This window comes from Pangasianodon hypophthalmus, chromosome 15 (genome assembly GCF_027358585.1).
Source record: "Pangasianodon hypophthalmus isolate fPanHyp1 chromosome 15, fPanHyp1.pri, whole genome shotgun sequence".
NCBI classification, from domain to species: domain Eukaryota; kingdom Metazoa; phylum Chordata; class Actinopteri; order Siluriformes; family Pangasiidae; genus Pangasianodon; species Pangasianodon hypophthalmus.
The window spans coordinates 16,883,843-17,028,021 of record NC_069724.1 but is presented as its reverse complement, the minus strand read 5'-3'; the positions used below and the strand labels follow the sequence as shown (position 1 = coordinate 17,028,021).

At 39.1% G+C, this 144,179-nt stretch overlaps 5 protein-coding genes across 12 annotated transcripts in view; 2 read left to right on the top strand and 3 right to left on the bottom strand.

Moving 5' to 3' along the window:
• Positions 1 to 8,169, bottom strand: part of sec16a (SEC16 homolog A, endoplasmic reticulum export factor) — a 35,280-nt gene extending 27,111 nt beyond the window's left edge. For 2 of the 3 annotated variants that reach the window (XM_053240433.1, XM_053240434.1), the window contains exons 1-2: positions 7,959 to 8,169; positions 1 to 2,051 (exon numbers count right to left, since the gene is read on the bottom strand). The exon at positions 1 to 2,051 is cut by the window's left edge and continues 871 nt beyond it. In XM_053240433.1, the coding sequence (XP_053096408.1) occupies positions 1 to 2,003 (2,003 nt within the window). In that variant the 5' untranslated portion in view covers positions 2,004 to 2,051; positions 7,959 to 8,169. The remainder of the gene's footprint in view (positions 2,052 to 7,958) is intronic. The other variant, XM_053240435.1, reaches the window with a different exon arrangement.
• Positions 8,170 to 11,594: 3,425 nt separating this feature from the next.
• Positions 11,595 to 19,852, bottom strand: pdcl (phosducin-like). Its single transcript, XM_026929323.3, has 5 exons — positions 19,712 to 19,852; positions 15,882 to 16,065; positions 14,587 to 14,768; positions 13,500 to 13,772; positions 11,595 to 12,756 (listed from the first exon to the last, which is right to left on the bottom strand). Exons 2-5 carry the CDS (start codon positions 16,054 to 16,056, stop codon positions 12,481 to 12,483), a joined length of 906 nt encoding a protein of 301 aa, XP_026785124.1. The 5' UTR covers positions 16,057 to 16,065; positions 19,712 to 19,852; the 3' UTR covers positions 11,595 to 12,480.
• A 7,265-nt stretch (positions 19,853 to 27,117) lies between these two features.
• stbd1 (starch binding domain 1) lies at positions 27,118 to 32,437 on the top strand. Its single transcript, XM_026929030.3, has 2 exons — positions 27,118 to 27,444; positions 28,868 to 32,437. The coding sequence occupies exons 1-2, from the start codon at positions 27,228 to 27,230 to the stop codon at positions 30,433 to 30,435; spliced, it is 1,785 nt and encodes a 594-aa protein (XP_026784831.3). The 5' UTR covers positions 27,118 to 27,227; the 3' UTR covers positions 30,436 to 32,437.
• Positions 32,438 to 54,586: 22,149 nt separating this feature from the next.
• shroom3 (shroom family member 3) lies at positions 54,587 to 134,055 on the top strand. Of its 6 annotated transcripts, XM_026928694.3 has the most exons (11): positions 54,587 to 55,350; positions 74,335 to 74,489; positions 98,437 to 98,544; positions 110,904 to 111,038; positions 111,692 to 114,746; positions 116,328 to 116,380; positions 119,185 to 119,904; positions 121,202 to 121,567; positions 123,550 to 123,655; positions 123,904 to 124,185; positions 131,128 to 134,055. In XM_026928694.3, the coding sequence occupies exons 1-11, from the start codon at positions 55,243 to 55,245 to the stop codon at positions 131,461 to 131,463; spliced, it is 5,424 nt and encodes a 1,807-aa protein (XP_026784495.3). In that variant the 5' UTR covers positions 54,587 to 55,242; the 3' UTR covers positions 131,464 to 134,055. The 6 variants fall into 6 exon arrangements, with proteins under 6 accessions (XP_026784495.3, XP_026784496.3, XP_053096059.1 ...); XM_026928695.3 differs by lacking the exon at positions 98,437 to 98,544; XM_053240084.1 differs by lacking the exons at positions 54,587 to 55,350; positions 74,335 to 74,489 and adding an exon at positions 74,556 to 75,218.
• Positions 134,056 to 135,881: 1,826 nt separating this feature from the next.
• LOC113535391 (uncharacterized) lies at positions 135,882 to 139,659 on the bottom strand. The gene has a single exon (XM_026928644.3). The coding sequence runs from the start codon at positions 139,454 to 139,456 to the stop codon at positions 137,198 to 137,200; it is 2,259 nt and encodes a 752-aa protein (XP_026784445.2). The 5' UTR covers positions 139,457 to 139,659; the 3' UTR covers positions 135,882 to 137,197.
• Between the last annotated feature and the right edge of the window lie 4,520 nt (positions 139,660 to 144,179).

Sequence of the window (144,179 nt, the reverse complement as noted above, 5' to 3'; positions counted from 1 at the left end):
GTATAATTGGAAGAAGGTGTGGCAATCAAGACAGGCTGGTTTAAAGCCTCAGTGGGAGGCGTGGACACTAGCAAAGAAGCATAGCCCAAACTTGCCTGAGGAGTTGAATCAGGCGGGTTCTCAAGGTTCTCTGAGTGAGACTGTGGATGTGCCCTGGGAGGCTGCAGATCCAGGGGCCCATCTTCTGGTGGCTGAATAATCTCAGTACTGGGCTTACATGATGAAGCTATAGTAGCAGCGAGAGGAGGTGCTGCAGGTGCCAAAAGTATATTAGCACCAAGACTAGCTGCATCACTTTGAGCCCAGAGGGTTGTGGCAGGACTATCACAGGGTCGTCGCGAACCCTGAGCTCGAGACGAAGGCCTGCGATCCTGTCCTCCAGGAAAGTAGATTGTTTCCATATTGTCTGGAGGCTGCTCTAAGTTGCCAGGCAATATATCAACTCCACCTTTTTCCATTACCATTCTAGCACGGTCAACTTCAGCAGGTCTAACCCCTACGCTGTGTGATCGCACAGGCTCAAAGGAAGAGTTAGCACTGGCCTGGAACACCCCAACTGGCTTTGGAGGGCTGGGTGTGGGGAAAGTAGGACTTGGCTCTGGAGCAGGAGCAGAATCTATCTGTTCAAAGTAACCACCAGCAGAAGGGTGGGATGCTGGTGTATCAGGGGGCCGTGGGCTTTCTTGTTGGATAAATGTCCCGACAACTCCCTGATGTCGTCGAGGAGGGTGGCTGCTACTGTGGGGGGCATGACCACTGCTGTGACTGACATTGCTATAGCTGGATGAGACACTTGCAGATCGTGCAGGACGAGAGGCGGTGTCAGGTGTTTCCAAGTTAGGCCCTGCCTCATAAGCATGGCTTGATGGTGGTTCATTAGGCAAAACTTCCTGATTTGGAACACATTCCAGATTCTCAACTGAGTCACATGGACCTGCAGTCACTTTGACATTCCCAGTTTCATTCAAACACGGATTAAGGGTTTCATTTACTTCTCTGCCTTGTGGAGGGTGGGAGACCCCATTGACATGGCCCTCACCAGAAAGAGTCTCTTCATTTTCTACATCATTGCCATGAAAGAACATGGACAGTGTTCCAGGGTCAGCAGATGGAACAGTATAGGGAAGGGGGCAGGAACGGTGCAAGGGGTCCTGTGGAACCTGATTGAACCATGGCTCTGAGGCACCACCTGTCTGGCTGAAATAGCTCTGGGCTGAAAAGTGAGAGTTTTGTAGCTGGAAAATTGTTGGCTCACCCATATTCAATAGGGCTGACTGACTATGATTCTGAGTGTGTGACTGAAATGGGCCAGGATGGGGCAAGGGGGCAGGTGGAGGAGCCTGTGCCTGGGGGTGTGCATGAAAAGGCTGTGGTGTATCACTGGTTGGCTGAAAGTAGTTCTGAACAGAAGGAGGACGACTGCCATGATCAGGCCCAGAATGGGATGGAGCAGGTGGTGTGGGCTGAAACGGAGGTGTACTTTGAACTGGCGGGGTCAAGGCTGCTGGGGGAGCATGCATTATGCTAGAACTGAAAGGAGGAACAGAGTTAGGCAACTGTGCAATGTATGGCATTGGTTCTTGGGAGCTGAAATAGCCAGGTTCAGAAGAATGTGGGTTAGAGGCCAATGGAGGTCCTGAAGGACCAGGATGAGGGGTGAAAAAGGTGTGTACAGGACCAGCTATTGGCACTTGTGCTCCTGATGGTGGGCCTTGAGGTGGACCAGTCTGGTTAAAACCTGCTGCGAGAGGGGCTTGCATAGGAAGAGGATTACTGTTTAGAGGAGGAGTCTGGTTGCTTACTCTTGCAGATGGAGAGCCTTGCCTCCCAAAGGCAAAAGGGTCAGTCAGTGGCTGTGAAGGTGGAGCTGATGCTGCATTGGAGGCCAGTGCTCCATGCTTGTGTGGTCGATTTCTCCTGAAAGCATTTGAGCCACCAGAGGTAGGTGGCGGTGGTGGTGTACCACTTGCTCCAGGAGGCGCAGTACGAGGAGGGGGTTGCATCTCTGCTAACTGATGCAGGCCCCCAGAGCTCAAGACAGAAGACTATCCCTGGTGAGAAAAAGCACAAACATTGTTTGGTTTAATTAGAGTAGAAAAACTCATGTCATAATAAGTATATTATCATCTATAGAACATCTTAGCCAAGTTGATTTACTGTTAATTTCACAAAAGGATACTGTTTCCAAATAATTTAAAAAGGAAAACACTACATTATATAAAAATATACACCAGGTAATTTATGAGCAACACCCACCCAACCCCCCAAGAGACACACACACAATTATTTACACACAACACAGTAAAATGTGGAATGAGTACAAGTGTGATTCACAAGGTGACACATAGCTAACCTTAGGTTAATGACCTGTTAAACCAGGGACCTACTTGTTTATGCTAAAGTAATTTCAGACAGTCATCAAGGTCACAGGCCAAAGGCAGGCAAAGCAGATTTATCTTCACCACCTTAAACATGCACAATCCATATAATGGCCATGTCACTACTCACAATATACCTTGGATACATGTGTGAGGTGTCATTTTGGCAGGAAGAATGAAAATGTACATTGGGCTGTGACTATATTGGGCTATGTAAATACATTTCATGTACTCATATCCTGAATAACTTCAAAATGGACCTGTCCATGCATCATAAGAATATTACTGCTACATGTAAATCTTTTTATTACCATGAAAATTCTAAAGGCATCTAATTTGCTGATGATGAGGATGAAGAATGATTAAATAAATCCCAGTCACCAAATAACACCCATTTATAATACCATCTCCAAAAAGACAAATGAGCATTCTTTTTTGCAAGCACACTACCACATCTAAAACTCACAGGACACACATGCAACCTCATGCTGGATACACTTCCTAATCTGATAATCGTTGCATGCTGAGGGTGTTATTTATCTCAGAGTAAGGCTACTGATTCACTGTCACATAACTGTGACAGTGTGTTAAACTGTGTAATTGTTAAATGCAAAACATGGCAGTAAAGTAATAGGCATTTTATCCACTTTCACTAATAAGTGAGTGTTAAATTTTAAAATCTAACACAGTTTTCAGGTAATGCTTCAAGATATATGTCTGTCTATGCCTGTATTTGTAAAATATGTTAATAGGACTTTTGAATAGCATTTTAAAATATTTATTTAAGTATAAAAATATGATGTCGTATCTGACATCCCTAACAAAAGGCATGTCAACTACACTCACTGGGCACTTTATAAGGAACACTTGTTTGTTCATACAACTATTCAATCAGGCAAACACGTGGCAGTAGCACAGTGCGTAATATCGTGCAGATACATTTCAGGAGCTTCAGTTAATGTTCACATCAAACACCAGAATAGAGGGAAAAAAAAGGTGATTGCAGGGACTTTGACCGTGGCATGGATGTTGGTGCCAGATGGGCTGGTTTGAGTATTACAGGAACCTTTGATCTCCTGGGATTTTTATAAAAATCCCTCTCTAGTGTTTAGACAGAATTGTCCGGAAAAAAAAACCCAAAACATCTAGTGAGCGGCAGTTCTGTGGGTTGAAACTCCTTGTTGATGAGAGATGTTAGAGGAGAATGCTAAAACAAAGGCTACAGTAACTCAAATAACTACTCTCTACAACAGTAATGAGCAGAAAAGCATCTCAGAACACACAACCCGTTGAACCTTGAGGCGGATGGGCTAGAATTTGGGTTGCACTGATGTCAGCCACCTGAGGCTATAGTGGGCACAGGCTCACAGAAACTGGACAGTTGAAGATTGGAAAAATGTCACTAAGTCTGATGAATCTCCATTTCTGCTGCAACATGAAGCCAGAGTTTGGTGTCAACAGCATGAATCCATGGACCCAACCTGCCTTGTTGGCAAGTGGTGGTGCTATTTGTCTTATAGTGGCTACTTTCAGCATAATAACGTGCCATGTCACAAAGCACAAGTTGTCTCAAAATGGTTCCATGGACGTCACAATGAGTTCAGTGTTGTACAATGGCCTCCCTGGTCACCAGATCTGAATCCATTAGAGCAACTTAGGGATGTGGTAAAATGGGAGATTCACATTATGAATGTGCAACAGACAAATCTGCAACAATTATGTGATGCAATCATGTCATCCTGAGGAATCCATGCCATGTAGAATTGAGGCTGTTCTGAGAACAAAAGTTGGCCCTACCCAGCATTAGTATGGTGTCTCTAATAAAGTGGTCACCGTGTGTATGTGTTTAAAAAAAAAAAAAAAAAAAAGACAGACACAAAATTACCATTTTGTGTCTATATATCAAAGAGCAATTGCTATTTATTGATTTTATTTGCATTTAATTTAATATCATTATGTAATAATAAATAATAATAATAATAATAATAATAATAATAATACTTATTATTATTATTATTATTATGATCAAACAATATGTCCGTCTTTATACCAGCGTTTATTCATTGCCTAATAAGCTGAGAAGCTGCTCAGATGCCTAACCTATCCAGCACTCATTCCATCTATCCTTTATATAATTTTTTAATGGCAAAGAATCTTCATAAACTACTAGAATCTATTGTATTTACAGTAAAATTGGAATCCTTGATAATAGTGCAAGCAAACACCCTGACTACCTCTGCAATTATAACCTAATCTATTTATACAACAACATTAGTGACATGTTATCAAAGAATTATACCTTTACAATGAAAAACTGAATAATCACTTCAATCATAATCATCAACCACATTAGTCTCATCTTCTGAGGTAAATGACTCAAGACTCAAGAAATCTCTCTTCACTCTTAAGCTGGTGTTGAAATAACGGATGATAAATTCAGTGTGTTCTGTTCTGTTAATGCAAAATTTTTTCAAACTTTATCTACAGCCATCTCTACAGTGTAAGCAACGGTGCATGTGCATCACAGATAATCTGACAGCTGGAATTTATACCCATAACCAATAAATAACTAAGAATTTGATCAAAGCATGACATACACTGTGCAAGGAAAGCACACTTCTTAGCTAGCAACTAAAGGCGTTTTCAGACCTGTATATCTGTGCTTTGTTTTCCGAAACAGGAACTTAAATTATTACAATTTTGCATTTTTTCCTTGGCTTGGTTCGCTTTCACAAGGCAACTTTTCAAAGCGTACCAAAATGTACCAAAATTTGCAAATGCAAATCACATGTGAGTAAACGGTCCTCTCATTGGTCAGAGTGTGCCTGATTATGTTCCAGGGTTCCGCTCATGGTGGTCATCCATCAAGATGGATAGTCAGCAGCTCCGTGAGTTTATTGTGGCTTTCTTTTTAGCCGGCATTATTATAATTTATCAGTTTGAGCAGGAATCAATTTATCATGGAGTGATTAAAGCCCTTCTCCTTGAGAATCTCGTGAAACACGTTGTAAACCTTGGTGTTTTTATGCGTTTTTGAAAGTTGTTCAAAAATATGTTCATCAGACCAAATATCAATGAGGCATTTTACTTCATCTTTGGCCCAAGTTAAACTGCGATGCATGTTGCGAGCCATTAGCATAACGTAGTTCCCATCATGCACTGCTATAGAAGTTGGTTCGTTGGTCTGCTGGGTTGGATTGCTTTCTCACCACAAGTTCATTCAGGTGGTCTCGTTCAGGTGGTCTCGGACCAATTCTTTTGGTGCAGATCCGAGCACGACTGTCGTGTCCAAACATACTGAACCAAGGGAGAAAACGCACCAGGTTCCGAAACAAACGCTCCAAATGAGTCAGGTGTGAAAATGCCCTAAAACATCTTTGGGCTGACTGACCATTTTTACAACTGTGTTTGTTAAACTTCTTTGTTAAATCTCGCTAATGTGATATAAACATTTCTACACAGTTCGGAAATTTATTTATGTTTATACATAAACGTATATTTACGTTTTTTAACTAGAGGTGTCAAAGTATGTCATAGCCTGAAAAAATCTTTTGTGTCAAAACCCAGTTACTCATAATTTCCATCAGTGACATCCAATGGGTTTTCGCAGGCTGCCACACAAATATAAACATACAGTCCTTGGCGTTGTGAGTGTTAAATTATTTAGCCTAAAACAGAATATTCTGAAAATATGTGGTGAGTAAACTGAATAAAGCAGCCAAATATCTTGTTGTTGAAAGTAAGCACACTGTTCCTTTAAATATCAAGCCAATGGTAACTAGTAAGAAAAACTGGTGACAGTGTTGACTAGGGTAAGACTTTGCTGCTTAGTTTGTCTGTTACAATAAGCAATGAACACTTTTGAATATTTATCTAAACTAATGAATATCCAGAGGAGCATAATGGTTATGTGAACACCATTTACCCTAGGCAGGTTTTCTAGTTTCCCATGACCAAGTGATAAGGACGTTCACTTGCAGCAGCTCTGGTTCAATCTCCACACATGTGCATCAAAGCAAATCCAAGGCAAATTGCCTCAGAACGAAACAGCCTTCTTAATTCAACCAACTGTCTGGTGAGCTGAAAGTGTACTTTTACTCAACTATAACTCAAAATAACCTTTCATTCGTCTTCAGTAATCACTTTATCTTGGTCAGTGTTGCTTTATCCTGGTCAGGGTTGGATCCAGAGCCTATCCTAGGAACACTGGGTGCGAGGTGGGAATACACCCTGGACGAAACAACACAATCACACTCGGTGTAATTAGATGGAGTTGCCAATCCGTCTACTCCACACAGACAGCATCCTGAGCTCAGGATCGCAAAACACAATGCCTGCTAAAGTTCATTTTGGGCTAGGAACTCCCCAACATGACATACAGGTAAAGTCGCGGTATTTTAAGGCAATATTGTTAATAATACCAAAAGCCACACTTAAGTACAATAAATAAACCCCCTGCAGAGCTTTTATGACGTCATTTCCTGCTCGTTTACACAACAGAATTCGGTGAACTGCACAGTGTGAGTGTCTGTTAGGGAAATTAATATCAAGAACAGGTGTGTGCTGTTGTGTGAACTGATTCGGTGTCATAAGTGTTATCTCCACCCGAATATCAAATACAAGTGACTAATTCAGTTGTGGCATTTTAAATCGTGACTTTCACAAAACCACTTTCACTACTAACACTACAGACAGTGTAGATGGAAAAAAAAAATAATAATAAACTAAAATAATGTCATTCTTTTTCTTTTGCTGGACAAGTAAGTGGAAGGATCTAGTACTTGGATTTTTTTTTTTTTTTCCATCAGACTGCATACTGAAATAAAGACATATATAGAGATGTATGGACACCTGTGCATCTCTCACTGGACGCACGTTTGTTATGGTTCCTCTGACATCACTTCCGGATTTAACACGTCTCTTTAAAGCTAGCCAGCTGATTATTTTTTAATAGCCTCTAAATATATATATAGTCATACCAACAAAAACCGAAGCGGTAACTTCAATTCAAGGTTTAATTTAAGGTTTTAAGGAACTAGACGACGTTACAACAGCTAGCATGCAGGCTAGTTTAAAAGTTACTTAATGCTAGCGCTATATTAGCATGAGATACCGGCAATCCTTACAATGCATTCTAAAACATCAGCTACGTGTTACAACAAAGCACGTTAGAAACCTGAAATAAACTGACAAAACATTTGTCACACTTCAGACAACTTCAACCAGTAATAGTTTAACTAATCATATAGTTAGATAAGCGAGGCGAGAAGGATTCAGCTGGAAGCAAAGGATTAACGCAGTTCAGCTAACTAGCATATGCACCAAAATACCAATCGAATAGCCCTTTAACAAAGCTGTAACTTAAAATCCGTCAAACATATCAGCAAGCTGCACACAAATCGTATATTATGAAGATTTAACCTGAGTATTTTCCCCAACAACTAGCTGCTAGCGACTCGCAGCCCAACTCACATTAGCTAGCTAACTAGCATTTGACGTTAGCATGCTAGCCCAGACAAAACTGCAATACAGTATGAGATCTTGCAAAGGTCAGATGAAAAGAGCAACACAGAACATTACCTCTGAGCTTTAGCTTTACTGCTAAGCCACAAACTCGGTAGATATGATAGAGCGTGTTATTCTTCCAGCTGTGCAGGACGTTAAGGCTGACACTTGTCCGCCATCTTTGCGAAGCACATCCTGAGCGACGTGTACATGAAACGTCACGATGCGCCGCAGCTACCAGCGCACGAGACGTCACTTTTCCAAACAGAGGAGCGCCACGTCCTGTTTGCACTGCAGCGCCTTGCTTCAATGTTGCAATGAAACTGCTGTATTCTGTTCTTCTGAGCTATTGCAGCTTCCAAAGAAAAAAACGTGGAATTCAAGGAAATTATTCAAGCAAGTGATTTAAGTGGTTGTGAAAGAACACCTGTCAAACAGACCGGATACTAAAGGGAGCCCTCTGCTGTCAGACAGAGAGAGAGAGAGAGAGAGAGAGAGAGAGAGAGAGAGACAGACACAGACAGAGAGAGAGAGACAGAGAGAGAGAGAGAGAGAGAGACAGACAGACACAGACAGAGAGAGAGAGACAGAAAGAGAGACAGAGAGAGAGAGAGACAGAGAGAGAGACAGACAGACACAGACAGAGATACAGACAGACAGACAGACAGATAGAGAGAGAGAGAGAGAGAGACAGACAGACAGACAGAGAGACAAGCAGAAAGACAGACAGACAGACAAACAGGCAGTGATACAAACAGAGAGACAGACAGACAGACAAAGATGAAGAGAGAGAGACCGACAGACAGAGACAGACAGAGACAGACAGATAGATAGATAGAACAGACACTATATGGCCAAACGTTTGTGGACATCTGACCATCACACTCATATGTGGGCCCCAAACTACAGGGTGTCCCAAAAGTCTCCATGCATACGTGCCTTCATCAGTGGATGTTCACGGACGAACACTTCTTGGTTGGTCCGCAACACTTCCAGTCTTTTTGAATTTGTTAATAAGTTTGGCAGCAGTGTCATGTGTAATGTGCTTGCCATGTTCCCTGTTAAAGTCCATCGCAACCTTATGACAGCTTCCTAATCCAGCCATGAGAATGATTTCAATACGTTCTTCTTTTGTCAAAGGCAGGGTCCCTGGAGGACTAGTGGTTAGGCCACAGCGCTCTCACCCGGCCAGGGAACCAGCCCCAGCCACTGCGGTTGCGTGCAACAGTGCGGTCTCAGTGCCGGTCCCAAGCCCGAATAAAATTGGGGAGGGTTGCATCAGGAAGGGCATCCAGTGTAAAAACTGTGCCTGTACTGTCACAATGCTGGAAGCAGCCATGCTCCAAAATCTAGTGGAAAGCCTTCCCAGAAGAGTGGAAGTTCTTATAACAGCAAACTGGGACTAAATCTGGAATGGGATCTTCAAAAAGCACAGATGGGTGTGATGGACAGGTGTCCACAAAATTCTGGCCACAGAGTGTATACATAGCTTCCTGTTGCATACACTGCAGGATCTGAGCTTCTTCAAAAAGTAGAGTCTGCTCTGTCCCTTGTTGTAGACTGCCTCATCATTATGTGTCCATTCCAATCTTCTGTCAAAAAAAAATCAACACAAAAATATTTCCTAAGACACCAGGTCCTAACCCTGGACCTGGAGAACCTCTTCCCTGCACATTTTTAGTGTTTTCCCTGCTGTAATATAACCAGTTAAACTCAGTAAACTGGTAATTAACATATTAGTTAAATCAGGTGTGTTTGGAGATTAAAGCTATTTTATATTTTGTATTAATTGTACATTATTCTACATATATAGTCTGGTGGGAGGGGTGTCTGGGATTTTTTCCTCTATGGAGACTTTTCCATGACAGAAAAGCAATCACACTGCAGTGAGCTCTAAGTGTTTTTAGTCATATAAATACTTTTAACGGATTTTAGTATTAATTCTGAAAAGTCTGAGGATTAAGGATCTAGTGCAGTAGGAATGAAGAAAGAAGGAGCCAGTAAGAAACTATAAAGGGCGTTCCTTTATATGGAGAGTTGTATATATGGATGCTATTATAGACGTTATATGGATGCTTCCTGGATAATGCTTTCAGGCTCTTCTCCCCTTCTCCAGTTACAACTACATCCCAGAGCACGGCAAAGAGCCACAAAATGGACTTTGACTGCATTTCAGTGTGCCACGTGCGCAACGGAGTGATGAAAGTAAAATGCGGTGCTATGGGAATTGCATTCACCTGCCAGTTGTAACATTTACTTCTTAAACAAAAAGCAATTTTTTTTTAAAATTGTTTTTCATTGAAGAGATAATGTGACATAAGACCAGTGCAATGAAGGTTTTGTTTTTCAGGGTAGAATAGTTTCTGTATGTCACAAATGAAAAGCAATACAGTTTGTGTAGTGTATTTCACATAGAATCGCACAGTGAAATGCAATGCAGCAGCATGGATTGCCCTTAATGGTGGATAATATTCACTTCTGACATGCATTGAGCGTTTAATTCTTAAAAAGCAATCCCCCGTTGATTGCTTTCCACTGAAGAATAAAAAGATAGAGATGTAATAGCAATGCAATGAAGGTGTTGCTTTTCAGTATACAGCGCTGACCTCATGCTCACCAATGAAAATCAGGCTGAGTATTGCGTTTCACACTCCAGTGTGATTGATTTTCTATCTGGCATGGAATATTCTCCATATTTATCTTATAATAACCGCAAATGGGTCTTAGTGATGGGACTTCCGGTACTTTTCGGCAAGTCAGATAATTTGGCTCAGCTCACCAATAAGAGCCGACTCTAAGTATGTATTTACACATACTCATTGTCGACTTTAATAGGAACAATACAATACAATCAGCCAATCATGTGGCAGCAGCACAATGCAAAAAATCATGCAGATCTACTTTGCTGAATCTGTGCCCATGATAGCCTCAGATCCCTGTTCCTGGCTGACAGGAGAGGAACCCAATGTGGTTTTCTGCTATTGTAACTCATCCTCCTCAAGTTTGATGTTTTGTGCATGCTGAGATGCTTTTCTGCTCACCACAGTTGTAAAGAGTGATTATTTGAGTTACTCTATCTTTGCTGGCAGCTCAAACCAATCTGGCCATTTTCCTCTGATCACTCTTATCAGCAAGGTGCTTCCACCCACAGAACTGTCTCTCACTCAGTGTACATATTGTGTTTTTTTCTTTAGTTTTTCATACCATTCTGTGTAAACTGTAGAGATAGTTATGTGTGAAAATCCCAGGAGATCAGCAGTTTATGAAATACTCAGACCAGCCCATCTGGCACCAACATCCACGCCACAATCAAAGTCACAGACAGCACACTTTTTCTTCATTCACATGTTTGATGTGAACATTAACTGAAGCTCTTGATATTTTGCATTGCGCTGCTGCCACATGATTGACTGATAACTTCATGAATGGGCAGGTGTACAGGTTTTCCTAATGAAGTGGACAGTGAGTGTATAACTATGTATAATTTAGGTCTATTGTTATCTCTTTATTAATATTTTTAATATTATCTCTATTGATATATCTCTAGCACTTTTTCTACCTATCCATCCATCCATCCATCCATCCATCATTTCCTTTGAATGCATACATGGCTATAATGCACCCAGTATTTCAGTGAGAAAGAGTTATATTACAGACACATTCAACCTCCAAGACTACAAACAAATATATAAACAAAAAGGACCAGGATCAGCAGAACATCACAAGCTATTTTTTTTATTTTATTTCATTGTTGACAGAACAGACACTTATAAAATGTAGAAAACTAACAGAAGCTTCTCAGTCAAAATTCTCTTGTTTTAAAGCTAAAACAACACACAGAAACAACAACACAAAAAAAAAAATCACATTCAGCTAAAACTAGAATAAATAGTTACACACAGATGGATGTTTGACTTGTTCTGCCTCCAGGATTGCATAGAGCACAAACGAAGGCTTTCATATTAAAATAAACATAAGAGCATATTTCATAAGTTTCTGATAATGATTACATGTTGAAACCGTCTCATGTTATCTTTTAGGGCTTTTCATTGACTTGTGTATTACTATAGCTAAACAATGCTATGACTAACCTTTACCTCGGTAGCCAGAAAAGAAAATCTTGCGTTTCTGAGAGGACATGCAAAATGTACACACACTGCCAAAACCCTCATGTATTCCTATCTCTGTCTACACCACACTACACACACACACCTGAACATCCTGCATCCTTTTTGTTTTTTTGGTCCAGTGAATTAAGTTTGGTACAAAATTCTGTGTAAGTAAACCAGGTCCACTAATTAAAGTCACATATTTAGCAAGGATCACAGTGTGTGTGTCCATCCATCTGTGATTTGTTTTGGTCACTTCAAATGCTCATGAGCTACTATGCAGTTGCCTGTGTTTGTGTGCACACTAGGTGTGTATAGTCCACATCCAGGCCACTGTGATGATTGCTGGAGGGTTAGAGTGTGTGTGGGGTTGAGAGAGTGTGTGTGTGTGTGTATATATATATACGTACTCAGATGTGACTGGTTTTGGTCATTTCAGTCAGCAATGAGTTACTGTGGGGAAATGTGTACATATTGTATTCTTTTCTTTAGTCTATATCCAGGTCACTGTCGGAGTCGTTGGTGTTGCCGGTGCGGATGGATGAATGTGTGGCTGCGTGTGGGAGTTTCTCAGGGAGCAGGCCGTACTCCTGCAGCAGGGCCTCCACGTCAGTGGCGTAGAAGTCATCACCCAGCTGGTCAGAGACGCGTACCAGGTTGCCCACCAGATCGCCGCCGCGGTAGAGCAGCAGAGCGGGCAGCGCCGAGCTGCGAAACAGAGCGCTGGTGCCCAGCACTGAGCCCTGTGCTGCACAGAACTTCACCTGCAACAAACACAAACACATACAGACACACACACAGAAGTCATAAATGAGTACAACCAGAAAGTCCCAATAAAAATGGTATGCATCACATATCACAGTTATTTTTGTTTCTACAGCTTGCATAAAATAAAGCATATAAAAGCGAAACGGGCTTCCGGGGCCCTGCTCTTGCCTGTGGATTACTGATTGCTGGATTGTATTGTTGACGATTATGTGTGATCCTGAATTTGTCTGCTCTTTGAATCTGTTGTCAGACTTGTTACCAAGACAACAAGGTCTGTAACCTCAGACCTGCTCAAGAGCAGACTAATTCAGCATTAACAAAAGATTATATTGTGAATTTCAAAGTGTTATGTTCTATGTATGCAATTTCAGGCATGAGATACTACAGTACATTAAGGTCATGAAATGAGAATGTGCAAATGCCCCCATCGACACAACAGAGTCACCCCTCAGCTCTTAGATCACTGCTTAAGCAAAATGGGGTTTTTGTTCTACACTTCTACAAATAATGCATGAGACAAAATATTAGAATATTAGTAGAAGTATAAAATGTGTACACAGGAAGTGTTCAAGTAATTATGTCAACATGTGCAGATAATTTATCTAACGTAAATTTTCCTGCTTGCATTTAGCATTTTCCTGTTAGCATGTTTGTACAACTCCTAATCTCCACTTGGCACATATTGACATTAGCCACAGTGGCATTTCTGCATGAAGCATTCCTGCAAGATGCTCTTCACCTCCGGGTATTGCAGAGCGAGACAAATCAGGCTTCCCTCCATGGCCTGGCAGGCGGGCACGTCGGGCTCGAAAATGTGCACCAGCACTAGAGTGCCTCTGCCCTCCTCATCAATGGCACGCAGGAACTCCTCGCCTGAGGAAATGGAGATGACGCGCTCAAAACGTCGCCCGCCACTCAGCTGCCGTCTCATTTCCTCCATACGCTGCAGCCGGTACTGCTGGAGGAAGGCTTCGTCATCGTCATCTTCCTCCTCATCAACTCGCAGTGTTACCTGAAGGAAAACAGGGAATGGAAGAAAGATAATATACATTTTGTTCCAAATCATTTAACAAGTGTTCTCAGTTTTTGTGTCCTTGTGAACCTGGCAGTACAGTTCAAGCAACTGAAGAACAAAATGAACGTAAACTGCTGCTGAAGTTGTCAGCATACTCGAAACGTAGCACCTTGTACCACTCAGAGGCGCAGGTTGTTTTTGGGAAGCCGTACGTCAACTTCATACATTTTAACATTTCTCTGTTGTCCAGTTCAAAGCCATAAACTGCTTTTAATCTACTTTTTTTTTTTCCACAGGAAAATTGTTTTGTCTGCAAACATGCACCTCTGATTGCTCTCTCAATATTAGCTCTGTATTTAGAAGGTTTGACTTTAAAAGCAGGGCACAGGGTTTGGAAGCTGCATAATCTGAGGGTTAGGCTTGTTTTTGGAGCACAGACCTGGCAACACAAACAGAACAAATACACAAGAAACAGCAATTGTGGCAAAAGTTTTCTGCATGTTGGTCTCACTATTGTACAGTGACATAAGCAACCATACTATATTTGGACCAATCAGAGACAGAGCGAGGTCTTGGAACTAAAGACGTGGTGGTTAGGAGGAGTTGTGTCTGGACACTCCAGACCCCCAGAGTGCAGGAACACAAACCACTACTTTGTTCTTTTTTTTGTATGAAGTATACCGCCAGCTTGAGTTAGTTCTAACAGAGTAATTGAGCAATTAAGCTTTCCACACAGCAACATTAGGCCATTCTACATGCTGTATTGAGAAACAGTTTGCTTTATCTGTACTTTTCAAATATGGCAGCTAACCTTGCCGTTGATCTTGTCCTGCAGCTCCTTCTGCTTCTGCTTGTCCAGCTCGTCATCCAGCTGCGATCTGCAGGTCATGCTGAGCTTCTTTATCAGCCGCTCCATCTCCTTCTGCTGCTCAGCTCGCTGTTCCGTCTCCAACTGCTTGTATTTCCTCCAGTCGTTGATCACACCTTTTGGACCTGCAAGTAAACACACAAACAAACACACACACACACACACACAGGTCAGAATTGTTTTTACAGCCTTGTTCTCCCTTATAAGCGCAAATTAGCGTGTTTTTTTATTTATTTGCCCCAAACACAAAGCGGACATGATTTCAATAAAATAAAATAAAAGGAATAAAAATAATAATAAAAGGAGGAAGAACAACAACTACTCTACTCTAACCTCTGAACTCTATAAAGTTCTTTGGAAGAAAAGAACTAACTGCAATCAGCACTCAAACAAATAAAACTGAGGAAATGAGGTAAGTAATTAATGATAAGATAATAAAAAAAAACACCAAAAGGACCCACAAGGCAACACATTAAATTTTGCCGAGAACTACTACCACAGTTTGAATGGTGACCTGCCTGAGCAATCCTTTAAACCCCATGGTGTGTGAGGATAATTATTGTGCAAAACAAACCAAAAACGCAACAGGAAACCAGAAAACACAACAACATTCAGAAACAGTACTGCAAATTCAAGTCTTGAATATTATTGAATATCACATTGCGCGTTGCTGATTGAACATGGTGTTTGACTACCAAAAGGAAAAAAGAATTGTGCTTTTTCAGTCTCTTATCTAGTTATTCTAGCAAAAATGATTGAATGCAAAGTTACTTATGTTATTATAGTGAAGAGTAATTATGATTTCCCTTCAGTGGAACTAAGAGGCCAAAACATGTTCCAGCATGACAATGCGCCTGTGCACAAAACCAGCAAATCTTCTAGACGGAAATGAATTAATCATGGCTTGAAATACACATAAGGCATATAGCTGCAAAAATTGTGTGGAACCAGTAACAAAATGTAAGTATTATGATCACTTTGCATTAGTTTGGGTGTCTCATTTGGATGATGTAAGCATTATCCTCATGCTGTGACAGATAATCTAATAATTGTCAGTAATATTCAGTGTATTTCTGTGTGAAGTGTTTTTTCATGGCTGATCTGGCATTCTTTATGCCGAGTAAGAGATATAGCAAGCATTTTGAAGAAAAGGATTTTAAAAAAAAAAAAAAAAGATGAACGACAAATACAAGATTAGATTAGACAGATTGAAGAAGATGAGAACGTAAAATACGCACCGGTGTTAACAACAGTGCCGTCAGGACTGTAGTCTATCTCAGTCTGCAGCACTTCCTGATCCCTGATGGTTTTGGACTGGCCTTCATCTTCCTCATGGTCGCTCTCCTCATCCTCACTGCTGCTGTAGTAGTACTGCAGCTTCTCCCCCAGGAGCTTGTCGTCCAGAGTCGTCATAACCACAGGCTGGGGAAAAAGAAGAAAAAACACAGGAAAGAAAGGCGAGAGTGAGTGTGAGAAATTTTACCATGCTGAGCTGAACATGTGTCTAAAACAACTTGATACATATGATTGTTTTATAAAAGCGAATGCACTTAACATATACAGACACTTATTCAGGAAGTGACATTTTCTTCATTCTATAGACCAACGGTTCTCAAACCTATTGTAGCCAGTGACCTTTGTAACAGTGAAATAGATCTCTCTGGGTTATGATTTCCATCACTGTAACTAAATTAAAAACAAAAACAAACAAAAAAAATAACACAGACACCTGGCTATGTTTCAGAGATCCCACCTTGAGAACCACTGCGGTTAGAGGAATCATTCTGTTTGTGACTTTGTGAAAGACTCGTCTTTGATAAACGAGGAAAAAAAAGTTAATGTGTTAAGTAGTGGTGTAAGTTTTTTTTTGTTAATGTGTTCAGTAGTGGTGTAAGTTGATCTGGAAGGTAACCCTTAACCTTCCACATGATATGATACAATTTCGATTCAAAAGGCTACGATTAGATATTTGAAGATATCACTGAATCTGCTACGCTACAATACAATATGATTTGATTTACTAACGTGATCGATATGTGACCATTTTTATTCAGAATCTGAATTAGGCCTGCTGTTAATTAACAAATGATGATGACGTAGAGAAAGATTTACAAGCAAATCAACTTCCTTGTTTGTTTAAATATCAGTATAAAAATATGACTTCTTTTTTTACACTATTTGTGTGTCCTTTTTCAATAATAATCCAATTTTAATCCATTGTAATCTATATTAGTCAATTTGCAAAATGGTTTCCTTTTAAACTGATGCATCGATCCATATCTTCCAATCAATGCACTCCTAGTATTAAGAATGTATTGCTCTTGTTTTTCTATTTTCGATATAACGCCGCTATCAGAGCTCTGAGAAATGACCTACAACCCCATTCTGACGCTTTCTTACTTTCTGTGAGCTTCGTCACGGGCATGATGGTGGCATGTTTTAAGACAAGTTGCGTCTTTGGTCATGGGCATGATCTCTGATATGTCAATAACACACATTCACAACATGAACCACGCTAGGAGACACGATGCGAAAATCCAATCAAATCCAAATCCAATTTGATACCAATGCAGCATGTCACATCAGTATCAATCCCAATACAACGCTTAGTATCAGATCAGTGCATCCCTAGCGCGTGTGTGTGTGTGTGTATGTGTGTGTGTCATGGCGACACCACCAGCACCTAGAAATTTGCATAGTTCTCTCTCTCACACGCACTCACACACACATACACACGCACAGCATGTATTACAAATTCAAAAACATCATAATCTGTATAATTCATTATTAAAATTTTACCAGTATAACCAGAACTGTTTGAAATACAAAACCTGATACTACGTCACTTTGCTTGAGGTAGTCTATCTGGTAAAGGTGACGTAAAACCGCTCATGAATAACACGCATGTGTGTGTGTGTGCGTGCGTGTTTGAATATGAAAAGAGTAGGTCAAGATGTCTGAAGTCTGTGCAAGTTTATTTATAAAGCCATTAACAGTAGACACTGTCACAAAGCTACTTTACAGAAATCCTCAGAGATCAGTGCTGTATATATACACACACTATAATTAATATATATATATATATATATATATATATATATATATATATATATATATATATATATATATATATATATATATATAGACAGAGAGCTTGGGTTAGCAGATGGTCTTTACACCCATGACCACGACACTCAGGATGAGGTGCAAAAGAAAACAAAGCCACAATATGTTTTGTTGGTTGTTTATAAAGAAGAGAAGATTGCAGCTTATCTGTAGCTCCATAACTCCAAAGTACAAACAAAACAGAATGGATTAGGACTACAATTAAAGAACCATCTATGAAGTTACGCGTCTATACACACTCTTTTCTTTGTCTTTTGTTCAAGTCTTCTTAAAAACAAACAAACAAAAAAAAACCATCCTCAGCACGGACTTAATTTACAAACATAATTCAAGTCTCAAAATATTTCATTGTTCAGGGAAAAATCAGTAGAGGTAAAAAGCTCAACGGGAGTGAATACTTATTCAAGGCACTGTAGATAGAAGGTAGGATTATCCAATAAACTCACACACACACCCACACACCATTTTTCCTTGTAACATTCATCATAGCTTACAGCTGAGAGCCCTGAGGATTAAAAGACAAACCCACCTTAACTCACTTGCACATCAACATTTACCATCAATGTCTGATCTTTAATTGTGCAAAAGATTTGGTTTTTAATTAAATTTTGAGTTGACTTCTTTCACTGACATATTGGTATATTTCCAGGTTGACTTTTTTCATGTTTCCTACATTTCCCACAATGCCTTTCAACTACCTGATGATAAGTGGCATCACTGGGAATTCACCTCTGCCTAATTCACCTCTACCTAAACAGGTCAGCTTCCAAAACGTCTACTGTCATGCTAACACCATCATGCTTGTCATTTTTAGATCACTAACTAGCCAAGTCTCTGCTGTAACTCAAGCTCAAATGTGCTGTATAGCTGCACTGCATTCTGGGACTTTGAGTCCACTACTTCTCCTTTGGATTTCTCATTAATATGACACTAAACATTGCTGGAAAATGGTGAAAAGAAGCTCTTGCTCTTTTGTTTTTAGGAGCGAACAGCAAAACTGGGCAATTATCACTTATGTTTGAGATCACTGAAATCTTTATCTCCTATTAAACACCATTATAACTGCCCTGGCAATAACAATGTCCCCCTGTGACGTCAGCAAGGCACACAACTTCTCACAGGAATAATGAAAATACAGCACCGACCAACAAATTAACACCAGAACCTCTAAGCACATCCAGAATATTTCAACATAAACATATTTAATGTGTTTCAGGGTGGACTTTTCATTTAAACCTCACTAACAGCTAAGAATAAAACACCCAATTAGTCTTAATAATAATGATGATTCCCTTTGTTTAACCATTGTTATTATGTTTTCACTATATATATATATATATATATATATATATATATATATATATATATATATATATATGAGAGAGAGAGAGAGAGATCACTTTTTTGAAGAAAGTTTTAAAGAAAGCTGGTGTTTATTGCTGTCTCGTGCAGTTGATGCAAAGCTTCAAATCCACTTAACAAAACAGCAGCGGCTGCATCCCAAACGGCTCGCACACACAGTGCACTGAATCCACTGTACAAGCCCATTACTTCACACCCACAGTAGTGAGCCTATACAGGAAGCATGGTGTGATTTGGAACTCAGCCTGACAGCTACTAGCTAATAACTTCAGCTAGCGTGATAATAAACACAATTTTAGGAAGACGAGAAAAGAGAATATGACTATCTGGTCGTCACATGTTTGTTTGTTTGTTTGTTTGTTTGAATAAATAACAACTAACGAAACAACGTGATATTTTATGTTTAAAGATGCTGCTTGTCAAGCTGGAAGCCTAGACTAGCCTCAGCTTATTTGGCTAACAGGCTAACAAGCAACGTCGATAGACTAAAGCTAAAATACAGGTCGTGGGTTGGTCTACAGTAAATTAAAGATCGCTTCGTCGCGATGTAATAAAACAGACAAAAATAAGTCAAGCTTACCCAAACAATATCTTTCTGAAAACAAAAAAATAATAACAAGCGTTGAAATTTCCGCGACCTTCTCTGATGATACTATATGTCACCTTCCTGCGTCAGCATTAAACCCACCAATCAAACAGCGGGTTAGGTGAATGACATCGACGTTAACCAATCAAAACACGATTTCATTGTTGGGGGTATTTTGCATCTTGTAGCCTACAATTTTAATATTTTAGAGTTTATTATCTTTATATCCGGATAGAAGAAGTATGTTTAATGATTGAAAGATCCATATGCAAAATAAATATTAGGCATCAAAAATTGTGTGAGTAAAAACACTTTTTAAAACAGATTTTGAGCACAGAAACTTGTTAAGTCAAATCAAATTTTAATATCAACACAAATCATATGCAAATACTATAAGCCAATGTTTCGCAGGTATGGTCACCATTTTCCACGAGAAATTACACATTTGCAAACTATATTTTAGCAGATCAGTGATATCCCCATGTGCAGTAAAGCTGGATCTCTTCATCTTCCACTTTTCTGGGGACCTCCAGCCTTCGATTTCCGCACTCTTCCCAGCGCACAATCTCTCCATCCTCCACCAATATGAATTTCCACTCCACCTGGATGTCCATAGGAAAGATGATGGTGCAGAACCAGAATCCATCCTCGGCTCTCCTCAGAGGAACAAAGCTCTTCCAGGCCCCGAGGTTATGATGGTTCCCTGTCACAGCTAGAATTTGTCTTGGCGAGTGTGTTACATAGTGAACTCTGAATCTCACTCGCAGTGTTTTTATGTTCTGGATCCTGGCGGCAAAGGCACCGCTTTCAAACTCCTCGACCAGTGAATCTAGTGTGGCCTGGAATTTCAGATGGTGCACCTCTCTGGCTTTCTCCAGGTCATCTGGTTTCTTCCAGCTCTCCATTTTAAGGTTGTTTTCAGTACACAAGTGAAAGGGCTTGCTCACTTTGGCCTTTGCTAATGCTGAGTTCTCTGCAAAAGCTAAAGATGCAAACTGACGTACGTTCGTAGGATTCTTTGCGACACTGACGCAATGTTTCCTGGGACTCGAGGTGTATTTGTCCTTAGAGACAAAGTGATCATTGCTGCTTCTTGGGCCATCTCTGCTCCTCAGCTTCTTGTTCACTGCTTCTTTTTGTCTTTCCTTGCTTTTTGCTCTCTCTAAATGGCTAGAAGTCTTGGAACCCAGATGCTGATAATCTGGAGAATCCTGCTCCTTGAATTCACCTGATGCATTTCCACCATGGTGCGACATATTCTGAGCCTATCCAGAATGTCAGAATTATAGAAAGGCAAAGAGAAAATGTAAAAAGGGGAAAAAAAGTCTTGTCTTTTTGGAACTCTGACCTCGAAGTACATGAACTGTGGCTCTTAAATAAGTCTTGTTTAACTGAAAAGATTTGCAGGATGAATTAATCATCACAAAACAATGGGATCCACAAAGAACAAAGTGTGAAATGATCAAGTGAACTGTTAATCCAATCAATTACAACACTGTCTGATGCAAAGAGCAACTCAAATTTTGCAAGTGCCTGTTTCCCTGGTGTGTATGCTGAAATCCCAGTCCTCTGTCAACCATGAGAATGCTGAAATAAGCCTTATAGAAAGTGTATTTAACCTTTTTATTTAGAGAGTAAATGAATTTCTTTTGTTTTTGCTATACACTGAAGATATTTGGGTTTGAGATCAAAAGATGAATTGAGTAAATTCTATAAAGTAAATTAAGGTAAATAACACTTAATATTTGGTTGCATATCCCTTGCTTGCAATAACTGCATTAAGCTGGCGACCTGCTGACATCACCAAACTGTTGCATTCTTCTTTTGTGATACTTTTGCAGGCTCGTACTGCAGCTTCTCTTAGTTGTTGTTTGTTTTGGGGAGGTTTCTCCATTCAGTCTCCTCTTCAGGAGGTGAAATGCATGCTCAATTGGGTTATGGCCTGGTGATTGACTTGGTCAGTCTAAAACCTTCCACTTTTTTCCCCTGACGAAGTTCTTTGTTGTGTTGGCAGTGTGTTTTGGGTCAGTGTCTTGCTGCATGATGAAGTTCCTCCCAATTAGATTGAATGCATTTCTCTGTGAATTGGCAAACAATGTTTCTGCAGACTGCTGAATTTATTCTGCTACCATCATGAGTTATAATCATCAATAAAGATTAGTGAGCCTGTTCCAGAAGCGGCCATGCAAGCCCAAGCCATGACATTACCTCCACCGTGCTTGACCCATGAGCTTGTATGTTTGAATCATGAGTAGATCCTTTCTTTCTCCACACTTTGGCCTTTCCATCACTTTGGTTGAGGTTACTCTTGGTTCCAGAACTTTTCTGGATCATCTCTGTATTTCTTTGGGAATTCCAATCTGGGCTTCTGATTCTTACTGCTGATGAGCGGTTTGCATCTTGTGGTGTGGCCTCTATATTTCTGCTCTCAAAGTCTTCTTCAAACTGTTTGTGATACCTTCAGATTGTGGTACCTTCACCCCTGCCCTATGGAGGTTATTGGTGATGTCACTGACTGTTTTTTTTTCCAGAGCTCTCACAAAGTTTCTGTCATCAACTGCTATTGTTTTCCTTGGCCGACCTGTTCGATATCTGATTGTTAGTACACCAGTGGTTTCTTTCTTTTTCAAGACAAACATAAAAGACATGGTCTTGCCGTTCCAATACTTTCAGAGGGGACTGTACATAATTACATACAACCGCAAAGAAATTCATGTTGAATATGTATAAACATCTGCCACCCATAGTGAGTAAAATCTGCCACTTTTAGTCATGTAATGTACTTTTATTCACTTTTACAGACAACAGCAAATGTGTAAGGCACCACACAGGCAAGACTACTAATAAAAACTCCATGGGGTTTGAGGTGACTGTTACTTTTTTCAACAGCTTAAATATTTTTGTTTAAAATATTATTTAATTCAATAGCTTAAATTTTTGTGTTAGCTTAACTCCATTGCAAAACTAAATGTGTATCATTGTGTCACTAAGGAACATCTATCAACTACATCTGAAATAAGTGGACAGTTTCATGAATTGGTTCTGCACCCACCAGCTGTTTCAAAGCAATGCTGTATGTGGGCTGTTACTAGTGATTAATAGACAATTAAAACAGATTAGTCTGATCCCAGGTCAGCTTTTCAACTGTAAATACCACACACACACACACACACACACACACACAATTTTGCTATAGGCAATAACCAGAAGACCAAAAGCCACAAATCAAACTGCAAGTTGTAAGTAAGGCCAGTCCGGCTCTCTGAGGGAGTCAGTCATCAATCAATTCAACAGAGGCACTAATATGCCAGTCAATTTTGTGGTTGAGCTTCACAGCTCCAGGGTCCCCCTGTCTGATCCTGACCTTAGGTTATTGTGCATGGTCTACCAGTGTCTGCTCGGGTTTCTTCCAGGTTCTCTGATTTCTTCCCACCTCTCAAAAAACATGCCAATAGGTGAATTGGCTAGAATAAATTGCCTTGTACATTATGTACAGTGTTCCTGGGAAAGGCTCTGGATCCACTCTAACCCTGACCAGGATAAAGCAGTTACTGTAGATGAATAAATAAATAATTTTAGGGTCAAAAAAAAGCTAAACTTTGTTTAATAGGTAATTCTTTTATACACACATGCTGAAGTATTTAGACTTTCTAGCATTATAATATACACTCATCTGCCACTGCATCACATGATTGTTGCAGATTTGTCAGCTGCACATTCATGCTGCGAATCTCCCATTCTGCCACATCCCATAGGTGCTGTATTGGACTCAGATCTGGTGACTGGAGAGGCCAATGAAGTACACTGAACTCATTGTCATAATCAGGAAACCAATTTGAGTCAACATGTGCTTTGTGACCGATGACTATACATGGATGTCATAACAGGAATTCAAAAGTGAAGCCAAAATGTCAAAATGTCTCTTAGCCCCTCTAGTGGCTGACTGAAGTGCAATTGTCAACACTATCCATTTCCATGTTAGTGAGTGGGAAAGGAGCCAAACTTTCATTTTAAGTTATCCACAAATTATTTTAGGGAACTTTTTTGTTTTTACAAGTATAGTTGATATTGATATCTCCCCCACTATGATTCCTTATGATAAATGCATTTTATAGGAATTATTTTATGATAAATAAAAAGGTGTATTTGATGAGGTGATTGACAATTTTGGTTTAGGCTAGAAATGACAGCCTCATGAATGCGTTTGCACTTTCCAACAAGGACCTGAAGCTCTGACTGAGGTTACAGCCCAGCAAAGTTCATTTAACATCCTTAAAACTTTGTACCAAAGATTTACAGTCTTGACAGCTTTGAAAGTTCTGTAGCAAAGCCATCTTATTTTGCTGTAAACTGTTCACACAGACCGTCAGCATGGAGTTCTTACCATGTTTTTCTGGTAGGTTGCTCGTTTTGATGTCTAAGCTTGCTCACTGTACTGATATTATAACTAGAAAACCAACATGAGTGAAGTGATGGCATAAACCAAGGCAGCTAACACTAGCCAAATTTCATAATAATTTACTATTGATTGTATGACCTTAGCTAACACTCAAAGTAACTTGGTAAGTTTAGACAGTCACTCCTTTTTAAACAAACTCCATCGACCGAATGAGCAGAGCATAAAAGAGTGCACATCTCCATTCAGATGGGTGACATTGTAGGTATCAGGGCTAGATTAAAATCATGAAGAGCATATTTTTTTCCTCAAAAAATATGTTGTGTGGAGTGCAAATGTTGACTACTGTTTACCAGTATATTTTCAGTTGGTGCATTACATTACTTATATTTACATTACCAGTGTCAACTAGCTAGCAAATGATAGCTCAGTCAGTTATGACTCAAAGCTCTAAAATCTTTTCCTGACAATGGTAATATCAATATACTTGCTCAAATTATATAACTAATTTAGCATTTTATATACCAATCAATCATTCAATTATGCTATACTTACCACTTTAAGATAGAATTTGTTTTGCCATGTTAAACTTCGGGTAATAGCTCTCAATCTGCAAAATCAGCAAAAATCCTGACTCTACCATCTGCATGTTGCACCAGAAATTGAGACTGATGTTTTTCCAATCTTCAACTGTCCAGTATCGACAAACCTGTGCACACTGTAGCCTCAGATACCTCTACTTGGCTGACTGAAGTGGAGACTGACTTCTGTTGTGTCTTCAGAGATGCTTTTCTTGCTTTTCCTGCCCACAGAACTGCCACTCACTGGTCATTTTTTGTTTTACGCACCATTCTTTGCAAACTCTAGAGACTGTTTTGCAAGTAGTGTTTCTGAAATACTCAAACCAGCCTGTCTGGCACCAACAACCATGCCACAGTCAGTGTCAATGAGATCAATTTTTCACCTTTTTTTTTTTTTTAAGCTATGTCCTGGTGTTTTTGTATTAGGGTCAGACTATAACAGAATGGTTAAATGAAGGAAAACAATTATGGATGGGTGAGATGCATGACTGATACTATTAGGAGAAAAAAACAGCACAAAAATGCAAAAGACATAATGGGGATACATCATACACCACGTTTATGGGCAACAAACACAACTGGATTTTTATCTCTTCAGGTGTGACCCAGGTCACATCTACAATGTACAGGGCTACAAAGGACCTAGCTGCCAAAAACAAAGGGGAAAAGCAAATAACAAAGTCCAAAATAAGCACAGGATGCACTACTAATCAAATCAGGCTTTCAGTAAGCAGCAACAATCAGCCTTAAGCAACAAAGACAACACTAAGAGAATGAGCATTCAACAAACAGACAGAATACAAGAGAATTCAGCAGTTTACTGAGGTAGGAAAGATGCATACTGAGGCAGAAAAGGTGTATACTGTGGTAGAAAAGGTGTATACTGTCGTAGAAAAGGTGTATACTGTGGTAGGAAGGATGTATCTTGACATAGGAAAGGTGTATACTGAGGTAGGACAGGTTTATTTTATTCAGGTTTATTATACAAAATTTGGGTGTCATCATTTTCTAATGCAGGTCACTACCTTTTGACAGTTGAGTTCTCTGATCATAGATATTACTCTTCATTTGATCTGTGATGGCATAAATAGCCCCATTTAGCAAAGTCCAAAACAAGCACAGGATGCACTACCAATCAAATCAGTGAGACTTTCAGTACACAGCAACAAACCAATCAGCATTAAACTAACTCAGAAGCCCCTCAGACACGAGGAGGACCAAAGAAGCACAGTCAAATCTGGAAAGTGTTCACTCTTGGAGCACAGGAGTGAACTTCAGTGGAGTGAAAAACAAGAAATGAATTCAACACAGACAACACTGAGAGAATGAGCATTCAACAAACAGACAGAATACAACAGAATACTGCAGTTTACTGAGGTAGGAATGGTGTACACTGAGATAGGACAGGTGTATATTGTGGTAGGAAAAGTGCATGCTGAGGTAGAACAGGTATATACTGAGGTAGAAAGGGTGTATATTGTGGTAGAAAAGGTGTATACCATGGTAGGAAAAGTGTATATTGAGGTAGGAAGGGTGTATTCTGACATAGGAAAGGGGTGTACTGAGGTAGGAAAGGTGTATACTGACAGGAAAGGTGTATACTGAGGAAGGACAAGTACACACTGAGGTAGAAAAGGTGTGTACTGTGGTAAGAAAGGTGTATTCTGTGGGTCGAAAAGTGTATAGTGAGATAGGAAAGGTATATCCTGTTTTAGGTATGCACTGAGGTGGGAAATAGTGTATGTATGCTGAGGTAAGTGCAGAATGTGAGGAGATACTACACAACTATATTAAACTCTATAACTGTAGCTGTTTACAAAACACAAAATGTGGGAGTCACTACCATTTGAAGGTTGAGTTTTCTGATCATAGTCATCTCTCTTCATTTGATCTGTGGTGGCATAAATAGCCACATTTAGCAATTTATTTTTTTAATTATTAGTACAATAATCCAAATTGGAAGTATCCTGCCTCAGACGTTTCCTGAAGTGTCAGTCCCAATTGCTGTGTGTATTTCAGCATAGGAGGATTGTGTGAGATGAGTGTGTGAATGTGTGTGTGTGCATGGTGCCCTGTGATAGACTGGTGTCCAGGGTCTATTCCCCCTTTTTCGTGCCAGGTGTTCCTCAGATATAGGCTCTGAAGCCACTGGGATAAAGAAGGGATAAAGCAGTTAGTGGAGAAGAGAAAAGTGTGAATCAGGAGGACAGACTCTCTGAAAACTAGGCTCAGGAGCTCAGAGAGAAGTGTAGTGAGAGGAGAGAGTGATAGAGAGAGGGAGGGGGTGAGAAAGGACGGGGTGAGAAGGAGGGAGTAAGATAGAGAAGGGGAGGGAGAGTGAGACAGAGAGAAGCCCATTGGCAGAGAGCTCACCTGACTGCGGACACAGATTTTTTTTTTTTTTTTTTTTTTTTTTTTTAAATCTGCGCTGCAACGCGAGCTCGACTCTGCAACAGTGCGCGTGGGATGAAGTCGCGCGCGCGCTTCACATTAAAAGGACGCGCGTGACGAGCTTCGTAAGACGGCCGTCGCCATGAGTCGCCGTTTCGGTGTGATTGGAGGCTACGAAACCGCGGCCGCCCTGCTGATGATTATTATCGCCTCGCTCTCGATGTGGGGCGCGTTTCTCATTTACCGAGCCGTTAAAGGTCAACGAAGGAAAAGGGGCAGCGAAGATAACACGAACGAAACGGAAAAGGAAGCAGCGAGACGTGGAGGAGAAGATGATGATGAATGGAGCAAGTCAACAGGTAAAATGGACGACTGTTGAAACAGTTAGTTTGTAGAGAAATGACGTAAGGGTGCAGCTGGGACAGAAACAGGTGTAGTGCTGGTCGCCTTCACGTGCTAACCGCAAATGGCGGAAGAAGCAACAGCTGGTGGTCATTGTTCAAATGTAACCGTTTCATGTAAGAATAATACATACATCACGTCAGTGTCTTAAAATGTATTATCATAACCCCTGCTTTAAAATATGGTACCTGTTGAGCATAATATTTCTCGCCTGTTGGCTTTTAGTGTTTTAATTACAGTTTCACAAACAGTTTCCTGTTTAATAATGTCCGGTTTGAATATAAAGTTGTCATTTCCAAATATCCGACCTAGGCCGGAAGTAGAGAATTAATAACAGGGACGTAAATGAAAGGTTTGCCCAGATGACGTAAGATGCTGTGCACGTGACCCACGCTGGGTTAAAAGAACTGAAGACCTGAGGGGCAGTCACGTGACCATCTAACTTGGTCGATTTAACTTAACACACAAACTCAAGCACCTTTATCAATATTTGTCCTTTAAACCCTTTGAGTGTTTTTGGCATATTGATTTTGAGCTTTCTATTTTTGATTTTTTTTTTTATTCATAATAAGCAATATGTAAATATACGTGCTCTGTAATTTAAAAATGCTATTCTCATAAGAACTTTTTGTTAGAAAAATAATGATAATGATGATGATGATGATGATTATTTTCCTTTAAAAAAAAAAAGTTAAAATTGAGAGAATGTTTGACATAATTGTGAATGTAATTGGAGCCTATCCCTGGAACACTGTGTGTGAAGTGGGAATACACCCTGGATGGGATGCCAGGTGCATACATCCATTCGCACACCTAGGGGCAATTTAGAGTAACCAGTGCACCTACTGGTTGGAGGAAACCCATGCAGACTAAGAAAGAATATGCACAGAAGCTCTAAACAGATAATAATCTGAGCTCAGAATCTGGAGCACACTGTAGCTGTGAGGCAGCAATGCAACCCAGTGTACTGCACAATCTAAATAAATATTACAAATTAGAAATTCCCAAATCCTTAGAAATTCAAGAGGCAAAAACTGTACCTTGTAAGGCATGTTGTTTAATATTTGAAAATCATGTCTGTGCTTTATAAGATCTGTACATTCTCTAATGTTGATGAATAACTAAGGTAATTTGGCCTCTTTGACCTCAATATTATACCCCTGTGAAAGAGGAAGTGGGCAAAAAACTAAAAACTTGGGTGAACTTAAAGTATATAAAATAAATAAATTGGAACAACATGCCTTAGGAATATTTTGTTCATAATAATTTCTAGCGGTGCCAATAATTTTTTTTAGTTTCTTAAAATAGATGTACTGCATTTAATGTTTTTAAAAAAAAAAAAAAAAAAATCATGTGTCTGTCCTTGCTTTTTTCCCATAGGAAGTGATGATGGAGGCTCTGAGGACTGGGATGTGGATTCCCATGAAACAATAATCCCGTCTTCTACAAACTATACACAAACACCTTTAGACCTATCGGAGGAAAACCTGAGAAAACCCCCCCATGAGAACGTGAAAGAACCTACTGCAGAACCTCTGACTGGTTCCAATGTTGGAGACGCTACTGGAACTGGCAAGGATCATATGAAATGCAAGCATGATGTCTGCGAACCTGCTGAGAGTATTAGTGTGCAGTCAGATTTGGCTAATCATCAGGATAATGGTAACAGAGCCTCTGAAGACAAGCCTGAGAATAGTGTGAAGGAAGATACCCATGATGATGAGGAGTCTGAGATTGAACCGCATGTAGACATGGATGAGCCATCTGAAACAGAGAGCGCCCAGGAGATTTTGGAAGCTAAAAATCTCCCTGTTCAAAAGTGCCAGTCTGTGGAAGATCTGTTAGACAACACACTCTTATCCCAAGAAATTGTGAACAAGCCTAATGAGGAGGACATAGCTGTAACTAACTCAGTGTTGGATGTTTCTGATAAAACCACAAGTTCAGACACTCTGCATGAAAAGACAAAGATGGAAGACACTGAGGCAGCAGCCAAAGTGTTTGAGAAGAGTATTCCTCAGATGAATGACCTTGACCCCTACTGCTATGATGAAAAGTCTGATCTCTTGAGTAATTTGGCATCAGAGAAAGTCAAGCCTAAGAAAGATGTCAGCCATCAGGACCTCAATGGCAGCCCCAGCAGCTTGCAGACAACAGTGGGCAACAGTGATGACAGTTTGGCCACCCAGCAGCATCTGAGCAGCACATTTGACCATATTCTCACCAATCCACCGCAGAACTACCTGGGCTTTACTGTGCCTAGTTTGCAAGGGGAATCATTAGCACCTTTGCAAGTCACAGAAGAGAGCAAGGGTAAAATAGAGGTCACACCAGCAGACGAGAGCCAGAAGAAGAATGAGATCAGCATCATGGAGGCTATTATGGACAACAATGAGTGGCTTAGCACTGGACCACCAGACACCAGAGACCTGCCCTGGCTAACTCCAACTCCGAGTAAGACTGCTTACGGATTCAAGGCCGACATTTCTTTGTCTCCAATTAGAGATACCACCAGTTTGGGGCTTCCTGCTGAGGAGGTGATGTCACACCAAGACAAAACAGATGTGCCAGAGGACACCACCACTGGTGTGGCTAAAGATGAAGGGGATCTTTTGAATAAGAAAGTAGGAACAGTGTTGCCAATGCCCCAGCTTGTACAGGTCAGCTTTAAAGTGCACTACATAACGCACTCCCCCAACCAGATTCTGGCTGTAACTGGGAACCAGCAGGAACTCGGGTCCTGGGAGAGCTTTGTTCCTCTGAGGAGTGTTGAGAATGGGTTTTGGTTCTGCACCATCAGTCTCCCCTTGGACAGCCAGGTTGAGTGGAAGTTTATCCTGGTAGAAGAAGGAAAGATCCGGCGCTGGGAGGAGTGTGAAAACCGCTATTTTGCAGTGACTGGGCAAGAGGAGGAGATTCATTTCAATAAGAATTGGGGGTACGCCTGAAACAAAAGCATATCAGTGACATTCTATATAGCAATAATATTCATCACGGGTGCATTATTTCAGACAGATGTTAGCATAAATATGATGCATGAGGCTGTGACACTGTTAATGTAGCAATAATAATAATACCAATATGCACATTTTCACCTTCAATCAGTGAATAGCTTGTATGTCATTTTGGATATGCTCGTGTTGACAGCGTTTGTCCTGTGGCTCTTTAACCAGCAATAACAATATTTAGGTGTCCTACACTACTCAGAGAAATGGTTTATTTTCCAGTGACTTGTCTGTTATAGTTGTTATGCAATGTAATTTTGCCAAATATTTAATTATATGCAGGGATGGAAAATACTTGAGTGATTGTACTTCCTTACTATACTTAAATGTTATTTTGAGATATTTATACTTTACTTGAGTGTTACTGAAGTTCAATATTTGTCCTCCTACTTAATTACATTTCCAAGAAAAAAAAAAACATACTTTTTGCTCCTTGCATGTTTATTCAGATCTTCCATGTACTTGTTACAAATCTCAAAGGTCTCATCCAGCCATCAACTGTATGCTTTGTATAAATGGGCTAACTGAATCGATCGAATAGCGTTAATGTAGTTAATTAATACTGCAGTGTTTAAGTTGAGGATGAGCACCCCTGGCCCTACCTCAATATTTTGAACTAAGCAAAGACTCATATAAAATGAGGTGTCTTCTTTGCCTCTCAAAAAGGCATGAGCACCATCTAAAAAAGCCTGTTGAGGTAAGTTTTGCTAATTTGCCAACATTAACTGGCTGTATTTAGCTAAATTAGCCTGTTTTCGTGGCTAATGCCAGGTTAGACTAGTATTGATTCCAGTAGCTAACATATTTGGCCAAATCACATTGTAGCTAATGGTAAATAATGGTTATTATATGATATTTTACTTCTAATTAATTCATTAGCAAACTATGTGTTAGTCAAGCATATTGTGCATGAAAAGTTTGTAGGAGGGACAGCAATTAGTTAGATACTTTTAAATACTCATACATTCAAAAGGAGGAAATTTCTGACTTTCACTTTACTGTTCTGGCATAATACTTTTAAGTAAAATGTTGACACATTATCTATAATTTCACATAAGTATAATTTCTCAGTACTTTTTCCACCCCTGTTTAAATACAAAATAATCTAATATTTAGGTAAGCTTATCACAAATCCTTATATATAACAAAGCAGCATCAGTAGTTGTTAAGTATGCTAATCAGTATTTACACAAAATTGCCCAGTGCTGGACTTTTTCCTCATGTCATCACGTTGTGATCAAATCAGGTTTGCATGTCAGCATTGATGTTTATGTAATCAGGGAATGACTTGTGTTGAGATTGTGGATTAGCAGTGAGCTACTCGTACAGCTAAATCCATTTTCTTATGGCCTCCTCAGCAACTTGGCACCATGATGAGATTTTGCCTGCTATCTGGTTTCATGAAAGAAGATTTCTACTAGCCAGATAAGCTAAAAGTTAGGACTGTGCAAAAGTTCCTTAACTCTTCTGTTAGTGGCTGGCAGAATCCAGGAGTAAAACAAAGCAACAAAAATACAACAGCAATTCCAAAAATTCACAATAGCACATATAAATAACAGGAATGCAACACAATTAAAACAACATTAAGCGTATTCAGTCCGGAAAGGTAGTCTCTAAGTGAGTGCTGCAGCTACGTTGTGAAATGTTCACTAAAAACACAAATAGTTTCTGTATGAATTTGAGAAGTTAACATAAATGATTTGGCCACATTTTCTGATGCACTTCCTGGTGCTTACTGATTTGAATGTGAGTAAAAATGTTAGTCTTGGACTGTACTTCAGTGGCTTTAAAATATAACAAATAATACATTTATTTTATTACCACAACCTTGCCTTATACAAACTCACAATGTGCTGCAGTTAGTGTTAGTCCTAGTGTTTTATATTGTAAATATGTGTTTATGTAAGCATCCAATAGGCTTTTTAAATAAAATTTAAAAACTTCACAGGTTATGTTTACTGTCATGTCATGGGTTCTTATTTAGTATCAGTAATTTAATTGATATTAATAAAAAACATTTCTATACAGAAGTGGCTCATGACCATAGATGACAATACTGACATCAAACAAAATTAAGTCAAGGGGCTACATGTGACTTATGCTATAGGCTACTATCTAGTGAAATGTTAGAGTAAGTAAGTAGTTGAGTGTTAACATCACAGTCATTTAACCCATCCAAGTGCGCACACACACGGAGCAGTTTGCAGCGGCACCCGGGGAGCAGTTGGGGGTTGCTCAAGGGTCTCACCTCAGTCATGGTATTGAGAGTGGGAGAGAGCGCTGGTCATTCACTCCCCCCACCTACAATCCTTGCTGGACCTGAGACTTGAACCAACAACCTTCAGGTTCACCTTCGGGTTGCAAGTCCGACTCGCTATCCATTAGGCCACGACTGCCCCCAATATAGAGATATCATTGACCAGAGTTGCTAGGTTTCCAGCCCAACTACATCTCAAAAACTACACAAAAGGCAGCCCAAAAAGTTCAGGCATTGGAAAAGGGAGACACATTTTTAATCTTTCTCTAGACCATTGCACAGATATTATATTCGGATATTATCCACTCCATAGTCCCTCTTTCCCTCTCCCAATCTGTGCAATATATATCTTATGTAGAAATAGAAATGGTTCTGTACATCAGAAAAACACTGACGGCACTTACACTTTGCCTTTAGACAAATGTATTAGATTTAATTCTGATTATTTGCTGTAAAACAAGATCTTGGCAGCCTCGGAGTATTTTAAACTAGCCCAATTTGGCGTTAAAATATGACCCTGGGAGTCCTCTCATTAACTGTCCTGTCTGCTGATCCCTCTCCACTCAAAATGTTCACAGAGCAAGCATGGGGCAGCATGAGTCGTCCCCCAGAGGGCCTCTTTTAGCACATATTACTGTTCCCATTTTGACCACTAGGTGCAATAATAACTCTGTGGAGATAAATGGAGCTTATCAGCTTATATCTGCCAAACAGCAACATTTTTATAATTGGTCACTCAAAAGAGGTAATTAGTATTGCAATGGAATTTAAAATATATGAAGTTGTGAATGAGTACTTAATGAATATTAACATTTGGTTCTGCCCCAGCTGTCCATATGGACGTGCAACTTCCTCTTATATAATTTTTATAAATTCAAATGTCATAACGTAACAAGCTCCAACTGTACTGCCTGATGCAAATTAAAACATTAATCATGCCCTGTTTACTAGCAGCAACCCATTAGCACAGAGATTCAGGCTGCCACTTCCTGGCTTTAATTCAAAAGCTAGGGAAGACTGATTTTAAAGCTTTACTTGTTCAAACTGCACTGAATCTCACAGTGGAAGGAAATAATTTCACTATTCATTTAGAAGTGTGTTTTAACCTGATTACTTTAAGAATGATTTTTATAGTGCTTTTACATTATTGCATTAGCTACTTGGCAGACTTGTTGTATTAACTAGTTTACACTGGTGTGCTTTTCTTCAGCTTTTATTTACTTTGATGGGTCTAATATCCAAACCCAGCTCCTGAATGTCCGAACCCTACAGACAGGATTCAACTCTTGAATTGGATCAGGTGTGTTAAATAGGGTATAAGGCAAAGCTGTTTTCTGGCAACTTCTATTGGGAAACATGAACCGCATTTCAAGAGGTTTACTTTGGATTTGTCTACCCTTTTCCTGTGTTTACATGAGCAAAAGATTGTGAGTGTGGTAGGGAGATGTTGGAAGGGAAGGAAGCACAAACTGCCAAGTTCTATAAATGATTCATTTCACCTACAGCAAGCTGGGGGCAATTTAAGGAAAGTGGAACAGAGCAGTCCTGTAACTAAAATGTATTGCATTAACCTTTTTAGTAAGTCCAAAATGCTTGCAGAAATTAGCTACTTTTGTGATGAGAACCCAAAACCACTAATCACTTCTCAAATAAGCTAAATGGGCCAATTATAAGTGGAGACCTGTTTAGGAAAATTAGGCTAAAGTAGAGCAGAGAGAGAGATAGAGAGAGAGATGACCGAGTCAGTATCTGTACAGTGATGAAGCAGAAGCCAAGATTAGACTGAAGACAACAGACAAAACAGAAGAAAATGGTGCATATTGGCTTATACTGAGCTCTGTGGTAGGCTTAAGTTTGGGATATGAAATCAGTATGTAAATGTAGGAACTGTAAAATAATGTTCCAAATCAGCTGTTGTAAAAGACAAAATAATATATGTCTCTGCTTCTGCTGGCTCATCATAGCTGCTGTAAAAGTCAGGGCTTGAGTTTCACGATCAAGTTTTGGATTTTCCAACCCCTCTTTCTGGAATGAACTCAAGAAGAAACCAAATAAATGCTGTCAGCTTTGAAATCTGACCACGTCCAGCAATTCCATTACCAAATAAATCTGTCCAAAGGCTTTTTGATCAAAGTGTTTGAACCCATTTTAAGCCTAAAATCAGTGAGGCAACACTTCAAAAGCAAAAAAATCAGGAGGTTAGAAGATCAGGAGAAGAAAATGTTCATTATTTTTATGTGTTTTGGCTTTCATGAGGTTTATCTTTAGGTGTAATAATTATTCTAGCTCTGAGACCTAAACGCCTAGACATCATGAAGTACAGAGAGCACTGAATTTTTTAAAACTGTAAATTAATGTCAAATGGAGATGGTTTTCTTGCAACTGGTGTAAATCACAAAAGCAACACGGCATTTGTTACAAAGAAATGAATCAGTAACCAAATACATGGCTTTTCATGTTGTTTATTAACCTGTGTAGTGGCTCATTGGCTTGTGTCTTTAAATGGTACTCCTATTGTTATCCTTCAAACACTCCAGTTTTTACGTACCTCATGTTCCTGCAGTTGAGCAACAGCCACTATTTTCCCAGAATAAAGCCAAAAATGGGTGAGCTTAATATTCAGTTCAGGTGAGTTCAGCTGTGATCTAAATGCAATGCTGAGATAAAATATCAAAAGCTTAAACAGGTTCTAAAGGTCATCAGTAGCAGATTTCATTCTCTCCATGACCGCAGTTCAACATGCAGAACTGGCTGGAAATGACAGGATGAAATTTAAATAGGTTTTTCATCCAAATATGGAGAATTTCTCTCATTTTAGACTGACATTCACTCAGATATTATTGATCCTTTTGGCTTTATATTTATATTTATATATACTTCTCTATGGTCACTACCTCAATGTGTGTGTGGGTCAACATGTTGACAGCATAGTTTTGTGTGTGCGTGTGTCTGTCTGTCATGAGATTTAATCATCTGTGTGCAAACACAACCTTTCACCTTTGGGTTCACTGCATTAAAATCTAGGGTTGTTTTGTCAGAGATGTAGAAAAGATATCCTCTGCATGCTTATCACCCAAACATCCCTAAACACACACACACACACACACACACACACACTGGCCTTGATAGATATTCCTCTGTGCCTCAGTGACTATTAATAAAACATTCTCTCTCTCTCTCTCTCTCTCTCTCTCTCTCACTCACTCTCTCTCTCTCTCTCTCTCTCTCTCACTCTCTCTCTCTCTGTGTCTCTCACTCCATTTCTCTCTGCATAGAGCGATAGCACCAGCCATCCTTCACGGCTAAAAAAGGAGAGAGCCAGTGCACTCTGATATTCACTCCCCACACTGCAGGAAACACTCACAAGACATAAAACTTTTGTGTGTTTTTGTGAGTCAGAGTGTGTTATTATGAACCTTGGACTTCTAAGCTAACCTGAAAGGGGGAAAAAGCACCAAACAAAGGTCCTATATTGTGAAAATGACCTTTGCAGCATACTGGTGGTTTTTAGATTAAATGCAACACTGAAATAAATGTTAGTACCTAGAGTGCTTCCATCAGTTTAACAGTAACAAAAACTTGCCATTTCCACATGCCAACTAAAAGGTCCATTACAAAAGCACTCCATTTGAATAACTCGCTGTGAGTGGCCCATGGCTAAAATTAACACAGTGCCAGTTAGTGTGTCTCATGAAAATCCTTTTAAACAACTCACAGTGTTTGGCTCATGGTGGCCAATCAACATACAGCACAAGTTAATCAAGGAATAAAACATGACAGAATGGTGTGATACAGCTGAAGCAAAGCAGAGAAATTACCACATAGTTGATTATTTTCCAAAAACAGCACATTACAAAGTGTTTTATTCCATTTATACCACAGCAATTTGTGAACCATTTCAGTATTCAATTTAAATAATGAATAAAAAGTCATACTTTTATAGTCATACAATTACATACAATTTTGGTCACCTGCCAATTGCTACCCACCAGCTCCTATTCTTACCACAGCTACCAAACCAGGGAGGATGAAGGCTAACATGTGCTTCATCCTAGACAAGAGAAGCCAGTCAATCGCAGCTTTTCACACAGTATAACACACTCAGAGGAAAGCACTATCTGCCCTCTTCCACCTTCAGGAGTTCACGGACATCCATAATTAGTAATTAGTGTCACTGTGATTGAGAGGAGAGAGAGAATATCCCATCCCTCCCACCCAGAGAGCGTGGCCAATTTTGTTCGCTTTGCTCCCAGACATTGATTGGTGTGGCATCATCAGGAATGCTTTTCTGTTAGACCACTGCATACTTCTTATCCATTTATGGGTACATTCAATGGTACATCGACAAAACAAGTTAGTTTCTCACTTATGTTACATCAGCTATAAACAATCCTTCCCTCATCACCCTCTCTTTCCTCTTTCTCTTGAAATTAATAGGACAAAAAAAAATGTAGCTTGTCATATTACAGAGAAACCACAAAGCCGTCCATCCTGAAAACTTTCTCGTGTCGGAAAATGTAAAATTACAGCTTTACATCTAACTGTTATGAAGAATTTATTCCAGAGACAGCTTTCAAAAATGCTTCATAAACATCTCCTCAGAAGAAAACTTCACCAATTACACACATTTTTTAAAAATCAATTTATGTGGAGGGTCTGTCACATACAGTAACTCCCTACAGTTCTATAGATGCACTGTAGAAACGATAACGTATTAGAACAAGCACATTAATATAAACTTTGCTGTTATAGAAAATTAAGCTTCAACACGTTCTCTAGTCTGAGTTTTCAGCAGCACTCTGGTATAATTAATATTAATGAAAATAACAGTCTGCAGGAGAAAATGTGAATCTTTGTATATTTCTGTTCAGCAGTGACAAAACTTCCCATCCACAGATAGATTCCAAGATAAATCCAAGATGGATTTTTTTAAATACACAATATGGCCAAAGGTTCTTGAACACCTGAACATCACACCCATATGGGTTTGTTGAACGTCCCATTCCAGATTTCGTCCCCACATTTGCTGTTATAATACCCTCCACTCTTCTGGGAAGGCTTTCTACTAGATTTTGGAGCATGGCTGTGGGGATTTGTCTCCATTCAGCCACAAGAACGATTGTGAGGTCAGGCAGTGATGTTGGGTGAGGAAATCTGGGGCACCGTCATCATTCCAATTCATCCCAAAGGTGTTCAGTGGTTGTTCAGTGGGCTCTGTGCAGGCCACTTGCATTCTTCCACTCCAACCTTAGCAAACCGTGCCTTCATGGACCTCGCTTTGTGCACAGGGGCGTTGTCATGCTGATACAGGTTTGACCTCCTTAATTCCAGTGAAGGGAAATTGTAATGCCACACCATACAAGTCATCCTATACAATTGTGTGCTTCCAACTTTGTGGCAACAGTTTGAGGAAGAACCACATATAGTTGTGATGGTCAGGTGTCCACAAACTTTTGGCCATATAGTGTAACTCACAGTGATTGGTCTAAAGCTGAAAATAACATGCAGCACAAGTGAGTGTCTCATGGAAAAGGACATTTAAAGGTACAAATGTGACCTGTCACATCACCTATAACCTATTTACAATCCCCAAGCATGTGAAGGAGTTTTGTGTGTGTGTCTGTTTCCATAAGTAGTGTTCATCACTAAGATAGAGTTAAATGTCCTGTGTATATTACCATCAGTTTTACAACTGCATTGCTATAAAATCTAAAGAGACCTGGGCCAAAGGGATATTCACTATTAAGTGAGACTAAGCATGATTGCAACTGACGTCATGAATGAAATATAGTATTTTTAGATGACAGTTTATTATAGTCATATTGTATATTATATGTGTAGTACGACTGTAAGGGTCAGATAGTGTTTGCTGAGGCACATACATTCACAGACGCATTTTAATCAGGTCCACCCACCATATAGGTAATAATATACAACTTTGTGGGGTTTACAATTGTTGACTGTCGCCCTTACAGTATATGTCAGTAGAAAAGGACCATCATAGGACCACCACTGACCAGTATAGCAGTGACACTCCCATGGTAGTGTGCGTGGGGGTGATATGAGTATATGAGTATATGATGAGCTGTAGTTTTTTTGAATTGAAGTTTTTATTGCTCTTTTTGGAAGGCTGATAGGTAACAGAAGTACAACATTACCATAATTATGCAAGGTTACGGATTTTTACAGGCACATTTTGACTATGTAATAAAATACAATGCAAAATAGAACACAAAATAGTTGTCTATTCAGTTTGAGACCTTACTGTAATCTATGTCCAGAACTCTTCCCATGGAGACAACCCCTCCTCTCTAACACCATTTACTCGATTAAGCATGGATTCCTAAGAATTAAGAACACAATTTCTACCATTGCACTGGCCCAATCTTTCAATTCTGGGGCTTTCACTGTCTTCCAGTGTCTCAAAATAATCCTACTTGCCATTGTAATACATACCATAATAACAGAAAATACACGCTTTGAAACATTAGGTATTTGAGACTTGTTTTAACAAGACGACATTCCCAAATACAATGTAAAAAGGAACCTTTTTCCAACTGGCATTTCCAACATAAATTGTCTTTCATCAGTTTCATCCTGTAAAGTCTTACCTGAGTGTGGTAATATCTATGAAGAATCTTATATTGAGTGAACTTCCCCTTTGCTTCTTTTATATATTTACCAAACCCCGACCAAGATGCTGGACCATCTTTCTGGGTCAATTTCTTCGCCAATGTCCCTCAGCCATACGGTCCTTAAATTTCCCAAGTCACTGCTTCTGAAAGAGTTTACTGTTTTATGTAATTGTGAGGATTTGTGAGATTCTTGTGTTTTTTTTTAAGTATCTTAAGATAGGGTTGTCGACCACAGGGCCACCTTTGGACAATATACAATTACGTAACTGTAGAAACTTCCAAAAGTTTTCTTTTCCTACAACATTATAACATTTAATTAAATTTTCATATGACCTTAACATCTCATCCTCATATAAGTCATCAATTATGCTTATACCCTGCTGGTGCCAGTACTTCCAGTAAACCATCTTTTTACTGATGCGGATTGCTGGGTTAAACTATAATGAAGAATATTTCTGTAAACTATGAGATAATTTGAATATTTTGTGAATTCTAATCCAAGCATCTCTAGAATGAACAAGAGCGGGGTTTGTAGTATTACGAGCAGACTGAGAAAATACTTCAATGGGGGTAAAGGGTGAACATATTTTATATTCACCGTTCATCCAATCAGTTTTATCTTTTCCCTGATGAGCTGTAGTTTGTAAATGCACACTGTTAAAGGTGCACCAACAAGGTAGGTATGTCTAATAAGTGAAATAATTGGACAGTAAGTGTACACAGTGTAATATGTGGTTAGTTTAGGTCCTATGGTGGTCTTTCTCTTCTGATCGATAGGCTCTAGGGGACTGACACATTGTCATGTGCGTAGCAACAGATGCATGATCATAAGTGACGTACTATAAAACTGACATAATATATGGTATGTGCTCCTGATAAAATGGCCAAAGAGATGCAAAGTGTATCTAATGATGTGGCCACTAAGTACAAGTTGAATGTTCTTGTGCTGATTAACAGTGACAAACATCTGTGTGCAATAATGCTGGTTCAGGGAAAAACCCAGGCTTACATAACCTTAAAACTAAAACAGTTCTTATCAGAAAATCCAATAAGGTCAAAGGTCACATGAGTGCACAGTATGTCTCTACCAATCTGCTGATTCACTCACTCTCTCTCTCTCTCTCTCTCTCTCTCTCTCTCTGTTTTAGAACAGTGGATTGGTGGTTTTGCTAAATAAAGCTTGTTTCAGGTCGGTCTGGCACACATTCTTGTTTGTTATTCTTGTTAGTTTTGGAAAGCTGTGCATGTACATGTGTGCATGTCTGTGTTGTGGTTAACAGTGTTTAATATAACATTCCTGTAAATCACTGTACACTTTGGAGGAATAAACAAACACAGGTTGATTCCATTAGGCATGTAGTTTAAGCACTTGTGTGTGTGTTCTTGATCAATAGTTTACGCTCTCATAAACGTTGCATTTCAATAATGTAATACATGGCAAAAAGATTTTTAACAAGGTTGTAGGATTTTGGGATATAATTTCATAACATTTTAAATGCCAATTGTGCAGTTATAACTCCACCAGATTTAGGCACCTAAAAGTGTGTAGTGTGTGAGCGTATATGTGTGTGTGAGACAGAGTATAGAGAGAGACAGAGAGATATTTTAGAGTTTCACTCCCCCTCCTGGCTACATCCAAAAACACACATTTCTTGATCTGTACACACATTTCTGTCTCACTGCATCTCCAGTAGATTCTTCTAGAAAAATGTTTTTTTTTTCAGCACTAGAAAACTGCGTGTGTCTCCGTAGGAATAGGAATAGTATAGGAATTTCTGACAGTTTTGACCTTAAACTCATTCCCCATGAAATTTTTTTTTTTTTTTTTTTTTTTACAAAAACTTTTATTTAAAAGTTTTCATTTGGTTATTGAGATTAAGGTTAGGATTAGCTGTATGTGTAGCATAGCATTAATTACCTGCATTAATAATTATATCAATTGAAGGCCCTCACAATGAATGTAAGACAAACATGTATTCACTCTGAATAGGACGCCAATTCATCACAGGGCATTCATGTTCATGCACTCATTCACATTTAGGGGCAATTTGCATAGCTAACACACCCACCAGCATGTTTTTGGTAGGTGGGAGGAAACCAGAGAACCCAGAGGAAACCCACTCAAATGTGGAGAATATGCAAAACATCACAGACAGTAGCTTGAGCTCAAGTTTGAACCAGAGACCCTGGAGCTGTGAAAAGGCGACGCTACCAACTGCTCCATCGTGCTGCCTCCCTAAAAATACACACCCACAAAAAACATTCACAATATCCATCATATTACATATTATTACAGCAAACCATTTTACACTTAAAGTCCCACAAGATCAACACATTGTGTGTTATGTCTCAAAATAAGTGACACGAAACACTGAGAGAAAACTAAGAGGATTAATTTTTATTGTTGATTTTGAAGAACGCTCTGTGTTCCAGTAATGTCGTGTTCCTCAAGCATGCTGATAACACACATTAAAACAAGCATGTTTAATATATCCTGTTAGCTTCTGCTTGAGCCACTAATGAAGGGAGTTTGATTAGTGCTGAATCAGTGTTAGCTGTGTGTTGTGTTGAGCAAGCTTGTAAACATCTTTGTCATTCAGAATCATAAAAAGGGATACTTACAAATGTAGGCTAATCATAGAATGGTATAAAGGTGATAAAAATGAAATGCTTTCATTTCAAAATTGCTAAAAGTTTTCCTTTAGTCAAGACAATTGTTAATTGCTGTGTACAGTCAGGGACATAAACATTTTGTGTTAACTCTCAATATGAACATAGAAAGAGCTGTCACTGCCAGTGAAGCAAGCCACCATTAGGCAGAAAAACTATTCTTATAGTTATTTCCTCTTATAATCATTAGCTCTTATAGTTATTTGACTGGTCACTTGAAGTGAATGGGTTTTTTCCCCAAACCTTAAGAACTCAAAACAAGTAGGCCTATATAATAAATAATGTCAGCTTGAAACAAATGTGTTCTGTCTGTGGACAGTTCATGAATAGAAACTATTACATTTATAACTTTATAAATAAATAGACAAAATATTATTTCCCACATTAAAATAATATTTATAAAATAAATCTAAGTCGAGGGGGTCCATGAAATTGTTTTTCCAGTTAAAAGTGTCCAACCTCCCAAAAACATGCCAGTCCACCTACTGGCATGTGTGATCAAAGAATGTGTGAATGTGTGTGTGCAAGGAGCCCTGAGATGGACTGGCGTCCCAACCAGGGTGTATTCCCGCCTCCTGTCCAGTGTTCCTGGTATAGGCTCCGGATCCAACACGAACCTGACCAGGATAATGCAGTTACTAAAGAATGAATGAATGAACGGACAAAACATAGCAGGTAGCGTTGCCACCTCACAGCTCCAGCATCCCCAGATCAACCCTGAGCTCAGGTTACTGTCTTTGTGGATTTTTGTATGTTCTCTCTGTGTTCTTATCCTGTTTCCTCACACCTTCCAAAAACATTCCAGTAGGTGGAGTGACTATGCTATATTCCTAATAAATGTAAATGAGTTTGCATGCACGGTGCCCTGAGATGGATTGGCGACCCACCCAGGGTGTGTTCCTGCAATAGGCTTAAGATTCACTGCAACCCTGATGAGGATATCAATTACTGAAAATGAATGAATGAATTAATTAATATACAATAAATACACAAACTAATCTAAAATAAAACAAATTAATATATTTATACACTTATCCATGTAACATTAGAGGTATACTCTGAGGCACAGTGCAGTCCAAGTGTTCAGAAGAGCTCACATTATTGCAAAATTAACCATCAACTGACTACAACGCAAGACAGTAGTACACACACACACTCACACACACACACACACAGAGACACAACTGAACACACACAAACCTTGAGATTCACCTTGGACTTGATATATAGTGAATACGACACTGTCACAGACAGACACACATAGAGAGGCATAACTAATCATGCTTAATTAAATATAGTCACAGGATCCAGTAGACATTTTTTTTTGTCTTGGATTGAAGCCTAAAGAAATAGCGCAAAACCGAAAATACAGCCAGAAATGTATTATAATAATTTACTGCAATAACATACAGTATTTGTCCCATTGAAGGAACTTTCTTGCAGAGCTAAATCTCTAAAAGGTGGGTAAATACTTTTCTCTTCTCCTGAATGATTAGGTAATGTTGTATATTTAGCCTACGCTTCATTCCTGCCTCTAAGGTAATATAATCAAAGTAAACCTCCCATACTGTGACATAATACACTAAGGAATGTACTGTGTTGATGTTACCCATGTGTGCGGTGTGCCTGCTCACTTTGTGATCTCATATGTTCACAATTCAATCACACACACACACACAAAGCACTTACTACCTTCTCTGGCATTCTATAGTTTACAGCTCTGAAAATAGTGCCTCCTACCAAAACATGATACATGTACACACAAACACATACATAATGAAACCAACAAGCATGACCCACCCTTCCAGCGCCTATGTAACTCCATGACCTGGGTGCCATTTAGCCCTTATAACTCTTACTAAAGAAACTTTTTCCATTTTTAATTAGTTTTTCAACACTGAATCTAAGAAAACATGAATTGTAAAAATTAAAAAAAAAAAAAAAAAAAAGTGATAACCCAGTGGTTCCCAAAGTGTGAGGCGGGTCCCGCTTGGGAGGCACGAGAGTACTGCAGGGGAGGCACAGACAGATGGAATGAGAGCATGAAGGGCGTGAGAAACAAAGTGCACTGTAGTGGGGGAAAAGCCAGATCGCAAATTGTACAAAAAAAAAAATAAAAAGGAATGAAGGATGGAATGAAGTGTAGAGGGAATAAAATGTGGAAACAATGGTTGTCAACAAACATTGTGACTGTTGCTTTGTTACAAGTTGAATAAACCATGTAATGGTGGTCTATACTGGAGCGTAATATTAGCAAGCTAGCAAGATAACCTGAGAAAAAAAAATGGCTACGTTTGTGACAAGCTTTAAAGTTTCTATGCTGACAGGTGAGTAACAGAGTTTAAAGTACCAGCGTAGAAATAGTAAATACACAAAATGCGGTTAAATAGCATCCATGCTCATGGCATGAGGACATTAGAAGACATTCTAATGATTTTGACTTAAAATGTATAATAATTTACTTTCGATCTATGTGACTGGGTTGTACTTTCAAAGTGACCTCACAGTATCATTGAAAATAAAGAAAAAAGTATTAGTGAACTTAATTTTCTTCTTCCCATGATCTTCAGGAAATTGGGATGATGCAACTTCCTGTTGAAAATGTGACTTGTGGAATATAGCAAATAACAGTTTGAGTGAAATAGCTGACTGAATGTTGTGGAACACAACTAAAATGTACATTTTTTTCATAACCTAGGAAGACTCATGGAAAAGAATGTTCCAAGCATGGATGTTAAATGGATTAACACAGTAATAATAATGAATTCATCATCTATCCTTTCTCTGTACACCTTATCCTACACAGGGTTGCTGGGAGCCTATCCCAGGGGACTCGGGGCACAAGGTAGGGACACCCTGGACGGGGTGCCAACCCATCGCAGGGCACATTTGCACACACACTCACACACCCATTCACTCACTATGATCAATTTAGAGAGACCAATCAGTCTACAACACATGTCTTTGGACTGGGGGAGGAAACTGGAGTACCCAGGGGAAACCCTCAAAGCACGGGGAGAACATGCAAACTCCACAGGGTGGAGGCGGGAATCAAACCCACAAAACTGGAGGTGCAAGGCAAACATGGCACCGTGCCCCCCAGTTACCATCATAGTTACACAAATCTATCTTTATTTCCAAAGTATTTTTTATAATACAAAAGCAAGCAAATAAAAAATTACAATTCTACCAAGTGCATTCCTAAAAAGGTTGTGATTACTTTTTTCTTTATGTTTCTTGTATTGGATTTGCACCAAGTGTATATTTTTTTCCCTTCCTGATAAATCAGTGCCATATGACATCTAATTGAAAAGTGTACCAGAAAAATGAACTCATTCAATGATATGTGTGATTAGGTTGTCAGCAAACATGTTCTGATGTGCTGAGTGTGTCCCAGCCATACCTGCTGTCATACTTCAGTTGTGTTTTTTGTAGACTTAGGTGTGCTATTGAAAGCTTTAAAAGAAATAGTGCTGACTTGCCATATCATGAAAAGAAACTAATCAATTTTTTAAAATGACCTTTAACAACAACTTTTCTTTACTTGACAGTTTTATTTACTTGTCTGGTCTGAATCAATGATCATCTCATGGTTTTCACACAAGATTTAAGATACAGTGCACAGGAGTTTTTCAAAATTAATTATGTGGGGACAAAATCCAAATTTTGATTTTCCTTAAGACAGAGAGTCCTTGGCAAAATGAATAGGCCTTACAATGTAACCCTGAGGAACCACACACACACACACACACACACACAGGTGGGATGAAATGCTGTGTTTGTGCAGGCTATAGATTTAGTTTAGTATGAAGTGTCAGAAGCTAGTTGAGGTGTCCATTAGTATGAAAGGTAACTTCATAGTCTAACAAAACAGACTAACAGTATCTGGATGTTTTCTTTACTCATTGTGGACAAGAATCACCTACGTCACCTACGAGGAAGAGGTCATTTGACCCAGTAAGGCTGAATCCCAAATGGCTTCCTATTCACTTTTTATACTTATTACATAGTGGTATGTAATGGCTATGTAGGGTGTACTATAGGCCCAGTAGAACTACATTTAAAATTTGGCCATAAAGAAATGCATGTTTAAATGCTACAGGTTCTTAAACATTCGGCTTTGGATTTTTCAACTCTAAATAAATACATTTTTATCAAATTTTCCACACTATTCAAACAGTGAAATTCATTCCACATGCCATAACACAGATTATGGTTCACATAAGAGCAATGTCCAGGCACAACCAGGACACTTGCTGCAGACAACAGTGACAAAATCTGAAGAGGATGGCATATGCCAATTGTTGAGCTCCGTACGAGTGTGACAGATAGGAAGGCTTCTCCTCTGACCTGACTTTATGGTGGTTTTTGTGTTTCAAAAAAAGGAAAAAAAAACCAAACCTACACTACATCAAATTTGACTGTGGCTTAAATATGAGTGGAAAAACTCAGTTTTTGTGTTTTTCCCCCCAAATCAGTTATGCTAAAAAAAAAAAAAAATCAGCTATGCTAAAAAAAATTAGATCTGAGCTGTATATCTGAACATAAGTTGAACATAGTTATGTTGGGATATTGTTGGGATATTGATTAGGAGGACCAAAAAATATTTTACTACCCCTCAGTATCTCCAAGATACTATACACACATACTCACTGAAAGACAGATAGTCATTGCCATTCGTGCTTGTTATTTATTTATTTTTAAAGTCAGTTGTTTTAAGTCAGTAACCATTGCCGTGTCTCTTCCAAATAGCAGGCACGGTAAACAGAGAAGCTGCATTTGCTGTTATCCAGCCCGTTCATTCAAACTACATAAAACTTACTGTTCTGTCATTTGTCAATTTGTGTAATTTGTACTTTTATTGGACTGTGTGCTGAGTTTATTTGCTTACTGTATATCTCCTCCAAAGGCATTTTGGCAAAAAGAAAAATGTATTACTAAGAAAGCAAAAGACTGCGTTCATGTTTATTTCATCCACTATTGTATTTCACATGTGCCTTCTCAATCACTGCTGATGACATTTTATGGATGGGACAGTGACACGGGGATTAAAGAAATTAGTCCCAAAGCACAGGACATACAGGGTGTGTTTAACTCTGTGTAATCATTTGACACAACAGTCAACAATAGGCTATGTGAATCTAAAGGGTGTCTGAAAAGTCAGGAACCTATGGGAATGTATTGAGCAAATGTGTCAGTTTGAAAAAGTTGAGAAAAATCCACAAAAACATGATACAGCAGCTGAGAAAATGCATAGAGCGTAAGGGTGAACATGCAGAGCATATTTCCTCTCGTTGGTCCCTGACTTTCAGACATCCTGTACAGCCTGGACAAAAAAGAACTCAGCCCCAGCCTCTACATCATATGTGTGGTTTTCTTCTGACCACTAATGGTGCTGTAATTTTTAGTTCCAGCAAAGTAAATATAAAATTATAACAATTTAAGCCATTCGTTAAGAGCAAATTATACAATGGCAAAAACTGAACATTATTTTTATTTATTTAATTATTTTTTGAACGAGAGGGAGGGCATAGCCCCTCTAGCCCATTTACACCAGCTAAACCTGTGTAAAGGATAACAGTGGAGGCTAGGTGTGCTTTAGTATCAGAAGTATTGCTGGAGGCTACATTTAGGTGTGCTTTAGGTGTAGGCTACCTGAGAGGTATCATTAAAGGCTGTGCTCAGGTATAGTTTAACATGAAAGGTAGTGTTACTCTTGGTAATTTTAGCATTATTCCCCACTCAGCAAATACAGGTTTCAGTTGTCAGGACAGAGGTTCAGAAATTTTCTCAGATCTGCCATGTCATGTTGATGTTTGCTCAAAAGAGGTGGTCAGTATTCTGGTCGCCTGATGAACTAGGCTAAAAACTGGCAGCTAATGTAAGTTAACCTGAAAGTATTGTATTAGTATTAGTATGAGCTAGTTTAAAATGTTTATAATCTAGTTGAGGGATGTGAATAGGGCTGCAATATTCCCAGTGACAGAAAAGGTACACTGAGTAAATTTACTGCAACTGTAATAATTCTCTCGAGTACATAAATGTAAAAGAAGTTCATCAAGAAAATTAAAGAGAGTAAATACGTCATCTTGTGAAAAAAAAATACTTGAGTAATTGTATTACAAATTACTTTTTCATTTGTCTACATCTGACACAATGAATCTGCAAATGTTCTATTTTCTTTTCTACTTTTATAATAACCATGACAAACGTCATGAACCAAATTTATTTTGGAAATCTACATCCCAAATCTAGCCAGTACTACTCAGATTCTTAAGTCATTAAAGACTTCATTAGTTCCAAACAATATCCCCCAGTATGTGCTAAAATAGACCTAACATATCTGAGGAATGCATTTTTAAACAGCTATGTTATCTAACCAAGTGAGCTACGCTGAAATGAACACCACTTAGATTATCAACAATATATAAAGAAAGGTAAAGTTAGCAGGCTATCCAATTTAGCCAAATGTTGTTGGTGTTTCAGTAGCTTGCTAGGTTCGTTGGCTAGCCAGCTAACTCATGTTAATTCATGAATGTTTCTTGCTACATAGTTAGCTATCTAGCAAAGACGCCCCCTTACACATTATCCTGAGCACTATCTATAGTCTGTAGCAGCACTTAAACATATTTAATACAACAGGGAATCGCTACTGAACATCAAACTGACACCTTAATTTTAATACTGAGCTTTCATATTGTAAAACATCAAGAGATCTGGCTAGCTAGTCTAGCAAACTTAGCTAGCCAATGACAGTAGGACCACATGAAAACCACATGAAACAGCAAAACCGTAGACTTTTTGTATGAAGTGCAGTGAGCACTTGCTACAAAGACTGTATGCTTTCATACAACTACAACATTAAATTTTATATTAGGGCAGCTTTAAAGCTATTTCTTTGTGGTTTAAAGACTCTATGAATGTTTCATTTGTCACAAAAAACATAGGTTTACCTTTCATAAATTGACATATGGTCTACCTTGTCAAACTGTGTATCTGGCAAGGGTCTTCTTTCCATAGCTTGTTTTATCAAAGGTTGTTTCATCCAAGATACTACTGGGCATTCTCAGCATTCTTTCTGTATTTAATCCAGCTGTTTACCATTGCTACATCCAAAGCATGGGTAGTCATTCTCAGTGTCCGCTTTCATGAGTAAATTTCTGTTCAGTAGAGGCTTGTCAATTGGTCCAGGAGAACAACATCACTGATGGCCTTGTTGTACTTCCTCACCACTTCAAGATGACTGATTGTAACATATTTGGTCTCCTTCTTGTTCCACCTCTCTACTTTTTCCCCAACTAAGTTAGAGGCCATAAGGACTGGACAGTTGTCATACCATTTGATAAGAACAATTTTCCCATAACGGCTCACAACTTCATCATGCTTACCTCTCTGCTTCTCTGACATCTCCTTTTATGACTTGCGAGGTGTTTTTGCAAAGCGACAGGCTCTTGCCAGCAGCCTGTAGTTTCTTCTCAGCTAGTATCTCCGGTGCACTGTAAAGTAATTGTCGAAGTACAACTTGTGGTTGAGATTGTTGATTCTCAGACAAAGAACTACAGCAGCTCCAGTCTCCAGTCCACCTTGATGGAGGAGGAAATCATAGGCAAGTCCACTTTTGCTACAGAAAAAGTAAATCTTTATACCACATCAATACACATACCACAATCTTTATACCACAGCAGAACCAGTCCAGACTGAAAGTATATCTAAAGAGGCCTATGTCTATACTTGAGTCTCTGAAGATGCAAACTCTGGGAAGTTTTAGTACTCCAATAGCCAGGTGAAGTCCAATTAGGGATTTCATTTCTCCTGAGGACATATTCTTGAAACCCCTTGTTCCACTTTGTAGGGCATACACATTGATCATCTCTGCCATCAGGTCAAACATCTGAGTTGGAACATACTTAAAAAATATGGCTCATATGGCTTCAGAACTGGTTTTCCTTCACATGGAGGGACCATAAAGGCAGTAATGAAAGTTTCCAATGATCTATGATGCCACTTAACATTTTCTGTTTCACAAGCTAGCTATTGCCTGCATCTTCCTCCTGCCTATCTTCTGTCTCTTATGTCCCTTCTTCTTCTAATTCAACAGCTAATTCAACTTCCCCCTGCACCCATGGTAGCTCATCACTCTCTTTCAGTATCTCTGAAATGAATAAAAGAATATCTGCCTGTCAACCTACCTGCTTGTCTGCTACCTAAATTATTTATCATTAATATTTTACTATTATTTAGTTATTTATGGCTAGTGTTTATGTTTATAATGATGATCATGTGGTTATAATAGTTTGTGTTGCTCATGTTTTGAAATATCTTTTTTGAAATTGGACGCTAACTTAAAAAAAAACAAAAAAAACCTCTGTCTTCAGTATTTATAAGATGAAATAATTATTGTTGAAAATCATTAATGTCACCCTTAGATATTATTTTGAAGGTATTTTAAGTAGGGATCAAAATGTGAAAACATGTATAAAGAAGTTATTAAAAGTCCTTACTCTTTTGTCTCTTTACTATTTCAGCCATGCTTCTCTTCAGAATGATGTGACATGTGACACTCATTAGGTGAAAGTTTGACTATGATAGGCTGGTCAGTAGTCTCTAGCAAGCAGTCAGTGGACTTTGCCTTAATTAACGCATTAAAAAAAAAAATCCATTACAATGGATGCAACATCTGAAGGGTTTAAGCCTTACAGCCTTCCGGGGTTAAATGCATTTTTTACTCTATAATTGTGATTTTAAAAAAAAAAAAAAAAGTTGACGTTTTTTGAAAATGTTTTAGTTTTAAAAAATGCAAGTAAACGTCAGTGCAGCTCATCCATTGGAGCAGGTGGAGCAGAGCCTATCAACCTTTCAACTAATGTTAATCTTCATAAAGTCCTCATTCACAACTCCATACATTTTAAATTCCATTGAAATCAAACCAACTGATTTAAAAAACTCATTTAAAATTAAAATGATTTTTAAAAATGATGCTCACTTAGCACAATAGATTTAAATTTATTATTATTAGTGCACCAAATGCTCAAAAATAGGAACTGCAAGAAGTGCTAATAGAGACCCGCTGGTGCAAGAATCACACTGCCCCATGCTTGCTCTCTGAACATTTTCATTTTCAGAATGGAGGAGGAGCAGCAGACAGCACAGTTAATTCCAGGGTCACTGTTTTTATGGCAAATTGGGCTAGTGTAAAAATACTCTGTCGTCGCCAAGGTCTTGTTTTATAGTAATTTGGAATGAAATCTAATACATTTCTACAAACAAAACCAAAATGTAAGATACTGTATATTACAAAGACTGGGAGAGGGAAAGGGGGATTATGGAGTGTGTGCACCACGCTGACCTTTTTTCCCCCTACAAAGGCTGAGAAAAATGCATCTCCCTTATCCAATGCCCAAATGTTTTGGGCTTGTTTCAGGTCTTTTGTGTGTTTTTTGAGATGTAGTTGAGCTGGAAAGTTTGCTGAAACCTAGCAACTCAGGTCAACCCAGGTTAATGATAGCCTCGACGGGACACACACCTGCTGTATTAAATTCATCTGAACAAAGGTATATTTAAAATGACTCAAAATGTGCTGCTAGACTGTATGCCGGATGACTGAATGTTGTTGCCTCTCAAATGCCTATTATGGGGTTACATTTTTTTCAAATTTACAGATATAACAGGTTTACTTTTAAACAAAACTTACCGAGAAAGAGTAAACACAAACATCAAATGTTAAAACACTGCAATAGATTGGTGACCCATCCAGGGTGTATTCCTGCCTTCGTGCCCAGTGTTCCCAGGATAGGCCCTGGATCCATTCAACAACATTGTGTGTCATCCGCTTGTGCCAAAAGACAATGAAAAGACAAGCAGTTTAGCACTAGTAAGTAGAATGTCCCAGAACAGAAGAACTCATTTGCAGTCAGCTGTGAGAGGTATTAATATCTCACACCTAATTCAGTGCTTAGGCAATGTGGAGACCCATTAGCCCCTTCCCTCCAAACAATATTGATTTGGACCATAGTGTAGATCGTATTGTAGATCTTGATCCACTGGACTATTCTGGAAAAATATCTGTGACAATTAGTCAGTAGGATTACACGTTGTACAAACCTGAACCTCAGTCTCACTCATTTCTCACACATTTCCATCCAAATGTTTTAGAAATTTCCAAATCAGTTTACAGAAATTTAATGCCATTAAATGTCATTTAATTTAATTATCACTTCGGTTCAGCTTAGTCACTAAAAAAGGAGTATACTGTGAATGTTTTGACTGATCTTTTTTTCGAGTATGGAGGTCATTAGCATGCTCCTCAGCATAACTCTCCTTGTGGAAATGTTAGTCACATGTATGTGACATAACAATCAACCCTGTCATATAAACTGGAATGTTCATGTTAGTTCATGTCTGTTTGCTACATGTATGCAAAGTACTGATACTTGTAAAATGTGTATGTAATGTTACATTCTTTACCTTTGGCAGTGTTGTGCTTTTTTTTTTTTTTTTTTTCAAATTGCAATACTCATTCCTTGTATATGTGGCAGATTTTTAAAAATGGTAAAGAAAAACTACAAGGAGACATTAATTTAACATTTTTTGGAAGGAGTCTCCAGTGTCAGTGGGGTATAACCCTCAAAGAGGTAAAACTGTAAGTTTAAGTTTCAGGACAGAAGACTTTGCTCTTTCCATTTTCTTGTAACATGACAAGCTGCATTTTTGTTTTAATAACTTCATGAGAGAAAGAGAAAAAGGGAAAGGCTGGTGAGGGAGCTACTATTTATAGTTGCTGTAATGTAAGTGATAACAGCAATTAACTTATCTTGACGTTCCACAACATTAAATAACTATGAATGTAACTATGAACAGTTAAAACATATGAAGTGTCATTCATTAATAAATTAAAAATTGTCAACACTGGCAAATCATTGCAGTATAATTGGAATAAAACCCTTAGGGACATGCTGTTGTACGAAAATAAACAACTATGGGGGTCACCTTGGGCAGCTTAACACCACCACTTCATTGATCATTTTTCTATAACAGTATTCAATTCAATTTTATTTGTATAGCGCTTTTAACAATGAACATTGTCTCAAAGCAGCTTTACAGAACATAAGAAACAAAAAGCATGCAAACAGAAACAAAAACATGCACACAGTCCTAGATGTTATACAGAATTATCCCTAGTGAGCAAGCCTGAGGCGACTGTGGCAAGGAAAAACTCCCTTAGATGATATGAGGAAGAAACCTTGAGAGGAACCAGACTCAAAAGGGAACCCATCCTCATTTGGGTGACACTGGAGAGTGTGATATGAACAATGTCCTTTCTGTATTTATTTATAGTCATGTAGGCTGTTGTCTTCCTCAAAGTCCTCAAAGTCCACATAGGGTTGGCAGCGTTGCTTTGAACAGTACGCACTGTCGTGTTTCATAACTTACATATCTCATCATGGTAATAAAACAGTTTATTATTGCTCTATTTAATTTTATGCAGGATTCTCTGGGCGTTTAGTAAATATCCACTCACCGGCCACTTTATTAGGAACACCTGTACACCTGTTCATTCATGCAATTATCCAATCAGCCAATCATGTGGCACCAGTGCAGTGGACAAACTCATGCAGATACAGGTCAAGAGCTTCCATTATGGGGAAAAAAATATGATCTCAGTTTTTCTCTGGGGAAAAAATGTGATCTGCATGACTTTGACCGTGGCATGTTTGTTGGTGCCAGAAGGGCTGGTTTGAGTATTTCAGAAACTGCTGATCTCATGGGATTTTTATGCACAACAGTCTCTAGAGTTTATGCAGAATGATATGAAAAACAAAAAACATCCAGTGAGCACTAGCTCTGTGGGCTGAAACAGCAGGCCAGAGTGGTTTGAGCTGACAGAAGGTCTACGGTTACTCAATTAACCACACCCGTTTTTAATTCTTACACCCGTAGTGAGGTGAAAAACATCTCAGGATGCACATGTGGAACCTTGAGGTGGGTGGGCTGCTGCAGCAGAAGTGATAGGACAGTTGAAAATCAGAAACAATCCCTGTTGAAAAAAAAAACTAAACAATGGAAGACCTCATAGAATTTGTAAGAGTTATAATGGGAATTGTATTGGTTTTAATGGAAACTGTAATGGTCCCTGTGGGTCTCTACTTGTAATTTGTTGCATTTTATGTGGCATTTTATGTCTATTGGATACCATTAAGGACCAATAATGGTAACTGTAATGGTTTTAATGGTTAGCTGATGGTTCGTAATAGTATTTGTAGTGAAAACCATTAGAATTTCTGTGATTTCTGTTTTTTTTTTCAGCAGGGCTGGTCTCTTTCCAGTCTTCAACTCCTCAGTTTTGATGAGCCTGTGCCCACTGTAGCCTCAGGTTCCTGTTCTTTACTGATAAGAGTGGAAGATGTAGTCTTCTGCTATTGTAGTCCATAAGCCTCATGGTTATGTTTATGTAGTAGGGAATCACAGCAGCGCTCTCAGGCGAACACACCAGCTCGTGTCGCGTGCGTGTGCGTGTGCGCATGCGCCTTCTCAGCCACCTTTCTGATGAGTGTCTGTAGCAGGGCGGTGAGGGGGGCGCGAGCCGCGGGTTCTCTCATCCATCCGTCTGAGAAACAGAAACTCTCCACAACACACGACGAAGGACAAGCTGGAGTTGAACGTACAGTTGAATGTGACAAATTTCAGGTGGTGTGTGGGATTAAAAGGCGGGCGTCGTGTCGTGTTTGTGGATTTATATGATTGGGAAAACTCGACCGGGGCTAAAAGTTTCTGACAGGACTTTTCACTGAACCTACTGAGGAGAGTGCGCTCGCCTTTTCTGTGCGCGCGCTGGATCGTGGCAAATTCTATTGTAATGTTAAAATCAAAATGTCCGAACTGGGAAAAGGGCTGACAAACGATTACACACCAGACTGTGTTACTTCTTTTAAACCTGAGCTCTTTTTCTTCACCTCACGGCTTGTGGGGAGTATTTTTATCTGTCGTCTCTGAGGTAGTCTGTATAATGCTGTTGGGTTTAGTCTCCTTTCATGACTCTATCGCAGAGAAATGACTGAAGCGACGGAAGTGAACACTGCTAGTTTTACACATTCGCTTTTTAAACAGGGAAGAAAAGCGAGCGGCTTCCTGCGAGCGGTTTGCGCTGGACCAACTTAGCCCAGGATTAGCTGACTTTTTCGGACACAGACTATGGCCGGAAACTCGCTGTTCGTTGAGGCTTTCTTGCACGGTGGAGCTCCGTGGGGCTTCACACTCAAAGGCGGCCTTGAGCACGGCGAACCGTTAATCATTTCAAAGGTACGTATAGCTGGCTACTCGGTTATCGGTTTTGCAAAACGATACTCTTTTCTTCCGGTATCGCGCTTTCAAAACGATTCATCTTTTAGTTTTTTTTTCTCCTGTTCACACACTCGTTGCTATGGTGACCCGAACGCGGTCGCGCGCGCGTGCTCGGTGACGTCAGCGCGCAACAAAATTCGGGTCGCTCGTGAAAAGAAGCCGGATTTTTGTTTAGAGTGATCACTAGTGTTGTGGTGTTAGGAAGGTGGACGGCTGAAATATCACTGGGAGTGCTGTTAACCAAGAAATGGAGATATAATACTTTTTCCTTCCACTGACAATATGACCAATTTGAGCAAGGAATTTAAATTATTCCAAATTAAAAAAATAATAATAATGGTAATTCAACAGTAATAAGGCTCTGGCTCATTTAATGTGACTTTTCCGCATTTCTGTAACAGTTCACACATATTTTTCATTCAGTCATTCATGCTCAGTAACCGCTCTATCCTGAGCAGTAGATTCGGAGCCCATCCCGGCAACACTGGGCATAAGGAGGGAAAATTTCCACCTGTCCATCACAGGACACCATTTACACACTCATTCACACACTTCCACTGTCGTTCACATTTAGGGGCAATCTAGCGTAGCCAATCTGCCTAGCTGCATGTTTTTGAATAGTGGGAAGAAACCAGAGAACCCACAGGAAACCCACACAAACACAGGGAGAAAGTGTGAAACTCCAAACAGACAGTTACTTGAGCTCAGGATGCTCCACCATGCCACCACAGTCGATCCATATACATAACGTAATTAGTCATATCTACAGGGTGTCCCAAAAGTCTCCATACTTAGGAGACTGTGTTTTCCAGCACCACGTCGGTTGTGCCTTCATCAGTGGATGTTTGTGGACGTCCACTTCTTGGTTGGTCTGCAACACTCTTTTTGAATTTGTTAATAAGTTTGGCAACAGTGTCGTGTGTGATGTGCTTGCCATGTTTCCTGTTAAAGTCCATCGCAACCTTGTGACAGAAGGCATTCTTATTTCCCCTATATATGGAGACTTTTGGGACACCCTGTACAGTATTTATACCACGGCGCTGTCAGATTCTTGAATCTGATTGGTCAGAAGGTGTGGATCAATTTTCTATAGCATCAGCTCTGACAATTATTTCTATAGTAACATCTCATTTGCTGGGACTTGTATGGTGGGTACTCCACAGAATCAAAGGCCAATAAATATGTGGTCTTATTTTAAAAACCAATTGTATAATTGTTGATACGGTGATGTTTTCTGTAAGGAGGCCTTTATTTAACATTTATGGACAGAGTCTCGGGTGTCAGCGTGTTGTAACATTCAGTAAGTTTTCCTCCATGGGAAAGTCTTCAGAGAGTCTTCAACTGAAAGTCTTCATTTTGTTGGTAACATAACAAGCTGCATTTCTTATTAACTTCAAGAAACCAACCTGCAGGTTAGGTATAACATGGATTTTCCTCCCATAGGTTTTTACACAGCATAGAACAGTTTCGGGGTCCAAATACTCTTGTACAGTGGAAATCTTTACACATTCCAGTGACTCTGCATGCCTGGAGTACTGGATGAACATAAACAAGGATTTTAACATATTTGTTTTATACCCTATGGGAGATCATTATTATTTAGAATTAATTCTTACTCTCCAGACATACATTACAAAAAAAACCTAAAACAGAATAATTTTAAAACACTAGATGTTGGAAAACGCTGGAATTTTCCTTTAATGAGGCAAAAGCTCCGAATCACTAGATGCTAATTGAGGAGTACAAGGTCAGATTCTTGGTGTGGCCTCTAGACTTGTGTAACAAAGCTTGAATGCTAACATTCATGAAACTCACTTAATATTACAGTGGCATACGATTTAAAAAGTTTTGCTGTTTTCACTCCAATATGCAACTGATTTCAATGTACACTTTTTAGAGTTGGAATTAGTGATTATCTAGATAAGAACAAAGTCCTGCTAAGACTTGTGACATCTGAGAGGAGTGTGTGAATGTTTTTATCAAGTTTGTGTGTGTGTGTGTGTGCGTGTGTAGCGCGTGTGCAGTGATCAGTGCAAGGCATGCATACCTTCTCATTGCAGAATGTGGTGTTGATCTATACACTACAGAAATGAAGAGACTCACAGGAATGAAAACAAGAAGGAAAGAGGAAAGATAGGAAACATCTAAAACCAGCATCGATTCACACATGCACTTCTTCTCGATTCTTTCTTTCTCTGTGGGTGTCCTTTGTGTTTTATTCATCTCTGATCTTGCCCTTTCATATCACATTGCTTTGTGATAGATGCAACAACAAAAGCATGTGAACCTGAACTGAATTAACTATTTGTGCAGTGATGACTCAGACATCTGACTACATACTGATACAGTGTGATTTGTATGGGAGAGTTATAATGTTAAACTGGATCCATTTTGCTTGCTTTTTTCCAGAAAAAAAAAATCAGCCACTATTATACATCGATACAACAGGAATTTGACCAAAAACAGACATAAGGCTACACAATATACACAAACCACTTTTTTAGGAACACTGGGAAGAACGGAATATTAGTATGGTTTTGCTCTCATAACAGCCTTAATTCTTCAAGGCACAGATTCCACAAGCTGTTGGAAATATTCATTTGAGATTCTGGTTCATGATGACATGATTGCACCGCAGATGCTGCAGATTTTCAGCTGCACGTTTATGCTGCAACTCTCCTGTTCAACCACATCCCAAAGGTTCTCTACTTGATTCAGATCTGCTGACTGGGAAGGCCATTGAAGTACACTGAACTCATTGTCATGTTCATGGAACCAGTTCGAGCTGATGTGTGCTTTGTAGCATGGTGCATTATCATGCTGGAATTAGCCATTAGAAGATGGCTAAATTGTGGCCATAAAGGTATATACATGGTCGGCACCATTACATTGGTATTAAGGTGCCAAATATGTGCCAAGAAATCATTCCCCCCACCATTACACCACCACCACAACCAGCCTGAACTGTTGAAGTTGTCTGTTGTTGAAGGTAGGTTGGGGTTATGGAGTCATGTGTGTTGATACCAAATTCTAACCCTACCATTGGCATATCTTAGCAGAATTGAGGTTCAGACCAGGTGACCTTTTTGTTTGGCAAATTTTAACTGTCCAGTTTTGGTGAGTCTATGACCACTGTAGCCTCAGATTCATGTTCTTACCTGACAGGAGTTATCTTCTGCTGTTGTAGCCCATCCACCCCAAGGATTGATGTCTTGTGTGTTCAGAGAAGCTTTTCTTCTCACCATGGTTGAAGAGTGGTTATTTAAGTTAACAAAGCCTTCCTGTCAGCTCAAACCAGTCTGGCCATTCTCCTTTCTCGTCAATAGGGCGTTTCCACCCACAGAACTGCCAATCGCAGAACTGTTTTTTTTCTTTTTCGCACCATTCTGTGTAAACTCTAGAGACTGTTGTGCATGAAAATCTCAGGATATCAACAGTTTCAGAAATACTCAAACCATGCCACATTTAGAGTCACTGAGATCACATTTTCCCCCATTCTCATGTTTGATGTGAATAATAACTGAAGCTCCTGACGAGTATCTGCATGATTTTAAGCATTGTGCTGCTATCACATGATTGTTTGACTGGAAAAGTGCATGAATAAGCAGGTGTACAAGTGTAATAAAGTGGCTGGTGAGTGTATATTGTTTATTAATCTTTATTGTGATGATCACAAAGTGCAAACTTTAACCATGAACACCAACAAATCACAATGCTTATATCAAAAGTACAATATATTCTAGTATAAAAACAAAATTATGTTTTATTGTAATGATGCAGTTTAAAGAAATTTTAAATATTTTATATATAGTACATATTCTATAAAAAGCATTAAAATGTGAATCAAGCCTTGTCTCACACTTGACCTTTGGCATTTATTTCAGTCTTTTTCAGTTGTGTGATTTATGCCAAGCAACATTCTGTACAGCCAAATACCTGGAACAGTACACAATGCCGACAAAGAGACAGAAGGATTGTAGGAAATCTTAGCAAATTTTGTAGAACATCTTTGAAATATTAGACACTTATAGTCTCACAGAACAGCTTTAGATATCATGCATAATTTGAACTCTAGTGAAACTAAAAAAAACCCCAACAAATATGACTAGGTCCATATAAATCACTCTAATCCAATTCCACCTGACCAGGAACCATGTCTTTGTCTTAATTCTGTTTGCAAGACCTACAGCTGCTCTGTTTTATAGTCTGGTAGCTGAACATGATGCATGATTAATGCTTCATATATTCACACTGTGGTGCAAGGGTGTGCACAGTCAAAGCCACATAATCACTTTAGTTGCAGCCAGGTACTTTAGAAAATGGACACGGGAGTAGAAAAGAACTGCTGCATTCAAATCACTTTGTAAATGGTGATTTGCCAGTCAGAATTATGTCAGTTTTGACCTTGGCATGTTTGAAAGACAAACGGGGGGAAAAAATGGACGTTTCCATGTTCTTATATATTTGCTGTATTTTCATCCTCAAACAACGATCTGCATAGTCAACGTGAATTTGTCTCTATATTGACTGATCTAAAGCAAATACGTGTATATACAGCATAACTTGTTTAAAGGTAAGAAGTGCTACTATGTTTATTTCTGATGATGTGAGAGTTACCATGTTGATTGTACATCACTCTGTAAATGGGGAAGGAACTTGTAGTTGAGAAGACTACCCCAAGTTGATGAGTAGGAATTTCAAGTTGAGGGGGCGTTTTCTTTGGCTTTCACTGGGTGGAGGTTGGAAAATATAGGTTGCAACCTCAAGTCAAAGTAGCAAAAGATCTGAGCAACAGTGATTCTACAGTTCTGCATCCAGGTTCCACTTTCAACCAAGGCATCCATTGGCTATTAACAATAAATATAAGGTATCAACTCCCTTATCAGTCAGTAGCTTTCACAGAAGTGTTAGACAAAATGTACTCTTCAAATGCAATATAAATGACTTGCAGTGACATCTTGGCCTGTTTCTTATTATAGACAGTCCTAAAAAAAAAGATACACGAAATCGTCCAACATTACTACAGCGCTCACGCTTTACACTAAGGATGTATTGATTCCTTCATTCTCTTGTTGATAAATAAAATGATAGTGAATTTTTGACACTGGTAAAAAAATCTTAATGTGAAAAATTCTACATCTACAAATTCTACACCTAAAAATGAAACAGCAAAAATATTACAAAATTACAAAATGTAGGCAAATAGTGAAGGTGAAGGAGTGATAAAGGCTATTGGAAACCAATTTTTGGAATAAACAATAGCATAGTCAGTATGTCTTCCACGTCCTTTGATGGACTGGTATCCCATCCAAAGTGTATTCCCACCTCACACAAAGTGTTCATGGGAAAGGCTCCTGATCCACTGAGACCCTGATCAAGATAAAGAGGTTAGTAAAAGGGAATGAGTGAATGTGTCTTCCTGTTTGTTTGCCTGGGGCTCATTTGATGACATCTCATTGATACCTCTTTAAATTGGAATAGTTTGTGATGGAAACATTTGCTGCGATACGTCTTGATGGAAATATGCCGTACGCTGATGGTGTACATGTTTTCCTCTCTGAAACTTCCAGAAACCTAAATCAATTGAGTGTCATTTGCTCTGTGTGTTTTGCTGGATCTAGTGTTTAATGTAGCTTTAACACTACATTAGTACTAGTCTGAATTCACTGTGGTGTTTGTGGCTTTGATGTCTCGCTGGATGTATTTTGTGCTGTTTGTGGTGCTGAATGCGTGAACAGAACTGAAACAATAGCAGAGCAACCCCCAGTACCACATATGCACACACACACACACACACACTGTGACCCTTAAGTGTATGAGTGACAGAAGAGATAAGCAGCAGCAGCAGGCTGTGCCTAAAGAGGCATAGATTTATCTGAGAAGCATGAGTTAGATACAGAGAGTGAGGTGAGAGAGGGAAAGTGAAATGAGATATCTTTTCACTTACATAAAACTGTAAGTGAATATAGACATAAAAGTCAAATGTCTTTGAACTGAACAATGGAGAGACAGACAGAGAGAGAAAAAAAGGAAACTTTAAAAGCTTAAGAGGTGGGAGGATAAGAATTGGAAAAGACTGACAGCATAAGAGAAAGTGAGAGAGAAGTTAAGGAGGTGAGAGGCTTGCTGTGTGCTGATGGAAATGTCACCATGTGGATTCTTTGACCGCTTCACACTCTAATCAGTACTGGGTGTGTGTTTAGATGTGTCAGCACCATCTTCTGCTTGTGAAAAGCACAAAAGCAGCCTCCCCCATGATTTGGTTCCAAAAAAGGAGATTTAACCTTCCCTTATTGTAAACATATTTGAATTTCATTCTTGTTAATAGGTAGGACTCCTTTTTTTCAATTAAAATTTGTCAGTTAAATTATGTGGAGAGAATAGCCTCTTTTTAAAATCAAAGTATATTTAAAAGTATGCAAAGTGGCACAAATATATGGGATAAATGATGCCTTTTTTCCCAGTGAAAATATTATATTGACAAAGACAACCAAAACCTGTGACTGAGATTAACACTGCAAATTGCAGAAAATGGCAGTGTATAATGTCATTATTGGCAGACAAATTTATACAGGTACGGACTCAGCTTTCATTAAAAACAACCAAAGTAAACAAACCAAAGGAGCTAGGAAATTCTCTAAATGATAGACAGGCAAAAGTTCAGGTGATCAGCAAAGAGGTGAACAGGCAGGTAATCAGTAAACAAAACAGAGGACAAACCACCTCCATTAGACTGGAAAATGCTGGAGTGCAAGGAATGTCCGGTTTGAAGAAGTGAGTGATCGCAAACAAGCGAGTCTCTTTAGAAGTCTGGAAATTTGGACCATGGATATGTTTCCTTTGTATCATGTGAAGTGGAACCTGGCTGAGGATCTTGGAGGTTAGGCAGGTGTAGACATGGCAATTAATCAATAACAGCATGCTTCACATGCTGGAATGTATCATTCCGTTTTAATAATATTATGTTGCCTACAATATCAAGTTCAATAATAGATTTAAATAAATGCTGTATTCCACAGGATGCTTGGCTCAGTCCTGGGCTTTGCATGGGTGATCCCCTGGGTCACAGGGCTGGGTGTTTAGGATGATGTATGTGAAAGTCTCTGTTGAGTGCTGGGTCTACAGCATCCTGAGCAGAGCCCTTCAAGTCAGTTAGAGATTAGAAGCATCCTCTGTGTTGTATCAAGAAATTGGAAGATTTCTTAGAACCTTCTGTGCTAACTGGCCAGAGGAGTGGTCAAGTTTCCTCCTGGGGGCCGAGTACACCTAAAATTTTATTTTGTCACTGTATAGTATAGCAAGTAACCCCTCAATATCACGAGGTGTTTCAGTGGGTGGTGGACCCAATAATATGGGTTTGAGGAGATATGGATACTAGATGAGAGCTGATACTAAAAATAAAGTTTATATATGACTTCACTGATACGCTGAATGACTTTTAAGGGGCCAATGTACCTGGGCCACCTCTGTTCAGGTTCATAAGTGGGTGTTTCCAAGCAGTGTTTGTCTGCAAATTCCTGAAAGGTCTAAAAAATGTCTTCATAATCACAATTAGGTGTTTTGGTCAGGTGTCCACATACCTTTGGCCATATAGTGTATCTCAGGAATACTACTCAGGGAACTCTTTGTTGGACCTTTCTGATGTCGTGGCTATAGTGTCAGAGTATACTAGTATGTCATTGTTTAGAGAGATAGCAAATTTGGCAAGCATATCTCTGAATGTCAATAACAAATGCCTGAACAGCAGAGGGGGTTTACGACCATGCCATATTTGTTGTGTCTTCATATTGGCCTGTATTCATAGTGCCCTGAAGTGGTGTTTACGGAAGTCAAACTTTATGAAATCTATTCAGTCTAGAACTGAATGTTCATCCTGTTACTCTACACCTCTGCAGTCCTTGCCATTCATTGACGGTATTGAAAGGCTGAGGCAAATAACAGAGTTCTATTCCTGTAAACACTAGCCTCTTCTGTACACCTGAGAAGTATAAAGCTTCTTGATCGGTCACTTTCATTTTTGGTAAATGAAAATAAATTTGAAGAGAAATTCTGGTATAAAACAAGTTTTTATGTAATATGTTACCACTACTATGAGGTTTGCATTTCTCAGCCAGTGCATTTTGGCAGAATTCACAATCTTTGTGTTTACATCCATCAGTATTTGGTCACTACGATATCTCGCAATTATTGGCAGTACTTACCAAAAGCAACTAATCATTATGCCATAGTGCTTATGAGTAAGAACCAATAGCCAGTTGGATCAAAGGAAGTGGGATTTCTCGGAGAAGGAGGAAAAATATGAATTTGGTGTCAAATGCAGGCAGCACTTTATGCCAGTGGACAAAAGCCCTATTTGCACAGGATTAGTTTTACATGATCGGCTGTGGTAATGCTGTCTTTTACACAGTCCCCTCTTGAAGAATTGGAACGGCAAGGCCAATTATTTTGTTTTCGCACCGAATACACTGAAGACATTGAGGTTGAGATCAAAAGACGAACATGAGACGATAGATCAGAATTTCAGCTTTCATTTCCTTATATTTACGTCTTGATGTGTTGAACAACTTAAAGAACATGGCACCTTTTGTTTGAACCCACCCATTTTTCAAGTGATCAGAAATATTGGAACATGTGACTAACAGGTGTTTCTTGTTGCCCAGGTCTGCCCTGTTAGGTTGTTTAAACAATTAATATCTCTGAATGTCTACTCTTGGTTTCAGCCCTGGGTTTGACCTGTGAAGACTGCATTTGTTGTTAAAAAGGATAAACCAACATGAAGACCAGGCAGCTGTCTATGGGAGAAACGCAAGCCATTTTGCAGCTGAGAAAAGAGGGAAAATCGATCAGAGCCATTGCACAAGCATTGGGCATAGCCAGTACAACAATTTGGAATGTCCTGAAAAAGAAAGAAACCACTGGTGTACTAACAACCAGACATTGAACAGGTCAGTCAAGGAAAACAACAGCAGTTGATGACAGAAACATTGTGGTAGCTGTGAAGGAAAGCCCAAAAACAGTCAGTGACATCACCAACAACCTCCACAGAGCAGGGGTGAAGGTAATCCACCGTTCGAAGAAGACTTCAAGAGCAGAAATATAGAGGCCATAACACAAGATGCAAACCACTCATCAGTAAGAATAAGAAGGCAAGATTGGAATTCACCGAGAAATACAGAGATGAGCCACAAAAGTTCTGAAACCAAGATTAACTTCTACCAAACTGATGGAAAGGCCAAAGTATGGAGAAAGAAAGGCTCTGCTCATGATTCAAACATACAAGCTCATAGGTCCAGCAGGGTGGAGGCAGCATCATGGCTTGGGTTTGCATGGCTGCTTCTGGAAAGGGCTCACTAATTTTTACTCATGATGTAACTCATGATGGTAGCAGCAGAATGAATTCAGAAGTCTACAAAACAGTCTCTGTGCCAATTTACAGAGAAATGCATCCAATCTAATTGGGAGTAGCTTGCAGTTCATGCAGCAAGACAATGACCCAAAACACACTGCCAAAACAACAAAGGACTTCATCAGGGGAAAAAAGTGGAAGGTTTTAGACTGGCCAAGTCAATCACCAGACTTTAACCCAATTGAGCATGCATTTCACCTCCTGAAGAGGAGACTGAAAGGAAAAAACCCCAAAACAAACAACAACTAAAAGAAGCTGCAGTACGAGCCTGGAAAAGTATCACAAAAGAAGAATACAACAGTTTGGTAATGTCAGTGGGTCGCCAGCTTAATGCAGTTATTGCAGGCAAGGGATATGCAACCAAATATTAAGTGTTATTTACCTTAATTTACTTTAAAGAATTTATGCATATTCATCTTTTGATCTCAAACCAAGAAGAATGTAACAGTTTGGTGATGTCTGTGGGTCGCTGGCTTGAAGCAGTTATTTCAAATATTAAGTGTTATTTAGTTTAATTTACTTTAAGGCTATCTGTTCCAATACTTTTTCTCACAAAAAATTGGGTGGTCTGCCACTAAAGGTGCCATGTTCTAAGTTGTTTAACACAAGATGTAAATATCAGGAAATGAAGGCTGAAATTCTGATCTGTGATCTCATACTCAAATGTCTTCAGTGTATAACAAAAACAAAAGAGTTGGCCTTGATCCAGTACTTTCAGAGGGGGCTGTAAGTGCTAATCAGTGAATTTATTTCTGTCCTGGGCATGTCCAAACTACCTGCTCTTTTACCTACCCAGATGGACATGCCTCCTCTTGCTTTAAAAAAAGGTTTGATTATCAGGAAAAAAAAAAAAGATTTTCTTATGTACTGCCTGAAGAAGTAGGTCTTTATTCCTTTGTGGAAAGAATGGAGACATGGAACGGTTTGAAATAGAGGGGAAGCTCATTCCACGACTGAAGAGTCAGAACACTAAAGCAGCGAGATCTTACATTACGGGCTTGCTTAGATCTTGTAGAAGGATACGCCAGTTGCCTTGAAGTTGTAGACCCGAGTTGGCATGCAGATGGGAGTGTTGGGGTGGAAACATAAAAAAAAAAAATAGCCTGCTTAGTGTTATCTTGCCATTTAATCCAGCCCTAATCGGATTTTGTTCTTCTGTATATAGTATATTCTGTGCTGTAATTTGTAGGTTTTGCAAAATTCTTTAAACCTGTGATACACTGTATTTTTGACATTTTAGGAGTGGTGGAAAGAGAACAAAACACACTGACTTGAGTAGAAGTACTGCTAATGTAGTAATAAGTCACTTGAATAAAAGTAGTGCCCAAGAAAATTATTCAGATGAGAGTAAATAAATCGTCTGGTGAAAAATTACTTATTAAATTACTTTTTAATATGTGTACAATTGACACGACTAATCAGAAAATGTTCTATTTTCTACTCTGTTCTTATGTTAACTAATCAAGTGAGCTGTGCTGAAGTGAACAGCACATCATCAACAGTATATAGAGAAAAGTAATGTTAGCTAACTCAGCCAAATGCTGTGGGGTTTCAGTAGCTTTTTAGATTCCTTAGCTAGCTAGCTCATATGAATTCATACATGTATCTTGAGCATTACCTATAGGCTGTAGCAGTACTTAGATATGTTCAACACAACAGGCTACCAAACGGGCAAGTACTATAATTTAATTATTCTCAAAAAAGTACCGTTACCATGTCGAGCACTGTAATGAAAGTACATGTAGTTTGTTCCTTTCCACCTCTACATTTTACTATCTTATTGTGAGAATGTTATGGAAGACACAATAGTAACTTGCCTTCTTATTTATTTTAATTAGGTTATTCCTTTATTAGAAATTAGTAAATGAAAACAGCATGTGATCCATGTTCACTGTGATGACCCTGTGTAGGATAAGTAGTATAGAAAATGGATGGATGGATGCCTGCCGTGTTCATAAAGTATCCGTTCCCCTCCATTCTCTGTACCATGTATCCTACACAGGGTTGTAGTGTAGCCTGGAGTCTATGCCAGGGGACAAGGCAGGGTGCCAACCCATGGCAGAGCACAATCACACACACATACATACTATAGACAATTTGGAAATGCCAATCAGACTACAGCATATGTCTTTGGACTAGGGAGGAAACCAAGTAGCCAGAGTACCTGGAGGAAACCCCTGAAGCATGGAGAGAGCATGCAAGCTCTGCGCACACAGAATGGAGGTGGGATTTGAACCCCCAACCCCAGAGGCATGAGGCAAACTTGCTAACCATTAAGCCACTGTGCCCCCGTTTATAAAATATGAAAATGTTATTGCATGATCACTAGCAGACTGCTTGCAGTTCAGGGCAAACTTGGTCTCCAACAGTTTGGGATGTTTTTGTGCATTTAGTCTTTATTCTGTGTTCTGTTTATGTGTATGTATTAGCAAAAAAAAAGTAATAAGGAAACAACCTGCAAACTGCTGAAAAGTGCTCTCTGTTATCTCTCTGTTATCTGTCTCTGCATTGCTGGTAATGGCAATGCATTAACAGCATAAAACCACAGGTATGAATCCAGCACATTCTTTCTGTTGCTTTCTCATTCCATAGAGCATTGTAGTTTTTACAGTTTTCTTACCTATCTCATAATATTATTGGTTTCATCAGTATTTGTATTGGAGAAGGCTGAATAAACCCTCTAACCGACTGCTGAATGTGTTATTGTGTGACCTGCTTTAGATGCTGCAGATAAAAGGTTCTGTGTTTGGATGAATCACCGCAAAAACACATAAATCCAAGATGCACAAGTCCAGGCTGATTTGTGTGATTTTGCAATCTTTTATTATGAGCAGTGCAGCTTTATCAACAGGGTTTTATTAAATCTAAAGGCATATGATACGGAGCAATATAACCATAATATGATATTTTGTCCTTTCATACACAGTCCCCATCACAAACTGGGAAGTGAAGAATGGAATGCAGGCAAAGATCCAACATAGACAGAGATAAAACAAGGGAGGTGGAGAGAGAGGGACAGACAGACACAGAGGCAGAGAGAGAGGGAGAGAGAGAGAGAGAGAGAGAGAGAGTATATAAGACACTGAGTCAAGAGAGCGGGAGAGGAGGAGGAGGAGGGCAAAAGAGTCGAGAGGAGAGAGGAATGTCAGCAGAGGAATTTCCAAGAGCTTTTGCTTGAAAATAAAAGACGTGATGGGGAGAATAAAGAGAGATGCACACACACACACATGCACACACAACAACAGCACAAATACACCCTGACAAGCCAAACATGCACTTCCTGCACCTTGGACAACGGAAAACAGGTTCTTCTCTTGAGGTGCAGCTTTTCCTAGCCCTGTTTCCAAATAGAGTCCCTGTCCTGACAGACAGATACTTGCCCCTGACTCCAGAGCTGAGGGTGATGGAAAGTTAAAGAGAATCAGACACAATGTTTGGCTTGTTTTTAAATGTTTAATTTGTGCTGCATTCTGTAGATAAAAGCTTGGAATTTAAGTAAACATTTCCCTAGGCATTTGTATCTCTGTAGGGTAAAATCATTGAGTTTATCTGAATATTTGAAAATTCAAGAAATTCAGTAATGGCGTTTCATGCACAGTGTCCACGCTACATTCCAATTCCTGGAATTTTTGTGTCCTCCCTCGTACATGGACAGTCCTAAGTCCACACTTACAGATAGTATATGGATAGCCCTAAATCCATATTTATGGATAGTATATGGATAGCCCTAAGTCCACACTTGTGGATAGCCTCTGGCACTTTACAGACTTTCTACACAAAAACCCATATTAAATAATAAGAATATTTTTATGCCAGACTTTTTTAAAACTAGTTTTTATTGAAGAGTTTTTTTTTAACTCTGAAACAGACCTGAAACAGACCTGAAACAGACCTGAACAGGATTATTGCTATATTTTCATTTTGATCATCAACATTAAATATTTTAGACCTAAATGTTAACAATTTTTGTTTATAAAAGTTTTTTTTTTTCAGGGTATACTGTTTTATCCTTTTTTTACTCATGGTATTTCTATATGTGGACAATCCAATCCCTTTACATTTTTTAATGCAAGTGATATTTAGTCCAAATTCATGATGAAATGCATGAAAGATTAATTAGTTTGCCAAGATGAAATAGTTTGGCACAACAGCACAACTTGCAAGATTGAGCACCTGAAGAGGAAATATGCCAGTGTCAGGGCCTCTGAGAGCTACGTAAGGGAAGCTGACTAGCATTAATGTATCCAGTAATAAAACAAAGTTTAACCCTATTGTAAGAGGCAAAACTGCATGTTACTGTTTCTGAGTAAACAGTTTCTAGAAAACATGGCATAGTTTACTCAGACTGCAGAGTTTCATATGCGCTCTGGAATAAATAGGAGCCTTGTTTATTATTCATCCAGATGTTTTTTTCATTCCTCATTTATCATTCATACCACAAAATTAATTCCTGAGCTTTTCTTATCTTTTCAGAATATTCTAAAAAGTAAATAATTTATAGCTGCAGTCCTACAGACCATGCTCACTCTTCTGATATTCTTGATATTCTCTTCTGATAACACTATGAGACTAGTTTTGTCAGAGCGTGTTCTAATGAATGACTGCGCACCGATCCAACAAAGCCTAAAGGGAGGAAAGAGGAAAAGAAAAGGAAGGAAGAGTGTCACAGGAACTGAAACACAACAGGAGGCATCTTTTATAATGTGCTGAGAAACAGCAGGTCACTGGTCGGGTCTGAATGTTCTGTGCACTTTTTGGCGCATTGGACACTTGTAAATGTTTTGCAGGAGAGTTGAGAACAACATCCTGTAAGCATTTTTTGACTAGAAATGCAGCCTGAACTTCTTTAACTGTTAAGCCTAGAGGGCAGTGTTGAACTCCCAGCTTTTCCTCTGTCCACACACTATACTCCAAAATGCTAGCCTAAATTTTTTTTGAAATTCATATGATGAATATCATATGATGTACTATAGAGTATACTATTCTTACACTATACACAAAAAGAGGGTTTCTTATTAGGTTGATGGTTCTATATGTCTACATGAAACATGTCATGAAAGGGAAACCTCTATTACAAAGATAAACATGGAACGTTCAAGGCTTGCCAATAGGGACAAACCAACGAATCCTTAGCTTTAGAGATTTTTGAGGGTTTTTTAGTAGTTTTACTTGTTAAACTTGTTGCACTACACAGAAATGACAAAATTACCTTCTCAAAAATAAACACAGATTTAAAAACCCAAAATTTACAGTTAAGAAATTTTTCTCCAGTTTGCGGCTTTAGTGTATGCAAAGTATGCAATGTGACGTGTACAATTCGTTTCCCCAGAATCACACCTTCAGTGGCCTCCAGTAATCTCAACAATCCAACATTTTGCACTACTGTAAGTTTATGTGTAATGGAAGTGTAAGTGTTTTACAAAGGGGTTGGATTTCGATGAGGGGTGATTGAGGATAGATGCTGTTAGATAAATGGTGAAGTTAGAAGTAGAGCTGACCAGCTTTAGAAACAGGAAACTAACAGAATCTTCACTAAGTTGTTGCAGCAGTATGCAGCTCATGAAGGCAGGACACAAGTGCATAAAATCAGCTTGATTATTTTGGGCAATATGTGAATCATTATCAGAGCACATAGTGGGGGTTAGAACACAGGCAGAAAACATTAGCTCATCCATATTCAAGGTAGGGAAAACGTGAGACTCTGAACCATGAACTACAACTGGAAAGCAAAGAACCTCAAATCAGGCAAAACAAGGTTCAGTAACACACATTAACAATGACAAGACTTCATGAAGAAACAAAGACACACAAGTGTATAAGTAGACAAACTAATCAAAAACTGCTACAGAGTAGGTGCACACTATCGAGTAATGAGCAAATGACAAAACCAGGGGTTGGAGACAGGACCAATACAGAAACCAGCACAAACTTGAGCACATGGAGCTTGTCACCATGGGAACTGTGATGCGAAGGGGGAAACTATGACATGGAAAATACTTTGAGATTCTGTGTTCTCAGATAAATGAGAAACCTCACTGAGAGAGTACTCAGGCATCAGGACCCTAGGAACATTCCTTAATAAAGAATTCTGGGAACTTTAGGGCTCTAAGAACAGTACCTAACACAGATCTCAGGATTCCTTGGACTGGAGCACTCTGGAAGGACCCTGTGATGACTGGAAGGGCACTGGAAATTTGGACCACAGCAACTCAAGGATTCCAGAAACTATCTTTAAGTACTGTAAGAGAATTTTTTTTTAGTTTCAGTGCCTCTTCCTTATATGATACCCTGAATGTTCTTGTGTCTGAACAGCACTTTTAGTGACTGTTCCTACACTGGAGATAAAGCTGGCTACTTATCTGTGTGTTTATCTCTGCACAAATGGTGCTTTCGTCTCAGCGAGTCTTAATGCGGGTCCCAAAAGCTTTTACCGAATTCAACTCCATTAAGGTCAGTGTAAATGTCGCATACTTTGTTTCCCGGTGGGATCGTTTGAACCGTTACACTGCATGAGTGCTTCCTGTCATTAGACTCTTTAGATAAGACAGGGGCAGTGTGGGCGTTGGACGGACGTGCCCATTTTTGCTGGTCTGAGACCACTTTTTTTTAATGTGGACACGAGATCAGCTAGCTTTAGCTTGAAGCCCAGCAGACTGAATTGTAAGGCACGTCCACAAGAGCTAAGCACATACACACTATCCCACCTTGCTAATGTGAAAACCTATAGGCACCATTAAAGCAAAAAGAACCAGATCTAATCCTGGTCTCAGCAGTTCCATTAGTCAGAACATCTCAAAAATCTTTGGCCATTGGTATTTGTACACAAACACCTGCCATGAAATTTGCATTCAAACTTTGGATAGCTAACATTTGGGCAGTATTAAATGAAAATAAACTACAAAAAATAGAAGCACTGATATGACCAGATTATTACCCTAGTAACATGGACTTTTGATAATGCATGAATTGTACAAATTCATTATTGTACTAATGCGATGTGAGCAAGGAATAAAACACAACAGGGAGTGCTATTATAGGAAAATAATCCACACAGAAATGGCAACACGAAAGTCTGTTACCACGCTGAAGTGAATTATTTTCCTATAACAGCACTCTGCTTTCCTCTTGCACCACAATGATTTGCCAACAATTCGAATTTTAATTCATTAATGAATAGTGCTTTGTACTTTTGAAGCATTTACAGTTAAATTTACCATTGTGGAACATCCGCGAGCCAAGTTATCTCTTGCGTTATAGCAGCTCTACTGTCGTTTGTTCACCAGCCTTTCTTTTTTCTCTCTCAGCTTCTCATGTTCCTGAGAAACCAGAAAGCAGGAAGTCCTCTGCCTTGAACACTTTGCCATGGCAGAAAACTTACTGACTGTTACAAAACGCAGCTTCACCATATCAATTGCTGCGTTCACGCCATGTCAGAATTATCGTAATTACTAGATGACAACCTGGATGTTCTACTCTGAGCTGTTCACTTCTTCGGACTCGGAATTATGCGTTTCTACATGCCAAAATCAATCCATGTGAGATGATGATGTCAACTGTAAAATACGTAATTACAACATTAAATCACATTTTTAGGCTATTGCTAAATATTGATGAACACAGAAAGCTCATCAGAATTATTAGACAGAAATATTACGAGATAACTACTTAACTACATTTTACTGCTGAAGTCGCCACCATTGTGAGTGTTTCCACATGACGTTGCAGCGGTAATTATGTAACTACGACATGGCGGGAGCACAGCTAAAGATTATGTGTTTTTCTTTGTTAAATAAAACTGTTTCTGTCATCCGTTTATTAGAGTTAGATTATAGTGGAGGCCCAGCATACAAGTCCCTGTAAATGGGCGGTTACTAGAAATGGGTTACTAGAGATGTTAGAAATGGGAATGTATTAGAACGAGTGAATTAATATAAACAACCAGAATTACTGCCAGAGCTGATGTTATGTAAGGAATAACTTGACAGACCATGCTGTTATTTAAGCAATATTGCACAAGCAAGAGTATGATTATACTGAATATCGGCACGGTTGTGATTTGCCATAGGTGATTGCGAATACATGATTGTGAGTGCGATATTGCTTTTATACAACAGTTTTATAAATAAGAAATTAATGTTGAGTAACTGATAGTTCACAGTATGGCCAAATAATTTGTTTATTTTTGCTCCGTGAACAAAAATAGATCCCGAAGAAGCCACACTCACTGATGGCCTGTTGGCTAGCTGACTAGCTAGCTCACAATGATTTGTACGTTCCCATTAAAAAAGGTGCATCCGATAAAATTGTCTTCCCTTCTTACTTTTCACCTTCATCTGACAAGCTTTCGTATTTTAAGTCAGAAGTTACATTCATGAAAAATGTATAACTAGCCATGTCCGCTGATGATGTCGCTAACTCTATTGTAGTAACCGTTTCAGTGGGACTGTTGCTAGAATTGGACTTTTATGCGGTAAACACAGACAAGCAAAGTGATACAAACAGTGAAACATCCCAGTGTGGTTATACTAAATAGAAGCACTATTGGAACGCCATTATTGGAACGCCACTATTGGAACTGTTGTATAAACGAAAATAATGGGGTGTTAAGAAGAGGATTGAAACGGAGTGCCGCAACCCCCTGAAATGCATCATTTTATATAACAGCATGGTCTGGAATGTGTTACTCTGCTTATACTACAGCGATTTGGCAACGATAACATGTTTAATTTAATAATGAATGACACATTGCACATTTGAATGGTTTGTAGTTAGATTTAATATCTCAGAGACAAGCTAGTTCCTGTTTTCACTTATGTTATAGCTGCGATAAAGTCATTCCCTCACCAGCCCCATATCCCCCCCAAAAAACAAACAAACAAACAAACAAAAAAAATGCCGCCTCTGTCATTTTTAAAGAGAAACTTTCTTGTGCTGGGAACCGAGACTCCTTCCATAAATGTCTCTTAACAAAAAAATGGACACTATGTCTATGTTTATATGTTTTACATTGTTAAACAACGTGTTTTTGAAATCTGTTTATTATTAGTTTTTGATTATGTGGAACGTCCACCATATAAGACCCTGTGAATGAGCTGTTATTGTAGAAACAATAACGTATTGGAACAGTTGCTTTAATATTAACCTATTGTTCATGTTGAGGCCGGAACTACTGTTCCAGCTGTGATGTTATACAAAAATAATGCACACCTTCTGAGCAATCAGATTTGATAATTCAACTGCGCTGTGGTATAAAGAAAATTAATCAGCACCTTAAGATTTTAGAATTCAGCAGCACTGTTGTATGATATTATTTAGTTTGCCAGGCTTTGACTACAAAGTGCAATGTGTTCCAGAGACAAATCCCTAAAATCTCAGACTGTTAAAACGATATTTATGTGTGTGTTCCAGAGAAAACATTCCTTAGAGGTTTTTGTACTTTATTCCTTCTGTGTGGGTTATAAGGCCACTTTCTGTATGTAAATCATTCTGTAAAGCTCCTGTATGTAAATCATTCACATTGTTTGTGGTGTGTGTAGGTAGAGGAGGGTGGTAAGGCCGGGTCTCTACAGTGCCCCCTGCTGGTCGGGGATGAAGTGGTCATCATCAACGGTGTGGAGCTGAGTGGGTTCAGGCAGGAGGCCATCTCTCTGGTCAAAGGATCCTACAAAACTCTCCAACTCACAGTGCGCAGGTAAGAAAAAACACTTCCTGAGATACACACACTTGAAGCCTCAAACTTCCAGCCATGAAATATTTGGTTAAAATGCTGGCCATGCCTTCTTTAATACAGTGTGATCTGCCATGATTTCATCAGTGGATCGAGTCTGGAAATTTAATACGTGCCATTTATGGCGGCTGGCAGTAGCACGGCTTGGTCTGTAGGGGGAACACTGTGAACCAGTAATCCTCTGAGAGCATGTTATATAGTGTGTGTGTGTGTGTGTGTGTGTGTGTGTGTGTGTGAGAGAGAGAGAGAGATCTACAGAACAGAGACAGGAAATATGTAATTAAGGCCAATGAAATTGACACCTCTGACATGTAACACAACACACACACACACACACACAGGGTTACAGTGTAAGGCACCCTGATTGGAAAGACTAGATGCAATACATCTCTAGTACTTCCTGATTGGTGTAAGGGGCTCTTAAAGGTATTTTGATTGTTAGAAAGGGTTGTGATGTTTCTGATGTTCTGATTGGTTGAAGGTGCTGTGACTTTTTAAGACATACGGATAGGCTGAAGCAGCTGTGATGTTTCTTAAGGTGTTCTGATATTATTAAAGCGTTCTGGTTGGCGGAAGCAGTTGTGATATTTTTAAGACATTCCGGTTGAGAGTAAGAGCTGTGATGTTTTTAAGACGAAGACATCGACAAGGTCGGAATGATGTAATTCTAAGTTCTGACTTCCCAATTCTGAGGTAAGTGGAATGCAGTAAGAGGTGTCCTACAGGTTTCTAAATCATAATGATTGTTGGAACGAGCCATGATGTTTCTTTGGGTGTCCTGGTGTTTCTAGGCCGTTCTGATTGGTGGAAATGTTTGTGATGGTTCAGTGATTTAGGTGAATTGTCACTGCATACATTTGAGATCAGAAATCATGGTAGCAAAATTCACACACTGACACACAATCTTCCCACACAGGGCATTTCACACACACAGCCCTTCTCCACCTGTCTCTGTTACATACACACTCAGAGACATGGCCTTTCTCAGGCTTAGTAACATAGTTATAAAGGCAGGCATTGTGTGACACCTGTGTGGCTGTGTGAGGGGTGGAGGTGGGGGAGCGTAATGAAAGAACAAACAGAAATTGAGAGGATGAGAAAAGATGGCTGGTGACCATCCTGAAGAGATTAAGATCGCTCATCTTTAGTAACCACTTGATATTGGTCAGAGTTGTAGTGGATCCGGAACCTATCCCAGGAACACTGGGTGCAAGGCAGGAATACACAATGGATAGGACATCAGTCCATCGCAGGGGATATAGAGGATCATTTCGACTTAATGATATGTAACAAGTGTTTCAGTCTAGTCACATGTAGCCCCTCTTTTTCCCTTAATTCTTCAGTAAAAATAATGATGTTAGGCAATTATGAATTGAAGTGTTGATGCAAGAAAAATACAACAAATTGCCTGCACAACAAATTTGCTTGTGTATGTTTGCCCTAGCCCCACCCTGCCCCTCTCCCCTGGGCACTGTATCTTTGTCTACCTGGATGAAGAGAAGTGAACAGAAGACTCTCAGAATATAAATTACATTAAGTGTAAAATCCTATTAAGACTGACATGGCTATTGACTGGAACAAGACGGGAATTCCTGGGAAATTATTGGGATGCATGAACAGCATTATCAGGAAGGATGCACTGACATCTTTTGAGGTACCTGATTTAAAACAGTAAGCACTGTGAAGCAATGAGTAGAGGAAAAAAATAAGTACAGGTAGAAAAAAAAACAGCAGAAATGTAATGTTTATGGGACACAGTCATTACAGGATGCAGAATGCCATGTAGGTATAGAGAAATGCGCAGATGATGAGAAGTCCAAGTGTTGGTTGGATAATTTCCACAAAAATACATAGTATGTGAGATTTGTTATAGATCACATCCTGTGTAACAGGGCTTTCATGAAAACTGTGAATGCGTGTATAATGCTAAAATAGCTTTGTAAGGTCACAAGTTTAAACACAAATCCCAAACAATTGGCCTCATTTATTAAACTGGACACAAACAGATTTATTTGTAATAATTCGCAGGAGCATTTACACATGGAATTTGGTATTCATGAAAATGCAGTTAGTTATGAAAAACATATCCTATGAGAGCTTGTGAGTTTGTCTAAATTTACATATAATGTGAACCTCGATTGATCGGCTTCAATTCACATAAATTGGCAATGAGTTACTGCAATTTTATGGATGGATTACGTTCTAAATTGCTTATTTATTTCAATTACACACACAAATTTGGTCAAAGGTGAAAAAAAACCATCAAAAAAGAAATCCAAATAAAATGAGAAAGATTTCAATATGTTCTTCTTTTGTCATTCTTAAAGGCTATCTGAAAAAAATGTATATTATAAACTAAGTATGAAAAATTTTGGAAGACATTTTGCTAAGAAGTGTTAATTTCCGCTATGTATGGAGACTTTTGGGACACTCCATGTAGCCAGCTATTCCTGACAACAGTGTTTGTGTGGCCCAAGTGTCATCATTCAGAACTACTAAGGGACTACATGAGAGCACATTTAAGACTCTGTATTTTTGTAAATAGGACTACAGGACACTTTCGTGGCTCTCCAGTGAATGAACTGCTTAGAGCAGTGGAGATTGGAGCCTGAGAAACTGGAGATTTGTTGGACATTTCTCAGGAATATCCCCAGAGTTGCATTACAAAGCTACCAGAACATTGTACAAGTAGAACATTGTACACAAGTAGTGCAGTAGTGTGTTTAGTGCATTTTGAATGGGGAAGATCTGTGTTTGCAATGCAGCTGATTTTAGATGATGACCAAAAGTGTGTGGATGCCTGCCCATCACACCCATATGTGGGTCTTCCCCAAACTGATGCCACAAAGTTAGAAGCACACAGTTGTACAGCATGTCTGTGTATGCTGTAGCATTACAATTTCCCTTAACTGGAACTAAGAGGCCCCGAATATGTTGCAGCATGTCAGTGCCCCTGTGCACAAAGCGAGCTCCATGAAGACATGATTTGTCAAGGTTGGAGTGGAAGAACTAGAGTGGCCTGGACAGAGCCCTTACCTCAACCCCACTGACCACCTTTTGGATGGTTTGGAACGCAGACTGCATTCCAAGCCTTCTTGTGCGACATTATTGCATGACCTCACTAATGCTCTTGTGGCTGAATGGGCAAATCACCATAGCGACGCTCCAAAATCTACTGGAAAGCCTTCCCAGAAGATTGGAGGTTATTATAACAGCAAAGTGGGACATGGAATAGTATGTTAAGAAAGCACATACTGTGTGGGTGTGATGGTCAAGTGTCCACAGACTTTTGGCCATAGAGTGTATTTTCCTATTTTCACAGAAATCTGGATATAGATTTAGACCCCAAATGAGCAATCAAGAGACAACAGTGGGAAAGAAAACTCCCTGAAATGACATAAGGAAGAAAACTTGAATGAAACCAGACTCAAATGGTAACTGAGTGACACCGGATATTGGAACTATAAATCATTACAGTGTACAGGTGTAGAAGAGTAAGAGCAAACAATACTATGTGTGTTTTGCACAAGGCAGTCTTTATGATTACAGCAGCAGTTCTTAGGTAGAAGTTTCCTTCCAATATCCAAATGAGATTATGCACCGAGGCAAGAGTAAGGCTCGGGCATAAACTGTTTTTAGGAAGTGGAAACTCTTAAGGGCATCCACGTGGGACGATCTACGGCAGCTGAGAGTAAGTTACAAGCATCTGGATATAGAGGAACCCACTCCAGAGAAATTAGGATTTAGATATTTATGTAGTCTAACCTGCTCCCCAGGCCAAACGCAGAAATACACGCTTAGACGGTTTAACACGAAAAACCGTCATGCAAATTTGGATTCCATTCATTCATTTATAGGTGTGTCTGAAACACAAGGCAGCTGCCTTGATCCCTTGATGCCTTGCTGTTTCATAACTCAGTTTTATTATGACACAATGCTTCAAAATCTGTGAAGGTGCTTGTAAGAAAATGCTTTGAGACGAACTTCCACGGTGCTAGGTTACTACCCTAAAGTTCATTAGGAATAAAGTGTACTTGAAAAAAATAGAGTGAATATTTTCCACAAAAAATTGTTTTTGTTGTTCCTCTTTTGGCAGCTCCCAGGTCTGTGTATCATTGGTCTGTGTATTTGATTTGGTAGTTTTTATGCTGGATGGCCTTCCTGATGCAACCCATTCTATCTGGGCTTGGGACCGGCACTGAGAGCGCACTGTTGGTTCCCTGGCTGGGAATCGAACCTGGGCTGCAGCAGTGAAGGGACCCCCATTTTCCACTAGAAATAAAAGTAAAAAAAAACAAAAAAAAAAAAAACTACCTTGTTGATGTGAGAGGTCAGTGGAGAAAGGCCAGACTGGTTCAAGCTGACAGAAAGGCTACAGCTACTCAGATAACCACTCTGTACAATTGTGGTGAGCAGAAAAGCATCTCAGAATGCACAACACATTGAACCTTAAGCTGGATGGGTAGGATCAGTGCATAAATGGATCCTGGGAATTTAAGAAAATTTCATAAGTTTTGGTCAAAAGAGGACCAAACCCAAAACATTTTAAAATTATACACCAAAAATAAACACCAAACCCAAAACATTTTAAAATTATATTTGGGCAGTATTTCCTGGCATTTTCTGGAAATTAATTTTTCATTCAAAATTTTGCACACAACAGCTAAATGAATAGCCCACTAATGGCACAAGTCTTAAGTATGGTAATATAAATTTTGTGTGTGTGTGTTGGGTGTGTGTGTGCAGCAGTAGACAGTGTACTAAAAGAATTATACTCAGGAATAAATATTTAACAGTGCCACTTACATCTACCATCTGCCCAGCTTTTCTGTCTCTCCTTTCCTCTCTCTATTTCCTCCTTACTCTTACTCCCTCCTTCTCACTGTTTCTTTATTTTTGATATCAACAAAAGAAGGCAGAATGATTGCGTGAGTTAATGTGTACTGAATCTGTGTATTGTGTATTGGTGCACTCCTAATGTATATACATTCTCCTCCGAAAGTACTGGAATGGCAAGCCCAATAATTTTGTTTTTGCTGTACGCTGAAGACATTTGCGTTTGAGATTGGGAAGTACAGATAGTCTTAAAGTAAATTAAAGTAAATAACACTTAATATTTATATTTGCTTGTAAATAATTCAGTTGGTCAATGCTGTTGTATTCTTCTTTTGTGATGCTTTTCCAGGCTTGTACCTCAGCTTCTTTCAGCTGTTGTTTGTTTTGGGGTTTTCTCCCTTCAGTCTCCTCTTCAGGAGGTGAAATGCATGCTCAATTGGATTAAGGTCCAGTGATTGACTTGGCCAGTCTAAGACCTTCCACTTTTTTCCCCTGATGAAGTCCTTTGTTGTGTTGACAGTGTGTTTTGGGTCATTGTTTTGCTGCATGATGACGATCCTCCCGATTAGATTGAATGTATTTCTCTGTAAATTGTCAGACAGAACATTTTTGTAGACTTCTGAATTTATTCTGCTACCATCAGGTGTTACATCATCAATAAAGATTAGTGAGCCCATTCCAGAAGCAGCCATGCAAACCCAAGCCATGACACTACCTCCACCATGCTTGACTAATGAGCTTGTATGTTTTGGATTTTGAGCAGATCCTTTCTTTCTCCACACTTTGGCCTTTCCATCACTTTGGTAGAGGTTAATCTTGGTTCCAAAACCTTTGTGGTTCATCTCTGTATTTCTTTGTGAATTCCAATCTTGCCTTCTGATTCTTACTGCTGATAAGTGGTTTGCATCTTGTGGTATGGCCTGTGATACCGTCACTGTCCTGTGGAGGATGTTGTTGATGTCACTGACTGTTGTTTTTGGGTTTTCCTTCACAGCTTTCACAATGTTTCTGTCATCAACTGCTGTTGTTTTCCTTGGCCGACCTGTTTGATATCTGGTTGTTAGTACACCAGTAGTTTCTTTCTTTTTCAGGACATTCCAAATTGTTGTATTGGCTATGCTAATGCTTGTGCAGTGGCTCTGATTGATTTTCCCTCTTTCTCAGTTTCACAGTGGCTTGCTGTTTTCCCGTAGGCAGCTCTTTGGTCTTCATGTTGGTTTATCCTTTCTAACAAAAAAGACAGTCTTCACAGGTCAAACTCAGGACTCAAACCAAGAGTAGACATTCAGATTGTTTAAACAACCTAACAGGGCACACCTGAACAACAAGAAACACCTGTCAGTCACATGTTCCAATTTTTTTGATCATTTGAAAAATGGGTGAGTAGAAGCAAAAGGTGCTGTGTTCCAAGTTTTTTAACACATGTAGATATCAGGAAATGAAAGTTGAAATTCTGATCTATCATTTCATATTCATCTTGTGATCTCAAACCCAAATGTCTTCAGTGTACAGCAAATACAAAAGAATTGTCCTTGGTTTTTCAATACTTTCAGAAGAGTCTGTATATAACAACTGCAGTGTACTTCAGAGGTAGTAAAAATTATACAAAGTTTCCTGGAAACGGGATGTTTTGTCATTCTTCAGCTGTGCATAGGACTATTGTCCAAACTATCCTGTTTCTTTTGCTTTTACTACCTGCACCTTTATGTTCATAATTTAGAAGGTTTACTATTGTTGTTGTTGATGTTGTTGTTATTGGTATTAGTAGTAGTATCTTATTCCTATGATAATTACAACTGTTTTTAGTAATAGTAGTAGTAATAGTGTTAGTATTATTGAAATCACACTTTTCATACAGTAAAGCAAAAACATTACAATTTTAATAGTAAAATTAAGGGAACAAAACGCAATAACAAATATAGATGTAAATTAAAAAGTATACAAAAGAATATACACTGACAGAGCACTTTATTGGGAACACTGTACTAATACAGGGTATGGCCTCCCATTACTCTCAAAACAGCCTCAGTTCTTCATGACATGGGTTATTGATAATATATGGATAATTGCCTGAATACGTAGGTGTACAAGTGTTCCTAATTAAGTGTTCACTGAGCGTATATTGTGTGCTCTTATAAGTATCTCTGATTAATTATCTGTAATGCAATTTAAAAGTACATATATGTATAAATTGTATATTGTATTGTATATTATAATTAAAATAATTTTAAAATGTTATTTAAAAACAGCAGAAAAACAGCATGCAACTAAAAGTTAAAGAGGTAGAATTTTGGCTGCCTGACGTATGAATCATGTGTGTATTTGCGTAGGTGCAGTGTGAAGTAACAAGCTTCTGTACTCCAAGCTTCTGTGTGTGTGTGTGTGTGTGTGTGTGTGTGTGTGTGTGTGTGTGTGTGTGTGATGTGTGTGTGTCACAATGATGCATAGTTGGGGACAGGTGCAGTATAGAGCAGGTGCTCAAAGCACAACCGTAAGTGCACACACACAGACACACACACACACAGATTATATGTCTACTATTGTGTGTTTGTTAAAGTGGATGTGGGCTTGTACTTGTGTGTTTCCTTCTCATGTCTACACTCCAAATGTTTCTCCAGTCCCAATCACCTGTTCAGTAATCACTAAGAAATGATGTTTATCCATATCTGTGAAGGTTCTCTTTCTCATTCTGTTTCTCTCATTCATGTCTATTCTCCATCTGTTTTTTGCATCTAGGTATATTACTTTCCTCCTGTTCGTTGTGTATGAATGCAGTTTTTGTGTGCCTAAAAGCACAGAATTCTTTCAGGAAATTAGATTCCTGTTGCGCTTATTGTCTCTTGTCAGAATGTTCACAGCTAAAGGAAGAAGAAAAAGATATATTTCCATCCAAACATTGAGCAAACGTCCAAAATTTTAACATAAGAAAATGTGAATTGTTACGTGTGGTTCCATCCGTTACGTTTATGTTAAATATTCTGAAGACGAGCAATCTACAGTGCCCGAGAAAGAGGCTGCGAGCAACATTGATGATGTCATCAAAAGAGTGCCAGCCAAGCACACAGTCATGGTTGGTTGTTTGGATCTCTTCATTTCGTTATCGTTACAGACATGGACAGAGTTTCTTAATATTTCATACAGCTACACTCAGGGAAATATTGTTCGATGTAGAACACACCATGTAGTGAGAAAAGTTCATGAATTACATGAACTGACTTCAACTACCATAAACACTAGGACTTGAAAACATATTTGGACGGAGATATGTAAACACACACACACAAGCATTGTTGCATTGAACAACTCTTTAAAAAGCCTTTTCAGAAAGAGCAGTGTGTACATTAAGAGGCAAAAGGGCTGGTGTTCAGGGAACCTCATCCACCCCAGACTGCACAGTAAGGACAAATCCATTAGCTAGCCTACCAGGCAAGTGTGAGCACCAGTGTACTTGCCCAATTTCATGTTTTGGTCACCTGAAAAGCTCAGTAACTAAGCTAAAAAGTGGTATTTTAACATAATGTAATAAAGTTATGGCCAGCTAGTTAAGTGCTTTAACTCAATTCAATTCAGATTTATTTGTATAGCGCTTTAAACACTGGACCTCTGGCTTGCTCATTAGGGATAAATTTATACATTTAAAATTTATATCCGTAATTTATATATGTCTGTAATACTGCTTTGTGACAATTTCCATTATTAAAAGTGCTATATAAATAAAAATTGAATTGGATTGCTTGCGGAGTGGAAATTACTTGAGTGATTTTACTTTAAAACTATACTTAAGTATAAGAATGTAATGATACCTGGTAACATGATGCATTGCTACGGTAAATTGTGACAATGTGCATTGTAGTAATGTGCAATTCACATCGTGTATATGAGCATTCTATTAGCTATGCAGGTAATGCATTTGCCCTGTTTGAACACCGACATCCCAATCTGCGCAACCCATAGAGTTAAAATATATAGATAGCTCCAGACCACAAAGACAGACATGCATTATAGGTTATATGGTTACACAACCATGTTATAAGCATTAAAAGAGGTCCTTAGTAGCTTTAAAACGATACCAGCCCCACACCGCTGCGATCTACAGTGCCTGAGAAAGAGGCTGCGAAAGTCGGGTATTTTAGCCATCTTTGGAGCTCTACTTCCAGTTAAAATGACTCTAAGCTGCTATGGAGCACATCATGTTTCAGTTGATCATTTATCCCAGGTCAGAGACTTTGTTTATTCAGTCAAATTTTTGGGAAGATTTTATACATTTATTTATTTTTAAGATATGGTGAACCTGTAGTACATTTTGTTTAAATATCTGTTCATAGCAATTTTTGATTTATTTAGTTTTATACAGACAACAGCGCACATTGTTTTGCACTGTTACTGATTCAGAAATAAGAAAGGAGTCTTTTAAGTCATAATTTTTCTTCATTCAAATTTTGTTCAAAATATTCAGATAATCAAAGTGAATCATGAATCATGAAACCAATATCGTGAATCGAATCTTGAACTGAGTGTATTGTTACACCTCTACTTAAGTATTATTTTGGTGTATTTATTCTTTACTTGAGTATTATTGAAATTGAATACTTGATCCTTTTAATTAGATTTCCAAGAAAAAAAACTTTACTGTTTACTCCTTACATTTTTATTTAGACCTTCATTTTATGTAAAAGTGTAATTGAAGGTACACACTGGCTGTGATGGGCAGATTGCGCCTTGGCCGATGGATGTAGTGGGATTCAGCATGTGCTATAGTTAGAGCATCAAGGTGCTTTGCACCACTGTGACTCTCAGTTAAAAGTTTAAAAGTACATACCAAATGAAAACTTTTGTAAAAGTATATAAGGAGTAGAGTTTATTCTCTTCACCATTTATCCACCCTTGTTGCTTGTGTTGTCAAAACCTGGAAATTCAAAAGCACTACAACTAGCCCAGGATTAACAAGCTCACGAAACAAGCTACCACTGATCATCCTGAACTCATGATGGAATTTATCTGAATTCAGATGAGCAAAATGATGTAGTTGGATTTAGTTCAATTTCATGTGAATAAAGTTGACCCAATATCTATCCTTACCCTACGTACACACTAACAAGCGACAAAGCAGCAGGCAACCATTCATTTTCTGTGTTCATTTTCCAATTTCAGCAACAAGTGCCAAACTACAGCGCAGCAAGAGACATTTGAATTTTCTCAGTTCTATGCCAACTAGGTATGACATGGTAAAGAGACAACTTCAGATTGGCTCAAATGATTCCTCAGATCAGGACTATGGTGACAGTGATTTGAAATTTTTTCCCTTTTCACAACTTAAGTTCCTACCTGCAGTTAGTTCCCATTTCCTGCAAATTGGAAGAAAAACTTATAACTGTGGTTTCATCTTATCCTGTCATATATTCTCTTTTATTATGCATGTATTATGAAGAAAAATGATGCTTGGAAGAAAGTAGCAGAGATCGTTGGTGCCTCTGCTGAGTGTACATAGCTAATAGAGTTAGCTTGACCTTCAGACTGCCAGATGGGAACCTGATTCATTATTTGAATCTCTTCATCTGTATTATGACTCAAATCCTGACTTGCTGCACAGCTATTATGTGTTTTGTCCTGATTAGTACACTATATAAGCTCTGCATTTCTTCCCGTTTGTTGCTCAGCCTTGTGTTTGTGTTTCCATGAATAGTGCACCTCCATTAAGATCACCCTGCCTCGCCTTGTCTTTGTTTTGTGTTTTAGTTTAAAATAAAATTATGTCTGTGTTTGCATCTGACTCCAGGGGAAGTCATGACACTACTGTTGCTCATTAGAACTAAAAAAAACACTGGACAGTACACACCCACAAGCGACAACAGTACTACATGTACATATACATCCACAACCACAAGAGACAAACTACAAACTAATGTGAACATAGGATTAACTTGGTTAGAATGTCATAAGATTTGAGATATTGCAAGCGGGAAACCATATTGGCTTAGACTTACCTCAAGAGACCTCACAAAGCTTCACAAGTAACACTGACGAATATAGGGGTATATACACTAAAGAGAAGTGGTGATGCAACCTAAACACAACAAGGTTGTGGACATAATTTTCGTAGAGTGTAAAAAGAAAGGAGGCAAAATGAAAGATTCAGCTTTCCTATAAACAAGCAGAAATGGGGTTTATGTTTTTTCCCCCATTTAGGTTTACTTACGCACAAATTTAAAATCAGCGTAAAATAAATGGAAAGCTCCCCAGAATGAAAGAGGGAGATGGAGAAGAGGGAAGTTGAGACTGTCAGAGAGAATGAAAGAGGTGTGTAACCTGCCCTGTGACATCACCGACATGGTTTCCAATCATGCATGCTGATTGGCTGAGGGGAGGGAAGTAATTTGATTCCTTTCTCAATCCACTGTGTTTTGGGATAGAGGTAGAGAGAGAGAGAGAGACAGAGATAAACGGAGGAAGAAAGACGCAGAGGATGTTGGTCACTCTTTTTCAGGATTTGGCCAGATAGTATTTGGAATTTCTAAATGTTTATATTAAGCTCGCGCCTAAAAAGTGTGCGCACGTGTGCGTGTGTGTGAGAGTGAGAAATGGCTGGAGATCCGAGTTAGCTGTGGAAGTGCTTCGCCTGGTGGTTTAAAGTTCACTCTCCAGTTGATTTGTTGTTTTTGGCTTACATTTTTGGTTTTGGAGAAAAACAAAAAAAAAGAGCACCACTCCTTGCGACACCTGATCTGAGAGGTAAGCATACTCACCTGTGCAGGTGAAACCACTCTCTCTCTTTCACACACACACACAAACACACACGCAGTATCCACACATGCTTAGATACGTGCATAAATGTACACATGCATGCGCACGTGCAAAAAAGACTTCTAGTTCATTAAATATTTCTTTTACCCTGCAGTGACTAGTGCAGAAGAAGCTATTATCAGTGTAACTAACAGGTGATAACTGTTGTTTGTGGTTTATGACTATGTACAGTGTGGTCATGGCATGTCATTTTTCCTGTAGTATACACTGTTAGCTATTAGCTTAATTTTGCTTATATTATAGGCTTTATTGGCCTAATAATCATTATTTTTTGACCATAGACTATTAATTATATTAAGTTTTAGTTTGTAGCTTTATTATAAACTATGTAACGTATTAGCTACTAGTCCAGTTTCACTATATATTATGTTAGCTGTTATCCTAATAATCACTGTAATAACTATGGATTATATTGTAGAATATATTATTAGCCTAATAATTCAGATTCACTTCAAACTACACTCACTGCCCACTTTATTAGGAACATTCGCATGTTTATGCAGTTATCCAGTCGGCCAATCATGTGGCAGCAGTGCAATGCAGGTACAAGTCAAGAGCTTCAGTTAATATTCACATCAAACATCAGAATGGGGAAAAATATGATCTCAGTGGCTTTGACCATGCCATTGTTGTTGGTTTGAGTATTTCAGAAACTGCTGATCACTTGGGATTTTCACTCACAACAGTCCATAGAGTTTACAAAGAATAGTGAGCGGCGTTTGTGCACGTGGAAATGCCTTGTTGATGAAAAATTTCAGAGGAGAATGGCCAGACTGGTTTGAGCTAACAGGAAGGCTATGGTAATTCAAATAACCACTCTTTACAACCATGGTGATCAGAAAAGAATCTCAGAATGCACAATAGGTCGAACCTCGAGGTGGATGAGCTACAACAGCAGAAGACCATGTCGGGGTTACATTCCTGTGAGCTGAGAACAGGAATCTGAATCAGTTAAAAATTGAAAAAGTCTAGGCCACATTGCTTAACTTAAAGACACTTCAGAGGGGTGGAGTGTGGTATTTTTGAAAAGTTGGTCTGCTAAACCAAAGTGTCTAAAATGCCCTCTCACCTCAACTGTGATTGGCCAGTAGATAAATATGAATAGCTGGGGGAAGGGGGGTGAGGGTGGCTGGGATGGAACCTGCTCTCCCCCTCAAACGTGCTTATCACAGTCGTACATATTAGGATTAGTTGAATAGATGTCTGATAACATTTTCTTATAGTTAAGTGGAAGCATTGCTCCTTTCAAAGTGAACTTTTAAAATGAAATGATGTAGTTTTTATCTCCGCTAGCTGTTCATTAAAATACTTTAACATGTTGGTCAGTTTCATTTGCTTTTCTCTTTCAAGTCAGTGCAGTGGAGTTGTTTGTGTGGAATTTTTAAATGAGGTTGCTCCTTCAAGTTATAACAGCGTACTAGTTGGAGAAGAGTCATACATGCATTCAGCTTTTATGGAAGGCTGAGAAAAGTTTAAAAGCCTCAATGCTTTTCAATGAATTTTTCCATTTACGTGATGTGATTCTATATAAACTTCCACAGTCGAAGCAGAAACAGCAACAACCTACTCGGTCGCAGGTGCCACTATTTTATTTAAACAGACAACAAAAAATGTCCGTTTACACACATCATGCCTTGCTGTTTACTACCCGCTCCCTTGTCTGATGGATTTCTAAGATCTTACTACTGTTTTGAAAGTCTATGAAAACGTGGGTCTTTCCAAAGTTTGTTTTTGTCAGCTCTTAGAAGCAGTCCTGATGAAGTATAACGAGCCCTGCTATAAACAGGGAAGGAAAATGCTGATTCAGTGTCACCTAAGATTGTGGAAGCTTTGTCTGTTTTGTGATCTTCAGGCTGCTTTTAAATTTATGAGAAAGTCAAGAACATGCTTCTGATTTGTTTGACTTGTGGTTTGTTAATTCATTACCAGTTTCAGCTATTATGGAGTTCAGCGTTGGTAAAAAATTTCTCTCCTGGGTGGAGTGGTGTGTTCTGAGTGACGCCTTCATGGAGTGCGGAACCGCTGAGATTGGATGAGCTCATTCTGGCATTTGTATAAATTTTAATATATTATTGACACTTACGTGAGTATGAGGGATCCTCTCTATGCAAGAGCTTTTAGAACTAGACTTTTTTCTCTCCTGGGTGGAGTGGTGTGTTCTGAGTGACGCCTTCATGGTGTGCTGAACTGCTGAGATTGGATGAGCTCATTCTGGCATTTTGTATAAATTTTAATATATTATTAACACTTATATAGATATGAGGGATCCTCTCTATGCAAGAGCTTTTAGAACTAGAGTTTCTTCATAATTGAAAGATTTAAATGAAACACTTACACTGAAGGATGGATTAGTAAATCATAGGCCCTTGGGTGTTCCCCTTCCCACTCGATATGCATGAAGCAGTGCGCGGAGCCCTGGCTGCCCTACCCTGCAACCCAACACATGCAAAATAGTGCATACATGACTACATTAGGAGTATGTGTATGTGTGTTGCCTCTGTGCTATGCAGAAGGCAGTCTTACCTTTGGCAAAAGGCATTTTATCTTTCCTTGCAAACTCACCCACCAAATCTTCACTTTTAATTTGACCAGTGGCCAAATAGGGAAAATGAATATTCTAAGTATTCTTTTTATTGACATGCTTAGTGTGAGTTTATAGTTATTCATGGATTTTTTCTTCTGCTTATTTTGCTAAGTGGTGAGGACCTAACTCACCACTCATTGGTTACCAATTCAAAACCACACATTTCAGACATTTCCGAAATTAATTCATATTCCGTGACTTTACAGTCAATGGCTCATGTTCTAATATAATATTAGTCTAATCTCACCTTGTTCATGATCTAATCTACAAATATTTGCTTGTTGTGGGCCCCCTAGTTCACATGCCTAGTAGGCCCAGTTGGTAGTCTGTCCTTGCTTACATAGAATAATAAGTTCTCACTTTTGCACTAATATTACACTTTTGCACTAATATTAATATTGTCTTTGTAACAGTAGTACTACTTGATAATACATAAATTGAACAACCCTCATCCTGGGAACTGAATTTCTGCAGTTCACTGTCAATTTTGTATGTTGATATGACTGATATGTTCCTTTCAATTTTGTCTTGTGATTCCCAGTTTGAAACAGTTTCTTGCTGAAGTAATAATATTTTTTTATTTTTGTAAAAAAGCATCTTTCCAATCCAAGAAAGCTTCCCAAAGGAAAACATGCTTACACATACAGACAAGTTACCCAGGTTAAACATTACCTGGGTAATGCTTCATACCATGTTATGTGTGTGGAACTCATGAAGCATTGAAGAATGTAATTTTGGCATAAATTTGTCTAGAACTCATTTTTGACTCGGGCTATCACAGTGAGAGTTCAATTTCACATTTAGGTGGTGTGAAGCTAAAACTATGCTTGTATTACATCACTGTTATGAGAAATAGGAATCTTTTGGGAGTATTAGCATGGTACTGCAATAAGGAGGGTGCATTCTTCAGTGTATATCCTAACATTCGTCTGTGAGACATAAATAGATAATGGGAAACCACAGAGTCTTCAGAGCGAGATAGGTGGCAATAGGAAAAGCAAGGAGAGAGGAGAATGAAGGGAAAAGGAAAGGTAAAGAGAGATGGATGAGCATTAAGTAAGGCGATAAGAATGGCGTGCATGTGTATGTATTTTCTTTGAAGGGTTTTGGCTAAAGTTGAGCATGTCTCCTGTCAGCTTATTTGTTATCTCTTTAGCAAAGGACAGACATTCGAATCCTCTGATCCAGTATTGCATTTCATTACCAAGTGTTTGCGTAAAAATTCTACAATTTTTACCTTAACCTATAAGCTTTTACCTTTTTCTTTTTTTTCTCCTCAGAAATTTATCAAAATATTTCTAAAATGTCTTTTTGGTGTGGTTTTGGATTTCTTAAAGCAACTGTGTACTGAGGATATGAATAGAATAGGATAGAATAAAATTAACTACATTACAATAAATATTTCCATGTGACTGACAGCTTTGCCTAAACAAATGACAAATGACATACAGAAAAAAATGCCTATATAGAGTTAATATGAAATATACATTGCCTTGCATAAGTATTCACCCTCTTGAAGTTTTATATATTTTATCGTGTTACAACCTGGAACTAAAACGGATGGAATTGTTTTACACAATATGTCTAACATCTGAAGTTGCAAAATAATTTTTTTTAAATTGTGGCAGAAACGTTAATTAAACAAAGCAGACATTTGTAAGTTGCATAGGTACACAAACTCCATGGGTCAATAATTGGTAGAAATTGGTACCATTGGCTATAATACAGCTGGGCCTTCTGGGATGTGTCTCTATCAGCTTTGTACATCTGTATCTTGATATTTTTGGCCATTCTTCTTGGCACAGCTGCTCAAGCTCTGTCAGATTGGATAGACACCATTGGTAAACAGCAATATTCAAGTCTTGCCACAGATTCACAATTGTATTGAGGTCTGGCCTTTGAGTAGGCCTTTCAAGTTCTTGGTTTCGAAGCACTCCAGTGTAGCACCTGCCGTATGCTTAGGGTCATCTTCCTGTTGGAAGGTGAGCCTTCACCGAGTCTCAAGTTTCTGAAACACATTTTCTTCTTGGATTACCCATCCATCTTGCCCTCAATCGTGACCAGTTTCTCATTCTCTGTTAATGAAAAGCATCCCCACAACACGATGCTACCTCCACCATGCTTCTCCGCGGGAATGCTTTTTGTCATTTTCAGTTTTGGTCTCATCAGACCAGAGAACAAACATTTCTCTTCTTGCATAATGATAAAGTTCACGTGAATTGAACTTGAAAAATTGCATGACAGACCCGACATTTTGACTACATCATTAACTTGCCATTTTACTAAGAGTTATAAATGAACACCCTTTTTTATTTATTTATAAACACATGAACATGTATAACAGGGGTTATATGTAACACAGGAAATGGGGGGCACTGTGGCTTAGCGGTTAGCACTGTTGCCTCACACCTCCGGGGTTGGGGGTTTGAATCCTACCTCTGCCCTGTGCTCACGGAACTTACATGTTCTCCCCATACTCCCCCAGTCCAAAGACGTGGACTCCTCCCCCAGTCCAAAGACATGCTAATTGGCATTTCTAAATTGTCCATAGTGTGTGAATGAATGTGTGTGGGATGGTGCCCTGCGGGGTTGGCACCCCGTCCAGAGTGTACCCTGCGACCCTGTGTAGGATATGCGGTACGGAGAATGGATGGATGGAACAATAGGGTACATAATAATACAGGACAGTGTGAGGCAAGGAAACAGCGAGACAGGACAAATTAGAGGGTCGCATACTGATACCCTATAGAGACTTATAGATGCATAATAAAATTGTTTCTGAGTTGATTGTTATTTGGAGAAATCAGTTTCCTAGTATATCAGCAATGGTGCCTAAACAGGTGTCTAAATATGACTTGTTTCTGTCTCTAATGGCTTCTGTAAGATTTTCTAATGTTGAGTATGTTAAAAGATTAAGCCAGTGCAGAGAGGATAGTTTAGATTTTTCCCATTTAGTAATATGACCTTTTTTGGCTGTTGTTAGTGATGCAAGTACAGATGGTTGGTGCTGTTGGGGTATTTTAAGATTACCAAGTATTGCAGTGGAACACACTTAAAAAGGTGAAATGGTCATTATGATGTATTCAAAATATTAATGTCTAGATGTCCATTAACAGCAGACATCTTCATTTTTTAACCGCTATTTAGTATAGGATGTCCGTCACATCAGGAGCCAATGAGAGTAAAACTGCATATGCTTAATTTTGTGTTTATTATTTACAACATATTCTCTATGTATTTTCTCAACCATTGCGTCATGTTTTTGCAGATTTTGCTCATCATATTCAGATCGACATATTTCCTCAATATATTTCCGTTGGTTCCTGACACCCTGTATTGGAACAAAGTAACAATGGAAAATTATGTTATTTCCATGAAGATTTATTTATTTTTGGCAGATCATATTTTATTCTAAGTGTCCTAGAGGTGTGACAGATTCAGTTCATGCACAGACCTGAGCAGTTTAGGGTTAAGGGCTTTGCTCTGAGCACTAACTCCAGCACTTCTGCAATGTGAACTTTCCAGTCACTAGCACCAAAGCTGCCATTTCAAAAGGGAAGTTAAAGAATGACCTGCATGGATGAAGTTGATGTTTATCCTGCTTTATGGAGCAAAGGAAATGCTGCTGATTCACTGAAATAAGGCATGTGTTAAAATATTATGGTTAGAAGGGTCAAAGGTTAATATTAATGTGTCCGGTAGCATTATATTTCCATAATCGGCTAGAGCTTTGAGGAATTGGACACACTTTTGTTTTTCTGACCTTGAAGAGTAGCTGTTTACCAATGTTAAACCCCAACCATCATCTCTCCATCTCTCTCCTTCTCTCTCTCTCTCTCTCTCTGTCTCTCTCTCTCTCTCTCTCTCTCTGTAAATGCCTCATCAGGTCAACATTCCAGTAACAAGTCAGGCTGGTTTTGGCCTTTTAAAGACTTTCGCTGCCACAAATATGGAAAGGGTGTGTGTGAGAGTGGAGAAAAAGGTTTTAAAGGGCACACTCACTCATGCTTCCCAGCATCCAGCACTTGTTTTCTTACTCTATTATTCCAGAGTACCTTTTTAATTTTAATTTGTTGTAGCATCTATCTTATATATTTTAGGGGATTTCTTAAATCAGGGCTCAAGCAGATGTTTAAAAGTCTTCAAAAATCTTAATTTTTTAAATGTTATGATTACGAGATGTGAAATTTTGTGTAAATAACCACAACCTTTTGTTTTTTTCCATTGAAGTAGACTAAATAACATATGATAGGAAAAGCACTTCATGGTTTCATGAGTGTATTGTATGCATACTGAGCCTGCAGTGCTAAAAGGAAAATGAAAGTTAACATACTATAAGTTGTACCACAAATAAATTGATAGAAGAAGCCTTTGTCACATATACATTACAGCACAGTGAAATTCTTTTCTATGTATATCTCAGCTTGTCAGGAAGCTGGGGCCAGAGCACACGGTCGGTCATGATACGTTACCCACTGGAGCAGATGGGGTTAAGGGCCTTGTCCAGGAGCCCAACAGTGGCAGCTTGGTAGTGCTGGGGCTTGAACCTGACCTCCTGATCAGTAACCCAGAGAGTTAACTGTTGAGCTACCATAATATAAATCTTAACATTTATCATTTGTGCCAGATAGCATTCACAGATATTATAACATTTCCTGTAATTTTCAAACTGACAGCTAGTGTAACATCAGCCAACTACCTAGAAGTGTTTCGCCAAAGCTGTCATATTAAGCTTCGTTTTTAATGTGCGTTACACTGTAAAAAGTCTGATGGAGGAATGCTTGAATCTTACTGTAGAAAAGCCATGTGAACCCTGTGAAAGATATTCAGAAAAGTTATGCAAAAATTCTGCAAGGCAAAGATAAACAAAATGGGCAAGTCACAGGTGAAGGAATTCAAAGGCTCTGTGTTTAAAGATGTGTTTAAAATGGATTCACCAGGCTAAAAAATAAAACTCAAAATTCCAAGTATTCCAGAGTTAGGACAGTTTTAAAACAAATGTGTGATTTTTCTTTTTTTCTTTTTTTTTTTTTGAAATTTGATGGGACACTTGGATGATATAGACTAGTATACATTTTTCATTTAGCTGCCTAACCTTCATCATGGTTTATTATCTTGTTATATATATACTATATGGACAAAAGTATGTGGACACCTGACCATCACACTTATATGTGCCCATTCTAAAACCATAGGCATTAACATGAAGTCGGTCCCCTCTTTGATGTTATAACAGCCTCCACTGTTCTGGATGTGTGGATTTGCCCATTCAGCCACAAGAGCATTAGTGAGGTCAGGCACTGATGTCAAGTGAGAAGGCCTGGTGCACAGTCGGCATCTCGATTCATCCTGGAGGTGTTTAATGGGGTTGAGGTCAGGGCTCTGTCATGATGAAACAGGTTTCTTTAGTTTCAGTGAAAGGAAATCATAATGCTACAGCATACAAAGACATTCTATACAATTCTGTGCTTCCATATATGGGTGTGGTGGTCAGGTGTCCACAAACTTTTGGCCATATAGTGTATGATATTATGATAGTTGTAATATAATGAAAGGTTGTGTTTTAGCTGAAAAGAAACATCATGACATAACAACACAACTGACCTTTTTAAAACCTAGGATAATGTCTTGTTAGTAATATCTGACTAACAAGCTGCATGAATTTGAATTATTGTGCTTGTTTAATATTGGTATGTATCTTATGTTAGGAATAAAACATGACAGGGCATGACGCTACAGGAAAATAATCAATGATGGGGTGGTATGATGTGGCCACATGTGAAGTGGAGTTACTGTTACCACCATGAAGCAGAATAGTTTCCAATAAAAGCAAGACCTAAAGCGTTTTATTCCTCTTATATCACAACATTTGTTTTTGTGACATTCAGGACAGAGTATTATACATATACTTACTGACCACTTTAATAGGAACACCTGTACACTTGCTCCTTCATGCAATTATCCAATCAGCCTGTCATATGGCAGCAGCGCAATACATAAAATCATGTGGATACAGGCCTAGAGCTTCAGTTAATCTTCACATCAAACACCAGAATGGGGAACAAAAATGTGATCTCAGTGACTTGGACTGTGGCATTTTTGTGGTGCCAGACAGGCTGCTTTGAGTATTTCAGAAACTGCTGATCTCCCGCAATTTTCACACTCAACAGTCTCTAGAGTTTACACTAAATGGTGCAAAAAAAAAAAAAAAAAAAAACCAAAACAACATCCAGTGAGCAGCAGTTTTGTGGGCATAAATGCCTTGTTGATGAGAGAGGTCCGAGAAGAATGGCCTGACTAGGGTAAATCAAACAACCACTCTTTACACCTGTGGTGAACAGAAAAGCATCTCAGAACTGTTCAACCTTGAGCAGATTGCCTACAGTAGTAGTAGGCCACATTGAGCCACGCTCCTGTCAGCTAAGAACAGGAATCTGGGCACGGGCTCACCGAAACTGGACAGCTGAAGTTTGGAAAAACCTCGCCTGGTCTTTTTCTAATTTTCATCTGCCCAGTTTTGGTGAGCCTGTGCCCACTATAGTCTCAGATCCCTTTTTTAAAACACACACTTTCCCTATAAGGGGACCTGATTTGAATATGTGTTTTATTCTTTAACACCTACACACATGTCACATGACACACAACACACAGCTATAAGAAAATCTGTACAATGATAAAATAATACAATACATAATAATAATAAAACTACTTCACACAGAGATAGTTAAGTGAGTTACTGTTTGACAGCAAAGAGAGAAAGAGTTATGAATTTATTTACAATATCAACACTCAAGAGCTGATTAGGATTTCACTTGTGTGCATTTCAGTATTTGGTTGAGAGCCAAGTGCAGAGGCCAAGGTTTTTTTTTTTTTTCGTAAACACAGAATTCTGCAGATTTGCCCATTACATTAAAATCCAGGGGGTTTTATTAAGGAGGTGTGTGTGAGTAGTTGAGCTTTTTTGGCTGTGAACTGTATGACCTTTAGACTCTGAGAAGAATTAAGGATGAGGTATGCGTTGAGTATCGTTAATGTGAACTAAATGTATGATGTTTAATAAAAGATGTTCATTGCCTGCCATGTCACCATGATAGTTTAGGTTTTTTACAAAAGGAACTTGGAACATATTTATCTGCACTGAGGAAATAGCTTTCTAGAGTTTGTAGAGATAAATATGTGATATGATTCAGTTTTATGACTTTCTCACAGCACTTTGGACCTTATCACCTCAAGAAGTGGTGGCAAGGTGCTGTGTGGCGTAGTTTGTGTGTGTGTGTGTGTGTGTCATGTTGATAACGCTAAACAAACTTAACACAGAAATATTACTGAACTAATATCAAATACCAACAGAATATAACTGAATACGGCATTAGAGATTTTGCCTACTGAAGTTCACTTCTTAAATCTGATTGATCAGAAGGTGTTGATTAATTTTCTGTAACAGTAGCTCTGACAGTAGTGTTGGCTGAAAGGCAAATTACAGGTTTATGTTAATGCACTGTTATAATGTTTTAGTTTCTATAGTAACAGCTTATTCACAGGGTCTTTTATGGAGGAAAATCTATTTTTAAGGCAGGAGTCTTCAGTGTCAGCGCTTTGTAACAGCCGTAGGTTTTCCAGCAAGGGAAAGTCTTCAGGACAGAGGACTTGTCATGAGCTTCATGGCTTCTTGGAAAAATGAGAAAATGTGTTTTTCTCTGTTGTATTAATGTAGGGAGAGAAAATAAGAGAGGCTGATGAGGGAATGACTGTTTATAGTTGCTATAATGTAAGTGATAAGTGAGAACTAACTTGTCTCACTGACGTTCCCCAACATCAACATAACTATACATGATTTAAAAGTACGCTGCTGCTCTACATCAGTCCATATCACACCACCATGTCGTTCCTATAACACCTGTCCCATTTTATTCCTTAAATAAAGATAGTGTACACATGATCACTAATAACAATCAGCTCCGTCTGTATGAGTAAGTGTGTTTTAACTCATGTTAAACTGTACCTGCTTCCTGGATTTTTTGTGCTAATTATTTTGTCAGGCTTTTGGAGGTGGAGGAATTTTCTGGAAATGATTACTCTCTCTCTCTCTCTCCCTCTCTCTCGCTCTCTCTCTCTCTCTCTCTCTCTCTCTCTCTCTCTCTCGCTCTCTCTCTGGCTTTCTCTCATACACATGCACAAAATCAAAAGTCCAGCTCAAAGTCCAGTTCTCCAACTCCAAGAAAACATTTTGTCTACCACTTTAAGATAGATTGTTAAGCTATGGTAATTCTGATCCTCAGCGTGAAATGCTGAACAATTGGCATCACGTGGACCACGTCAGAATTGTTACCCACATTCGCCTAATCTTTCAACATTTTCAATGAAGTGGGTGATTAAATATACAACTTAAACAGATGCTCATTTACAGGTTTACTACCTACTTACACACAGAAACTAGAAGACACACAGAAACTAGAAGACACACAGTTACACTGTCACACACACACACACACACAGGTATCACACACACACTCCTGAACCTATATCCGGTATGGACATTCTGCCAGATCCTTTACACATCACACGGCTTTGTGGGTGTCTGTGTGTGTGTGTGTGTGTGTGTGTGTGTGTGTGTGCGTGTGTGTGTAGGTGTGTGCGTGTGGGTGTGTGTGTGTGTGTGTGTGTGTGTGTGTGTGTGTGAGAGAGAGAGAGAGAGAGAGAGAGAGAGAGAGAATTAGTGGTGAAAAGACCAGACTGGTGCCTCCTTTGACAAATACTGTGTTAACCTGCCAAACACTAGCCACAGCTAGCCAAGAACCAGTTCTGCATTCTATTAACCTGAGAGAGGAAGCAAAGGTGAATATTTTAATTGATTCGATCACATGTCTGTGTACTTTGGAAACAGTTTAAACTAAGAGGCCTAAACCTGTGCCCCTGTGCACAAAGTGATGGCCATGACATGGTTGACCAAGGTTGATGTGGAAGAAATCGATTGGCCTGCACAGAGCCCTGACCTCAATCCCACTGGACACCATTGGGATGAACTGGAATGCTGACTGTACCCCAGGCCTCCTCGCCCGACATCATTGCCTGACTAATGCGTTTGTGGCTGAATGGGCAAAATCCCAACATCCACCTTCCAAAATCTAGTGAAAAGCCTTCCCAGAAGAGTGGAGGTTATTATAACAGCAAATATTTTAAAATATATTTTTTTAAAAATTAGTAGCTTTAGATTATGGTCCTTAAAGGGCTTACAAAAATGTTAATGTAGCAGGGGTAGAATTTGAGTTTGACACCCCTGGTTTACAGTTTGCAGCAACAAATCCCATAGGTCAACTTACTTTTTTATGCAGACTTGTTACTATGTAAAATACCACAGTCTGCTGCAGTAACATAGCAGGGGTCGCTGACTATAGGCTATTTCTCAAAGCTGCTTTCACTCGTCTCCCGTACACAAGGATGAAATATGGGATGGAAGTTGTAGTTCCCTGTGAATTTTGTCAAAGTAGTCAATCTAAAATATGAAATATTTTAGAGTAGAAGGATATGGACTAAGCTTTATTGAAAATCAATATTCTTTAATGTGATCTGATTAGTTTTTTAAAGTACCATGTGAAAAGTATATTTTCTGGTCATATATTTCAAGTATTATACACTGTGTGTGTGTGTGTGTGTGTGTGTGTGTGTGTGTGTGTGTGTGTGTGTGTGTAGAGAGCACGGTGCAGATTTATGCTGTAGTGAGTCCCTTACGGCGTCACCTTGCCATCGAGCCGATACAGACCAATGCAGTGGAGGAGTTCAGATACGCATCAAACACAGGTCTGTTTGTGTTTATTCAAATAAAGATCTAAATCCACTACTACTACCTTAGCAACATTAATAATCTCATCATGCCATCGCTGTCAGAATAAAAAAAACACTCTCTGCTGTACATGATTATGTAATTCCAAGTCTGGGTCAATTTTTTTTCTAGAATTTACACACCGTTATTGGAATTTATTATATTATCAACTGAGGCTGTTTCATAGATCTAAGCCACACTGTAATTTAGGAGCCAGAGTCCGTCATGGTAATTTACCTGCTCAAACACCTATAAAACTGATAATTAACTACTGAGGCCAATCACGTGTCTTTGAGCAGGGAAATCACCTGTCCTGGACTCTGGCCTCCGGGTCTGGAACTGATGGCTGCTGCTATAACGTCTGGTCTGCCTGAACTCATCCATTCCTTTATGCCATTCCTTAATGCCGCTTCTGATTTACATTTCTAATAATTTATAATCTGATTTATATTTATATACATTTATAATAGTATTTAAGCCATGCTCCAAAATCTAGTGAAAGCATTCCCAGAAGAGTAAATAACCTGTATACAGACTTGTAAATTACAGAATTTACTTTTCACATGTTGCTCCTCCACAACATCAGCTGTCATATATATATATACACACACACACACACACATATATATATATATATATATATATTCATGATATTTAAATATATATATATATATATATATATACACACACACACATATATATATATATATATCATGATATTTATATATATATATATATATATATTTAAATATCATGAATTATGTTCTCTTTATCTAGGATACACCAAGTGACCAAAAGTTTGTGGACACCTGACCATTACACCCATATGTGGGCCTTCCCCAAACTGTTGCCACAAAGTTGGAAGCACACAATTGTCTAGAATGTATTGTATGCTGCAGCATTAAGATTTCCATTCAAAGGACCTGTTTCATCATGATAATGCTTGGTGTGGAAGAAATTGAGCAGCCCAAACCCTGACCTCAACCCACTGAACACCTTTGGGATGAACTGGAACTCTGACTGTGCCCTTTCTTGCCTGACATCTGTACCCGAACTGACTAATGCTCTTGTGACTTGTGGGGAAATCCCCACAGCCATGCTCTAAAATCTAGTGGAAAGCCTTCCAAGAAGAGTGGAGTTTATGGGTATGGGTATGTTTCTTCAGGTGTCCACATACTTTTGGCCATATATAGTGTAGATATTGCAGTATATTCAATGATGCTGGTTGCAACCCCATCCCCCTCCGCCTCCCACAATTTCTTTTATATGAGAGTGTTATTTCTTGAAAGTGTTTTAATATTGCGTTTGTTATACAGCGTGCTTTACATTTATAAGACCATGAAAGTGATTCTGTCTTGAGAAATGCTCAACATTTATTGTGTCTTTGTCCAAAACCACTGGGAATGATGTAGTAATGAATTTCTGTCCTTCACCATCAGTTTCATTGTCATTTCTCTTAAAAGGAAATTCTAGTGGCCAGCTTTTTACTAGTTTGGTCCATCTTAAAAACTATATAATGCAGTCCAATAACACTCCTGATAACCTGCCCCCGAGGTACAGACTGACGCAAAGGACAGAGCTGTAGCACTGCAGAAACGCTAAATTTGGACAAGAGAAAAAAAAAGAGAAAATAAAAACTTGATGCGATACACGTTTGTTATTTATTTATTTAATTATCTAATCATTTATTTAGCCCCCTTGATTTGCAGATGAGATTACCAACAGACAGGCAATAACACATTGCAGCCTCACAGTTCTTTCTTATTTCAATTGTAATCGAAAACCAAAATAAAAAAAAAAACATCAATATTAAATCCCCCTGTGCCTATTCTGTGGAAGAATAAAATTTTAATTACTTCAGGGTAATTAGGTGGGCTTTGTTTTGTGTGTATGAATCTGTGTCTGTGTGTGCTACAGGTAGGAAGTTCATTGTAACACTAACGTTTTTCCGTATAGTCACGTAACACACCAAGGTCAGTCCTAACGTCAGCGTATCTTCCTGTAAAAAGACAGGAAGCAAAAAGTGACGCACTTTTCAGAGGAGGATATCCATATCCCCTTGATGTAAATTCTTGTTTTCTTGCATACTTTCTTCTCCCTTTTTGGTACCATGCACACATGCAGTAAATATAGCACCGGCTGCTCCCTAAATATCTTTTGTCCTAATAAGGTGCCGATCCGAAGGTCACATGGTGGAAATTCTTCGGCAGCTGGATTCCACAGCGCCCCTACCCATGGAATTCAGGACTGGGGCATCGCTATGGCAATGGGCTGAGAAGGTTCTAGAATTGTTCTACTGTTTCTGAAGCGTCATTACATTAGACTTAAAAGCCCATTTTTCAGACATTAGCCTTTTGTGAATTGTTTGAGTTTCACAAAGACACCAATTTCACAAAATGCTTTTATAGACCAACAAAGTAATTATCCTTCACTTGTACACTGTGTGTGTGTGTGTGTGTGTGTGTGTGATGTGTTTATTACACATTATTAAGTGTGCAGTCTCTTGACTGAGAAACAGACGCCATAAAAACTTGAAGATACACAATCAGTCAATGGAAGATGCTGTTTGGAACAATGGGCCTCATTGAAAGAAGGTGCCATGGCAAACTGAATCGATTTATATGCCAGGTTTCATTCTTTGAAAAAATCATACCAGTCTTTAAACATCCTTTTCCTCATAAGTATGACCTACACTAAAACTTTTATGGCTTATTTATGGCTATTTGCAGACAGACGAGCTTGTCCTCCGCTTCTGTGGCTGCATTTCTTTTGTCATAATTGAATTATTAGTTTTCATTTTGTAATTTATGGGTTTTTCTTCATCTGGATAACATTTTGAATTATGTGTTTAATTTGTATGAAAATGAAACCAAAATAGGCTACTTTTGATCACTGTGTTTAGTTGAACTTAGCATGATTGATAGTTGGTTAGCTAGTATATCAGATTTCAAAATGATTGTAAGTGTCAGGTCAGTTGTACTAGTGTTATCAATAAATGTATTAAACATATTTAACATATTTAAGATTCCACTTACTTGAAAAATAGTTTCTTTCCTGGAAGACTTTGTGGTGCAAGGATGAAGCTCAAAGGCCGAAACATATCAGCTGTTATTTATGTGATTGACATCTGTTATGACTCTAGGGGTCGTGATGCTTTTGTTTGTAACATCTGATTGAATGACTAGCTGCTCTCCCCTCTTGTCCGTATGTTTGGGTGTGTTCTCTTAATTACAGGCCAACAGGATGAAGGGGCTACCAGCAGGGGGAGCTGCCTATATAAAGAGGATCGTGACAAGAATCAGGGGGCGCTTTTGCTTCTGGTGTGGGTCATGTGGTGCCCAGTGTTCATGCATCCACTTGAAAATATTTTAGTCTTTATCTGGTCATGTCCAATCTTAGATATAAGCCTGGTGTCAAGACATTTTCTGTATTGAATTTGATTTGTCTCTATTGCCATTCGTACTTGGACTTCTGTTGGTCTTAGGCATTGGTCTCACTAATTATGGTCTTGGTCTTGACTGAGAGTTTGTAAAAAAAATGTCTGTGTTGTCTTTTTGTCACAAAGTTTGACAAGAATAATTCCTTCTTCTAGTTTAGCCATTGGTGCAGTGCACGAATAAATCCAACTAGCTGAAGTAAAGGCTTGACCTGAAAAGGGATTTTATGGTTTCTGTTCTTGATCTTGGTTTTGTTTTCATTTGGACTTGATTTTGACCTGGCCTCGACCCACTTAAGACTTGGTCTTGACTTGATCTCGGCTAGTCCTGGTCTTTGACTTGACAATGGAAGTCTTGACCCTATTATCTGGTGCACATTTTGTTACTGCATAAATAAAATAATATGCAAAAATATGCTTATAACTACTACAGACCTCATGAATTGAGAAATTACCACTGTACCCATGGGGTTAGAGATAACATTTTATTCCTTTGACTAAATTTATACACCATATGGCCAAAATTTTTTTGGCTTTCCACTAGATTTTGGAATTTGTCTGTGGGGTTTCACTCATTCAGCTACAAAACCATTAGTGAGGTAAGGCACTGATGATGGGCAAGGAGGCCTGGGGTGCAGTTGCTGTTCCAATTCATCCCAAAGGTGCAGGCTACTCGAGTTCTTCCACTCCAACCTTGGCAAACCATGTCTTCATGGACCTCGATTTGTGTGATTTGGGCGTCTTAGTTCCAGTGAAGGGAAATTGTAATTCTACAGCATACAAAGACATCCTACACAACTGTGTGCTTCCAACTTTTTGACACTTTGGGGAAAGCCCACATATGGGTCTGATGGTCAGGTGTCCACAAACATTTGTGTATATCCTGCAATATTTACAAGAAAATGTTATTTGTTTATTATGAATAGTTGAACAAATGACAAATGTATCTGTTGTGTCAAAAACTGGAGCTTTAGAATATTCTACTTACAAGATTTACAAAAAAAAATGGTTACAACTTTTACAACTGATTCTACCCACAGTAAATTCACTATAATATACAATATACACTGTAATACACTGTTATTATAAACCACCCATTGCTAGGACTGATTTGACTGCAGTTGTAAGTTAAAGGGGGAAAAACAGCTTTAATGAAATCGAGCAGCCAGAATGAACATTGTGGTGATTTTGGAAACTGTATCCATGCACTCTGAATCATTCATACTCCTCTTTCTTTTTCTCTTACCTCTTTTTGTCTTTCCATTTGTCTCCATCCAGTTCTCTCTCTCATTTTTATTATCCTAGTATGCCCCCCTTTGGTCCCTCTTAGTAACTAACACCATGGAGAACGATGTAAAGCGCACACATAGTTCATCGCCAGTGGTTTCCATACATTCCTTACAAGTCTATGCATCCTGCGTTTATCTGGGTATAAAATAAAATACACTACACATTATGTCCATGGTATGTTTCCTCTCCTCCCTGGATTTCTTGACCCCACCCTGGTGTCTTACTTTTTGGGAACTTGTCTGTCATTGGGGACGTTACATTCTTGTGTCTTCTGGGAGGAGGATAGCATGGTAGTGACAGAATCTCTCTGTACTGGGAAGGAGATTAGGATCTGAAGTCCTCATGGGAGTCTGGGAGGGATGGTCACTGTTGATCTTCCCCCTCCTCTCCAGGACCATAATAGTGTGGTTTGTCTGGTATTTGATATTATAGCTCTACACGTTTCCCAACAAGGGAAGAATCACAAGTTTGGCAGTGTTGGAATGTGTGTTGGCAATGTTCACTGTAGCTTGTCAGGATTTTTGATTTAAAAACCAACTCTAAAAGCAACCTCTGGAATGTAGCCAGTTATTGTTGTAGTTATTTTTGTCTTGTTCATAGAACGTGCAACAGATTGTAATCTTTTATCTAATCTTTTATCAATGCTGGATTCTGAAATGTTACATTATGGGCATTTTAGTTAGCTTGTGTTGCTTTTGCACTTAGTGATTTGGCAGCTGCACTTATCCAAAACATACAAACAGTGGAAAGCTGTGTGGTAAAAAGTACACAAAAATCTGAAAGCATTTATAACCTAAAAAGGGTAAGACTTGTCCAGAGTTGCCCATCTGCTGAAAGAAAAGTGAGAACAAGAGCTTCTTTAAAACAAATAGCTAAATTGACCTCATATTTTGCATAGAGTGTATATAATATAGGGCCTGTGATATTTCACATCTGGAGCATCATCTAATCATTCAAGTCCAACTCTGAGGTAACCTTTATAGTCAGCAATACATGAGTGGTAAGGCTACAAGGGTAAGGTTTACAGCTCCCCTTAGTGAAGTGATTTTGTTTCAGTCTGTGTGTGTACGAGTGTGTGTGTGTGTGTGTGTGTACGTGTGTGTATGTGTGTGTGCATGCATGCACTGAATAGGTAAATGTTATTACCTTTACCCTATATACTAGAACAACATCATTAAAATCCAGTGTTTAGCTCGGCTACATTGTGTTGCCTTGAGGCATACACTAACAGTAAATGATATGGCTGATAGGTTACACAGACAAGCCATGAAGACCGTAATTCCTAGCACATTGGAAAATAAAAGTTGAAACGTTCCATAAGTGCAACTGTATTGCAAAATTGCATGAAAGAGTCATAGACCAGGAACAGACCAAGGAAGAGTGTGAAGATGTGAGTTGTAAAACCACAACAGTGCAATGCTGAACACGTCCCTCAGTCAACAGGAAGACAATATCTGAGTGTTCCCTCAGTTCTCGCCCCATCCGCTCTCCTCTGTCTTTCTCCCTCCCTCTGTCTAATCTTCTCTCAAGTTTCGGTTTCCTCAGATAAAACAGATTTAGGAGCAGAGTTCCCCAAGCTCAGATAAAGTTTCGGCACTCAGACACACCCAGTTATAGCTTTATCACAGAGGACAGAGAGAGGGAATTAAGGAGGGAAGTGGCAGGGGAGAAAGCCTTAGACAGAGGCCAAAACAGACACGTGGAAAGAAAGAGTAGGTGTTTTTGAGTGGTGTGTTTTTGAACATATGGGTGTGTGTGTGTGAGTGTGTGTGTGTGTGTGTGTGTGTGTGTGTGTGTATCAGATCTGCATTCCTGGGGCTCGGCTTACGTTGGGAGGGTCTGTGTGTTCAAGAGAAAAATCTTGGAGTCTCCCAGGAAACGTAGCGTTGAGCAGCGCAGAAATCTTTAGTCATCGTGTCAAAGCTGAAAGAGAGGTGACAGAGATTGTGTGATGGCTCTGTGAAACACTCCCGTCCTACTTCAGAAAGTGTGTGCATGTTTGGAGGCTTGTGTTTTATTCCTCCAGCTTTCTACCATTTTAAGACACCTGTCACACCATGACTGTCTCTCCCCTTGGAACAGAAATCCTCTGTCACTTGTCAGTTAATGAAGCTCAGATACACACCAGGCACACCCTAAAACTGGCCTTCCTGCCCCTTTCAGCGCCTGTGCCACCTTCAGGGTGTGATGTGTCCCATGAATTCACACTGGGGTCACATGCTGAAAGATAGATGAGGATAGAATGAGGGAGAAAAAGAACGAGAGAAAAGACAGACAGACGAAAACACAGAGTTCCCTTTGTTCATCTGTGTATGCACAAGCTATCATGTGTTAGCGTTGAGTTCCAAGATTTAAATATAGAAAACGAGATAGAAACTGCAGGAGGACACAGATAAATTTTTTCCCAACTTTTATTTTATTTTAATTTAATTTGATTTACTTGTATTGTATTTTTCTCTCAAGCCCCCTTATTTATTTATTTTTTACCTTTTGCTGATAGTTTCTCTTTCTCTTATCCTCTCTGCGCATTCTCAGGGTCAGTTCCACAGAGTCCGGATGTTTGTTGCTTTGTAATGATGCTTAATTACATCATAATGGTTTAATTGCATGTTTGAATGACGGTACGCATCTTCATGTTGGTCAACACTGGGGACTGCTTGTTCTCCACCATTTGAGCACAAGAATTCAGCAGAGAAGGAGTGAATGGAGCTGCTCGGTTCATTTTACCGCAGGAAACTGCGTAGAAAGCACAAGAGTTCTGAACTTGGCAGGTCTGATGGAGCGCTGTGCAAGCTGCCGGCAGAGACCGGTGTCAACGGTCTCATCTCCAAGGTTCTCAGGTTCACGTCCAGGTAACAGTTGCTAGAATGGTGTGTGTGACTGGGTTAGCATCACTCAGTGCACTGGATAACAGTCAGTAGGTGCTTAATTGGCAATTGTACCCACTCTAATATGAATGGGGAAGAACAGCTTCATTTACAGGAGTATTGTAAAGTCAGCAGAAATTTTACTGGAACAGAGATCTGTGACTCTTGTTTAGGTCTTTTTTTATACCACAGCATTGTTGAATTCTTGAATCTGATTTGAAAGTGTTGATTAAGTTTCTATACCAGTTGCTCTGACAGTTCAAATACAAGTTTATGTTCAAGTTTCAAATACAAGTTTATGTTAATGCACTCATTCTAAGTTATCACTTGTATAGTAATTTGAATCGATTTTTAAAAATATGTTGTTCTTTAACAAAGAAAAATATATAATCTTTGATATGGTTAAGTTTTCTGTGAGGAGACATTTATTTACCACTTATTATAGGAGTCTTCAGTGTTGGAGAGCATGCTGGTGCAGCAGGTAATGTTCTTGCCTCACAGCTCCAGGGTCCCTGGTTTGATGTGGAGGCTGTGTGGAGTTTTTGTGTGTATATTCCATATGGGTTTCTTCTGGGTTCACTGGTTTTCTGCCAATTCCCAAAAACATGCCAGTACACTATAAAATATTTACTGTAAATTTTACAGTAATTTACTGGCAACAGGCGTACCAGTAAAGTACTGTAAAAATTTAGAGTAAATAACTGTAAAATGTATTTACAGTAAAGTACTGTAATATCTTACATAGTATAAAATAACATGATCCAATACATTTGCTCATTTGAGTAATGCAGTTTGGAAGTGCTGGGATTTGAACACACAGCCATCTGAGCTATAACTCAATGCCTTAACAACTTAGCCACTGCAACTATCTCAGTGAGTTTGCACTGATTAATTGCAATCTTTTAATGTGAGTTAATTCAGTGGTAGAATTGTTTGAATCAAGCTAGCTGAGCTAGTTGTGGTGTCTCAGTGGTTAAGGCTTTGAGTTACGCATCACAGAGTTGTGTGTTCAAATCCCAGTACCACCAAACTCCTTGAGCAAGATCCATAACCTTAGCTCAGTAGTATCCTGTCTCAAGTGCAAGTAGCCTTTTTTTAAAAGCAACACCCAAATGAGCAAATGTACTGGATTATGTGTTATTTTATACTTTTTATGTGCAAGATATTACAGTATTTTACTGTAAATATGGTTTACAGTTGTTTACTGTAAATCCTGTTGCCAGTAAATTACTGTAAAATGTAAAAAAATCTTTACAGTGTAGTAGGTGGATTGGCTAAGACAAAATTGCCCCACAGTGAGAATGAGAGTGTGAATGTATGTGCACATGGTGCCCTGTGATGGATTGGTGTCCCATTCAGGGTGTATTCTCGCCTTACACCCAGGGTTCCCGGGATAGGCTCCCCGGGATAGGCTCCAGACTTCAACCTTGACCAGGATAAGTGAAAAGAGAGTGAAAAAGAGAGAGAGAAATGAGAGTCTAGTGATATAAGTGATATAAGTGATAACAGGAGCTAACGTTTCTTCTGTACATTCAACAACATTAAGCAACTATATACTGATAAAAATCATGATGTTCTTCTTTAAGTAATTAACAAAATGTAATTATTGGCAAAATGTTTTATTCTTTATTTAATGGCTGCATACACACATACACGCACTCACACACGTTACATTTACATTTATGGCATTTGGCAGACGTCCTTATCCAGAGCAACTTATAAAAGTGCTTTGAAGTCTCTATCTACCGATCAGCCATAACATTAAAACCACCTGCCTAATATTGTGTAGGTCCCCTTTGTACCACCAAAACAGCTCTGACCCATTGAGGCATAGACTCCACAAGTCCTCTGAAGGTGTGCTGTGGTATCTGGCACCAAGACTTTAGCAGCATATCCTTTAAGTCCTGTAAGTTGCCAGGTGAGTCCTCCATGGATTGGACTTGTTTGTCCAGAACATCCCACAGATGCTCAACTTGATTGAGATCTGGGTAATTTGGAAGCTAAGTCAACACCTTGAACTCTTTGTCATGTTCCTCAAACCATTTCTGAACAATTTTTGCAGTGTGGCAGGGTACATTACCTTGCTGAAAGAGGCCACTGCCATTAGGGAATACCGTTGCCATGAAGGGGTGTACTTGGTCTGCATCAATGTTTAGGTAGGTGGTACATGTCAAAGTCATATCCACATGAATGCCAGGACCCAAGGTTTCCCAGCAGAACACTGCCCAGAGCATCACACTGCCTTCGCCAGCTTGTCTTCTTCCAATAGTGCATCCTGGTGCCATCTCTTCCCCAGGAAAGCGATGCACATGCACTTGGCCATCCACATGATGTAAAAGAAAACGTGATTCATTAGACCAGGCCATCTACTTCCATTGCTTGATGGTCCAGTTCTGATGCACACATGCCCATTGTAGGCACTTTCGGCAATGGACAGAGGTCAGCCTGGTCACACTGACCGGTTTGCAGCTATGCAGCCCCATACACAGCAAGCTGCGATGTACTGTGTGTTGTGACACCTTTCTATCATAGCCAGCATTAACTTTTTCAGCAATTTGTGCTGCAGTAGCTATTCTGTGGGATTGGACCAAACGAGCTAGCCTTTGCTCCCCAAGTGCATCAGTGAGCCTTGGGCGCCCATGACCCTGTCACCGGTTCACCAGTTGTCTTTCCTTGGATCACTTTTTGTAGGTACTAACCACTGTATACCAGGAACACCCCATAAGACCTGCCATTTTGGAGATGCTCTGATCCAGTCGTCTAGCCATCACAGTTTGTCACACAGATGAGGATGGGTTCCCTTTTGAGTCTTGTTCCTATCAAGGTTTCTTCCTCATAACGTCTCACGGAGTTTTTCCTTGCCACCGTCACCTCTGGCTTGCTCATTAGGGATAAATTCACATATTTACAATTTATTTGGATTTAATTTAATTTGAATGTATTTATTTCTGTAAAGCTGCTTTGTGACAATGTCCATTGTTAAAAGCGCTATACAAATAAAATTGAATTGAATTGACTTTGGCCCTGTCAAAGTTGCTCAGATCCTTACACTTCCCCATTTTTCCTGCTTCCAACACATCAACTTCAAGAACTGACTGTTCACGTGCTGCCTAATATATTTCACTGCTTGACAGGTGCCACTGTAACAAGATAATCAGTGTTACTCATTTCACTTGTCAGTGGTTTTAATGTTATGGCTGATTGGTGTGTGTTTATATATATATATATATATATATATATATATATATATATATATATATATATATATATATACTTGCAGGGTGGATTAGTCCAAACAAGAAGCTAGCATGTTCTAACTCAAAGAAGATTGTGGAGCAAACAGTTATTACATAACATGTTTTCAAAAAACTGTAATGATTTTTTTTTTTAATATTACAACCTTCTGTTTTGCTTAAGCACTTTTTGGTGAAAACACTTAAGCAAAACACTATTCAGATGTTTGACTCTTTTCTGAAAACCACAAGTGGAATTTTGATTACTTGATAGAGCAGACATGTCAGAAATGTAGAGCCATTATTTGTCCATGATGAGATAACTGCTTAGTTCTTCCTATGTATGTAGACAAGAACATTTCCTGTTTATCCACCCAATTTTAAGTGCCCTGTGTCTAGTCAGTGGATCAGCACTAAATCTCTGTTTATTTACTTTCTTAAATTTTTATAGTCAGGTTTCTACAGTGTAATTTTTATAACTTAAACTGTAATTATTATAATAATCAAAAACTGTTTTTTTAAAGTAATGCCTTACCAACATTTTGGGGTTGCGTGAATTTGTTTCCCTATTGTAATAAATATCAAACTGGACGTCTGCTCCACATTTTGTTAAATATAAACCAGTTTTAATCAAAACCAAAAAAAAAAAAAATTATTGTCTGAATGGCACCACTTGCCAACTGATTCTGTTATGAAACTATTATATGTGAGGGACTCTTTACATTCCATAAACAGTCCAAATTCTGAGTCTAGGATGTCTTCAGTGAAAGATGTTCACAGTTAAAGATAGAGCAATTATTAGTATCTTTGAAGATGCTCCAGGGGAAGAATTGTTTATTTGGACTTTTTAAATATAGTTCTGATAGAGAACCAATTCCACATTCCTCTTATTCTTAGCAAAATGGCATTTGGATACCTCCCTTGTGGCTTAAAAAAAAAATCAGTGGAGTCATAGGTCAGTTGAGAGTTTGAGTGTTTAAATGGCATTCCTTTGCCTTGTTTATCTTTGAGAGTGTAATAAATGTCTGCCTGTTTTTACATAGCTTTAAAACTATAGGAATGTATATGTTAAGAAGGCTTGTTAAGTTTTAAATGATGTGCACAAGTTCCACTCAAACATTTGGATACATCAACATCAGTTATCTATATTTAGGGATTAGGGATGCCACAGAAATATTTTGAGTAGGGAAAAACAATACTAAATATACCTACAACAAACTGTCAAATCTAACACTTTGCAAACAATTTTAAAGGTAATAATAATTGGACAGTGATTTAAAATGCTGTTTGCTTTGCACTCCTGCGATGGTGAGAAACCATGTATGGTTTCACAAGGGACATTAGACAAGAGACAAGGGCGGACGGGCGGGTAGGAGTTCTCAAAAAACTGGAAAGTGGGGCTCATGGGGAAAAAGTTTGAATAATTTAGGTGTGTGTGTCAGTGATCAGTGTTGCCTTGTCCCCATCTGCTTTGTGCTTTGGCAACTGTATTCATCTCTCTCCCTTTGCAGGAACAGTGAGCCCGGATCCCGTCCCCATTCTTGGCACTCCACTAAGCTGAGTGAGGACCCTCTGGACTCTGACAGCATGATGCAGATTTCCCAGGGTGCCATGGGGGCTCCCTGGCACCAAAGCTACCATGCCAGGTCAGAGACAAATAGATGTTAAAACAATATCTAAAGAGAAAAGTAAATGTATCAAACATTAATTAGAATGACACTGTTATTGCTTACATTTCAACAAGTGAACATCTATCTAATTCTCAAAGGAATATCATATTACACACAAAGAGTGAAAATAATACCACCTTGTTTAAAGATATGCCATTTTATTATCTCTAAACAGGAACCAAATTACTCTCTTTGATGTTGATCCAAGTCCAAAGCAATCATTAATTTAACCAGGACCAATAATGCACACAAAGGATAGTAGTAGCACTGTCCATTTTTCCAAGAAGATTGCTATGTGATTCCAATAACATCTCAATAACCAGGGCTGTTGCATGCTGCTCAACTTTTGCTGGCCTGTCACCTCATGAAAAAACATAAAAGTCTGTTCTGTGTGACCTTCAAGTCTACGATATTTGGCTGTGTATGGAATCTTAAAAATTACAGTGAAACATATGGTGAGGTTGATATATATATATTAAATACAGAATGTAATAATTCCTACTAACCCTACAGCCTAAATCTTAACTTGTAGAGCACCATTATATTCTCTTCTGTGTTGTATTTCTACATTTTCCTTGTTAACTTATATACATACAAAATTTAGCTGTACTGTTTATTTTTAATCACAGTGCCTCCACCACAGACCTGTCAGGTTATGATGCAGGATTTCTGAGGAAAAGTCCAGACCAGTACAGTTCAAGGGGAAGCATGGAGAGCCTAGATCATTCAAACCCTGCTTACAGTTCCTGCAATCAGCTGTCAGTCTCCAAATCCTCCAATAGTATTGATCATCTGCACAGCAAACGTGATTCTGCATACAGTTCCTTCTCTACCAGCTCAAGTATCCCAGAATACCTTGCTGCTGGGCCATCATTCAGCAAGGAACGGTCATACTCCATGGACAGTGTTCCTCAACATAGAACTACAGAGGGCATGCATCAAGCAGATATTCGCTATGTGCGCACTGTCTATGACCCTCAACAGGGCATGTCTGCAGAGCATGAGATCCTTTCTGCAGCAATCCTAAAAGATAATGAGAGCAAAGCACAGTCTAGACGTGGAAGCATAAAGGGCAGGGTTTGTCACCGTTCCAACAGTACCAGTGGCAGTAGCAGTAGCAGTGGAAGCAGTGGTTGTGGTACAGTCACATCTCATCGTCACAGTGCGGGACCAGTATGGGGCCAAACACACAATGGCAACTCTTATGAAAACCTGAAGGGGGCACCTTCACCTCCCTTACGTAGTGACAGCTATGCAGCCACCCGGAACCATGAGCGACCCAGCTCATGGTCCAGTCTTGAGCAGGCTCGGTCTTTACGGGCTCTTCACAAGGGTTCTTGGCATCACTCCAGTGGCTCTGTGGCATCAGGAAGATCATCATTTGGAATAGAGGGTCAACTTCACACTGTAATTGAAAAGAGTCCTGAGAGTAGCCCAACGATTAAACCCAAACAAAGCCTTCCAACTTTATCACAACCTGGATCAGCCATGCTGCCTACTGGCATCTACCCTGTTCCACTGCCAGAGCCCCATTTTGCACAGATACCAACTACAAACCCCAGCTCTAGTAGTGTTTACCCAGCACTTGCCAAGGAGAGCAAACCCATCCCTCAAAAAGAACACTGTGGAGGAGTAGACTCTGGTGTTAGGATGGCAGCAGAAAATGGATACCAAAGCATTGCTTCCTACTCCGGCTCTGTCCAGTCTCTTGTTTTCCCACAACCTAAACAACCAAACCAGGTGAAAGATGACCCACAGACCAAATGTGGCTTTTACAGGTCTCATTTCCAAACACAGGGGTCCAGGCCCCCAGTGCTGTCCATAGGCCAGGAAAGAAAGGACCCTTACACCCCTGTTCAGCCTAGGCGAGAGAGACCCAGATACTCACATGGCATGGATATTATGGAATCGTACAGACAACCTAGAGAGGAAGAGCTAAGCAGATGTCAGGAACAGAATGTCCATCCACAACCATTTTACTCATCATGTGAAGGTTTACAGGAACATGCCCAACCTCAAGGAAGTGATCAAAGAATCAACACTTCAGGTGGGTTCCACAATGAATCCAGCACCTATCAACAGAGGGACCAAGATCTGGATCATCCACTAACCCGACTTGAGAATGCACTAGCAGAGGTCCAGAGATGTTCTAGCCCACAGAACACTCCTAGCCACTGCAGCATCCAAAGTGAGCGTAGCATGTCAGTAATGGAGAAAGTCAGTCACTTTGAGAGACAGCAGACCAAACCACGTAGTCACAGTCACAGTCTCTCCAATTACAGCTCCTCAATTTGTCCAAGTCAGGCTACCCACAGTGCCAAGAGGTCCCTGTCTGGGCTGAAAGATCTGCAAAAAGGGTATGTCCCTCAAGGGAGGAGTTGGAGTACCAGCCAAGAGGGAAATGCAGAATCATCACAGGATTTGCAGCCAAGGTGTGTGAGCACTGATCAAGCTCAGCATAGGAAACCACATGACCTACACCGAAGCAAGAGTTCTTTCCAACTTAATGAGGAAAATAGCAAAGACTTTCATAGGAGCAAGAGCACTTTTCATCTTGAGGACAATGGTAAAGACATCCAATTGAAAGAAGACCATCAGGACATCTTAGGCACAGGTGCTGACACCACCTTTACCCTAGCATATAGAGATAGCATCAAGGATGCTCAGTCCAAGGTGCTGAGATCCACTTCATTCCGAAGACGAGACTTAAACATAAACCCTCCACCTGTGCCTGTGAAGCACATGTCCCTGGATAGAAAGGGAACCAATATGAGCCCCAAACCCAACACCTCTCCACACACTCCTAAAGAACGGCATGTTATTCCTGTTGAGCTACCAGACAAAACAAATGCTCCTGAGCTTCCAAGAATCCCTCCTGTAGGGCCTCCAGTTATGCGAATATGTGGCCGAAAACGACTGACCATGGAACAAAAGAAACTGTCATACTCTGAGCCAGAGAACATTCATGAAGTTGGAACTTCTGACAAAGAGTCTGGCTTATTTCAAAGGAAGGCACCCCCACAATTCCAGCTTCCTGAGACAAGTGTTGCAGATCGACGAAGGATGTTTGAACTTGTAGCTACTCGTAGTGCAGGTACTAAATTGGCCACCTCAAGACCTGAGTTAAAGCAGATGCAGCAAGATGCTTTGGCTGATTATGTGGAGCGCAAGACTGGTCGACGAATGGACGGACGTCCTCATCGTCCTCATAGTGCCTACATGCACTCAAATTCCTGTTCATCCATGGACTCACAAAGCCGAACCTCCACCACTAGCATGGGCTCTCTTCAGGAGCCAGGACAAGAGGGTATCTCTGAAGTTAACTGCCAGTCCTTTACTTTTACAGCCAATATACAATATCCCTTACACTCCAGCAGGAACACCCAAACTCAGACTCAATCTGAAATCTATCAGTCTGCCTTTAGACCACAGAGTGCAGAACCACAGAAACCAGAAAGGCAAGCAAAGAGAACCATTCCAGGCCATGTTCCAGGTGCAAGCTTGGCTTACCTCCCCAGTGTCCCTGCTAATCAAAGCTTGGATGAAGTTTTCAAAAGAGCTGTTCCAGCCAGAAGCTCAGGGAAATCAGCTTCTGCAGAGGACCTTTTGGATCGCAATCAAGGTCGCCCTGTTTCTCAGCACTTCAGATCAAAATCCTCTCCAGCTGTGGAGAACCACAATCTGGTAATAAACTTGCTTTAAGAACTTAAGACAGTAGCACTGTATAAAACTTTTTTCTTTTGGTATCAGACAATTTCCAGTTATACTATTCATCATTATGGCCCATACTTTAGCATTTGAAATGTGTCTTATATGGTTATGTGGTGGAAAAGATTAATTGTTTGTGAAGGACCTTTGTGACATGACTTCATAACTTTAAAGTTAAATAATAACTCCTGTCTAATTTTAATCACCATCCAAAAAGGGCAAAGGGCACCATCCAAAAAGTATCGGCTTGCTTTATTTGGATGCAGTGGTGCAAGGGGCCAAGGAAATTTGGGAAATATTGCATAACAGATCATTGTTCTTCATGCAGAAAATTGATATGTGAATGCCAATTGACACTGCATTTCTTTTCTTGGCCTAAATTTATTTATTTAATTTTATAATTTCCCTTTTACAATAAGTATTAGAAAAAAGTAAAGAAAAAGTTCTTTAAAATAATAATATTGGTAAATAAACCTTGAAACATGAAACATTTCACTTATCCCTAAGAGGACATGATCAAACACGTATTTCTATATTTCAAATTAATCTAATGAGCTCTGTAGTGAGGAGGTGAAAGGGACATTGTCTCATCCCTCTTTTTTTTCAGTTAAAGATGATGAAGCAACAACTTAGTGCCCACTTCAGGAAATATTCAAATCTCTTCACTTCCTGTTTGGTGCCACTGAGCCTGGCGGCAGGCATGGCTCTGACAGATGTGCTGAAGTGATAAACACAGTTCCTTCGTGACTACAGGGAGTAGTCATGGGAGATAATGGACAAACTGCCACAGTTTCAGGCATAAAACATTTGACATGGTTAAGGAATTCCACTTATCTCTGAGCGCAATTACTCTGCACATAAACATTTTTCACATGACAGTTACTACAGGGACTGCAAGAGATGATGAGTTAGAAACTGCAGAATTTGGCCTTTATACACTGTCAGCACAAGCTCCAAAAGCACCAGTGTGTCAGTTATCATATAGAAATGTGTTACCCATTTTAATGCACATCTTGTAGAATCAGTAAAAGTTTGATTTTGATAATTGGCAGATTCAGTCAACAATCGATGAAGACAGAGTATGAACCTTGAGGTCAAGAGTTATGACATCATTATGCCAGTATAAATGACTTTCCAGTCTTAAATGTGTTGTTGCTAGAATACCAACCAGTATTTTTCCAATAAATCTGTATGATATATTGTTTTAACTTTATATACATGAAACATACTAACATGAGGCCATGAGCAGATCAGCAAGGCTAAATGGTTCTACATTCGCAGATCAAACAAGGCCACAAAAAAAAAAATTCATTACATGACAGGCACAGCAAAACTAAATTTCCTTGTAATGGCTAAGCTTTTGGATGCTTCTAATATTTCTCATTAACAATAGTTCGCTGGTTTGTAATCACATAATGCCTCACTTAACTGCCCCTTTAGACCCAGAAGGCTTCTGCCTTTGTAATTACAGTATAATGGTTAACTTCCTTTGGTCTGATTCATTTCCCTGTTGCTGTTCACCTCCCAATTATGTCTTCTTGTTCTTTTAACTTCTAGGATGTCTTGGCTGGAGACCTCAGATTGTGCGGGAGTGTTTCTAAAGAAAACAGGTGTGTGTGTGTGTGTGTGTGTATGTGTATGTGAATGTGTGTGTTTGTTCATATAAACATGAACAGTCCTTTGTCTGGTTCCGTTTTGCTTTGTCTTCTAAATGAGCCAACTGGTCCATGTCACTGCCCTTCCACCCACAATATCACATGAGAAGTGCTGCACCCAAAACACAGAACTCATAAACACTAGGTTATTGTTATCTGTGCTGTTCCCTATGCCTTTTATCAGCAATGAAATAAACACAGACAAGCAAGGTTGAAACACAGAGAACTCCAAAAAAAAAGGGACCTAGAGGTCTAGGTTGAAAGGACCACAGAACACCGAAACCACGGATATGCAAGGCAGCTCAAAAATAGCAACATCTACAGGGACTGTATATACACCCATAAAATGACAACAGGTAAACTAAATTAAGCACAGGTGAAAGTGATTCTCATGATGGTAAGGTGAAGGATGGAGTCTGAGCATTCCTGACAGGCCCTGATGAGCAAAGTTCTAAAACTTATCTAATACATTTTGTTCTTATGTCCCGATTCACATGTAGACCTGTTTAGTTGGTTCAGGTGTCCTAGATGTACATGTGTGATTTTTACCATTAGCTTTCCTGTTAGATTTGCTGTTGTCTGCTTACCTTCTTTCCAGCATCATCTGTCATATCAGTATTGTTTTTATCTTCAATAGACAGAGTATACACTGATCAGCCATAACATGAAAATCACCTGCCTAATATTGTGTAGGTCAACCTTGTGATACCAAAACAGCTCTGACTCATTCAGGCGTGGACTCCACAAGACCTCTGAAGGTGTGTTGTGGTATCTGGCACCAAGACATTAGCAGTATATTCTTTAAGTCCCGTAAGTTGTGAGGTGGGACCTCCATTGTACAGCACATCCCACAGATGCTCGATCATATTAAGATCTGGGGAATTTGGAGGCCAAGTCAACACCTTGAACTCTTTGTCATGTTCTGAAAACCATTCCTGAACAATTTTTGCAGTGTGGCAGGGCGCATTATCCTGCTGAAAGAGGCCACTGCCATTAGGGAATACATGTTAAGATAGGTGGTACAGTTCAAAGTAACATCCACATGAATGCCAGGACCCAAGGTTTCCCAGCAGAACATTGCCCAGAGCATCACACTGCCTCCTGCCGGCTTGCCTTCTTCCCATAGTGCATCCTGGTGCCATCTCTTCCCCAGGTTTGCGATGAACAAGCACCCGGCCATCCACATGATGTAAAGGAAAATGTGATTTAGGCCACCTTCTTTCATTGCGCCATGGTCCATTTCTGATGCTCACGTGCCCATTGTAGGTGCTTTTGGCAGTGAACAGGGGTCAGCATGGGCACTCTGACCGGTCTGCAGCTACCATACCATAACTATCATAGCCAGCATTACCTTTTTCAGCAATTTGTGCTACAGTAACTTTTCTGTGGGATTGGACCAGACGGACTAGCCTTCACTCCCCACACGCATCAGTGAGCCTTGGGCACCCATGACCCTGTTGCCGGTTCACCAGTTGTCCTTCCTTGGACCACTTTTGGTAGGTACTAATCACTGCATACCGGGAAGACCCCACAAGACCTGCTGTTTTGGAGATGCTCTGATCCAGTCGTCTAGCTATCACAATTTGGCCCTTGTCAAAGTCACTCAGATTATTACGCTTGCCCATTTTTCCTGCTTCCAACACATCAACTTCGAGAACTGACTGTTAACTTGCTGCCTAATATACCCCACCCCCTGATAGGTGCCATTGTAATGATATAATAAATATTATTCACTCCACCTGTCATTGGTTTTAATGTTATGGATGAACAGTGTATATTCGAGCAGCACGTTACCACCAAATATCAGGAAAGGTTGACATGGGACATACTGTAGATCTATCCTTTATAAAACACATTGATGTTAATGGGAGATAAAAACTGTTTGAAAAACATTGACTTTTATGCAAGTACTAATTTTCCATCTGTCTTAGTTGATTAGTGTTTCTATCAGCCAGTGGTGTTGCTGTTGCTATTTTGGAGCCGATCTTACAGAGTAAAAGAATTCTCAGCTGCTTTTATATGGAATATATAACAGTATAAATGGAAACTATACACATGGTTTTACATAAATAAACATGCTAGGATAGTGTGCGAAGTGATATCAATATAACATCCTTATAAACTTTTCTAAATATCCTTGGTTTCGGATGTTAGCACAACAGAAAAGCATTCAGATTATAGTCGGCAGCTCAAATCCTGATAATGCCACAGTCATCTGTGGCTGGAAGTCCAAGAGAGCAAATTGGCCGTGCTCTCTGGATAGGAGGGGAGGCATTAGTTTCTTCTCTGTCAATCAGAGCAGCACTAGCCAATCTTGGCCTTCTCTGAGCTCATATGTATGCAGAAGAGGTAGCACTTTCCTATGAATGTGTTACGTTGCCCTGTGATGTAGGATGAATTGCGGTTCAAAAAGATGTAATGGCTGGTATCACATGTATTGGAGGCAGCATGTCTGCTGGTTGGTATGGGAGAGCTGGCTAGTGAATGGGAGCTGGCAAATGACCAAATTGGGAGAAAATTGGACAAAAATCCAAATTTTCTTTTTATATAATTTGTTGTAAATATTACATAAAAATCTCTTAACTTATACTTTTTCATCATATGGCTCAAATGATTAATGCTTTGTTAGCCAAACTTTTAAATATCAGGTATGCATTGTATATTGTATGCGTTGTATATAAAGATGTCTTTGAGTATGCTAATATGGTATTTTTGTCATATTGCAAGCACTTTTTTTTTCATTTCTGTATGTGGAACAGAGCATCAGGGAGTGTGGCACCTGAGCAAAGGTCATCAAGTGAAGTTGGTCTGGAGCAGAGCTGTCCGCTAAACCCAAGTATGAATCAGTTGAACCCACCTGTGATAAGGAGGGAGCGACAGCGCCACTCAGACCGACCCCGATCCCATAGCGCCTCAGGCCTGGCAGCTTCTGTCGGATTGCCCTGTCCTTTCTCATCTTCAGAGTGGCACAGTACCAACAAGACAGAATGCCAACCCAACCTAGATGCCATCACTTTCCCAGGCACTATCCCCGAAAATCTAACAAGTTCCGTGTCAGAAATGGACAATCAAAATTCTGCCAATGCCAACAATTCCAAAGATGCTCTAAACGACTTGGAGAAGACAGCCCATGACCTTTCACCTTCACACCAAGAAGTCGCAGAGTCACTCACATCTTTCTCTCACAGGCCATGCCATTCTGGATTGCCCACTTCTCCCAAAGTCTCCACCTCTCCCATTAGGTCCTTCCCCTCTCTACGGATCTCAGAGTCCAGTATTGGCTTTGCCTCATCTGCAGCTGTTTCACAGGAGGATGATGAGGTGTTTTTATCTCCAACCTCCCCACCACTACACCCACTATCAAGAAGGGAGGGAAACTTCTCTGAAGAACCTCTGCTTCCCTACCCATCAACCCAGCCTCAAATAAAGGAAGAGTCACTTGACATCACAGTGCCTCAAGAATCACAAAAGCTGAGCAGGTACAAACACACATACACATTATTTACTACTTAGACACAGGTGTTATTTAGGGTTATATTGTCTCAGTTTACTAAACAGGCACTGTTAATAATATGAAAAAAACATCACTAGTGCAGTTAGGAGAGTTCCGCTCTTAAAGTGGAAAATACTTTCAGGGGTAATTTCTATGGCAATACATTTGGCAAGTGAGTGAAGATTTTAATGCTGGTATAATGTTCGGCACAAACATGGCTGCAACATCTAAACGTACAATTATTGGCATACAGTTTCCACAGCTATTGGAACCTTACAATCAGCCATCTTTGCTGAACTCAATTTCCCCCATCAACTGGATTCAGTTGATCCCACTACCCAGACAGATAGTTGCTGATTTAAAAACCTGAAAACAATGGGGATGTAGGAAATGGAGAGAGTGGAGCTGTTCTTTTTATTACTCTTCAGAATGTTTTGTGTGTGTAATTTCGAGCATTGCTCTGAAAAGCACACACACAAAACAAAATCAAGACGAAAATCAATCTCAGAGTCCCACTGCTCGGCTCAATTTCAGCTCAGGACAGAAAAAAGAGCACATTAATAGGCTGCCTGAACCACACACAGGTGTAAACACTCACTCACTCCTCAATCATACTCGTTGGACATTTTATCAATTGTATTAATTATATGATTTGCACATCACAATTATGCGTCAACTGTCTTATTCACATTAGGTAGCCACAACTTTGTTGTTTGCTTTAATGTATTATGCGTATTTATTATAGATAAAATAATACAGTAAGCTGTAATTAGTAGTTTCTAGTAGACTTTCTTGAAGGCTTGAGTCCTTTAAGTTAGAAAATTACATTTTTTAATTTTGTAATTTGTAATTGCACTTAGAGGGAATCTTGGTAAACAGTAACATTAACACAGTTTTGGACAAAAAGTAGATTGGATAATCCTACTGCTGTGACAGAATTTGGATGTCAAGCCCCCTGTTGTATTGCTCCATTCACACCACAGCAACAGCTGAAGGAAACAGAGAAAAGCTGGTTTACACCCAATACGCTTGTGCTTGCACAGAAATAGGGCCCTATGTTTTATTTTTCAGTTTAATGTCTGCATTTAGATAGGCTCTTGATTCACCATGACCCTGACCAGGAAAAAAGCTCTTACTGAAGATGAATGAATGGATCTATTTTTTTGTATTTCAGCATCTTTGTAAATCCCCTTCAATGAATATCATGAATTGCAGTAAATAAACAAAAAGACATACATAAAATGGAAAAGATGAACTACTGACCTTGCATGCTTCCATTACAGCATCTCTGAGAAACCACCTGTCACAGCCACCCACCAAGAGAGAGAAGGGGAGTTGCATAACCTCTCATCCCTATCAGTAACCTCTGAGCCCAATATCACCAATGTCACTGCTGTGATCGATGCTGAGGCAGAAGAGCTTTCAGAAAGCCCTGAGTCACCATTGCTGGCCAGGAGGGAGCGCACGGAGGCGGAGGTGCGGGTGGAGATTCTGGCCCGGGAGCTGGTGAGCCGAGACGAGGCTCTTGCTCCTCTTCTGGACATCTGGGCAAGCACCACTACGCTGGACTTGATGGAGGACATCTTTCCCTCCTGCTCGTCTGCTCCATGGCAGCAAGGAAAGAACAGCAGCAGTCATGCAGGTGACAGGTAAGGAGAAACATGGTCATGGTGTCTCTTTTAGAGGTATTATTATTATTATGGGATTTCTGATGGGATGGGATGAATGAATGATGTCTTTTAGGTCCTTGACAAAGTATTTTTAGTGAATGCAGTTAGCTAAGGCTAGCCAGCTACACTAATCTACTTGGGAAACACTACAAAAAATAGCTGTAGAAAATACTGTTCAAAATACTCTACATGTTGTTTGCAGTAAGTAACCAACCTCATTACTTGTCTTTTCTGTCCAACCAGCAGACAAGTAGCTACATAACTTGATGGATTGTCATAATTGTCATTCTTGCATACATTTAATTAATGGGGCTAATAGTTGAGAAGTTAGATCATGTTCATAAACGTAAATGTGTTGAGTGGGGTCCATGGAATTTATTTTACAGTAAGTTTGAGAACTGCTACCTTAGAAAATAGCGGTGTATAAAACTGATCCTCAAAATGGACAGACATTACCTTGGGCACACACATTTGCACTTTCTGTTATGATGCATAAACAATAGGAGGCCACTGAATACAGGAACATGCAGAATAAAAAAATTAATAGAAAGAGTATTATCACTGTATTAGTACGCTTGGCAAAGCTGCACATGCTGAGATGTCAGTAAAGCTTTATGCTCAACATATTTCCACATTGCCATCAATTCTTATTAGATTTGGAAATGGAGTCCAGGAAAATAAATAAATAAATAAATAAAACATTAATCAGATGGCATACCAAGTTTTGAATCCAGTGTCTAGTCATGTTTAATTTGAAGGTTTTGTGTTTTGTGGTATTTAAAGAATTCTGCGTGGAGTAGGACCAACAGTGTGACAACACTAACACCTAGTGGTGAAGGGCTGGAACATATTCAGTTTGCTAGAAATTAAATCTTTCTGCTAATGTTCTATTGTTAAATGCTCATCTTTCTAATCTGTTACAATAATCCATTACATAATTTTAAATAAAAATATAGTTGTTGTTGCTAAAAATAAATAAATTTAATATGCAATATATTTCATTGAGCCATAGAGTTTTGGTGCATGGTTGAAACGTTTTCATATGAAGGCCTGAAGTCTTTTCATTTTACTGAATGTTAGAAAACAGATTGTACTTCAGTATGAAGGTGTATATTTACAAGTGCATAGGTTAATCATTACATACATAAAAGCTTGAAGTGGGTGTTTCCATGTGCTTTGATTAGGACAGATTAGAGGAGATGAGTTGCTGGTCTGTCTGGAAATATGCGTCATTAATGCCATTGTGTGTGCAAGAGTGAGACAGTTACTTATGCCCTGTTTCCTGAGTGGAATCTAGTTAATCTGTCATCAGATTTTCTTGCATCTCACTTTGGGTATGTGTGTGTGTGACTGTGTGACTGTGTGTGTCTGCATTCCACTTTGAGAAGTGGGACAGGAAGTTAAAGCCCCATTACAAATAACAGTCTTGAACCACACAATATTTATAGGTATATGATAATGTACAATGATTTATGATGTCCCTAGGCTTCTGATAAAACAAAATAAAACTAACTAAAATGAAAAGAAACAGAGATACAACTACATTAAATACAAAAGCTATACACAGAGCAGAGTTTACGCATGAAGACAAAACTGGCCGTCCATTAAGTGCTTTTTAGTTTGTCTTTAGTCTGATAGTGGGGGTTCTACACATTAACACTGTGTACTATAAAGGCTGCATTCATTGAGTTCATTAAATTTTAGGTGAGTCAAGCACCTGAATATTTTTCCCTCTTGAAACTGTTTGACAGTTTGTTTCTTTATACTTATATTTAGATGATGTGAATAAAAAAAATAGTGATCTATGGTATTCTGTTTGTGCGCATGAGCATATGTTTGTTTCCCTGTAGGACCAAGATTATGTTGTAGCATTATTTAAATGATCATATTTCACATATACCTGATTTTCAGTATGACCATTATTTGTCTAAGTTATGCTCTGTATGTGTTACCTCACACAGTGCTCAGAATGTGGTGTTTGTTGCTTCTGAGGCTCATGTGAAAGCTGTTCAGGGACAGATGGAGACTGATCTGGACGAAGAAGAGTCCAATCTGAATGTGAAGAAGGTTTGATTCCCATCTGTTCATAAGATTTCTGGACAAAAATACAGTAACATTGTTTTTAAAGAAATAATTCATCTCAAAACGTTTTTCAGAATAGAAGTCAGGTTGTAACTGAGAATAAGAAGTCCTGCTAGCTTCCATTCAGTGTTTGCAGACTAGTGTTTTGAGTCCCATCAGAAATTAATAATCAAATGAAAAACGTGGAGATGCTGCAGATTGCACTTAGTACAGTGTGTCCTCTGCTCCTGTAGGTGGAGCTCGTGCAAGCTCTGACTGTGAGCTTAGAGGCATTGCGGCTGGAGAGAGAGAGACTGGCCGAGGAGCAGCAGTGCTACAGTGCTCTGGGCTGCAGGATAGAGGCACTGGTGCAGGAGCACTGCAAACCCAATGAGAGTGAGAAGTACCGTATGTTTATTGGCGACTTGGAAAAAATCGTCAACCTGCTGCTTTCTCTGAGCGGACGTCTGGCACGTGTGGAGAATGCCCTTAACGCCCTGCAGGGGGAGCCAGAGAAGGGAAGCACAGAGGAGAGGGTGAGAGGTTCAAACACACACATGCAAATGCTGCACCGGTGCCGGTTCTGAAGCTAGTCCGTGTCCTGTAACCAGGTTATAGAGCTGTATTTATTGCACTTTGAACTCAGTTTAGTGGTTCTAGGCCCAAACTCTAAAGTGGACGTTATCATGGGGAAAAAAAAAAGAAATAGTGGGTAAAGCAACTCCATAAACCCACCTATGATTTTTAAGAACAAACAATATATAATAAAAATTCCAAATTAAGAAAGTAAATAAACAGGGATTTAGTGCTGATCCTCTGACTAGACACAGAGCACGTAAACTGGGTAGATAAACAGGAAATGGTCTTGTCTACATACATAGGAAGAACAAACCGTTATCTCATCATGGACGAATCATGATTGTGCACATTTGCTCAGGTAAACAAAATTCCAGTTGAATTCCACTATTTAAGTCTTTTCCTCTCTGAAAAGAATTAAACAGTTGAATATATCACAAACACGCTACACTATAAACACTAATCAGTGTTTGTTGTGAAATGCGACCCAAACATGTTGTGCATTCTGTGATGCTTTTCTGCTCACCAAGAGTGTAAAGAGTTATTTGAGGTTCTATAGACTTCCTGTCAGCTCAGAAGCGGTCTGGCGATTCTTCTCTGACCTCACTGAACAACAAGTCATTTCCCCTCATAGAACTGCCGCTCACAGGATGTTTTTTGTTTTCTTTGTCAACTCTAGATACTGTTGTGCGTGAAATTCCCAGGAGCTCAGCAGTTTCTGAAATACTCAAACACCTATGCCACGGTCACTGACATCGATCACATCGAAATAATATGCATAATTTAATCAGTCAACTTTTATACTGATATCAGACTAAAACAGGGGATAAAGCAAGTAAGATTATAACTTGTGGAATGGTTGCATGAACCTAAAGAAAAATAAACACTACAGAACTCAGGGAGAAAACAGCACAATATGACACAGAAAATACACAGTGGGTGTCTCCTACAGGCTGGGTGTCTTTGTAAAATCCTGCTTCCTTGTGCGAATAATGACTAATCAGTAATCTGTTAATGATGCTGAACACCTGATACTATTCAGAAGAATCAAATTCAACATGCCATATATAGTAAGCAGACTGTGTGGGAAGGTTTTCTTTGTGTGTATGTGTGTGTGTGTGTGTGTGTGTGTGTGTGTGTGTGTGTGTGTGTGAGATTGGGTTTCAGGATTGGAATTTACAGTCATTAGCTTCCTATTGAATGTTTCAGTGATTCAGTGTGGATGTAATGGGAGTGTATTTGTGGGTGCTACTGCTTCAAAACACCTCATTTAGACACACACTTATGTCAGTATGGGTGTATTAGTGTTCTGTTTCACACTCATTACTCATTACTAGCAAGCTTTACAGACTAGCAAAGGAGCTTAGAAGATTGTGTAAGAATTTCTTAAATCACACATCCTTCTTGTTTTACTTATTTTACTTCTTATATTACTCTATCTAAATCCTAAGAAATATATAGGAAAATGTGAGACTCAAATTACTGTGTCACTATACTAAAATATACTATAAAATATACTACAAAATATACTATATTTTAGTCATTTGATTTTTTTTATCTGTAAATCAAATTTTACAAGTTTTTATGCATTTGTTTTACCAAAAACCTAGGCGAAAGTTTCACCTTTCCTGATCCCTATAGTAAATAAGAATCCATGTGCATTTAGAAAACATTTTGTCTGATTTGCATACAGCCGAACTAAAAGGATAGTTCACAAGTCACACATCACTAACAATTACCCAAAACATAGCAATAAGGTGATTAAAAAATTACACCCAATAACATAAAATGTTTCCTAATGATGAATCGATACTGCTATTAACTTACTGTACTTTCATTAAACAGCACTGCCTAATGCTTATTACATACTTCATTATACTGTACATTCCATTTATATTAATATCTACTTATTAAATAAACTGATTCATACAATAGGAACTAGAAAACACACCTAGAGGGTGTTGTGTTAGCTGCTCCCAAACTAAAAAGGTTTAAAAAATAAAATAAAAATAAAAACAAAACTAAACATGATACATACATTGTCACTAAACATACATTTACCAAAATAATACCACCAACCATTGTCACTAATTTGTAATCATAAATCATGTTTGCATAATATTAAGCTTTTGTTTTACTGATGATAGGAATATACCGTATATGTAGCTAGATATTGTGAAGTAACATGAAAAATGGAATTTTGAGTCATTTTTAAGCATGATTTAAATGACACATGTGCAGTGTGGTGGTCACCAGGTGGCAACAGATTAACATGTGAACTACTTGGTTGAAATAAAACCTGATGTAAACAATAGCATCTATATTAACATCTATATTAAGGGCAGTAATTTATAATGGGAATGAGAATATACAGAGTTAAATCTGAAATAGTTGTACTGCTAATGTTGTGCTACACCAGCATTTTGTTAATCTGGGATACTGCTCAGAACATGCTACCAGAAAAGGCACAAGTGCACATGATTTTTCCCATATATATATATATATATATGTGTGTGTGTGTGTGTGTGTGTGTGTGTGTATATATATATATATATATATATATATATATATATATATATATATATATAAAGAGAGAGAGAGAGAGTATAATCTGTTATATATACTATACATCGTACCATACATAGTTTTAATATACAGTATATTGTGTATACTGTACAAAAGTCTTAGACAACCTTATCTTCAGTACAAATTTTGTTATAGACACTTCTGCATTATTGAGTTAGTACTAAGACATTTTATGTTTCCAAACATTACTGTTACAACACAAAATTAAATGTTACAGAAAAATGGTTGCATTTCATTAAAGAAAGTAACATATTACATAATAGACCACCGTACCATTACATAATATGTTGTTCAGACAAAAAACATAATGAAGTCTGATGGGTTTTAGCTGCAAAAACAGAAGCAGGTGTGACAGTCAGTCTCCAGAAGAACTGTGGCAGATTCTCCAACCTGCTTAGAATGGCACAAAGTGTACCTGAGACTACTGATGCAATTTTAAAAAGCAGTGGTTCATCACACCAAATATTGATGTTATTTAGTACATTACTGTTTACTGTTCTTTAGAGTATTTTTTAAATACAAACCTTTAATTTTTTATTATTTTTGAAGGCATATTTGCTTTACAGCATTTCTTTGCATGTGTGCAAGACCTTTGCACAGTCCTGTATATAACTATAGGTGGCACTGTGGTGCAGTTGGTAGTGTTGGTGCCGTACAGCTTAGGGTCTGATCCTAGGCTCAGGTTACTCAGGTTACTCCTGCTGCCCAAAAACCTGTTTGTAGGTGGATCAGCTACACTAAATTGCTCCCAAATGTGTGTGTATGAGTGTGTTGGCATGTTTGTATATATGAGGATATATAAGCATAGAAATATATGACAGTTTTGGCCTTGTGGGGACATTTAGCTGGTCCTAATGAGGGGGAAAAAATGTGTGTGTATTTCTAACGTCTTTCCAATAATATAACAATATATAAATTGTTCTAAACAGATGATAGGAAATTTTACTGATTGTATTTTGATTGGTTCAAGTTGCACTAAATGTGATTATGTAATTACCAACATTAGACCAACAGAACACTGATAAATGTTTAGCGAGAGGGTCAGAAGATCTGCCCTTTTTTTTTTTACAAAAAAGCACGGCTCAAGGAGCTGACTCATTCAATGCTAGATACAGTTGTTTACATCAGGTCAAGATTCCTCTGGGAACCTTTGGTGTTGCATAGAATCGTTGCTACTGTGGGGAGCTGTTGACTAATCAGGGTGGTGGAAAAAAACAGCAGAGAGGCAAACTCTAGAAGAAAGCAGGCTAAATGTACTTTATTAGTCTGAAAATATTTCTGACCAGCGGAAGCCAATTCTATAGCGAGTGCACATTGTGTAATACAATGATGGGAAAATCTTTTTTTACTGGCTTATTTATTGGCTTTATTTATTCCCTGCTCCTGAAGGAATTCCTCCTACAGTTATTACTGTTGTCCTTTAAAAATCCCATCGTGACCAGTGTCATGAGACACACATTCAGTGTTGCATATTGCACATCACTGTACAGTAAATGTCAGCAGGCAGAGGCCAATCCAGATTCATTTACGGATGCTACTGAGGCCAGAGTTGAACAATGGCGACTCATCTCCTGAGTCATTATCAGCCTGGAGAAACCCTCCAAATGCTGCTGTACTCAGTGTACATCAATGGAAGGCCAGTCATTAAGCTATAAGAAGAGTTCTGTTGATGAGCTTTCATGCTACATGCTCTCAGTTCCAGAATAAATGATTTCTGCTGAGCCTCCAGGTCATCAGCCCAAGTGCATTTTAAGAAGTGGCATGTCCTTAAATAGTGTAATACGATACACCGATTATTTTTCATGTTTATTGCACTGATTTATTTATTTTCTTTGTTAACAATGTAGCCTAAAAACACTGAGTCTCATTTTTCAAGATGGATACAAATGGAATTAATTGTAAATCATTTGTACACGTGTTTACACAAGAAATTTGGTATTCATGAAAATCTAGTAAATTTGGAAAAATGTTCATATCCTACTCATGTTCCTGAGTGTGTGTAAATTTACACACAAACCTCAACTTGATCGACTTCAAATCATATACACTATATGGCCAAAAGTATGTGGACACCTGACCATCATACTCTCATATGCTCGGTGAATATCCCATTCGAATGTTGGTCCACACTTTGCTGCTGTAACAGCTTCTGCACTTTAGGGAAAGGTTTTTGGAGTGCAGCTATGGAAATTTCTGCCCATTCAACCACACGAGCATTAGTGAGGTCAGGTACTGATGGCGGGCAAGAACTGGTGCACAGTTGACGTTCCAATTCATCCCAAAGTTGTTCATTGGGATCCACATACTTTTGGCCATATAGTGTGATTTGAACAGATTACTGAACTTTTATATATGGAATATACTGTCGAGTTTAAATTGCTTATTTTATTGCATTTACAGCATGTAGCAGACGCCCTTATCCGGAGTGACATTATAGTGTTTTGTAGTCTCTATAAAAAACATGTCCTCATGCTAGTTCACTAGATGAAAGAAAATTTTGTGAAAACCAGTCATTTTACATTATTGGCATTATTTATAGAATTTTAAAAAATAAAGAAAGCGAGCCAACACAAACCCATAAATTAAGACAAATAAAATTAATCATTCAATTATAACAAAAGAATATAAATGGAGGATGGACCGGTCTGTCTGTGTATAGCCATAAGCCGTAAACAAATGCCTCAGCTGATAGAGTATTTAGTGCTAACATTATTATTAATATTGTATATTATTAAATATTTTTACTGGCATAGAAGTGAATCAAAATAACTTCCACGTCTGTCTTTCAGCCTTTATCCCCATCGTTCATTTCTGGTCAAAATAACTTCCATTTCTCTCTGTCAGCCTTTGCCCCATTGTTCATTTCATGCTCCCAGCCGTCTGTGCACTTAATCTTTTATGGAGTTTTGTTTGCATCACTACATGCAAATGAGCAGTGCCAGGAATGTGTTTTGCACTTTACAGGTGATCAACATACACACGCGAGTATGAAGAAAATCAGCATTTCCAAAACTTTTGTAAATATGGCAGAAAAATTTTAGTTTGGTTTGACTTACGCAAAATATTTGCACACAACTTTACTAACAGATTGATAAATGGGGCCCAGTGTATGGCTGTTAATTGAAGTGCAGGTTGACACATTCTTTGTTGTTGTTTATCAGCATTTAACTGCGCTAATAAAATAGCAATGCCCCGAAATAATGTCAAGCAACCCCTAGTTCCCATAGTGTGGCAATTTGTCTGTTTAGAGACTGTGTGTCAACACGCAATCTCAACACACTGCTAACCTGCCTCGGTCATGCAGGTTTCTCCTTTAGAACATCACAAGGATCTGGCCATTTCTGTCCACAAAGGCCACTCAGGTGCTTGGTCAGTCCCTTGTCAACACTGATGGGACTACTGCAACTGACTCCTAGCAGGATCTCCTTTTTGTACTAGCACGAAATATGTTTTTGATGGAGACTACAAAGCACTCCTGTAAGTTGCTCTGGATAAAGGAGTCTGCCAAATGCAGAATGTAAATGTAAATGTAAAGGTAAATGTGGTGGTTATCAAGTTTGCCTAAGACGCAGAAGGCTCTTGGTTTGAAACGGGGCGGAAACATGGTCAATTTTAGGGGCAGTGGTGGCTCATTATTTAAGGTTATAGGATCAGAAGGTTGGAAGTTTGAATCCCAGCATAGCCAAGCTGCCACTTTTGGGCCTCTGAGCAATGCCCTTAATCCTCAATTCCTCCAGGGGTGCTTTATCATGGCTCACCTTGCACTCTGACCCCAGCTTTCTAACTAGATGGAATATGTGAAGAAAATTATTTTACTGTACTTTAGGCTGTCTTATTTTTCACTAATAGTTTAATACTATTAGTGCGTTCACGTCATGTCAGAATTATGCTAATTACAAGATGAAGTCCTGGAGATTCTACTCAGAGCTGCCATCTCTTCCAACAAGGCAATAAATTAAAATCTTTTAGATAGGAATCTAATGCTTAATCAATACTCAATTCAGTAGAACTGCATTTATCCAGTAGTGCCACTATAACAGCTCTGTGGCAGAGAGCGCTGTCTAACACATCGGTCCAGAATTTCCCATTGGTGGTCAGCTGGGTGGAGCTCTGGTGACTCTGAAGCCCTTAGCTTTTGATTTACATCATTTTCATGTTCATCAAACTATTCAGTGAGCCCTGTTGTAAATTTGGTTTGCTACTAATCCCGACCTTTTAATCTGCTAGTTGCTTTTATAGCCATTGCAATATTGTATATTGGATTTAAAAAAACTGCTGTAATGAAATTTGAATTGTGTATGTATGTGTGTGTCCAGGCGTCCTTGCAGCAGAAACAAAGGCAGCTGCGCAGTCAACAGGAAGACGCACGTGAGCTGAAAGAGAACCTGGATCGACGTGAGCGCATTGTGCTCCAGTTTCTGGGTGGCTACCTGAGCACTGCACAACTGCACGACTATCGACGCTACATTCGTGCCAAACCGGCCCTGCTCATCCGCCAGCGCCACCTGGACGAACTCATCCGCCAGGGAGAGGAGCAACTGTGCAGACTGACCGAGAACACGAACCATGAGCTCAATCCACAAACAGGCTCCGCCCCCTCCTCTTGTAGTGATTCCAACTCGCCAAGACTGACCACTGTGACCTCGCTCTGACTGTCCATTAGCCCTGAAAGCTGCTGAGAAGAAAAAACATGACCATGAAAGTTAGAACAAGTGTGAGAGAGAGAGAGAGAGAGAGAGAGAGAGAGACTGTTATTACTATTCCATCACCACTCACATGTGGGGAAGTGCCTTAAGTGAAGGAATTCAAAATAGCATGAAGGACAACGTTATTGTTCGCTTTAGGAAGTGTCAATAGATCTGTTCACACTACAAACTATAAAATTCCATCCTGTGCCTGTCTTACGGATAAAAAAGGGGGTTTCCTGCTTCTGACGTGATTCAGAATGAGTAGTAATGCTGTAGTCTCACATACAAACAAACACACAATTAATAGATGAAGCTACTGCAAAGATGAAAACTAAGGACTGTCTTCAAATTTCCTTTTTCGCTGATTCCCTTTCCTTTGAACAGCTCAAAGGCTTTCAGCCATAGCAATAATTATTTATGAATATTCTACACAGGAATGTGTGAGTATGTGTGTACTACGTAAGAGTGCATAGAGGAGAGCTGGTACACTTGTAAGACATTTGTTTTCTCTAAATGCACACATGCAACTGTGACTACACTGTATCCATATACAAGTACATCACTTCTCTGTGTCTGTTTGAAAAAAAAAAACAACAACAACAAAAAACAGCAGGATCCGTCCAGTCTGGCTGGAAAAATTTGTGAAAAACCCTTTTTTGTGCTGGGTAAGTAAAAAAAAAACTACACCTGAAGTATTTCTCTAATGATATTTTTCCTTACATGTTTCAGAGTTTGTGCATGCTCTTTCAGTTTGCAAGATTGTGAGAAAGCATGGGTGTGACCTGTGGTACAATTGTAACTCCTGTTATAGTCTAATTGTACAGCTCTTTGCAACAGCGGTGTCTCAGACGGTTAGGCGTAGTGAAAGGTGGCATCACTCGGACAGGAATTTCTGCGCTTGTAGATCACCGAATTTTGCTTAAACCATAGTAACCCGGTTTTTGTACACTGCCAAAAAAACTTTGGTAAACATTGTTATTATGGTTTAACTATGGTTTTACTGTGGTGACTATGATAACAAAAAAAAAAATAACAGAAATAGAAAAAATGAAAAAAAGATAATGTGTTTATGGGCTCTGCAACATGAGTCATTTACATGTTTAAATGGGTGATTGTTCTACATGCACCTCTTCAGCACACACTTCACTGTAATATACATCCAGTGATCTTCTTCCAAGCCACACTCCAAGCTATATCACACAGAGTAATGAATGTATGATGGTTTAACATTGATTTTCCTGATGTACACGTAAGTTTACAGCATTTTTTGAGTGGTGTTACAACTGACCCATGTTACATTTGCCGCTTTGCCTTTACAATAGTAACACGGGACGGATTTTGGTTTCTGTGAAAATGTACAGTACTTGCTGAGGATGTGAGTGAACATGCACTTGATAAAAGAAGCAAATATATGCATGTTATGCACGAAGTCTGTAATTTAAATCACTTAAACCAAAAAAATGTACAATTGTACCAGCTTTCTCACCTACTCTGAGCTAATATCTTTGGATCGCATTATGCAAAGGTGTTTGCTCAGTCTCTGTACCACTGTATTAAACCACTGTGAACAGGCAATGGCATGACAATAGCAAAAATATTGCAATTTATGCAAGTACACAACACAAAAGGCAACTGCAGAGCCCAAAACACACAGAGACATAGCTGCAATAATTACATGACCATTCCAATCCTCCACATCAACAGAGCACTTCATGACTGGTTTACTACTCCTGATTCTGAATGAATTGTATACACACCAACACACACGTGCACGCCCACACAGCAAAATCTGAGAAATGCCACCCAAACGCTACCATGGAATTTTGAATTATTTATAAATAGCCTTTATATGAGGATATATGTAATTTGTACATGTACATATGCTGTGCTAATCTCTCCAGATTTTTAAAGTTTGTAGTTTTTAGAAAAGATTTGCCCAGAGTGCACATAGCCTGTACATAATGTGAATTGTTTTAGGATGCCTAAATAAATACCATATTCACAGAAAAGCAAAAAAAAGTGCACGTCACTTAACCGTTCCAAATCAACACATCTTAAAATGCTATCAATAAAATAATATATTGATAGAATATCTGTCTATTTCCCATACATATCCATTAGAAATCAATATTTAAATGACAGTGGTTGCTTTCTGTTGATGGATACTGTATCAGCAGATACTGAAAACACTGTCTGTTGCCCAAAAATGTTTCTTTTTCATCTTTATTTTTTGCTAATTTTAAACATTTACAACACATTGTAACCCTGTACAGATATATGTAAGACACACTGTAATGCTCACTGTATGAATGTGCACACCAATACTGGTACCACCGATACTTCACTTTCATTGCCTTTGATAGAAGTAGAACTTCAGTCTCAGCTTGAGTTGAAACTGACAGCTGAAGTGTTGTATTTTTTGTTTTGTTGTTTTTTTTTGTTTGTTTGGTTTTTTTTTTTGGTTAATGGAACACATTGGACTTTGCTTTGTGCTGTTTGAAAATGTAAAGAGAAAGCACAGAACCAATTTACAAATAAATCTATTGTGTAAAAGAAGACCTGTCTGCAAAGTCAGCATAATTAAATGTCAATCATTTTGTGTTTCGCCTGCTGTGATGTTGAATATTCTGAAGAGGTGCAACAAGATGACCATCAAAAGACCACCAGCCAAACTGGAACACAAAGCTGTTACGTCATGTTTCCAGTCTGTTTTCACCCCTTTATCCCGTATTTTCACAAGTCACGCATCAACATTTCTGCCTTAGGTAGCAAAATTATAATAATAAAATAAAACCTCTCCAAAGAAGCAGTTGGCTGAAAACCAAATTTCAAGAATTCTGCCCAGGACTGCATGATTTCATTCCAACCCAAACATGGCTCCAGTCAGATTGAAATCCCTGACAAGCTGAATTAGGTGTATATTATGTTTCGTCTGGTTGTCAAGATAAATGCTTGACATAATGCATTCATGTCTTCCTTTATCTTGTTGTAAATTCCACACAATTCTTCATATTTATTCTGCTTTGTTGCTGTTTGAAGTGGTATGCAGGCAAACATACCAAAACAACAATATACTGATGTCCACCCAGTATAGATTGCAATTCATCTGGGATAAGAAAGAAAAGCATTCCTTCAATTAAACCATAGCATTTTATATATATATATGCTATGTTTGACCTATTTGGTCTTAACTTAAGCAGTGGCCAGTGAGTGGTGAAGAAGTAAAACACATACCTAATAAATTGTCAACTAAATGTATAACTGAATGTAAATGGCTTTGTTTTTGCTTCAAAAGAATATCATAACCTGTACATTAAAACTCAGCCTAACATTCGTATGTGTAAATGTTTGCCAGCATGGTCTGTGCAAAGTGAAGCAAGGCATTGTGAAACCTGATTACACCAGCTCCACAGAAACTTGCTCAAAAACTTGCTCAGCAAGAACATAAACACTGAAGTGTCATATTTAGAGATTATTTAGACATTATTAAAACATGTTAAATAAAAAGTTGTCATAGCCATATTAACTATGGTTTTCATCCCAACACGGAACCCACAAAGACATATGAGATTGTTAGAGGAATTTGCTAACGCGTGGAAAACCCAGCTAGCCTTTTTGGCTCAGGGTGATGACCTTTTGAAACTTGCTGTTAGACTAGGCTGATCTTCCTTTTCACATCATAAGAATTAGCATTTAATGGTATTTAAATGAGCTAGTCCCAGCTTAATAAGGTTTAACATACTGAATAAATAAAGCAGACTTGTTGCTTAACTGGATAAATCATGCAGAAATCCAGCTTGTTAAATAGGGACTAATCTAACCAATGCTCCCAAGCAGAGTTTAGGCTTATGCTATCTTTTTAACTGTAAACCTCCGCTTCCTGAAACGATGCATCATAGGGAAGTAAAATCCTTGCTGAATCGAAGGGTCAAAGTCAAGTTTGTTTTTTCTATAAGGGAGTTGCGTAACGTTAAACAATTTATGGAAAACATGCAGGGTGACACTGCAACCTCCTAAGTGCAGCTTGTATCAAACACACCCCTGGCGTGTTGGAACATGCGTGCGACTACTTCACACACCCCATAGCTCATGGAGAGATGTTTTGCATTTAAAGCAGCAAACATATCTAGGTCTGCACTTAGGACATTTTGTTTTGTTAAAAAGCTTTAGGGTCCATTAAGTGCGACATAGTTCCTTCTCTTTTGGTCTCTTGCTTGACAGCAGTAGCACAAAACATTTTGTTAGCATGCTTCAGTAAACTCTATATAGACTTGGGCAAGCTTCAACAAATATTCCTTTCATTTGCTATGCACCAACATAACAGTACACTACAGAGGGAAGGAGAGGGGGAGAAAGAGTGAGAGACAGTGAGTGTGAATGCGTGAGTTTTACTGGAAAGCTTTAATGTACAATATATCCAAGTACACGCTGCCATGGTATCACCCCAGCAACAACCAAAATGGAATGTTCTTTTCGAACAGTAAAAGCTTTAAGACCTCAATTTTTATTCAGCGTATTCCAGAATAAACGCTGGGGCCAGATGGTAAAACATTAAACCCACACAGTGAAAAAACTGAAGGCTAACATCGATCTATCTTACAGCAGATATCCCAGAATGCAAACCTTGTTTCCAATAATAAAAACTGATATTCTATTTGGATGTATATACATGTCATACTATAATGCACAGGCTAGCATTTGCGTAAAAAGGTCAATTAAACTTAAAGGAAATAGCTCAAATGCTATTTTATGGAGGCTGTTTTGAAATAATCATAGTCCTGCATTCATAAAGAACTGTGGAAGGATACTGGAGGTATTGTAGCTTCACTCTTCATACTAGGTACTTTATCACATTCCTGGAAGTTTAATGAGGAAAGTGAAAGAGCACAGGACAGAGGCTTTGGCAGAAGCTGGGTGTTTTTTTAAGTCAGGGTTTTTCCTCTAGATTAAGAAGCACAGGTTAGGAAGCAAATTCCACTTGTTTCTTCAAGTTCAACTTGAAAAAACTGGGTGTTACAGCAGTCGGATCCTTTAGAAAAACAAGATTATTAGAGTAGAAATACAGGATTAGATACATGATTATTAATAAATAATGAGAAGGATAAATAATGAGCAAAAGGCGACTGGTAGAACTCAAGTTAATTTTGGAAGAGCAAAGCAAACACCAAGGCACCAAGTATACACAACAATTCACTTCAGTACTCTTCTATGGTGAGGGGAATTTTGCTAGGTAAACTACACTGTTTCAAATAACAGAAAGAGATCACTCGTCACTTTTAAAGCACCCAAAATGTTTTAATATATTGTGTAGATAAACATAAAGCCTTCTTACAAAGTGAGAATTTCAATACTGTATGCTAAACTTACAAAAAGTGAACTGTTAAACCTTTACCTTCAGTATCCCATTTGATGCTTTCAGCTAAAGGAGGAACAAGTGGAACATGTGCATGTATTTTCATCATGAAATCCAAAACCAACATATGTAAGCAGACAGACTAGACAGACTCTTTAGTCTCTAATATACTTGGTAAAACAAGCTTCAGTTCAAAGAGAAAACAAAGCATTGCAGAGTCAGATTCAACTCAACATCCGACTATAAAACCCTTTGTGAAGTTAATCAGCTGTATTGGGGCAGGGAAAATACTAGACTGTGCAGTGTTTCAGTTTCCCAAGACTGAAGCCTGAGACCATGTTTCTATTAGAGGAACTCTACATTGGCAGGAACTCTAAGTTGGGACTTGTGTTTGAATAGTGCAGCGAGTGATGAGTGTCTCTTCACTGTAGCTGCTGATCTGTTGACAGGTACCACTGGGGGTCTATCTAAGGACCACTGTACCCCTGCGTTACCCCCAGTCATCCCCAGGGGAGCACCAAGCAACTCCAACAGATCTCTGTCACTGTTTTTTTCCAAATACTGCCAAGGCCTCTTACCACTGTTGTCCCTGAGGGCCACATTAGCCTTGAACTTGTGCACTAGGAGCCGCAGCAGATTTTTGTGGCCGTGAATAGCAGCCAGGTGCAGTGGTGTGTAGCCACACGTGCTCCTAGCATCCACATCCAGTTTCATCCCTGCTTTGTGCACACCATACCACAGAGTGTTCAATACCCGGTGGTCTCCATGCTTGGCAATCCAGTGCAGTACAGTATAGCCTGACACAAAGTCCCGTTTGGCCAGCAGGCTTGGATCCTCTCTGAAAAGGGCGTAAACATCAGTCCAGATTCCTGAAGCTGCTTTCACAAACCACTCATGCTCCTGGGGCTCCAAGGGAACCTGGGTGTTTCTGTGGCCACAGGACAATGAGTCATGACCCAGGCTGCGAACAGAGCTGGCAGGGGACACACTGTCCAGGGGGCTGTGGGTTCGGCTGGAGGAGACATTAAGAAAAGAGGTAATCCGGTGCAGTCGTTTGAGCCGGGCTGTGTCACCATCCTCCCGAAATGCTTGGTCCAGATCTGCTCCCAGGCTTCGACACATCCGGCTTCGCAGCCGGTGAGACAGTCGCCGGGCAACAGGTCTGTTGCGGGTGCTCTCATCTGGTGCTGAACTTGGAAGAGATGCTTGGGGTTCCTCGTCATGAAGGTGCCCAGTTGAGTGGTGCCATGGTGTGAGCTGGCATTCTTGGCGATCTAGCTGTGACAGTAGCCTGACCTCATGGGAACGATGGGTGCCAGCCTGAGTCTGCTTCCCACCTTCTGTCAAAACAACACCACGATAATTCAGTGCATCATCACTGGACCAGTTGTCCTGTGGAAATGCTCGAGGCCAGTCAGAGTTAATGGAAGAAGGGAGGAGGAGGCTATTTTGGCTGGAAGACCGGCCTTGAAGGCATCTGGGCTCCAGGTAGCTGGAAGCCACACGTGGGTGGGGTGTTTCCAGAGGAAGACTGTTCCTCTGGGGAGCAGGACTGACTGGAGCTGCTGCCTTTGTTCCATAGTCCTCCTGTTCATGTATGTAAATGCCTGTGGTCTGACCATTGCAATCTGGCCTGAGCAGACTGTCATTGCTCTGGCTGAGGCCATCCTGTCTATAAGCATCAAAGTAGGAAGCATCACTAGGGATTTCAATTAAACACGGACTGGAAGCTGAAATTTGTGACTGTCTGAGAGGGATGGGAAAAGGCCAAGCACAAGACGGATTTTCATCAAATGACTGAAAAGAGCCAGGCAGGGTGTGTTTGTGTGCTGTGTCCTTGGACGGAAGGGTCACACTCACCTCACAGTGTGGATAATCTGGAGGGGGATAAAAGGACTTCTGGCTGCAGCCATCTGCTTCTCGCAATTGTCCAGGTTTGGCACCATGAACACCATTGTGTTTAGGATTTGCCTTCTCCTCCATTCCTTTTACCTCCGATGGCTGGTCAAAGCTCTGGCCGCTCCCACTTGAGCGTTTCGAGTCCATAGTATATGAAGACATGCCCAGAGTGCATGTATTTATAGCTCTGTCTTTGCTGGGGACTGAGGACACCTTTTGTTCCCATGGCTGATGTGACGAGGTTTGGAAAGCTTTGTCCAAGTAAATATTGTCAGTATGATTTCTGCTGTTGTTTACAATCCCTGCAACTGGCAAGATTTGGTCCGTGTTATGAACTTGTGAGAGCTGAGTTTTCAGACAGGGATTCTCACCGTGGCTGGGTTTGGCAGCACTCACTTCTGCCTTGAAGCGTCCAACGCCTTCCTGTTTCTTATCAGCCCGCCTATCTGCCGAGGCCGCGCTGGTGGCGACGTCTCCCAGATGCGGTCGGTACTTCTTCCTTAACACGACATAAGAAACTCCATCCTCCTGCTTCACCGTGGCCACGGCGTTTACGTACCTTTTAAACAGCTCGCGGTTCCGCACTCGGTCCTCATGCTCTCTCAGATACGCTTTAAAGTGGGTCAGCAGATCCACGTTCCGCACGGTTCCTTCGTTGCGCAAGAGAAAACGCAGCACCGACTCCTGGGTGAAATCGGTGGCCATGCTTGTTCACTGGAAAACTTTTCCCGGAGTTTCGATCAGCGTCCAAGTTCACGACGTTCGAAACCTGTCAGGCGTTTCAGCCGCGCGAACACAAGCCCCGCCCACGCGCAGTGCGCGTGCACGTTGTGCGCTCCACCTGCACACCTGCGTGTGCTCACTGTGTGCAAGATGAAGTGATCTGATATTTCTGGAATGTATCCTGCATAAAGCAAACAATGAGTCAAACCTTTTCAATTCAGCATTAACATAGTGAAACCACCTACTCTGTGTAATCGTCTGCAGCTTTACATTTCAGTATAGCCTGCTGTTTTCTTCAGTTCCTCGATTTCTGGGATAAATCCTGTATCTACACTTAGTGATCATTTTATTAGGTACACCTATCATATATGCGCACTTTGTATTCGCCTATACTGGGACAGGTTTTAATTTCCATATTGTCTGAGCTTTCTCGCCATTAATAAAACAAATCTACCACCAGCACGTGATGCAGTTCTGAAATGCTCGAGGTGTTGACTCTCTACATGTGAAGGAAACTGTTTCATCTACTCTAAAGAAGCAGGGCTTACCCTTGTATCAGGACTGACTGAAAACTAGTTTTAAAGTTTGGTCATTTGGGAAACATAATTTCATTGGTTTAGGCTTTATTTTCATACTCAATGAGGTTTAATTTTGTTTACTTATATATCCATGTTATTAATTTATAGCATAAATATTTATGGCATCAATAAATTAAATGTTCCAGTGTTGTATGAAACAAAACTTACTACATATTGGATTAAGTGACATTTTAATTTCTTACCACAGTAACAACAATATTGAGAAAATCAGTATTTTCCTAATTCAAAACCAGTCATTTCTAAAACAAAAATTGGCCAAGCACAGATTGGCAAATTAAAGCTTTTAATGGTCTTTACAGCAAATCATTGGTCAGGAAATTAGCAAGAATTAAACAAATAGGTAAAGGAAGTTAGTGTGGGAAGCTTTTCCCTTCAATTTCTTTAAATGTTTAAGCCTTGTGGCCCTTGAAGAGCTGCATCAGGTGTAGCAGGTAACCAAATAATAACTAATCATTTAAGAAAAATACATCTCAGAAATTTTGTACATGTGTTAGTTTGAATTTTACATGAAACATGAAATCATTATCATGATTTTACTTTTGCGTACAAGAAGACTATATAAGTGAACTTCCCTGTTTCTAGCTTTTCCCCAAACAGTTCACTGCAGCAAAAGTAAACCAGCAAATGGTGACTTAGGAGTGCATTTGTTTCATTCTTGCTAATTTTCTGACCAGTGATTTGTTGTTAAGACCATTTTTTGACCAGGAGTGTATGTAAAAATCACATTTAAAAAAACTACTAAAAGGTAAATAACATTTTATAAATCTCATGCAGTAGCAGCATAACAGGATTTTTTTATTTTAAAACATAAAACACATCTGTCTTGTATGTTCTGAACACAGCACACTAAGAACAAATATATACATACAACATAATATGCTTTTCCAATATTCTGTCCAGTTTCAGCGAGCATGTGCCCACCGTAGCCTCAGATTCCTGTTCTTGGCTGACAGGGGTGGAACCTGATGTGGTCTTCTGCTGTTGTGGCACATCTACCTCAAGGTTTGACGTGTTTTGCTTTCTGAGATGCTTTTCTGACCACCACAGTTGTAAAGAGTGGTTATTTGAGTAATCGTAGCCTTCCTGTCAGCTCAGTCCAGTCTGGCCATTTCCCTCTGACCTCTCTCATCAACAAGGCTTTTCTGCCTGCAGAACTGCCACTCACTGGATACATTTTCCCCCACTATTCCGTATAAACTCTAGGGACTGATGTTTGTGAGCATCCCAGGAGATCAGCAGTTTCTAAAACACTCAAATCAGCCTGTCTGGCACCAACAACCCTGCCATGGTCAAAGACAGTGAGATCACGTACATACATACATACATACATACATACATATCAATACACAATAAATTCCATACAACAAACAGAATAAAGATCTTAAATCTCCTGATAGCTAAACATCAGTGAACAATATGGCATGAATTAGATCTTAAACAGGCAATTTTACATGCCTTACAATTTTAATTGCATGATATATGACAGAAAAGAACAGAGGGCTAAAGTGCCCATGTAATGGAAAACAAAATTCATCTTGCTTTTTTAAAATAGGAATTGAACAGTGTAAACATTGTCAAAGTTTCTTTCACCCTCAATCCATACCATTTAGATACAGTATGGATACTAATCTGCAAAAAGTCCCTCATAGTTGTGACTCACATTTACATATCGCCATTATTCAATCCATAACAGTTTAGACTCGCCGATGTATGTTGAAGTTATAAGGAATGTTTTGTCCTAGACTAGTTTACAGTTTACAGTATAATACAGGACAGCCAATCAGAACAGAGTCCATTGAATATATATACATCTTAAAGTTAAAAATAAAAGTGTTGAATTCTAAAGGTTCACATTATATATTTTCTATAAAGACCATAGAAAATATATAATGGGCATGTCAAAATGAATTATATTTTGGTACATAAACCACACATTACAGTGGATATAAAAAAAAAAGTATACACACCCCTTTAGACCCCTGTTTTTGTTTAAAAAAAATATATATATATATATATATATATATATATATATACATATATACATATATTGCATAAGTCTGCACACCCCTTAACTAATACTTTGTTAAAGCAACTTTAGCTTGTAAGAGTAAGAGTGTATCTTGATTTGGCTATTTTATTCCATTCTTCCTTGCAAAAATGCTCCAGATCAAACAAATTGCAAGGGGGTCACCTATACACAGTCCTCTTTAAGTCATTTCATAGGTTTTTCTATAGGATTTAGATCTGTGCTCTTTCCTGGCCATTGCAAAAACAGCTGGTCTTTATTTGTGGTTTAATAAATTCACTTCATTGATAACAGGTGCATAATAATTACTTTTGTACGTGAGTTTGACTGTGATTGGTTAATTCTGAGCACAGTCACATGCCCCATTTTAAAAGGGTGTGCACAATCAGGACATTACAAGTTTTTTCTTTCTCTCTTTTTTTTTTTTACCTGAAACATTTATTTGTTTTTTCACTTGCAAAGAGTTGGTTGCTATATCACATTAAAGGTGGAAAAAGATCTGACATGATTATCTTGGTTTAATTTTTTTCACAAAAAGCCCTTCGGGGTTGGGGGTTCGATTCCTGCCTCCCCCCTGTGTGTGCGGAGTTTGCATGTTCTCCCCGTGCTTCGGGGGTTTCCTCTGGGTGCTCTGTTTCCTCCCCAGTCCAAAATGCATTGTAGGCTGATTGGCATGTGCGTGCCCTGACAGACATACACACATACTGATTGTAGCCAAGAGTAGGCAGTTCCTTGGCATACACTTCCTACTTGGTTTGTTTAGCTGTAGCATGGCAAAAAAACAAGGAGGAGCTGGTGCCTAAAAAACAGCAACATTGGTTATAATGTGCTCAAAGAAAGCACCTGAAAGATTGTTCTGAATTCCAGATAACATTGGGAGTGCATGTGAATTCGTTCAGATTGGCAAAATTCTTACCTTTTATCATATGAACAGCACTTTTTCTAGGCATTTTTCTTAAATTGCAGTTAGATTCATGTTGACATTATTTGTAACTGTTTCAAGTTACTGAGGTTTGTATGAAACCCAGTGGATATAAAAAGTCTACACACCCCTAGAATTGCAGGGTTTTGTGATGTAAAAAATAAAACCAAGATAAATCATGTCTTTTTCCACCTTTAATGTTATTTATGTTCAAGTGGGCTAAAAGCAGCCAAATGTAAATTGTATAACAACAAATATCATTTTTCTGTATTCTAATTGACATATAATACACTAGTTTATACAGAGGCCAATCTAAATTGTCTTAGTAAAGTGTTAGCTCATAAAGAGCCACCAGAAGTTTCCACACATCTCTGGAAATGTGCTGGAGGACTGCACCCAGAGGAGTGGTGAGGCAGGATCTACTGCCTGGACATTAAAAAAAAATGTTTACACACCCCTATTAAAACTACAGGTTTCTGTGATGTAAAAAATGAAACAAGGATAAATCATGTAATCTTTTTTCACCTTTAATTTGATATAGTCACCAGCATAATTCAAGTGACAAACAAACAGAAATGTTTTTTAAAAAAAAAAGGTTGCATAAGTGTGCACACCCTTTTATAATGGGGAGGTGAATTAACCAATCAAGCTCATGTTCAAAAGTATTAATTATCATACAGCTGTCATCAGTGAAGTGATTCTGATTAACTCTAAATAAAGACCAGCTGTTTCTGTAGAATTTGCTTGACATCTTGACTGCTGAAGCCATGGTCTGCAAAGAGCTTACAAAGCATGTACAGGATCTTATTGTTGAAAGGTATCAATCAGGAGAGGGCTACAAAGAATTTCCAAAACATTAGATGTAAAATGGAACACCATGAAGGCCATCATCAACAAGTGGAGAAAATGGGGGTACCACATTAAGAACCATACCAAGAACTACGGCAACATTAAAGGAGATGCAGGAATATCTGGCAAATACTGGTCACTCCCTGCATGTGACAACAATCTCTCGTATTCTTCACATGTCTGGGCTGTGGGGTAGGGTGACTAGACAGAAGCCCTTTCTCTCTCCCATACACACACACACACACACACACACAAAAATCCAAGACCAATTAAATCATGTGGCAAAATATGTTACAGTCTGGAGAGACC

Bases quoted from the DNA above. Each gene is read 5' to 3' on its own strand.
- shroom3 (XM_026928694.3), top strand. From the start codon at position 55,243: ATGGCCGGAAACTCGCTGTTCGTTGAGGCTTTCTTGCACGGTGGAGCT. The intron at 119,905-121,201 runs GTACAAACACAC...CTTCCATTACAG, and splicing joins GAATCACAAAAGCTGAGCAG to CATCTCTGAGAAACCACCTG. The intron at 121,568-123,549 runs GTAAGGAGAAAC...TACCTCACACAG, and splicing joins AGCAGTCATGCAGGTGACAG to TGCTCAGAATGTGGTGTTTG.
- stbd1 (XM_026929030.3), top strand. From the start codon at position 27,228: ATGAGTCGCCGTTTCGGTGTGATTGGAGGCTACGAAACCGCGGCCGCC. The intron at 27,445-28,867 runs GTAAAATGGACG...TTTTTCCCATAG, and splicing joins TGAATGGAGCAAGTCAACAG to GAAGTGATGATGGAGGCTCT.
- LOC113535391 (XM_026928644.3), bottom strand. From the start codon at position 139,456: ATGGCCACCGATTTCACCCAGGAGTCGGTGCTGCGTTTTCTCTTGCGC.
- pdcl (XM_026929323.3), bottom strand. From the start codon at position 16,056: ATGACGACTCTGGACGACAAGCTCCTGGGGGAGAAGCTGCAGTACTAC. The intron at 13,773-14,586 runs GTTAGCTGCCAT...GTTTTCCTTCAG, and splicing joins AGGACAAGATCAACGGCAAG to GTAACACTGCGAGTTGATGA. The intron at 12,757-13,499 runs GTGAAGAGCATC...TGTTTGTTGCAG, and splicing joins TCGCTCTGCAATACCCGGAG to GTGAAGTTCTGTGCAGCACA.